Raw genomic sequence first — 144,179 nt, 5'->3', positions numbered from 1 at the left:
GGAGCTTGTATTCTGGAGAGGTAGCATAATGTATAGTGTTTGGGAGGGGATCCATATGTTCAGGGGTTAGGAATATTTGCATGTGTGTGTCCATAGGTGTGTGAGAATTGTGTATGTGTATTAGTAAGACTGCAGAAGTTGTCAGTGTTTTTCTGTTTTGAGTGTGTCTGAGCATTTGGGGTGTATACTCGTGAGGAGTTTGTGGGTGTGTGTATTTCTGATTTGTGAGTATATCAGGAGGCTTAGAGTCCTCTATGTGTCTATTTCGAAATGTAATGCCCGAAGAATTTAGTGGTGTTGCTTGTATGTGTGTTGTCAGTATTAGTGAGCTGGACTTATATGTACAGTTGACCCTTGAACAACACGGGTTTGAACCCCACGGGTCTACTTATAGTGGATTTCTTTTTCAGTAAATACTACAGGACTACTACAGGATCCATGGACACAGAGCCACTGCATGGAGGGTTGGCCCTAACCCCCAAGCTGTTCAAGGGTCAGCTGTATTTGATAAGTATAGGTTATTTGTGTCTGTGTGTGTTTTTGAGTTCCTGGGGCTTTTGTGGTATGTATTCTGCGGGATGTGAGAGTTTAGTTTGTGTGTTTGGAAACCAGTAGACCGTGTAGGTTACGTGTGTGTGCAGGAATCCTGGAGTATATGTATTCCAGGGCTGTGGGATTGCATATGGGTCTTTTTTGGGATTGCACATGAGACAGTTGTGTACTTGGTGAGCCTGTGTGTTTAGGTACTCAGTGTGTACATCTGGATGGCATATTGCTTGCACATGTTTGTTTTCAGGCCCATGTTGTGTGTGTATATATAGTTGTGAGGGTGGAATGTGAATATTCAGGGTGAGTAAGGTTTTTTCTGTAAAAGTTTAGGTAGTAAGAGGTGGTCTGTTTATTTATTCAGGGTGAGGGTAGAAATGTACGTGTGTGTTCAGGATATATATATATATGTATATGTACAAACACATGTATATGTGGTATCCTTTTGGTTACATAACTGTAGTGGGAGCTGAGGGTTCTACTTGGAGTGTAAGTGGACTGTGTGCACATATTCATAGGAAAAGGTATGGGATGTGCTGGAACTGGTTCATACTAGCTTGGGATAGTCAATGGTGCATATCTCTTCCCAGCTCCGTGTTCAGTGATGTCAGGTGGGTAGCTTTAAATTGGTCATGCTGGGAATATTTATACCATGTAGATACCATAAATGAAGTCTTTCCCACCTTTCTCAGAGAGCTTTTCATCAAGCACTTACCAGCGTACTACTGATGTGCGTGTTTGGATGTATGTATGTATGAAGCAAGAATATTTGGGCATCGGTGGTTTTGTATGGGACACTCATGTGAATTGTGAGTGGGGCATCTGGGGCTATGGGCCCTTGTATATGTGCGTTGACCCTGGTAATTGTGAATCATTGCATTGCTCCTATCCTGTTCTTTAGGGCCAGAGAATCCCCATAAATGTTGTTGATTCCCAGTAGAAATCATGCAGATGGCTACAGAGGTGTCTGTACCTTTGGCAGGTGGACACTACTTCAGCATTTGTGTGGTCCTAGCATCTGGGTCCCTAGAAGGGGGGGGGGGGCTGGTGGACAGATGGCCATGCAGAGCAGAACCTTCACAGGTGTGTTGTTGGCGTGACAGGCAGCAGTCAGAAAGTCATGGGGCTTCCTGGATAGGAGGTCAGATGACCAAGGGCTCTCCAAGGAAAAGCCTCTGAGAATCAGGTGGACAGCTACAGGTGTTATTGGCTCTTCTGTGGCACAGCTGATGTGCCAGGACAGCATCTACATGGGGTCCCTCAGCCCAGCTGTCCCAGGGTGGTGGGAACTGTTGCGTATCAGGCTGGTCAATTGTATCACTAGGTGTCAACCAACCTGTCTCCATGGAAACCTAAGTCCTGAGGGATAGGCAGGGGCTCCCCACCTCTGTCCTCCTCCCCACCACTGATCCCTCTAGGGATCAGTGAGCTGACAAGGACAGAGGTGGGGAGGCTTTGTCACTGAGGGAGAGTCGGGGACTGAGACCTGGAGAGCCTCGGGAGTCCCACTCTGAGGAGATATGGCTCTGATGTTCCCAAACCCTTTAGACATGTTCTCTGTTCTTTTCTGAAGGCTCAAGATGCTTTTAGCAGTGGGAAGCTTATCTCAGTTTCATGTTTCTCTGATAGGATGAACTGACCCTTTTATTCACTATTCCAGGTCGAGATGCAAACCCATCAGAGGGAACCATGTGACCATTGTAGCCACCAGCTGACCCCACAGCCACCTTGTGCCTCCCTTGGACCCACCCAAGAATTTCTGAGCCTTCTTTATGGTGAGTCTTGTGGCCTTTTCTTCCTCATTCTGAATCCTCCTGCCAATAAAACATGCTGTGAAAGTAGAGGGAGCTCTCAGGCCGTGTCACTCATCATCAATTACCCCAAGAGGAAGAGGTTATTTACTGACCCCAAACAGGAAGTGCAACCACTTTACTACCCCAGTTGGAGGAGGGAAGACTTCCTTCCTGGCCAGCAACAAGAAATAGAAAATAGAAATAGCTAATAGCAAATTCAGCAGTTTAGCCAGTGAGAAGCCATTGTCACCTGAAGTTTCACTTTCCTCCAGTGAACTTTCATTTTTTTCCCTTGATGATGACTTTCTTTCCTTTTCCCACCCTCCTTACTATAAAAGCCTTCTGGGACTTCCCTGGTGGTCCAGTGGCTAAGACTCTGCGCTTCCACTGCAGGGGGCATGGGCTAGATCCCTGGTCGGGGAACTAAGATTCCCACGTGCCATGCGGCGTGGCCCAAAAAAAGAGCCTTCCATGTTGTGTAACCCGTTGAAGTATCTCCCTTTCTATCAGATGAGATGCTGCCTGTTTCATGAATCGTTTGATAAAGCCAATTTATTCAAAATTCAAAGTAAATCTTCAAATTTACTCAGTTAAATTTTGTTTTTTAATACACTGGTGGCATTCAGAGGTGGCCACTAACAGTTTAATATGTATCCCTCCAGAAATGTTCTGTATAAAAATATGTGTGTGCACTTTTCTAAAATCCACTCTTATGATTGCTACTGCTAACAGGATGATTTTATGATTAAGTGCTTATCATTTTAAAAAGAAAAAGATAAATATATTGGTGGCAGTGATGGGATCTGAAGCAAATTTCTGATAACATTTGGGACAAGGAGGAACAGGTGTCGTGCCCACAAGTCCTTTGAGTTCCCTGTCTTTCTTGCCATTCCTGAAGGTTGTTGGTAAGCTCCTCTTGGTTTGAGCTCCATTCTCTTTGCGTTTGTGCTCCCAATCTAACTGGCTTTCCTTTACAGGGCAGGACAGTTTGGGCTGGTAGAGGATTCTCCCTGAGACCAAAGCCCTAGCCTTTCATATGGAAATTCCCAGGACACAGTAACATCTCTTGGTTATTGCCAGTATATTTTTCAGCGGTAAACCCTAGCCCCTAATTTTCTTCCCTGGATTCCAGATTGGGCACTGCTGACAGTGTAGTCTGCACTTGCCCATCTGTTTGGAATCAGCCCCCAGTTTCCATGCTGGGAACTGTTGGTGGCGGCTATAGTTCTTCATTTTGTTTGGAATCAGTTTGCAGTCCCATTCCTTGGGATTTGCTGGTTGGATCTTTTTCCTCAGTCCAAGGATCCCTGGTGATTGGTGGTGGTGCATACCAGGCCTTCTTTAGTCCAGGACATAGTAACATCTCTTTGTTATTGCTGATATATTAAGGCACAGTTTTTTTTGTGTGTTCTTTTGGGTTGACAAAGCCTAGCTAAGGAAATGAGATCCTTTATCGCCAAAGAGTTGAGAATGCCAGCTCTGGCACACCTGCTTATTTTATAGTTAATAACTATGGTCCTGGAGGCTGTAGATATTTAGAAAGATGGCAAAATTATACTAATATTGATCTAGAATTACAATGGTCATTGTGGGTAATGTTTCAGTTAGGTAAGATTGTTCATTTAAGGAAAACACTGGTGAGCAAGGGATCCCAAATTGGACAGGGAGAATGAGATGCCTGTTTTAATTGGTATGTAGAAGTTTACAGAAGGTTTCAAGATTCCAAAATAGCTTCGTTTAGAGACTTAGAACAAAAAGCTAATGAAAAATTAAAGAGACAAAAGGTACCTGAAACAAAAGACCATAGGACAGATGTGACTGCAGATTTAATTCCTACTGTCCCCCTTCCTTTTTCACCTGAGTACTCTTGTTTTACTCATTTTCTGTCTGCAATACTTTTCTATTCCAAAGAGAATACTTAACAATTGCCATTTAAAGTAAAACTACCTGAGGTTGCAGGTGAGCCCCCTCAGGTGTCCTTTACCCCTTGGTCAAAGACTGAGCTGAGAGCTATAGTCAAAGAATTCTCTAAACCTAGGGAGGACCCCCCAACAGTTATTGAAGAATTTAGAGTCACTGTCAGGGTGTATGTCCCCAAACTGCTAGATCTTTATCCGCTTGTACCCGTGTTGGTAGGACTGGGGGAAGCCCCAGAATGGATGCGGGAAGCAAAATGACATAATCCCTAGGATGATCTTCAAGATCCTCAACCTGAAAAGGCTTGCAGAATAACAACTGACCTTTTATAAGCTATTCCTAAAATCTTCCCTGCTCACACTTGGTCTATTATTAATTGGCCTGATAATGATTGGTCTATTATTCACTCATACAAACAAAAGAGGGGTGAATCTGTGGAAGACTTTAGAGCCAGTTTGGAAGCTCTCTTTTTAGAGCAGTTGGTGTTCCAAGGAACAAAAAGGCCACTCAGCCTGCTTTAACTGCCCTTTTTGTAAATGGATTATCTTCTGAGATTAGTGGATTGATAAAAGGGCAGAAAAGAGGGTGGGAGGCTGTAGGCCTGACTGAACTCATGACTATAGCTGAGCATTTTGATAGGACCTTGGAGCAAGATCACAAACAGAAATCCACCAAGCTCATAGCCTTACAGTTACAACAGCTCTAAGGCAAGAGACACAAAATAACACCTGGGCCTCCCCCATTAAAACCTCCTAGGGGTCCATGATCAATTCGATGATCCAAAGTTGATGTTTCATTTGTAATCAGTGAGGACACTGGAAAAAAAGATGTCCTCAAAGGTCCTATGCAAACTCTTCACAAATGCTCTTATATCTACCTCAAAGGGAGGGCCTCCCATGACCCCCTCCCATAGTTGGCAGAACTCCAGAGTTTCTCTGGTAAACTATTACCAGCAATTACCTTAAACAGCCCAGAGGAAAATATAATGAAAATTAATGAAAAACTGCCAAAAATTAGTTGATACTGGAGCTATGCTTTCTACTTTAAACCCCACTCTCTTACTTCACTTTGAAATCTACATTAAACCCTAACCCTAACTGTAAACAGAATTACCTAACCTTTAACACCCTACCCCTAGCCCTAACCAGAGCTGTGCTTTCTACTCTAAATCCCACCCTCAAAGAACAACAGGTCCCTCTGAGTAAAGAGGATGTTTCCATAGTGGGAGTACCTAATACAGTTCAGAGAGAATTTTTATCTTTTTTGCTATGCAATATAGCCCCAGTTAATCTGATTCCTTTTTGCTATGCAATATAGCCCCAGTTAATCTGTTCCGTAGAGATCTCTTTTCTAACTTAAAAGGGCCAGTACATTTTGCCTCCAGTGGAGATCTCACCTTAAAATTTCCTGATCAACCTGAACCTGATCATTTATGTTCCTGAAAATCTGTCCTGGACATAAAAGAGGAAGTTCAACAAAAGTTCCCTAATTGAATGGAGATGCCTGCAAATTTGGGGGCTACTTCTGACAGTGTTAACATCAGGAAAATAAAAAAATGCAAACCTATAAAGATTCAGATAGATGTAGCTAAACCTCTCCCTAGGTTTCCTCAGCAACTATTAAAGCCTGCGGTCATACAAGGTCTCATACTTATTGTAGAAGACTTAATTGCCCAGGAGGTAATCATTCCTGTACTCGTCCCTGCAGCATGCCAATCTTGCCTGGTTGGAAACCTGGCAGGAGGGCGATTTGTCCAGGGCTTGGGAGCTGTTAATCAAAATAGTTTTTCCCTGTTTTCCTGTTGTTCCAAACCTAGCCACCCTTCTGTCACAAGCTTCAACTGACTTGAAATGGTTTAGTGTTGGAGACCTTTGTTCACCTTTCTTCAGCATCCCGGAGACTCAACAGCCAATATCTATATGCCTTTACTTGGAACAGTCAACAATATATCTGCACTCTTATGCATCAAGGGTTCACTGGGACCCCTTCTTTTTTCTCCCAAGTACTTCACCAGGATTTAAGTACCCTCTAGTTCCCTGAGAAATCAACCATTTTACCATATGGAGATAACCTCCTGCTGTACTCAGCTACTGTAAAGATTCCATAAGGCATTCATAAAAGATTCCATTTATTTGCTGCAACAGTTAGCTGAGAACGAACACAAAGGAAAAATTACAATTATCTCTAGACGCTGTTCATTACCTAGGACGTAATCTAAGCACTGAAGGAATTCAGTTATGTCCAGAGAGAATCAGGCTGATACAGGAACTTCCTAGACTCACAACTAAGTGCTAGCATTGTGGATTTCTAGGTTTAGCTGGTTATTGCAAGCTCTGGGTTCCAAATTTTTCTGTTACCTCTTCCACTCTATGAACTTATTAAAGATGTAGTTCCTGAATCCTTTGCTTGGGAAGATAAACATAAGCAGGCTTTTATAAGGCTAAAACAAGCACTGCAAGAGCTGCCTGCCTTAGGGTTACCCAAATGATCAGGTTCAGGTTGATCCGGAAACTTTAAGGTGAGCTCTCCACTGGAGGCAAAATATATTAGCCCTTTTAAGTTAGCAAAGAGATCTCTACCTAATAGATTAACTTTAGGTTATTCAAAACCTTTTACTTTATCTGTGCATGAAAGGCATAATCAGGCCACGCAGAACTGTGTGAGCATGGTAGTAAACATAGGCCTGTTGCCTGTTATAGCATGCAACTTGATTCAGTTGCTTTTGCCTATCTCAGTTGTCTTAAGGTTACAGTCACAAATGCAAAGTTAGTGGAAGCCTTGGCAGATTTGACTCTAGAAAATGAAGTTTATTTGCAAACTCCACTCATTGTCCACAGTCTTCTTAAGGCTGAATTGACAACATTTCACTGCAAGTATCACTAGATTAACTTCCTGTGAAATCCTGCTTTCACCACCTAATCTTTATCTTAAACTTTACAACGTTCTCAGTCCTGCTACACTACTACCTCTATCTCACAAAGGTGAGGGTCATGACTGCAAGGTAACAGTGTCCCATGGGAATTCCCTGGTAGTCCATTGGTTAGGACTCCGAGCTTCCACTGCAGGGAGCGCGGGTTCGATCTCTGGTCGAGGAACTAAGATCCCACAAGCCACGTGGCGCGGCCCAAAACAAATACAAAAAACAAAAATAAAACAAACAAACAGAAAACAACGTCCCATTTTGTGACACCGTGTCCTGAGTAAAGATGTTACCAAGTCCAAGCTTGCTCTGCTTGCCACACGACAGACCAATAAATCGGAGATGAGGTGTTGAGGCAAGGAATCTGACTTTATTCGGAAAGCTGGCCGACCGAAAAGATGACGGACTAAAGTCTCAAAATAACCATCTTATCGGGGTTTGGATGCCAGTTTCTTTTATAGCACAGAGGTAGGGAGGAGATGAGTAAAGTAAGAAGGTAAAGTAAGGTAAAGTAAGAAGGCCATACGTTTTGCGAATAGCCTCTGGAATGGCCAGCCTCAGGGAGGAGGTGTGTTAATTTCTTCTTTTTTGCAGCCATCCACAAGTGGACAGGGTCCATATGTGTCCATGAACAAAGGCACTTTGGTTTAACATTCAGGCAGAGGGACAGGGTTCCCTGAGGCAGGCCATTATGTACAGACAGTATCCTTTTAGTGAACAAAAGCAGCTGAAGGCAAAGGTTAAAGTAAAAGAAACAGATCCAACGTGTAGTCAGATTTGGCTCTTCCCTGTTACAATTCCCTACTGTCAATGTCCATTCCACAGTCTTGTGGAAAAAGGGGTGACGGCCCTTCTAATTGCTTCGTCAGATGGATCTTTCCGGAAGTGTCCACCATGGGTGCCAGTGTTCCAAACGTTGTTTTTTTTTGTTCCTCTCTGGAAAGTGTCTCCTTTACACCTGTAGCCTTAAAAAAATATTCTCAGCCTAAAAGTTGGGAGTTATGATCTATTTGACGGGAATTTTGAGGGCTTCAAGCCTGGGAGGCAGCATCTCAAGCTAAGGAATTTAGCACTTTTCTATGTATGGGAAGATGCAAGAGTCTGGGCTCAGTGAAATCATTCATTTGATATGTACCTCAGCTATCCGGGGCCTGTATCCTATATTCTCGTATCCTGAGTTTCGTCAGGGCTCACCGGCTCACGTTGGAGGGCTGCGGTCGCTAATGACTGATGTGTCAGGAAATATTCTATTTCTCAGATCCTCTCCTCTTGGTCAGGATTTTGACCAATATTTGGGAGACATTTCAGGATCAAATTTTGTCCCACAGCGCTGGGAGGCTCATCCCAGGTCAGGGGAGCATTCTTGATATGCCACTCCAGGTGCTAGTTTTTGGATTAGGCCCTATTGATAATTAAACAGACTCTGGATCCTCTATCTAATTATGAGCCAGGAGACATTTTCCCTTGTTGCTTCCTCCCATACCTAGAATCACACTATTACAGTTATTTCATGTTATAAATGTGGTCTGTTTCCTCAAGATGTTTAGCCATAGAAGTACTGTTGGAGGCCTGGTTACATACTGGGTAGTGTAAGAGATACCAGTCTTATCAAATAGATAGGATATAAGTAATGCAGCTAGTAACATGGACAAAAACACAGTGCAGCAGGGAGACACAAGAACAAACAATCTGGAAACAAAGAACAATGATCAGTATAACTACTTGTAATCCAATTGCAATAGCGAGCGACCAGAGGTACCATAACTGATTTAGTGAGCCATCCGCTCTTTCAGTGTACCAGCAGTGCGTACATAGACATGCAGGGCTTAGACATGCAGGGGAGGGTTTTGCTTACACCTGGAAAACACAGATTTAAAGCAGTCATTTTTCAGGTAGAAACGATAAAAGTTATAACCATAGTCACCAGTTTACCCAGTCATATGCAAATAATCGTTTTTGTTAACAGCTTTATGAAGCCATCAGGTTTCCCATTAGAATTCTTCAGGTTCTTACCCAGTTCACCTTTATGGTTTGAAAAACAGAAACTTGTATTTATCCAAATGTCCTTTCTATAAATCTTGAAGAGGAAGCATTTTTGCAAAGGCATCAGAGTGAAACCATAACTGTGTACAATGGCGAAAGACTTAAGAAGGCACGTTTAAATCTTATTACAGTGCAATTGACAAATAATGCAGTTACTGCGGTGACATGCGACACTTTCAGATAATAAAGAGAATTCTGACTGGTAACATTTTACAAGACCATACCAAATTTTAGGAACTCCATCTAATCTGTAGAATACCTGTATCATTCGGCATACAATATAACCTAAGAAGATTTATTGCTTATTTGACAACACTTCCCGTGTAATTCAGCATACCAAGTCAAACTAATTAGTTAATATCTCTCTTTTGAGAGGTGACAGCTGCCCATCACTCCGGTCTCCTGAAGAGTCTATAGTGCCTGAGCAAAAATTTCTAACTTGTGCTTGGGCTTTCCCAAGGTTACGTCATCAGGGACCCCCGATCTCCAGAGCTGCCAATACAGGGATGTCTGTTAGTCATCTCATGAAGGATGGAGCTGTGTGAAGGCACCACCCCTTGGTGGAGACCAGTAAGGGTCCAAAAAGTCCCTATACCCCTTAAGGGTCGTCTCTTGGGTTTCTGGCCAATGGGGCAGCGGGGCCCATGTGCCTTTACTGGCAAGCGAGATTTGGGACTTCAGAAAAATTATCTTTTTCATATCTAGCTACAACATGGATGCAGTCCCATGCCTGTTGTACTGTATCTGATGTTTCTTTGAATTGTAACAGCATGGCTTTATAATTAGGGGGAACACCCTTCTCCCCTTCCCTTGGACAAATTTTTTCTAGCAAAATTTGCATTTCGATCATGGTATAGTTACATGTCTCTGTTTCTTGTTCATGCTGGTCATCCGATGTTTCGGTGCAATGGATGGTGACAGGGAACACCTGGAATGGAGTTTTCCTCTTCCCTGACTCATATGCTGCGACTTCCTGTTTAGGGTGTCCCAGTCAGCCTCGGTGGGGTCAAGGGATGATTTGCAACAGCAGCAAGAAATGCAGCAACACAGGAGGCACTTACCTCAGCGGCATTTGCCCGTTCGGGGTGCCATGATGCCCCTGGTAGAGCTGCCTCTATCATGGGTTAGGGCTGTGTGGGGACCTCTTGGATGTATGTTTAGGGTATAGGATGGTTTGGGGTAATAATAAAGCTGTGTAGAGACTGTGTATGTGTGATCTGGGGAGAGACGAGGGGCATGAGTGCCTTTGTGGGTGTACGGTTGGTGTAGCATGGTGTGGCTGGGTGGTGGGCTGCTTCTGGGTGTTTTGAGGCTATGTGTGCAGGCGTTTGAGAAGAGGTAGGGGTATGCATTTTAATGCTTGGTGTGTTGGGTCTGTGTGTATTCAGAGTGCAGGGGTTATACACATGCTCATCCTGTAGGGTAAGAGTTCAGGGAATGTATTTTTGGTGTGGAGGAATTTGCAGAGATTGGGGTTCTTAGTGTAAATTGGGGTTGCTAGCTGTGTGTGTATAATCAGGGGATGTGACAGAGGCTGTTTATAGTATCTCAAGAGGGAGATGGGTGTATGTTTGTATTGGGGGTGTGAGGTCATCATGTGTTCTACGGGGAGTATTTAGGAAAAGTTTGGAAACATTGTGTCTCTCTGATGGTATTTTGTGTTTGTCTGAGCTTCTGAGGCATTGCACATACGTGGATGTTGACAGCTGTGGGGGGACTGTATGTGTTATATTTGGATGTGGAGGTTGTGTCTTATATGAAGAAGTATGTGAGTTTGATTTGAATGTATTTGGCTATTGTTGAAGGGTTTGTGGGTTTGCATTGAGGGGTTATATGGGGTTGGGTGGATTTTTGTGGGATATGAGGATTTAGGTGTTTGATTATCAGGGGCCGTTGGGGGTGTGTTTTTGTATTCAAGACTGTGGCTGTGATTTTATTGGGGTTTGTAGTGCATGTATATTGGAGCAGGAGGGTTCTGGGCACACAGTCAGGCATCTGCTTATAGGTAGGGAGTTTGTGTGTTTGAGGATGTTTGGAGCTCTGTGGGGCTGTGTGATGGTGGCACAGGTGACTGTGGGCAGGTGGAGTGTGTGTTGGGCTGGGAGGGAAACTCGAGGGCATGTTGGGAACTGTGAGGCGCCCATGTGAACTCCCACGTGGACTGACCTTTATTCCTTCTGATCTTCTATGGCTCGTACGCATCCTGATCTTCTGTGGCAGCTACTCCCCTGGAATGGTCAGCGATACTCTGCTCTTTCTTAGTCAGATGAGTCAGGAAATGTCACTTCCTCTGGTAGCTGGATGTGCCTCTTGCAAGTGAGTGGTCCAGGGTGCAGGACTGGCGGACAGGTGCAGCCTGAGGATGATTCGCCCATGAGCCCTCTCCTCAGTGAGGTGGCCCGGAGGTCAGGGCTGTATCTCCAGAAGGTCAGACATGGCCAGTCGTCTCTAGAACGTGCTGGAGGGGCCAACTCATTGAACACACCCTGCCAGGAGATAAACAGAGCCCGAGGACAATTCCAAGGGAGAAGTCTATACCTACCCATCTTTCACTTTCTCCTTTGGATGGCCTCTACCACAAGATAAAAGCTAAGTCCCCCTCACGCGGCCTTTCTTGGCCTGGTCTTACTGAGCAGCCAGTCTCTCCCCACATCCTGGCTCACTATGGGCCCTCTGGTGATACCAGCAAGAGACCCCCCTGCATTTCAGTTCTCACCTCCTTCCCTTGGCCCTTGCTGCCCTTGCTGTTTGTCCTGCTCTTCCTCCCCCAAGGCTGTGAGTCACCCTGTGCAGGTGGGAAGGATCCACTGAAAATGCAAATTTGAGTAATTACTGCATCACCTGAGTCTCTAGCATGTGCCAGGCACTATGACGCTTGCCAAATCCATAAGAAACCCACAAAGCGGATATGCCATTAGTTGCACTTTGCAGGTGATGAAGCTGAGGTTCAGAGGTGAGCAGCCATGACCAAGTACCCTGTATGTACCAGAATATCAATCAGACTGGTCAACGTATCCAATAAAGCCAAGCATTAGTCTGATCAGTACGCCTAGATGCCAGGCTGTAAAGGCGCAAAACACGTCCCAGCACGAGAAGGAGCAGTGCCAAGTACCCCAGCAAAGAAGCAGTGTTCATATCCTGCTTTCTTAATCGAAATAACTGCAAATCAACCCACAGTTTCCTACTCTGTTAATAGGAGAAAAATACCAATGTGCATTGTCCTGTAAAACTACCTTAAAATAATATGTATGATCCCGAGTGCTTTGGTAATGACCCCAAATCATCATCATGAAGTTGGGATACTTCCTAAAACACTGCAAGTGTTACACACTGGCATATAGAATCTGTAAAGTCAGTTCTTTGGGTAATGATAGTAGATAGAAGTGGCCCAGAAGGACAGAAGTCAGAAAATAGAGCAGAAACTATTTGTCCAGAGGTGACAATGGGTCATAGCCAAGGTTCAAGCATTACGAGGGAGGTGGTGAAAATAGTAATGGGCATAGAGTGTAATAAGTCAAGCATATCTAATGTAGTTTCCAAAGAAGGTTTGTGAAAGACATATAGCTAAAAAGATAATAGGCTGGGAGGTGAAATAATACAAAACATTTGATATATTTTTACAAGGATAAAAGAAGATAGAAATGAACATTAAAGAAGTAGGTCAAATAGAAAAATTGTAAGATGGTTAATAACCTCACAATATGATGAGGCAACTTAGATGTATTTTGTTTAAATAAATTGGTAGACTATATTTAGAGTAGTTTTAAGTTTAAAGAGAATTTGAGCAGAGTATAGAGTTCCCATACACCCCCTCACATCTATTCCCCAAACCAAAGTTTCCCCTATTATTAACGTCTTGCATTAGTGTGGGGCATTTTGTACAATTGATGAGCCAATGTTCATACATTATTATTAACTAATATCCATAGTTTACATTACAGTTTACTCTGTTGTATATCCTATGGGTTTTGAGGAATGAATGACAAGCATTGACCATTACAGTATCATACAGAATAGTTTAAGTGCCCTACCTTTTCCAGGATGTCATATAGCTGAAATCATACAGTATGTATCCATTTCAGTTTGGCATCTTTCATTTAGCAGTATGTGTTTAGGGTTCCTCCATGTCTCTTCCATTTAGTCCTCTTATAGCTCAAGCTGCCATAACATAATACTATAAGCTTGGAGACTTTAACAAGTCACAGTTCTAGAGGCTTGGAAGTCTAAGATCACGGTGCTGGCCAATTCAGTGCCTGGTGAGGGCTCTCTTCCTGGCTTGCAGACAACTGTCTTTTCATTGTGTCCTCACATGGTGGAGAGAGACAGAAAAACTTCTCTGGTATCTTCTTATAGGGGCACTAATAGAGCCTACTCATCATGAGATCATTTAATCTAACTACCTGCCAAAGGCCCCATCTCCAAATACCATCACTTTGTTAGAGCTTGAATATATGAATTTTGTGGGGACAGAATTCAGTTGATAGCCTCATTCTTCTAACAGTATAAAATATGACTAATAAAGAAAGCTCATCATTAAATTATCTCTTTTCTAGCAATACATATATATTTACTTGCTTTTTATAAACAATTTATACATTTTAAGATAAATGAATTAAAGATTTTAAAAAGTCAGGTAGAACAAGATAAGAAATTGTAGGTACAAACATGCTGAAGCAAAAACACATAAACTCCCTAGTTGCATTGTCTCAAAAATTCAGTTAGAGTTCTAAGGTCTGATTTAGGTTCTGCTACATCCAGCCTTTCCACCTCTGTTTCATGCCATTTGCTCTACTACAACAATAGGATGGGGTAGTATGCTAAAATTAGGCTATTAAAAAAACCATTAGAAAACAGATACCTTGCTAAGCTGAATGTTTATTTGGTGTGAATTGAGACTGTTTTTTCTTTAAGATATGATTCATATTAAAACTTGTCAGGACACAGTAAATTAACTAAAAGTAACGGGGAGAAGTTTTATTTTTTACTGAGATAAAATTAACCATTTTAACTCGTACAATTCAATAGCATTTAGTACATTCACAATGTTGTGCAACCCTTACTTCTATGTGGTTCAAAAATATTTTTATTGCTTTAAAGGGAAACCCTACCTATACCTTCTTCTACCTAACCCCTGGGCAGTCACCAGTCTGCTTTCTGTCTCTATAGATGTATCTATTTGGATATTTCATATAAGTGTAAATTATACAGTATGTGACCACTTATGTCTGGCTTCTTTCACATAGCATAATTTTCAAGGTTCACCCATGTTGTAGTATGGATCATTACGTCATTTCTTTTTTCTTCCCATCTTTAATGAGGTATAGTAGAGAAATAAAACTATATTTAAGACATACAACTTGATGTTTTCATATACATATACATGTTTGAAATAATTGCCACGATCAAGCCAATTAACATACCCATCACCTCATATACTTAAAATTTACTTTTTTCTTTCTTTATGGTGAGAACACTTCAGATTTACCCTCTTAGCAAATTACAAGTACACAATACAGCATTGTTAACTATACGCACATTGTTGTACACTAGATTTCCAGAAATTATTCACCTTGCATAACTGAAACTTTGTACTTCTTGATCAATAGCTGCCAATTTTTCCATCCCCTCATCTCCTGTCAACCACTGTTCTGTACCCCACATCTATGACTATTTTAGATTCTACATAAAAGTAGTACCATGAAGTGTTTGTAGCTGTCTTTCTGTATCTGGCTTATTTCACTTAGCATAATCTCTTTCAGGTTCATCCATGTTGTCACAAATAGCAGCATTTCCTTCATTTTAAAGGCTGCATAATATTCCATTGTATACAGGCATGCCTTGGAGATATTGCAGGTTTGGTTCCAGACCACCAAAATAAAGCAAATATTAGAACAAAACAAGCCACATGAATTTTTTTGTTTACTAGTGCATATAAAAGTTATGTGTATACTATATTACAGTCTGTTAATGTACGATAGCATTATGTCTAAAAAACCAATGTACATACCTTAATTTTAAAGTAATGCTAATTGGGAAAATTGCACCAATGGACTTACTCAATGCAGGATTGCCACAAACCTTCAATCTGTAGACAACGTAGTATCTGCAAAGCACAATAAAACGAGATATGCCTGTTTATATACCACACTCTATCCATTCATGAATCTACAGACACTTAGGTTGATCCAATATCTTGGCTACTGTGAAAAGTAAGCATGGAAGTGCATATGTCTATTCACGATACCAGTTTCATTTCCTTTTGCTGTATACCCAGAAGTGGGATTGCTGAATTATAAGGTAGTTGTATTTTTAATTTTTTGAGGAACTTCAATACTGTTTTCCTTAGTGGCTGTATCAATTTAAATACCCAACAAAAGTGCTGAGGGTTCCTTTTTCTCTACATCCTCATCAACACTTGTTATCTTTTGTCTTTTTGATAATCACCATTCAAACAAGTGTGAGGTGATTTCTCATTGTGGCTTGACTTGCATTTCTCTGACAGTTAGTGATGTTGAGAACCTTTTCATACATCAGTTGGGCATTTATATGCCTCCTTTGGAGAAATGTCTATTCAAGTCCTTTGCCCATTTTTTTAAATAAATTTATTTTATTTATTTATTTATTTTTGGCTGCATTGTGTCTTTGTTGCTGATCGTGGGCTTTCTCTAGTTGAGACGAGTGGGGGCTACTCTGTTGTGGTACATGGGCTTCTCATTGTAGTGGCTTCTCTCATTGCAGAGCACGGTCTCTAGGTGCGTGGGCTTCAGGTATTGTGGATCCCAGGCTCTAGAGCGCAGGCTCAGTAGTTGTGGTGTGTGGGCTTAGTTGCTGCACAGCATGTGGGATCTTCCCAAACCAGGGTTCAAACCTGTGTTCCCTGCATTGGCAGGCAGAATCTTAGCCACTACACCACCAGGGAAGTCCCCCATTGTGATTTTAATAGGGATTGCATTGAATCTGTGGATCACTTTGGGTAGCGTGGATATTTTAATGATAGTAAATCCTCCAGTTCATGAACATGGGATGTCTTTCCATATTATCAGTGTCTTCTTTAATTTTCCTCATCAATTTTTTATACTTTTCAATGTATAGATCTTTCACCTCTTTGGCTAAATTTATTCTTAAGTATTTTATTCTTTGTACTGAAATTAAGAATGGGGTTGTTTCCTTAATTTCCTTTTTTGGGTAGGTCATTCCTCTTGTATAATGACTTTTATGTGCTGATTTTATATCCTGCAACTTTACTAAACTCATTTATGAGTTCTCACAGTTTTTATTGCTGTTGTTGAATCTTTAGGATTTTCTACATGTATGATCATGTCATCTGAAAACAGAGGTAATTTTACTTCTTCCTTTCTGCTTTAGATGCATTTTATTTCTTTTTCTTGCCTAATTCCTCAGTCTTCCAGTGGTATGTTGAATAGAAGTGGTAAGTGTGGGCATTCTTGCACTCTTCCTGATATTAGAGGGACAGCTTTCAGTTTTTCACTGTTGAGTAAGATGTTTGCTGTGGTCTTTTCTTTTTCATATGCTTTTATTTGTTGAGGTACATTCCTTCTACACCTAATTTGTTTAGAGTTTTTATCATGAAAGGATGTTGAATTTTGTCAAATCCTTTTCTGCCTCTATTGAGATGATCATATGATTTTTCCTTCATTTTGTTAATGTGGTGTATCACACTGGTTGATTTGTGTATGCTGAACCATCCTTGCATCCCAGGAATAAATCTGACTTGAGCACGGGGTATGATAATTTTAATTTATTGTTGAAATTGGTTTGCTAATATTTTGTCGAGGATTTTTGCATCTAGGTCTATCAAAGATATTGGCTGTAATTTTCTTTTCTTGTAGTGTCCGTGTCTAGCTTTGGTATCAGGGTAATGCTAGCCTTTTAAAATTAGTTTGAAAGTGTTCCATCCTATCCAATTTTTTGGATGAGTTTGAAAAGGATTGGTATTAATTCTTCTTCAAATATTTGGCAGAATTCGCCAGGGAAGCCATCTGGTCCTGGATTTTCTATTTTGTTTGTTTTTTTTTTAATTATTGATTAAATCTCCTTAGTTGTTATTGGACTGTTCAGACTTTCTATGTTATCTTGATTCAGTGTTGGTAAGTTGTATGTTTCTAGGAATTTATCCATTTCTTCTAGATTATCCCATTTGATGGCATAATTGATAATGGTCCCTTATGATTCCTTTATTTCTGAGACATCACTTGTATTGTCTCCTCTTTCATTTCTGATTTTATTGAGTTATCTTCTGTATTTTTTTCTTAATTCGTCTAGCCAAGAGTCTTTCAAATTAATCTTTTGAGAAAACGCCACTTAGTTTGTTTCTATTTTCTATTGTTTTTCTATTCTCTATTTGATTTATTTCTGCTCTAATCTTTACAATTTCCTTCCTTCTGCTAAATTTGAGATTACTTTTTTCTTCTTTTTCTAGTTGCTTGAGGCATAAAGTTAGATTGTTTATTTGAGGTTTTACTTCTCCTTTAATGTATGCATTTATCACTATAAATTTCTCTTGTAGTACTGCTTTTGCTGCATCCTGCAAGTCTTGGTGTGTTGTGTTTCATTTTAGTTTGTGTCAAGATTCTTTTTAAATTCCCCTTTGATTTTCGCTTTGACCCAATGGTTGCTCAAGATGGTATTATTCAACATGACAAATATAATTAACATTGTTGTTTGTTATATATGAAAGTTAAGAGAGTAAATCCTAAGAGTTCTCATCACAAGGAAAACATTTTTTCTTTTTCTTTTATTTTCTGCCCATATGAGATGATGTTCACTAAACTTACTTTGGTAATCATTTCTTGATGTACATAAGTCAAATCTTTATGCTATACACCTTAAACTTATGCAGGGCTCTATGCAGTTATATCTCAATAAAACTGGAAGGGGGAAAAAGAGTATATTGTGTAGTTTCCACATATTAGTAAATTTTCTCTTTTTCTTTTTTAAAATTTTTTTTTAAATTTTATTTTTTGGCTGCGTTGGGTTTTCATTGCTGCCTGCGGGCTTTCTCTAGTTGTCGTGAGCAGGGGCTACTCTTTTCTGTGGTACGCGGGCTTCTCATTGCTGTGGCTTCTCTTGTTGCGGAGCACAGGCTTTAGGTGTGCAAGCTTCAGTAGTTGCAGCACTCGGGTTCAGTAGTCGCAGCATGTGGGCCCTAGAGTGCAGGCTCAGTAGTTGTGGTGCACGGGCTTAGTTGCTCTGCATCATGTGAGATCTTCGCAGATCAGGGATTGAACCCATATCACCTGCATTGGAAGGCAGATTCTTAACCACTGTGCCACCAGGGAAGTCCACATTTTCCTATTTTGTTACTATTATGGCATTTCAAGTTTCATACCATTTTGGTCAGATAAGATACTTGAAATTATTTCAGACTTTTAAAATTTGTTAAGACTTGATTTTGGACTAACATATTATCTATCCTGGAGAATATTGTGTGTGTACTTGAGATGAATGTGTATGTGGTGCTGTTGGAAGAAATGTTTTGTATATGTCTGTAAGGATCATATGGTCCATAGTGTTGTTCAAGTCATGTTTGTTTACTAATTTTCTCTCAGGGTGTTCTATCCATTATTGTAAGTGGGTTATTGAAGTCCCTTACTATTCTTGTGCTGCAGTCAATCTCTCCATTTAATTTCAATATTTGCTTTAGACCTTTAGGTGCTCTGATGGTGGATGCATATATTATTGTTATATCCTCCTGTTGAGTTGACTCTTTTATTATCATATAGAAACCTTCTTTGTCTATACAGACAATTTTTGACTTAATGTCTATCTTGTCTGTTATGCATATAAGAACTCTCACTTTGTTTTGGTTGCCATTTGCATGGAGTATCTTTTTCCATCCCTTCACTTTGAGCCTATATGTATCTTTAAATGTAAAATGAGTCTCTTGTAGACAGCATAGGGTTGGATATTGTTTTTTTTTATCCATTCAGCCACTCTATGCCTTTTGATTGGGAAGATTAATCCATTTATATTAAACTAATTATCCATCAGTTAGGACTTACTATTGCTATTTTGTTAATCGTCTTATGTCTGTTTTGCAGCTGTTTTGTCCTCTTTCTCTCTAGCTTTATTTCATTGTTGTTTGATTACTTTTTGGAGTGATTTACTTTGGTCCTTTTCTCTTTATCTTTTGTTTATTTATAATAGGCCTTTTCTTTGTGGTTAGCTCAAGGCTAATCTTTTTCTTGTAGTGATAAAGATTTCACTACAAGAAATCTTGTAGTTCTAAACATCTATTCTTTTACTCTCACCCAAATTGTGTGTCCTTATAGTCCGTTCCTTTCTTTTTATATTGTTAAAATTTTTAATTTTTATACCAGGGTTAAACTACTTTATACACCACCATTACTTTGTAATTATGCTATATTTGTGTGTGTGTGTGTGTATGAGTTTACCAGTGAAATTTATGTTTTTGTTTGCTTTTGCATTTCTGTTAACATGTTTTCATTTCAAAGTGATCTCCCTTAAGCATTCTTATAAGGCAGGTCTGGTAGTGATGAACTCTCTTAGATTTTGTTGACTGTATTTCTCCTTTATTTTTAAAGCATAATTTTGCTAGGTATGGTCATTTTTGCTCACAGCTTTCTTTGTTTTTTCAGTACTTTGAATATATCATCCAACTCTCTCCTGGCTTGTAAGGATTCTGCTGAGAAATTCAAAAATTGTTTTCTGGGAGTTCCCTCATATGTGCCAAGTCACTTTTCTCTTGTTCCTTTCAATACTCTCTCTTTGTACTTCACATTTAACAATTTGATTATAACGTGATTGGGTATAGTCTTCTATGTGTTGATTCTATGTTGAGTCCTTTGAACTTACTTCTACTGCTACACTAATTATTTTCTAGATATCTTATATCCTTTTTGTTCTTCAGTTCCTTCATTATTACATTCTTTTCTGATTGACATTTTTCCTAGTTTACCATTCTGATTCTCTCCTTATTTCTTTTCTGTATATTTTTGAGGTATTTTTCTTAGTGCTTATTCTAGGGGTTGAAGTAAACATCTTAATTTTATGAAAAAACAGATTTGAATTAATAACATTTTCATTTAATAAGAACAAAAATTCTGCTTATTTACATCCCGCATCCTTGTTTACACTGCACTTGTCACAAATTACATCCTTATGTATTGTGTGCCCATTAATAGCCTTATAATAACTATTTTATATATTTGTCTTTTAAATCACCTTTTGAAATGAGGCATTACAAACCCTAAATGCAAATGTGTTGGCCTTTTAAACTTAGTGTGGTTACCTTTACCATTGTTCTTTAATTCTTCATATGGTTTCAAGTTACATTTCATTTCAGCCTGAAGGATTCCTTTAACAGTTCTTATTGAGCAGATCTACTAGTAATGAACTTCTTCAGTGTTTCTTTATATGAATGTCCTAATTTTCCTTTATTTAAAAAAATTCTGGTAAAATATACATAACATAAAATTGATCATCTTAACAATTTAAGAGTGCAGGCCAGAGGCATGAAATATATTTACACTGCTGTGCTATCATTACCATCATCCATCCACAGAACTTTTCATCTTGCAAAACTATAATTGTCTGTACTCATTAAACAACAACTCTCCATTTCCCTTGCCCTCACACTCCTGGAAACCACCATTGTACTTTCTGTCTCTGTGAATTTGATTACTCTATGTACCTCATATAAGTGTAATCATACAGTATTTGTCCTTTTGTGACTGGCTTATTTTATGTAGCATAATGCCTGAAGGTTGATCCATGTTGTAGCATTTGTCAGAATTCCCTTCCTTTTTAAGACTGAATATTAATTTATTGTTTGTATATACCACATTTTGTATATCCATTCATCCCTCAATGGACCCTTGAGTTTTTTCAGCTTTTGCCTATAGTGAATAATTCTGCTATGAACATGGGTTAACACATAACTCTTCGAGTTCATAATTTCAATTCCTTTTGGGTATTTAATAGGAACTCGAATTATGGGATCATATGGTAATTCTATTTTTAATGTTGTGAGGAACCACCATACTGTTTTCCTTTCTGTGTGCACCATTTTACATACCCACCAGCAGTGTACAAGTGTTTTTGCCAATGCTTGGTATTTTCTGTTTTTATTTGTTTGTTTGTTTTTTAATAGTAGCCAGTGGGTGTGAGGTGGTTTCTGTTTGTGGTTTTGAGTTACATTTTCCTAATAACTACTAATGTTGAGAATCTTTCCATGTGCTTATTCACCATTTAATATACCTTCTTTAGAGAAACATCTGTTGAACTCCTTAGCCAAAGTTTTAAATATACTTTTTTTTAATATTGTTGAGATGAAGCCATTATTTATATATACTGTATATTAACCTTATCAGCTATAGGATTTACAAATATTTTCTCCCATTCAGCAGGTTGGTTTTATCCTTTGATAAAAGAAGTATTTTAAATTTTTGAATAGGCAAGTTTATCTATTTCTTTTATTACTTCCACTTTTGGTGCCATATTCAAGAACTCTTTACCGAATTTCATGTCATGGTTTCCTTCCCAACACTTTCTTCTAAGAGTTTTATAGTTTGAGGCCTCACATGTAGGTCTTTGATTCACTGAGTTAATTTCTGTATGTGGTGTAAGGTAAGAGTCTACCTTCATTCTTTTGAATGTGGATATTGTTTTTCCAGTACCATTTATTGAAATCGCTATTCTTTCCCCATTGAGTGGTCTTGGCACTCTTGTTGAAAATCATTTGGTGATGTATATATGGGTTTACTTCTGGGTTTCTATTTTATTCCACTGGCCTATTCTCCTTCCTATATGTGTGTTTATGCTGGTACTGTTTTGATTACTGTGATTTTGTAGTAAGTTTTGAAATCAAAAAATTTGAAACTTCAAATTTTGTTCTTTTTACACATTATTTTGACCATTCAGGCCTTTTAAATTCCATATGAACTTTAGGATGAATTTTTCTATGTCTTAAAAAACCCCACTCTGATGTTTAAAGAGATTGCATTTAATCTGTACATCACTTTAAGTTGTATTGACATATTAACAACATTAAGTCTTTCAATCTGTGAACACAAGATGCCTTTACATTTATTGGCGTCTTCATTAATTTCTTTCAGCAACGTTTTCTAGTTTCAATGTACATGTCTTTTGTCCCCCTGGTTAACTTATTCCTAGTATTTTACTATATTTCATGATACTTCAAATGGTATTTTTTTTTTACTTTCCTTTTCAAACTTTTCATTGTTAGTGTATAGAGACACAACTGATTTTTGAGTGTTGATTTTGTATCTGGCAACTTTTCTAAATTCATTTATTAATTCTAACAGGATTTTTTTGGTGCATGTGTGTCGTCTGTGAACAAATATAGTTTTATTTCTTCTTTTCCAATTTAGATGCCTTTTATTTTTTATCTTGCCTTATTTATTTGGCTAGGAATTCCAGTACTGTGCTGAATAGAAGTGGTGAAAACAGGCATCCTTCCTTTGTTCCTGATCTTAGGGAGAAAGATTTCCCCACTGATTATAATAGCTGTGGGTTTTCCATCTGTGACCTTTATTATGTTGAAGTCATCAACTTTTATTCCTGGTTTGTTGAGTTTTTTATTTTAATAATAAAATGGCATTGAATTTTGTCAAATGTTTTTTCTGCATCAATTAATATTTTCACATGGAGTTTAGTCCCTTCAATCTGTTTACGTGCTGTACTACATTGATTGATTTTCATATGTTGAACCAACCTTACATTGCAAGAATAAATCCCATTTGGTCATGACGTATAAACCTTTTAATGGGCTGTTTTGTCTCTTATTATTTTTTAAAGGATTTTTGCATCAGTATTCATAAGGGATATTGGTCTGTAGTGTACATTTCTTGTAGTGTCTTTGGCTTTGTAATTGATGTAATGTTAACCTCATAGAATGAGTGAGGGTACATTCTCTCCTCTTACATTGTTTGGAAAAACTTGAGAAGGATTGGTGTTAATTCTTCTTTAAATAGTTGGTAGAATTCACCATGAAGATACCTGGTGCTGGGCGTTCAGCTGTTGGGAGATTTTTGATAACTGATTCAACATCTTAACTTCTAAATCTGTTCAGATTTTGTATTTCTTGGTAGGATGTGTGTTTCTAGGAATGTGTTCATTTTATCTAAGTTATCAAATTAGTTGGTATACAACTGTTAATAGTACTCTATTTTAAGCCTTTTTACCTCTATAAAATTGGTAGTAATGCCCCTTTCTTCACTTCTGATTTTACATATTTTGCTCTTATCTCTTTTTTTAATAGTCAATCTAACTAGTTTTGTCAATTTTGTTGATCGTTTTCCTCTTTTTACAGCTATTTTGAGGCATAACTGTAATATATCTAAAATGTATAACATGATTATTTGATATACGTATATATTGTAAAAGGATTCTCACAATCAAGTTAATTAATATACCCATCACCTGTCATATATTTACTTTTTGTGTGTGAGGACACAAATTCTACTCTCTCAGAAATTTTCAGTTACAGAATACAGCATCATCAGTTAGTCACCATGTTATACATTAGCTCCTCAGACCTTATTCCTTAATTTTATCCCTCATCTTATAACTGAAAATTTGTAACCATTTACCAATGTGTTCCCATTTCCCCCCATGCCCAACTGCAGGCAATAATTTCTACTCTCTGTTTCTATGATTCCACCTTTATTTTTTAGATTCCACACATAAGTGATACTATGCAGTATTTGTCTGTTCTCCATCAGGCTTATTTCACTTAGCATAATGTTCTCCAGGCTCATTCACGTTCTTGCAAGTGTCAAGATTTACTTTAAGGCTGAATAATATCCCACTGTGTATGTTATGTGTGTATATTTTTGTGTGTGTGTGTGTGTGTGTGTGTGTGTGTGTATCAGAATTTGTTTATCCATTCATCTATGAGAGACAGGTTCTTTCCATACCATTAGTGTGAATAACATTTCAAAGGTTTTTTTTGTTTTTGTTTTTTTCCCATACCACATGGCTTGTAGGATCTTAGTTCCCCAACCACGGATTGAACCCGGGCCCTCCCCTTAGCAGTGAGAGCATGAAGTCCTAACCACTGGATAGCCAGGGAATTCCTACAAAATATTGTTTCTTTTTGCTATATGACCAGAAGTGGAATTGCTGGATCACATGGTATTCTAATTTTATTTTCTTGAGGAATCTCCATAGTGTTTTCAGTACTGGTTGTACCAATTTACATTCCCAACAACAGTACACACAGATTTCCTTTTCTCCACATCCTCACCAGCATTTATCTCTTGTCCTTTTCATAATACACATACTAACAGGTGTGAGGTGATATCTCATTGTGGTTTTGATTTGCATTTCCCTGATGATTGGTGATGTCAATCACCTCTTCATATACCTGTTGCCCAAATGTTTATCATCTTTGGAAAAATGTCTTTTTAGGTCCTTTACCAATTTTTAAATTGGGTTATCTGGTGTTTTCGCTACTGAGTTTTATGAGCTCCTTGTATACTTTGGATATTAACTTCTTTTTAGATACGTGATTTGCAGATACTTTCTCACATTCCATGGGTTGCTTTTTGTTGTTGTTAATGGTTACCTTTTCTGTTCAGAACCTTTTTAGTGTGATGTATTCCCACTTGTACATTTTTGCTTTTGTTGCCTTTGCTTTCGGTATCAAATCCAAAAGAACATTGATGAGATTAGTGTCAAGGAGCTTACTCCCTATATTTTCTATTAAGAATTTTAAGGATTCAGGTCCTATGTTCATGTCTTTAATTAATTTTGAGTTTATTTTTATGTCTGGCATAATGTGGCTTTTGCATGAGGCTATGCAGTTTCCCCAAAAACCATTTATTGAAGAGACTCTCCTTTTCCCAGTGTTTATTCTTGACTTTCTTGCTGAAAATGAATTGACTATATATGCATGGGTTTATTTTTAAGCTCTCTATTCTTTTTTGTTGATCTGTTTTATGCCAATACAGTACTTAATTGATTACGATAGCTTTTGTATTTCAGTTTGAAATCAGGAAGTGTGATATCTCATTTTGTTGTTCTTTCTCAAGATTGCTTTGGCTATTTGGAGTCTTCTGTGCTTTCATATGAGTTTTAGGATTTTTTTTTTCTAGTACTCTAGAAAATGCATTGGAATTTTGATAGAGATTGCATTGAATCTGTAGATCATTTTGGATTGTATGGGCATTTTCACAATATTAATCCTTCCAATCCATGAACACAGAATATCTTTCCATTTGTTTGTGTGTTCTTCAATTTCTTACATCAGTGTTTTATCGTTTTCAGTGTATAGATCTTTCATCCCATTAGATAAATTTATTCCTAAGTATTTTACTCTTTTTGATGCTATTGTGAGATTATTTTCTTAATTTTTCTTTCTGATAACTCATTGTTAGTTGATATTCATTGTTATACAAATGCAGCTGATTTTTGTGTATTGATCCTGAAACTTTACAGAATTCAGTTATTAGTTCTAACAGGTTTGTTTTTTCTTTTTGTGGTGTCTTTAGGGTTTTCCACATATAATATCATGTCATCTGCAAACAGAATTATTTTACTTATAACTTTACAATTTGGATGCCTTTTATTCATTTTTCTTGCCTAATTGCCCTGGCTAGGACTTAAAGTCATATGTTGAATGAAAGTGGTGAGAGTTGCATCCTTTCTTGTTCCTGATCTTAGAGGATCCTGTTCCTTGTTTCAGCTTCTCAGTGTTGCGTTTGTTGTTAGCTGTAGTCTTGTCATATATGGCCCTTATTATAATAAATTACATTACAGCTATACATAATTTGCTGAGTTTTTATCATGAAATAATGTTGAATTTTATCAAAAGCTTTTTCTGCATCCATTGAGATGATCATATGATTTTATCCCTCATTTTATTAATGTGCTATATCACATTTATTGATTTTCATGTGATGAACTATCTTTGCATCCCAGGAATAAACCTGCTTCCTCATGGTGTATGATTCTTTCGAAGTGCTGTTGAAGTTTCTTTGCTAATGTTTTGTTGAGGATTTTGGCATCTGTGTTCATCAGGGATGTTGAACGTTAATTTTCTTTTCTTGTAGTGTGCTTGCCTGGTTTTGGTAACAGGGTAATAATGGCCTTGTAAAATGAGTTTGGAAGTTTTCCCTCCTGTTCAGTTCTTTGGAAGAGTTTGAGATAGAATGGTTAATTTCTTTAAAGTGTTGGTAGAATTTACCAGTGAAGCCATCTGGTCTTGGAACTATTTTTGGTTGAGAGGTTTTTTATTTAACTGATTCAATCTCCTTACTAGTAATTTGTTCATATTTTTTATTTGTTTATGATTCAGTCTTGGTAGGTTGTATGTTTGTAGGAATTTATCCATTTCTTCTAGGTTATCTAATTTGTTGGCATAAAATTGCTCATAGTAATTTCTTATGATTCTTTATCTTTGTGTTATCAGTGGTAATGTATCCCCTTTCACTTCTGATAATATTGAGTCTTCTCTTTTCTGCCTAGTTAGTCTAGCTAAAGGCTTGCACATCTTTTTATTTTTCTAATCTTTAAAAAAACAGCTCTTAGTTTCAGTGATCGTCTCTTGTATTTCTAGTCCCTGTTTCATTTATGTCTGCCCTAATTTTTATTTCCTTCCTTCAGATAACATTAGGCTTAGTATGTTGTTTAGTTCTTTGAGGTTTTTTAGTTGTTATTTTTGTTAGGTTGTTTATTTGAAACCTTTCTTTTTTATTAATGTAGACTTTATCATTATAAACTTCCCTCTTAGAACTGTTTTTGCTGCACCTCATAAGTTTTAGTATGTTGTGTTTCATTTTCATTTGTCTCAAAATATCTTGTCAATTGCCATTTGATTTCTTCTTCAACCCTTTTGTTCAGGAGCCTGTTGTTTAACCTCCACATATTTGTGGTATTTCTGGTTTTCCTTCTATAACGGATTTTAGTGTCATACCATTGTAGTCGGAAAAGATACAGTGATTTCAGGTATACTATGACCTAAGACATGTTCTATCATGGAGAGTATTCCATGTATGCTTGGGAAGAATGTGTATTCGTCTCTTCTGCATGTCTGTTTGGTCCATCTGGTATTATGTGTGGTTTAAGTCCAATGTTTCCTTATTGATTTTCTTTTTGGATGATTATCTATCCATTGTTGAAAATGGGGTATTGAAGTTCTGAAATACTGATTTGGTGCCTCTTCCTGCCTTCAGGTCAGTTACTGTTTGCTTTATATATTAGGGTGCTCTGATGTTGGAGGAATAAAAATTTATAATTGTATGTCTTCTTTATAAACAAATTTACTCTTTATATAATGACCTTCTTTGTCCCTTGTTACAGTATTTGATTTCAAATTTATATAAGTATAGCTACCACTGCTCTCTTTTGGTTTCCATTTGAATAGAATATCTTTTTCCATCCCTTTACTTTCAGTCTAAGTGTGTCATTAAAGGTGAAATGAGACTCTTGTTATCAGCAGACAGTTGGGTCTTTTTTTTAATTCATAAAACCACTCTATGTCTTTTAATGGGAGAATTTAATTCATTTGCATATAGAGGAATCACTGACAGGTAAGGACTTACTAATTCTATCATATTAATTGTTTCCTGGCTTTTTTGTCATGCTTTTATTCCTTTCTTCTTTTCTTGCTGTCTTTCTTTGTGAATTGATAATTTTGTTGTGGTATGCTTTGATTCTTATCTCTGTCTTTTGGTTAAGTACTAAAGGTTTTTGATTCTTTGTTATCATGAGGCTTTCATACAACATCTTAGAGTTATGACAGACTATTTTAAGATGATAACTTAACTTGGAATACAAAACAAAAGGGCTACAATTTTACCATGTCATTTTATGCTTTGAAATCACAATTCACATCTTTTTATATTGTGAATCCATTAAAAATTATTGCAGTTATAGTTATTTTTGTCTTTTAACTTTTATACTAAAGTTATAGGAGATTTACCCATCACCATCACAATATTAGAGTATTCTGAACTTAACTGTATTTTGGCCCATGAATTTTATACTTTCATGTGTTTTCATGTTCCTAATTAATTAACATGCTTTCATTTCAGATGGAAGAACTCCTTTGAACAACTCCTTTGAACAACTTCTGTATAAACTCCTTCAGCTTTTGTTTGTCTATGAAAACTCTGTCTCTCCAATTCTACAGGACAAGTTTGCTGGATAGAGTATTCTTGGCAGTTTTTTTTTTTTTTCCACACTTTGAATATATCTTCCCAATCCCTTATGGCCTGCAACATTTTTGCTGAAAAATCTGTTAATCTTATGGGGATTCCCACATATAAACAAGTTGCTTTTCTCTTGTTGCTTTTACGATTCTGTCTTTAACTTCTGATAATTTCATTATAGTGTGTCTCTGTGTAGATCTCTTTAGATTAAGCTTCTTTGGAGGTTTTTGGGCTTCCTCAATCTGCATATCTCTTTCCCCATATTACAGATGTTTTTAGGCATTATTTCTTTGAATATGCTTTCTGCCCTTTCTTTTCTTCTCTTTCTTGAAGAACTGTAATGCATATATTGGTCCACTTAATGGTGTCCCGTAAGTGATCTTCACTTTTTTCTATTCTTCTTTCTTTTTGCTCTTTTGATTGGATGACTTCCACTGCCTTGTCTGATTCTTTTTTCCATTTGGTCTAGTCTGCTTGTGAAGCCCTGTATTGAATTTTTCAGTTCACTTATTCTTCAAATCTATGATTTCTGTTTGGTACTTTTTAATATTTTGTCTCTTTGTTGAAACTCACACTTTGTTCAGGCTTTATTCTTCTGACCTCAGTAAGCATCTTCATTACCATTATTTTGAACTTTCTGTTTGGTAATTCACCTATTTCCACTTCGTTAAGGTCAGCTCCTATAGATCTTTTTATTTGTTTGAAACATCCCTGTTTCTTTACTTTCCTTGACGCTCTGTTGTTTTTTGTATAAAGCAGCCACTTTTCCCAGTTTTGACAGATTGGCCTTGTGTAGGATATGAACCTCCTTAATCAGCCTGGGCTGGTGGTTGAAATCATTGTCTTTGTTCTTAGTGGCTTCCATAGTTGAGGGTGTTCTAAGACCCATCAGTGTCCTCAAAGATGTGGTTAATGCTCATATGCCTGTTTAGGCTCCTGGACAACTGCTAGTTGCCGGCTGCTTTAACCACCTGATGCAGGTAAATTGGAAGCCCAATTATCAGGCAGGAGCTGGAAAAGTCAGAATATGACATATGTAGTCTAGCCCCTATCAAGAAGAATCCAGGAGCTGGATGTTTCTGCTTCCTCACTCTGTGCTGAGGCAAGGGAAATAGTTGCTCTGAATGCTTCTGTGTCCAAGTAAAACAGCCTTTGTTTTTAGTGGTCCCAGGGACTTATGAATGCCGAACCCTTTCAGCTCCCAGAGTTAGGTGATTTGGGGATTAGTCCCTTAGGTGGCAGTTGAAAACTAGGGTGCTATGTGTGTGGACAAGCTCCTTCCAGGAGAGAAGATAAAAAATTGGTCTTACTTGGAGCTGGGGGAGATAGCAGGGGACATGCCCACCAGCTTTACCAGGCTCACAAAAGGATCCCAGTGAGCTTCCACATGCAGACTAACTGGAAGCCAGAACCACAGGCAGCAGCTAGGAAAATATACAGCTTCCTTCCAGGCAGAAACTGGGAGATGGGCATTTTTTTGTCCTCTCCCTCCATGCTGGCTCTGGGTGTATAGATATGGGTAGTCCTCATCCATTTAAAAACTCTTTCTTTGTTTGCTATAGTACTGTGGGACTCATGAATGCAAGCCCAATTGACTTTCAGTGGTAGGTTATTTTGGGGTCCATCCCTCAGGTGGCAGTTTTAAAAGTCAGGGTTCTAAATGTGTAGACAAGCTCCCTCCAGGGCCATGCAGGAGATTTGGCTTTATTGTTGAAGGAAGCTGGGGGGAGAGTGCAGAGTAAGTACCCACTGGCTCTTTTGGGCTCTGCGCAGGATTCCAGTAAGCTGAAATGCAAGCTGATTAGAAGCTGGACCCTCAGACAGTAGCTGGGAAAGTATGTAGTCCAACACCCTCCAGGAAGAAATTGGGAGATAAGCATTTGTGTGTGTTCCCTCTGCTCTGAGCTTGGGGAGATAGCCAGAGGGAGTGCTCAAGCACCTTGTAAAAACTGCTTATTTTTTTGCTATAATACTATGGGACTTGTGAAGGGAAGCCCTTTTGGCTCTCAGAGCTAGATGATTTGGGGGGCTGTCCCTCAGGTGGCAGCCTTAAAAGTTGGGGCATTAGAAATATAGTCCAAACACTGCACTAATTGGGAAGAGGCTGGAGTTGGTGGTTTCAAAAAGATTATAAGGCGCTGTTCTTGGGTGGGGTTTATAGTAAGAGTGTGTCTCATCCTTTCCTACACATTTCTGAGTGGGTGTTTTCTCAGTTTCCCAATGTGTAGGAGTCACTAAAGTAGTTTCTTGATATCTTTCAGAGGGAATTGATCTGTGTGTAGGTGTATATTCAGTGCATCCATGGAAGGAGGGAAATTCAGGAGTCTCTTGTGTGACCATCTTGAGGTACCTGTTGATCTTTTCTAATAACCGACTCTTGGTTTCATCAACTTTCCATTTGTTTTTCTGTTTTGTTTATATATAGTGTAATATTTATTTTCCCAGCTGCTGGCCTTGGGTTAAGGTTTTTCTACTTCCTTAAGGCAAAAAGTTAGATTGTTGATATGAGATCTTTATTCTTTTTTAATGTAAGCCTTTACAGCTATAAATTTCCCTCTCTTCACTTCTTGTGCTGCATCCCGTATTTCTTTTCATTGGTCTCAAGGTATTTTGTAGTTTCTCTTGTAATTTCTTCCTCGACCCATTGGTTGTTTAAAAGCGTGCTGTTTAATTTCCACATATTTGTGAATTTTCGTTTCCCTTCTGTTACTGAGTTCTAGTTTTGTTCCATTGTGATAGCAAAAGACTCATTGTATGATTTCAGTAGTTTTTTTGTTTTTTTGCGGTACACGGGCCTCTCACTGTTATGGCCTCTCCCGTTGTGAAGCACAGGCTCCAGACGCGCAGGCTCAGCAGCCATGGCTCACGGGCCCAACCACTCTGCAGCGTGTAGGATCTTCCTGGACTGGGGCACGAACCCATGTCCCTTGCATCGGCAGGCGGACTCTCAACCACTCCGTCACCAGGGAAGCCCATCCTTGTTGATTTTTGTTCCAGTAGTTCTGTAGTTGATAGAATACCAACAATTGTCAATAGTAATGAATTTTCTCAATTTCTCTTTCTGCTCTATCAGTTTTTGCTTCATGCATTCTCTCATTTGATTCATATACATATAGGAACGTTACATCTTCCTGGTGGATTGATTCATGATTATTAAGTAATGTCCCTCTGTCTCTAATAAATTTCTTTGCTCTGAAATCTACTTTAGTATCCTACTGATTTTTAAAATTGACTGCATGATATGTCTTTTTCCTCCCTTTTGCTTTCAATCTACCTATGTCATTGACTTTGATAAACAGCATACATTATGATTTTTAATCCACCCTCACAATCTCTGTTTCGAATGGTGTAATGAGAACTGTTACTTGCTGATATGTCTGGGCTTATGTTTAACCCTTTTATTATTTATTTTACATTTGTTTCCTCTGGTTCTCATTTTTCTGTTACTTGTTTTTCTGTGGGTTATTTGATTATTATTTAAGATTCCATTTGGATTCATTCTTAATGTTTTTTAGTGCATCTCTTTGTAGTTTTCTTAGTGGTTGCTCTGAGTATTAGACAGTATACATACATGCCTTTTCATGGTATATTACCACTTGTAGTTAAGTGTGAAAACATTACTTTCATTTAGGTCCCTTTATCTTTTCAATTTTTAAATATCATTTTCTAGAGTATGAGTATTATAATTTTTGCTTCAGTCATCACATGTGATTTTAAAATCTTGTGGGTAGAAGGAAGATCTATTATATATACTCACATTTGTGTTTTCATTTTTTCTTCCTAATACTCCAGTATTTCTTTTTATCATTTACTTCCATTTGAAGAACTTCCTTTAGACATTGTTTAAGGGTAGGTCTGCTAGCAACAAATTCTTTTAGTTTTCCTTCATCTAAATACATGTTCATTGCACTTCATTACTAAAGAACAGTTTTGCCAGATGCACATTCATCAGCTGACAGTCTTTTCTTTCAGCACTTGCAGAAAAAGATTGTGCCATCTCCTTGTAAGCTCCAACGTTTCAAATGATATCTGCTGTCATCTGAATTGGTGTGTTCCCCTCTCCCCTATGGGTAATGAGTCATTTCTTTCTGGCTGCTTTCAATACTTTTTTGGGCTTTAGTTTTCATAATTTTAAATATGATGTCTTAGTGTGGATATATTAGGATTTACTTAATAGTCACTTGGCTTCTTGAATCTGCACACTTAGGTCTTTTGCCAAATATGGGAAGTTTTCAGCCATTATTTATTTAAATAGTTTTTCAGTCCCATTCTCTCTTTCTGAGACTCTGATAACATAAATGCTAGCTTTTTTATTCTTGTCCCAGAGATTCTTTTTTTATCCCAGTCTATTTACTCTCTGTTTTTCAGATTTGCTAAGTTCTATTGACCTGTCCTCAAATTCTCTGATTCCATTTTCTGTCATATCAACTCTACCATCGACCCACTCCAATGAGTTTTAAATTTTCTAATTTTTAGTTGTATCATTTCCACCTCACTTTTTGTATACCTTCTTTTTGTTTGAATTTTGTACTTTTTCCTTTGTTTCAAGAGAACTTACAATTGCTTGAAGCATTTTTATGATGTCTGCTTTACTGTCCCATCTCAGTATTGGTGTCAGGTGATTATCTTTTCTAATTTGTGATTCCTGGTTCTTGGTATGATGGGTAATTTTCTATTGTATCCTGAACATTTAGCTATGATGTTAAGGGACTCGGAATCTTATTTAAATGTTTCATTTTAGCAGAAGGTCACTCTGTCTTTAGGTTTGACCCCCAGGTCCTGGCCTAGCACTATGGGCTGTGTTTGTTCCAATGACAGTTTTCAAAACTCTTGTGATACTATAAATGTGTTTGGTTTATTTGGTAACAGTGTTGCTCCCACTTTTCCCTGCTGGTATTTTGGAGAGTGTGGATGGAGCGTCCCAAAACAGGCTTCTTTGTGTCTCTAGGTAGGGGATGCTGTGGCCCAATATAGGAAAAGTTTCACTGGCTGAGCCACCGATGTATCAGGGTCCCCCTTCCCAGTGTCTCCTGGCCACCTGGTATCTGTCAGTAGGGGAGGAGAATCTCTTCCTCTGCTGGGCAATTTAAGGTGGGGGAGAGGGGACATGTCCTTGCTGGTGCTGCCTAGCTGCCAGGTGTCTTGCATGTAGATGGGGAGTCTCAGGTATGTGGGGATAAAGAACACTTTGTGGGACAGGGGGACAGGTTATTTCTTTGGCAGAATTGCCCTGCCTGCTACCAGCCAACTACCTAGTGTCTCTAGGTGAGGGGAGGGGAGTGTCAGTCCTGTGAGAAAAGAGAGCACCTCTCTTCTCCATTTACTGTTATCAGTGGTCCTAATTGATACCACCTGCAGGTGCTGCTGGGCTCACCTGGTGGTGTCAGCAGGACTTCCGTTCCACCCAGGGAGAAATGAGCCTATTTGGGCTGTCTTTTGCTAGTTTTGGATCCAGGAAATACTGGGCCACTTTCTTCTATAGGGTGGGGGAGTGTAAGAAGCACTGTCACTATGTTGTTATTCTAGTCACAAGGTCCATTCTCCAGGAAGTAGAGCTTATTTCCCCCCCGCCAGGAGTATGAGCTGCACTTAGTAATTACTTTTAACAAACAGGGTATGCAAAGAGAAAAATGGTTGATTTTGTAGTGGAGAAACCTGTCCTACACTACCTATAACAAGTGATCAAGGTTAACATCACCAGGATTAATCATGTTGGCATCATGTACCCCTTGATATGGTACACTTCACTTCTGTGGTATTCTTGCAAAAAGTCCATGATGCAAGTCTAAGGAGAAAACTTCAGAAAATCCCAAACTGAGGGGCATTCAATAAAATAGCTGACTACCTCTTTTCAAGTATCAAGGTCATGAAAGACAGAAACAGTGAAACTGTCAGAGATTTGAGGAGACTAAAGAGACATGATGACTAAATGCAGTGTCAGATCCTAGACTGGATCCTAGATCATAAAAAGGACAATAGTGGAAAATCTGAATACAGTGTGCAGCTCCTAATAGTGATGTCCCAATGTTACTTCCTTAGCTTTAATAAATGTACTATGATTATATAAGCTGTTGATATGAGGAGGAAAAAGTGAAGTTACCAGTTGCCACTGGCATTCTACTGTAAGCAATAGACTTCATTGACTTATATATTTATTGTTATAGACTTGTAAGTTTCTCTTTTTCTTCCCAGTGGTTTATAAGTGTACTCAAGTAGTTTGGTGCTCAAATCATCCCAGATTTGGCCAGTGGGTGGGAATCCCTTCAAACTGGCTCCCCAGTCCTAGTGTCATCCTCCAACATGTTTTTTAACACGTTTTTACTTTCTGGATCCAGAATCATCTTGTACTTACCCTATCCTAACCCTGGAAGCAGCCAGTAAGCCAAGAAGCCAGGGTTTCCACTAATGGAAAATGGTGTTAGAGACTAAGATCTGGATGCTAGATGTGCTCACTGCTACTGGAGCATTCTTCTTGCACTTATCAGTGGACATAGAAAATACATGGGTGTATACACACATATACAAATATATATGCATACAAATATGTATGGGCACATAAGCATGTACAGACACACATATACAAATCTTACCAAATCTTAAGTTCACACCAATACTTCCCAATTCCCGCTCATCCTCATGGGATTCTTCCCTGCTTTGTCTCATTCCATATTTGTATGACTTTTCTTCCAGAGTGAAAACCCTGGCTCCCAAGAACATAGACATAGGTACTCATTTGCTGAATCCTATAATGCATCCAAAATAGTTTCAAAACTGCTTCACCATACTGCTATAAGAACCAAACCTACTAAAGAGTTTAAGATTTCTTTGTAATTCTAACACACATATAAAAATAAACTGCCCAAGACTGAGGATATATAGTCAAATACTATGTTCATTATTTTTCCTTCTTTCTGACACAAGAGGTAAAAAACTATATATGCTTTTTTCCCTTTGCTCTTTTCACTTAATAACATTTCCTCCATAATATTTCATTAATATCTTCTTTCTCAGACTTTCTCTCACATGCATTTTACTCCATTGTGTATATGCTGCAGTTGATAGAGCCTCCTATGCTTAAACATTCAAGCAATTTTCAATATTTTGCAACTGTAAATAATGCTGTGAAAAAGAACCGTGTGCCTGTGTATATTCATAAAATTGCAAGTGACTCTTTAGATTCTTAGAAGTGTGCTTGCTGTGTCAATAGGTATGTATGTATATACAGTTTAAATATTGGCCAGTTCCCCTCTAAAAGGCTTCTACCATTCTGCATTCCCACCAACAATGTAGTAAAATGTCTATTTCCTAACAGCCTCACATATAGCAGAGTACTGTCAAGCTTTTGAATTTTTGTCAAGCTGATGAGAAATGGTATCTCAGTGTAGTTATTATCTGCATTTCTCTTATCATGAGTGAAGTTGAACATCTTTTCATTTCTTTATACCTCTTTTGGTAAACTGTCTGATCATGTCTTGTGTCCATTTTTCTATAGGACATCTGGTATTTTCCTCTTGATTTTTAAAAGTTCTTACAAAGTGGGGATATTCACCCTTGAACTGTGAAGGATGTTGATTTATATGTTGATATACTTTTCTTCCAATCATTTGTCTTTTGATGTTACTTACAGTATTTTTTTGCCATGTGAAAGGTTTTTGGTTTTTTTGGTTTTTATTGTTTTTTTGTATACTATATTAATCTTTTATTGCCTCTGGACTTTAAGCCAGCAAAGCCATCTGGGCCTGGGAGAAATGACGCTGTAGTGACCATTCAGTGCCCAAGGCAAGGGCACACAGCCAGTCACAGACTGGGTATTTTTCAGACTCTGGACATTAGAGAAATTGAGAAACAATGGTCAATGCCTGGATATAAAGCTGGGTGCTCCCGGTCCTTAGCCCCTGACTGAAGGACTAGGGAGGGCTGTGACTGAAGGCCATGGGTCCTTCGGCTAAATCAGTGGCATGTATGCACAGCCAATGGGCCTAGGACTGCAGGGTTGGGTATTAATGGATGCCTTTCAATCAGCTGTTGGGGGTGGTGCTGAGTGTATTGCTTGGAGATCTCATATGGCTTTGGAGGACTTAAGAAGGGTAAAGATGAAGGCTATTATAATATTGCTCTCCCTCTACAGAACTAGAGTCCAGAACAAAATAGACAGTGACTTTCTCATGTCTCCCAAGAGGCTGAGTACCTTGAGGCTCTTGAGAGGTGAGTGAATAAGGTACATAACCAGGTGTGCAACTTTGTAAAGAAGCAGTTTATTAAAACAAGAAGCCATAAAATATAGAGAAGGACTGCTGCTTAGAAAGCAAGTGATAGACCAACTAATGAACACTGAAAGAAAGCAACATTTCCCCCCCCCCATTCCATTTCAGGAAAGCAGAACATTTCTTAGTGATTTCTGCCACGTTCACACTCACAGGGAAAGAAAAGCAAAGGTCAGAACACATCTTTATGGCATAGATGTTGGCCAGATATAAATTTGGGGTATCCAGAAGGCAGTGTTATAAACTGAACTCTTCCCCCCAGAAGTCACAGGTTGAAGCCCTAATCCCCCAGTATTTGGAATGTAGGGCTTATAAGGAGGTAATTAAGATTAAATGGTGTAATCAACAACAACAAAAAAGGATTAAATGGTAGCATAAAGCTGGGGCCCTAATCCAATAGAGCTGGGGCCCTAATCCAATAGGGCCGGTGTCCTTGTAAGAGTAAGAGCCACCAGAGCTCACTCCCTCTCTCCAGCACATGTACAGAAGAAAGCCTATGTGAGGATGCAGCAAGAAGGCCAAGAAGAGAGACTTCAATAGAAAATAACCCTGCTGACACTTTGCTGTTGGACTTCAGCTTCCAAAACTGAAAAAATAAATTTCTGTTGCTTAAGCCATCCAGCTTCTGGTTTTGTTATGGCAGCATTAGCAAAAGAATAGTTTTGGTACTGAGAGTTATATCTAAAAATATGGAATGGCTTTGGAAATGGGTGATAGATAGAGGCTGGAAGAGGTCTGAGGCACTTGTTATAAAAAGCCTGGATTGCCTCGAACAGACTGTTGGTAGGAATACAGACATTACAAGTGATTATGGTGCAGTTTCAGATAGAAATAAGGAACATGATACTGGAAACTGGAGGAAAGACAGTCCTTGTTATAAAGTGGTAAAGAACCTGGCTTGTGTTCCAGTATTTTGTGGAAAGTAGAAATTGTGATATGAGTGACAAATATTTAGCTGAGGAGATTTCTAAGCAAGGCGTTGAAGGTGCAACCTGGTTTCTCCTTCCTCCTTGTAGTAAAATGTGGGAGTACAGGAATAACTTGAAGGAAATGTCAAGCAGAATTTTGAGGACCAGAATTTAGAGATTTGGAAATTTCTCAGCCTATCCATATTGTAAAAAATGAGAAAGCATGTTCTGGAAAGAATACTATGGTGTGGCTAGACAATGTTTAGGGACTTCCTTGGTGGCACAGTGGTTAAGAATCTGCCTGCCAGGGAAGAGTGTAGGAAGATGGCGGAAGAGTAAGACGCGGAGATCATCTTCCTCCCCACAGATACAGGAGAAATACATCTACACGTGGAACAACTCCTACAGAGCACCTACTGAACGCTGGCAGAAGACCTCAGACCTCCCAAAAGGCAAGAAACTCCCCACGTACCTGGGTAGGGCAAAAGAAAAACAGAAAAAACAGAGACAAAAGAATAGGGACGGGACCTGCACCAGTGGGAGGGAGCTGTGAAGGAGGAAAGGTTTCCACACACTAGGAAGGCCCTTTGTGGGTGGAGACTGCGGGTGGCAGAGGCGGAAGCTTCGGAGCCGCGGAGGAGAGCACGGCAACAGGGGTGCGGAGGGCAAAGCGGAGAGATTCCCACACAGAGGATCGGTGCCAACCAGCACTCACCAGCCCGAGAGGCTTGTCTGCTCACCCGCCGGGGTGGGCGGGGCTGGGAGCTGAGGCTTGGCTTCGGTCGGAGCACAGGGAGAGGACTGGGGTTGACGGCGTGAACACAGCCTGCATGGGGTTAGTGCGCCACGGCTAGCCAGGAGGGAGTCCAGGGAAAAGTCTGGACCTGCCAAAGAGGCAAGAGACGTTTTCTTCCCTCTTTGTTTCCTGGTGCACCAGGAGAGGGGATTAAGAGCGCTGCTTAAAGGAGCTCCAGAAATGGGCGTGAGCTGCGGGATCAGCACGGACCCCAGAGACGGGCCTGAGATGCAAAGGCTGCTGCTGCCGCCACCAAAAAGCCTGTGTGCAAGCACAGGTCACCATCCACACCTCCCCTCCCGGGAGCCTGTGCAGCCCACCACTGCCAGGGCCCCGTGATCCAGGGACAACTTCCCCGGAAGAACACACGGCGCAACTCAGGCTGATGCAACGTCATGCCGGCCTCTGCCACCGCAGGCTCGCCCTGCACTCCGTACCCCACCCTTGCCCAGGCCTGAGTGAGCCAGAGCCCCCAAATCAGCTGCTCCTTTAACCCCATCCTGCCTGAGCGACGAACAGATGCCCTCCGGTGACCTACACACAGAGGCGGGGGCAAATCCAAAGCCGAACCCCAGAAGCTGTGCGGACAAAGAACAGAAAGGGAAATTTCTCCCAGGAGCCTTGGGAGCAGCGGATTAAATATCCACAGTCAACTAGATACACCCTGCATCTGCGGAATACCTGAATAGACAAAGAATCATCCCAAATTGAGGTGGACTTTGGGAACAACGGTATATTATTTTTTACCCCTTTTCCTCTTTTTGTGACTGTGTATATGTATGCTTCTGTGGGAGATTTTGTCTCTATAGTTTTGCTTTCACCATTTGTCCTAGGGTTCTGTCCGTCCATTTTCTTTTGGGGTTTTTTTGTTGTTTTTTTCTTTAAAAATAATTGTTTTCCTTGATAATTATTTTGTATTTTAATAACTTTATTTTATTTTATCTTAATTTATTTACTTTTATTCTTTCTTTCTTTTTCCCTTTCTCTCTCTCTCTCTCTCTTTCTTTCTTTCTTCCTTCCTTTTCTCCCTTTTATTCTGAGCCGTGTGGATAAAAGGCTCTTGGTGCTGCAGCCAGGATTCAGTGCTGTGCCTCTGAGGTGGGAGACCCAACTTCAGGACACTGATCCACAAGAGACCTCCCAGCTCCACGTAATATCAAACAGTGAAAATCTCCCATAGATCTCCATCTCAACCCAACACCTAGCTTCAAGCAACAACAAGCAAGCTACAGTGCTGGACACCCTATGCCAGACAACTAGCAAAACAGGAACACAACACCACCCATTAGCGGAGAGGCTGCCTAAAATCATAAGAAGTCCACAAACACCCCAAAACACACCACCAGACGTGGACCTACCCACCAGAAAGACAAGACCCAGCCTCATCCACCAGAACACAGGCACTAGTCCCCTCCACCAGAAAGCCTACACAACCCACTGAACCAACTTTAACCACTGGGGACAGACACCAAAAACAATGGGAACTACGAACCTACAGCCTGCAAAAAGGAGACCCCAAAGACAGTAAGATAAGCAAAATGAGAAGACAGAAAAACACACAGAAGATGAAGAAACAAGATTAACACCGACCAGACCTAACAAATAAACAGGAAATAGGCAGTCTACCTGAAAAAGAATTCAGAATAATGATAGTAAACATGATCCAAAATCTTGGAAATAGAATAGACAAAATGCAAGAAACATTTAACAAGGACCTAGAAGAACTAAAGATGAAACAAGCAATGATGAACAACACAATAAATGAAATTAAAAATACTCTGGAAGGGATCAATAGCAGAATAACTGAGGCAGAAGAACAGATAAGTGACCTGGAAGATAAAATAGTGGAAATAACTACTGCAGAGCAGGATAAAGAAAAAAGAATGAAAAGAACTGAGGACAGTCTCAGAGACCTCTGGGACAACATTAAACGCACCAACATTCAAATTATAGGGGTCCCAGAAGAAGAAGAAAAAACGAAAGGGACTGAGACAATATTTGAAGAGATTATAGTTGAAAATTTCCCTAATATGGGAAAGGAAATAGTTAATCAAGTCCAGGAAGCACAGAGAGTCCCATACATGATAAATCCAAGGAGAAACACACCAAGACACATATTAAACAAACTGTCAAAAATTAAATACAAAGAAAATATATTAAAAGCAGCAAGGGAAAAACAACAAATAACACACAAGAGAATCCCCATAACGTTAACAGCTGATCTCTCAGCAGTAACTCTGCAAGCCAGAAGGGAGTGGCTGGACATATTTAATGTGATGAAGGAGAAAAACCTACAACCAAGATTACTCTACCCAGCAAGGATCTCATTCATATTTGATGGAGAAATTAAAACCTTTACAGACAAGCAAAAGCTGAGAGAGTTCAGCACCACAAAACCAGCTTTACAACAAATGCTAAAGGAACTTCTCTAAGCAAGAAACACAAGAGAAGGAAAAGACTTACAATAACAAACCAAAAGCAATTAAGAAAATGGGAATAGGAACATACATATCGATAATTACCTTAAATGTAAATGGATTAAAGGCTCCCACAAAAAGACACAGACTGGCTGAATGGATACAAAAACAAGACCCATATATATGCTGTCTACAAGAGACCCACTTCAGACCTAGGGACACATACACACTGAAAGTAAGGGGATGGAAAAAGATATTACATGCAAATGGAAATCATAACAAAGCTGGAGTAGCAATTCTCATATCAGACAAAATAGATTTTAAAATAAAGACTATTAAAGGGACAAAGAAGGACACTACATAATGAACAAGGGATCGATCCAAGAAGAAGATATAACAATTGTAAATATGTATGCACCCAACATAGGAGCACCTCAATACATAAGGCAAATACTAACAGCCATAAAAGGGGAAATCAACAGTAACACATTCACAGTAGGGGACTTTAACACCCCACTTTCACCAATGGACAGATCATCCAAAATGAAAATAAATAAGGAAACACAAGCTTTAAATGATACATTAAACAAGATGGACTTAATTGATATGTATAGGACATTCCATCCAAAAACAGCAGAATACACATTTTTCTCATGTGCTCATGGAACATTCTCCAGGATAGATCATATCTTGGGTCACAAATCAAGCCTTAGTAAATTTAAGAAAATTGAAATCGTATCAAGTATCTTTTCCGACCACAACGCTATAAGACAAGATATCAATTACAGGAAAAGATCTGTAAAAAATACAAACACATGGAGGCTAAACAATACACTACTTAATAACGAAGTGTTCACTGAAGAAATCAAAGAGCAAATCAAAAAATACCTAGAAACAAATGACAATGGAGACACAACAACCCAAAACCTATGGGATGCAGCAAAAGCAGTTCTAAGAGCGAAGTTTATAGCAATACAATCCTACCTTGAGAAACAGGAAACATCTCGAATGAACAACCTAAACTTGCAGCTAAAGCAATAAGAGAAAGAAGAACAAAAAACCCCCCAAAACTTAGCAGAAGGAAAGAAATCATAAAGATCAGATCAGAAATAAATGAAAAAGAAATGAAGGAAACAACAGCAAAGATCAATAAAACTAAAAGCTGGTTCTTTGAGAAGATAAACAAAATTGATAAACCATTAGCCAGACCCATAAGGAAAAAAGGAAGAAGACTCTAATAAATGGAATTAGAAATGAAAAAGGAGAAGTGACAACTGACACTGCAGAAATACAAAGGAACATGAGTACTACAAGCAACTCTATGCCAATAAAATGGACAACCTGGAAGAAATGGACAAATTCTTAGAAATACACAACCTGCCAAGACTGAATCAGGAAGAAATAGAAAATATGAACAGACCAATCACAAGCACTGAAATTGAAACTGTGATTATAAATCTTCCAACAAGGCTTCCCTGGTGGCGCATTGTTTGGGAGTACGCCTGCCGATGCAGGGGGCGCGGATTCGTGTCCTGGTCTGGGAGGATCCCGCGTGCCGTGGAACGGCTGGTCCCGTGAGCCATCTCTGCTGAGCCTGCGCGTCTGGAGCCTGTTACTCCGTGGTGGGAGAGGCCACAACAGTGAGAGGCCCGTGTACTGCAAAAAAAAAACAACAAACAAACAAAAAATAAAAACAAAAAGAAAACAAAACAAAACAAATCTTCCAACAAACAAAAGCCCAGGAACAGATGGCTTCACAGGCGAATTAATCAAACATTTAGAGAAGAGCTAACACCTATCCTTCTCAAACTTCCAAAATATAGCAGAGGGAGGAACACTCCCAAACTCATTCTACGAGGCCACCATCATCCTGACACCAAAACCAGACAAGGATGTCACAAAGAAAGAAAACTACAGGCCAATATCACTGATGAACATAGACACAAAAATCCTCAACAAAATACTAGCAAACAGAATCCAACAGCACAGTAAAAGGATCATACACCATGATCAAGTGGGGTTTATTCCAAGAATGCAAGGATTCTTCAATATACGCAAATCAATCAATGTGATACACCATATTAACAAACTGAAGGCGAAAAACCATATGATCATCTCAATAGATGCAGAGAAAGCTTTTGACAAAATTCAACACCATTTATGATAAAAACCCTGCAGAAAGTAGGCATAGAGGGAACTTTCCTCAACATAATAAAGGCCATTTACGACAAACCCACAGCCAAGATCGTCCTCAATGGTGAAAAACTGAAAGCATTTCCACTAAGATCAGGAACAAGACAAGGTTGCCCACTCTCACCACTCTTATTCAACATAGTTTTGGAAGTTTTAGCCACAGCAATCAGAGAAGAAAAGGAAATAAAAGGAATCCAAATCGGAAAAGGAGTAAAGCTGTCACTGTTTGCAGATGACATGATACTATACATAGAGAATCCTAAAGATGCTACCAGAAAACTACTAAAGCTAATCAATGAATTTGGAAAAGTAGCAGTATATAAAATTAACGCACAGAAATCTCTGGCATTCCTATACACTAATGATGAAAAATCTGAAAGTGAAATCAAGAAAACACTCCCATTTGCCATTGCAACAAAAAGAATAAAATATCTAGGAATGAACCTACCTAAGGAGACAAAAGACCTGTATGCAGAAAATTATAAGACACTGATGAAAGAAATTAAAGATGATACAAATAGATGGAGAGATATACCATGTTCTTGGATTGGTAGAGTCAACATTGTGAAAATGACTCTACTACCCAAAGCAATCTACAGATTCAACGCAATCCCTATTAAACTACCACTGCCATTTTTCACAGAACTAGAACAAAAAATTTCACAATTTGTATGAAAACACAAAAGACCCCGAATAGCCAAAGCAATCTTGAGAACGAAAAACGGAGCTGGAGGAATCAGGCTCCCTGACTTCAGACTATATTACAAAGGTACAGTAATCAAGACAGTATGGTACTGGCACAAAAAAAGAAATATAGATCAATGGAACAGGATAGAAAGCCCAGAGATAAACCCATGCACATATGGTCACCTTATCTTTGACAAAGGATGCAGGAATGTACAGTGGAGAAAGGACAGCCTCTTCAATAAGTGGTGCTGGGAAAACTGGACAGGTACATGTAAAAGTATGAGATTAGAACACTCCCTAACACCATACACAAAAATAAGCTCGAAATGGAGTAAAGACCTAAATGTAAGGCCGGAAAGTATCAAACTCTTAGAGGAAAACGTAGGCAGAACACTCTATGACGTAAATCACAGCAAGATCCTTTTTGACCCACCTACTAGAGAAATGGAAATAAAAACAAAAATAAACAAATGGGACCTATTGAACTTAAAAGCTTTTGCACAGCAAAGGAAACCATAAAAAAGACTAAAAGGCAACACTCAGAATGGGAGAAAATAAGCTGTGACAAAGTGAGAGAGTGGCATGGACATATATACAGTACCAATTGTAAAATAGCTAGTGGGAAGCAGCCGCATAGCACAGGGAGATCAACTCAGTGCTTTGTGACCACCTAGAGGGGTGGGATAGGGAGGGCGGGAGGGAGGGAGACGCAAGAGGGAAGAGATATGGGAACATATGTATATGTATAACTGATTCACTTTGTTATAAAGCAGAAACTAACACACCATTGTAAAGCAATTATACTCCAATAAGGAGAAAAAAAAAAAAAAAAAAAAGAATCTGCCTGCCAGTGCAGGGAACACGGGTTTGAGCCCTGGTCCAGAAAGATCCCACATGCCGTGGAGCAACTAAGCCTGTGTGCCACAAGTACTGAGCTTGCACTCTAGAGCCTATAAGCCACAACTACTGAGCCCTTTTGCCACAACTATTGAAGCCCACATGCGACAACTACTGAAGCCCACGTGCCTAGAGCCCATGCTCCACAACAAGAGAAGCCACCTCAATGAGAAGCACGCGCAACACAACGAAGAGTAGCCCCCACTCGCCGCAACTTGAGAAAGTGCGTACGCAACAAAGAAGACCCAACACAGCCAAAAATAAATAAATAAAATAAATAAAAAAGACAGAGAGGTAAGTTTGGAAGCAATCAACCATCTTAGTAGAACTAAAGGTGACCTAGATGGGACAGAATGAAGGCAGGCTGTCAGATTTCTGAGATTCTACAAGAAGGGAAAATAGAGCTATCTATCTGACTACAAACACATTATCCATCAAGAAAAGGAAAGAATGACCCCAAAGGTGAAAGAGAGACCAGCAGGTCTGCCATTTCCAAAACAGGCCCAGAGAATAAATGTCTGAGGAGCCGTATGGTTCTTCCATGGTTTCAGTGGGCCAGGTATCACCGCTGCCATCCCAGTGAGACCAGAAGGTGGGTCTGCCACCCCAGTGGGACCAGAGGGCAGGATACATAGCTAAAGATTATTCTCAAGCCTTAACAACTAACATAATTTGCCTTGCAAGGTTTTAAACTTGCTTGGGACACAGCAATCCTTCTTTCTACTTTTAGAATGGAAATGTGAATTCTCTGATTATCCTATCATTGTATTTTGGAAGCGAATAACTTGTCTGGTTCACAGGTTCACAGCTGGAAAGAGACTGTGCCAAAGGATGAAACATACCTCTACTCTCATCCACACTCAATTTAGAAGAGATTTTGAATTTAGAGTTGATACTGGAATGGGTTAAGATGTTTGCAGCTTTTAAGATGTGGTGAATGTATTTTGTATGTGAAGAATATGAATCTGGGGGGTCCAGAGGGCTGAGTTGTTAAGTCTGAATTGTTCCCCCTAATTCATACATTGAAGCCATAACCTACAATGTGACTTTTAAAGGTAAATATTATGAGGTTATAGGGTGGAGCCCTAACCCAGTATGGCTGGTGTCCTCAGAAGAAGAGAGATACCAGGGAAGCACACACACAGAAAAAAGGCCATTCAGGACTCAGCAAGAATGCAATCATCTGCAAGCCAAGGGGCGAGACTTCAGGAAAAACCAAACTGCCTACACATTGATCTTAGACTTCCAGTCTCAAGAACTTTGAAAAAACAAACTTCTGTTCTTTAAGCCACCACGTCTGTGGTATTTTGTTATGGCAGCCCTAGCAAATTAAAACACATTGCTAGTGCAAGAAGTAAACCATAAATCAACTATCTTAAGATCACTGAAAGAATGCAACATTTTTTTCCTCGACTGAATTTAAGGAAAGTGGAACATTTCCTAGTGATATCTGCCATCTACACACTCATGGGGAAAAGAAAGGAAACGTCAAGAGAACAGCTCTTGTGGCAGGAGGTGATGGCCAGACTTGGTCCTCTTATGTCTGTGGAGGTGAGACTTCTGGCTAAAGCCACGACCGCACTCCCTGCACACATATGGCTTCTCTCCTGAATGGGTCCGCTGATGTCTGATGAGGGCTGACTTGAAGCCAAAGCCACGTCCACACTCATCACACACACACGGCTTTTCTCCTGAGTATGTCCTCTGGTCAGAGGTGAGGTGGGTCTTCTGACCAAGTCTTTGCTCACATACTCCGTACACATCAGCCTCCTCCCCTGAATGTGTCCTCTGGTGTCTGGTGAGGAGTGACTTGAAGCCAAAGGTACGTCCACACTCAGAGCACAGATAAGGCTTCTCCCCAGTATGCGTCCTCTGGTGTCTGATGAGGGTGACCTTCTGACCAAAACCACGCCCACACTCAGGGCACACATAAGGCTTCTCACCCGTGTGTGTCCGCTGGTGGCCCATGAGGGAGACTTTCTGGCTAAAGCCACGCCCACACTCAGAGCACATGTAAGGCTTCTCCCCTGTGTGTGTTCTCTGGTGTCTGATGAGAGTGACCTTTTGGCGAAAGCTGTGCCCACACTCGGCACAAACATAAGGCTTCTCCCCTGAGTGTGTGACCTGATGACTGAGGAGCAGCGACTGCTGCCTGAAGCCACGCCCACACTCAAGGCACAAGAAGGGCCTCTCAGCCGAATGTGAGCTACGGTGTTGGAGGAGTGATGCCTTCTGGCAAAAGCCTCTTCCACACTCTGGACACACAAAAGGCTTCTCCTCCAAGTGTGTCCTCTGGTGCAGGATGAGGGCAATCTTCTGGCGAAAGCCTCGCCCACACTCCTGACATACAAAGGGTCTCTCCCCAGAGTGTATCCTCTTATGGTTAGTTAGGGAGGATGTATACCTGAAGTGTCGCCCACACTCCCTACACATGTAGGGCTTCTCCCCTGAGTGTTTCCTCTGGTGTATGGTGAGGGAGGACTTCCGGCCAAAGCCTCGCCCACACTCCCTACAACTATAGGGCTTCTCCCCCGTGTGTGTCCTCTGGTGCTTGATGAGGTCTGACCTCTGGTAGAAGCTTCTGCCACATTCAGGGCACACATGAAGCTTCTGGAGGCTAAAGAGGCTTGACTTTGTGCTAAGTCCTAGTCTGTATTTTTCACATATGACTGCTCCAGATTCTGAGATGTCTGCCCCTGTCAACATTGCATCTGTCTCCTCAGGGATCACCCCCTGATCTATTCCTCCACCACTGTTGCCTTCCTGGTCTACTGGCTGACCTTGAGATGGGCTGAAGAATGCCCTTGAAGTCCTGCTCAGCCGCAGCCTCCCAAACACAGTGCAAGAGCCTTCTCTCTCTCCATCTTCTGCTTTGTTACTCGAGCAGCTTGGAGCTTCTAGTAGGAAGTGGCTTCCTGCAGATGAACCTGGGAAGATCTGAGGGAAGTGACCGCAGAGCACATATTGATGGAGGCACTGTGGACTGGAAAAACTCACTGGACAGGACAGATGGGGCTGGAATTCTGTTCTTGGTTCTGCTGGAGAGAAAGTGTCGGTCAGAATCACCACAGGTACCTTGTGGATGGTAACACTTGTCCAGCAGTCATTCCTCAGATGTTCCCACAGCAAAGATTTCCTTCACAGACCTACCTTTCATCCCAGGGTGACACATTAATGTATATCCTTTTACAACACATAAAACCCACACAATGAGCCAGCTCTAAATATCAGCCCAGCTTAAATAGTTTTAAGAAAGCATCACAGGCAGCTCTAGCCCTACAAATTGCTGCCATTAGAGTTGTACATCTGCCCCCAATACAATTATCTTACAAGCCACAGTCATTAACACTGATGTAAACAATATCTACAAATATATGCTTTTACTGAGAGTTAAACTACATAACTTATTACAAATTTCTTTAGGGACATTTCCTACAGGAAAGGATGGAGTCAAAAAAGGGAGTCACTCCACCTAGAGGCCCCATGGTGGAGGCAATAGAGAGGACAGGTCAGAGACCCATGTGGGAAATGAACTGGAAGGTGTTTCCCCCATCCTAAACAAGTATTTCCTAGAGCATTATGCAGTGGGTTCTCTATCTGGGAGTGTGAATTCAGCAGTAAAACACAAAAACATAGTCTAGGCCTGCAACCCATTAAAGGATTTTGACTCCACCAAGACCTGCTTTTCGCAGTGTTTTTTTTTTTTTTTAACTGTTGTAAATGGAAAAATTTCCACCTAAAATAGCTCCAACAGATATCAAATTTGTATGCCTTGCTCCATTACTCTGCTTCTAACTGCCAGAAGCCTTTGCAGACCTACCTGATTCTTTCTTCATCAATCAAAAGTATTTTATGAACCGTCTATAACACTGGGCAGCAAACTACAGCCAACTAGGTGTTTTGTAAATAAAGGTCTATTAGACCACAGCCACACTCTGTCTTCATGTTGTGTCTATGGAAGCTTTCACATACAACAACAAAGGTGAGTAGTTGCAACACAGAACATAAAGGCTACAAAGACTAAAATATTTACGACCTGACCCTTTTACAGAAAACTACTCATTCCATCTGGTCTAAGAGGCTAGTTTTCAATACTAACAAGAAGAGCTACCATGAAACCCCTTCCTAACACTTAAAAGCCCCTCAGCAAACTATTCAGTAAATTTAGTTCTCTGTGTGTGTGTGTGTGTGTGTGTGTGTGTGTGTTGCTAGACCTAGAAGCTCCTGTGAAATGGCCTTGATAATCACAAGTGCTGACCCTGCTGGACTTTCACTGTGAAAGTGAACATCCTTTCAGTCAGGGGTCCCACCATGGTTGGTCTCTAGTTCAGCTCATTGAACTATCAGTCAGTTTCTTTTGTTAAGCTAGGCTGTCCACATTTTCAAAATTCGTGGCATGTATGTACGTTTCTGGCCTGCAGTTTCCAAGAAATACTTTGTTGTAATTCTAAAGTTCTGACAGCTGAGCTTTCAGTATTGCACTACTGACTCCTTGTCTGTGATGGGGAGAGAAAAGCAGCCCCTGCCTTCTCCTTGGCCTGTTTATTCTCCTGCCTAGGCATAAAGTCTAAGGCCAGTGGTAAACGGCACATCATTACAGGTGTGCCGTTCAGTGTCTTCTGTATAAAATACGGTGACTGATTTAAATAGTTAACGCTGCCCTTATGGGAACTATAGCCTCTAATATGACTACTCATTCATCATTTTTGTGCCTATCTAGTAATGTGGCAAATTTTAGCTAAAAGTGATTAAGAATTACAAAGTTCACTTTGGTTTTAAACATCCAGAAGTTCCTCAATAGAAGGAGAAATAAAAAACAAAATGTTACCAAGGTAATGCTTTTCACTTAGTCACAAAAATTTCCATGATGTAGAAAAAAGTTAATCAGTTTATAAATTCTTTTATAATCTACAGCTGCTCTCATGCCAATTGATTTTTCAGACCAGTAACTACTTCAGTAATTGTACATGAACTTAAACGTTCCAAAGGAAAAAAAAATCCATGTCTAATGGCTCCTTAAAGAAATTTTGCCTTCTGCAGCTGCAGTTGTGAGAAAGGAAAGTATAGCAGTGAGTTAAACAAATGACCATAGACACTGGATTACAGCAGAAGAAAGAATGCTGTGCATTCACTGCTTTTAAACAATTTAAAGAATTTTAAGACTTGGTCCACAAATGTAGAAAGGGAACATTTTCAATATTAATCAGAATTAATCCCTGGAAATTGGACAACTTTCATAATATGCCATCTCCGTGATTTTAAGAAAATATAAAAGAAGTATTAGCATATGTGATGGTTAATTTTATGTATTAACTTTGCTGGTCACAGGTTGCCATGACAGAGGAAAATTAGACTTCCTCAATATTAAATATCTGCTCATCAAAAGTTATTGTTAAGAAAATGAACAGAAAAGTTTCAGACTGAGAGGATGTTTGCAAAATGTACAAATGACAATGGACTGGTATCCAGGATTAATAAAGAACTCATAGAACTCAATAATAAAAACAATGCAGAAAAATTGGGAAAAGATTTGAATGTATGCCTCACAGAGTAAGGTATATGATGCATATTAATGATCAAAAAGCATACAGAAGGTTTCACTGTCATTAAGTGTCAGCAAAATGGAAACCCCCATGAGATAACTCTACACATCCATCACCAGAAATAAAATGAAAACTGTCGGGGAAGACGTGAAGTGACAGGAACTCTCATGTGTTTGTTGTTCATGGAAGTGAGAAATTGTACAACCACTCTGGAAAGGTTCTAGTCGTTTCTTATAAAACTACACACACAGTTACCCTATGACTCAGTGTACTGAGTTGAATATTATCCCACCAAAATTAATATCAACCTGGAACATGTGAATGTGGCCTCCTTTTGAAATAGAGTCTTTGCAGATGTAATCAAGTTCAGATGAGGTTATACTGGATTAGAATGAGCTTTAATTCAATGACTGGAATCCTTACGAGGAGAGGGTGATTTGGATACAGATACATATAGAAGGAAGCAGCCTATGTGACCACAGAGGCAGAGATTAGAGTGATACAGCTACAAGCCAAGGAATACTAGCGATTGTAAGCAACCGCCAGAACCTAAGGGAGACAAAGAACAGACTCCATTTCAAAACCTCCAGAAGGAACCAGCCCCTCCAGTATGTTGATGCTGAACTGTGAAAGAATAAATTTCTTTGCTTTAAGCCTCTAAGTTTGTGGTAATTTATTACAGCAACCCTAGAAAACGAATATACCCTAGGTATTTATCCAAAGGAAATGAAAACAAAGGTTTACCAAAAACAAACAAAAAATTCTCAGCAGAAGAATGTTAATAGCAACTTTTTTTTTTCTTTTTGCGGTACGCGGGCCTCTCCCTGTTGTGGCCTCTCCCGTTGTGGAGCACAGGCTCCGAACGCGCAGGCTCAGCTGCCATGGCTCACAGGCCCAGCCGCTCTGCAGCATGTGGGATCTTCCCGGACCGGGGCACGAACCCGTGTCCCCTGCATCGGCAGGCGGACTCTCAACCACTGCACCACCAGGGAAGCCCAATAGCAACTTTTTTAAAATGTCTAAAAACTGGAAGCCATCAAGGTGTCTATTAAGGAGAATGGATAAACAGTCATATATTCATATAATTGAATGCTATTTGATGTTAAAAAAAAAGAACAGACTACTGATGTATGCAACAACATGGATAAAGTTTAAAAACTATACTGAGTTGGGCTTCCCTGGTGGTGCAGTAGTTGAGAGTCCGCCTGCCAATGCAGGGGACACGGGTTCGTGCCCCGGTCCGGGAATATCCCACATGCCACGGAGCGGCTGGGCCCGTGAGCCATGGCTGCTGAGCCTGCACGTCCAGAGCCTGTGCTCCACAATGGGAGAGGCCACAGCAGTGAGAGGCCAGCATACCGCAAGAAAAACAAAAACAAAAAACAAACTACTGAGTGAAAGAAGCCTTAAACAAACAACATATTAAATGATTCCATTTATGCAAAATTGTATGGTGGGCCAAACTAATCAATGGTGAAATAAAATCAGAACAGTGGTACCTCTGAGGGGTAGGAGCAGGTGTTTACTGGGATGGGCCGCAAGGGAACTATGTGGATAACAGTAATGATCTGTATTTTGATAAAGTTTGGGTTTTGGAGGTATATGCATTGTTTGAACTCACAGACTAGTATACTTAAGATTTCGTGGGTATTTTCAGGAAGATGGCGGAAGAGTAAGACGCAGAGATCACATTCCTCCCCACAGATACATCAGAAATACATCTACACGTGGAACAACTCCTACAGAACACCTACTGAACGCTGGCAGAAGACCTCAGACCTTCCAAAAGGCAAGAAACTCCCCACGTAACTGGGTAGGACAAAAGAAACAAGAATAAACAGAGACAAAAGAAAAGGGACAGGACCTGCACCAGTGGGAGGGAGCTATGAAGGAGGAAAGGTTTCCACACACTAGGAAGCCCCTTCCCGGGCGGAGACTGCAGTTGGCGGAGGGGGGAAGATTTGAGGCCGCGGAGGAGAGCACAGCAACAGGGGTGCGTAGGGCAAAGCGGAGAGATTCCTGCACAGAGGATCAGTGCCAACCAGCACTCATTAGCCTGAGAGGCTTCTCTGTTCACCCACTGGGGTGGGTGGGGCTGGGAGCTGAGGCTCGGGCTTTGGTTGGAGCGCAGGGAGAGGACTGGCGGCGTGAACACACCCTGAAGGGGTTAGTGCACGACGGCTAGCCAGGAGGGAGTCCGGGAAAAAGTTTGGACCTGCTGAAGAAGCAAGAGACCTTTTCTTCCCTTTTTGTTTCCTGGTGCACGAGGAGAGGGGATTAAGAGCGCTGCTTAAAGGAGCTCCAGAGACGGGCGCAAGCCGCAGCTACCAGCGCGGACCCCAGAGACGGGTATGAGACGCTAAGGCTGCTGCTGCCACCAGCAAGAAGCCTGTGTGCGAGCACAGGTCACTATCCACACCTCCCTTCCGGGTAGCCTGTGGAGCCTGCCACAGCCAGGGTCCTGGGATCCAGGGACAACTTCCCCGGGAGAACGCACGGTGCGCCTCAGGCTGGTGCAACATCATGCCAGCCTCTGCCGCCGCAGGCTCGCCCCGCATTGTGCCCCTCCCTCTCCCCGGCCTGAGTGAGCCAGAGCCCCCGAATCAGCGGCTCCTTTAACCTGTCCTGTCTGAGCGACGAACAGATGCCCTCTGGCGACCTACATGCAGAGGCGGGGCCAAATCCAAAGCTGAACAGGGAGCTGTGCGAACAAAGAGGACAAAGGGAAATCTCTCCCAGCAGCCTCAGGAGCAGCGGATTAAATCTCCACAGTCAACTAGATACACCCAGCATCTGTGGAATGCATGAATAGACAATGAATCATCCCAAATTGAGGAGGTGGACTTTGAGAGCAACATTTATTATTTTTTCCCCTTTTGCTCTTTTTCTGAGTGTGTATGTGTATGCTTCTGTGTGAGCTTTACTCTGTATAGCTTTGCTTTCACCATTTGTCCTAGGGTTCTATCTGTCCAGTTTTTTTTTTGTTTTACTTTCTAAAAACACTTTTTTCTTAATAATTATTTTTTATTTTAATACCTTTATTTTATCTTACTTTACTTTATTTTCTTTCATCCTCTTTCTTTCTTTCTATATTTTCTCCCTTTTATTCAGAGCCGTGTGGATAAAAGGCTCTTGGTGCTGCAGCCAAGAGTCAGTGTTGTGCCTCTGAGGTGGGAGAGCCAACTTCAGGACACTGGTCCACAAGAGACCTCCCAGGTGCACGTAATATCAAAAAGCGAAAATCTCCCAGGGATCTCCATCTCAATACCAACACCCAGCTTCACTCAACGACAAGCAAGCTACAGTGCTGGACACCCTATGCCAAACAACTAGAAAGACAGAAACACACACACACCCATTAGCAGAGAGGCTGCCTGAAATCATAATAAGTCCACAGACATGACAAAACACACCACCAGACATGGACCTGCCCACCAGAAAGACAGGATCCAGCCTCATCCACCAGAACACAGGCACTAGTCCCCTCCACCAAGCCTACACAACCCACGTGAACAACATTAGCCACTGGGGACAGACACCAAAAACAACGGGAACTATGAACCTGCAGCCTGCAATAAGGAGACCCCAAACACAGTAAGATGAGCAAAATGAGAAGACAGAAAAACACACAGCAGATGAAGGAGCAAGATAAAAACCCACCAGACCTAACAAATGAAGAGGAAATAGGCAGTCTACCTGAAAAAGAATTCAGAATAATGATAGTAAACATGATCCAAAATCTTGGAAATACAATAGACAAAATCAAGAAACATTTAACAAGGACCTAGAAGAACTAAAGAGGAAACAAGCAACGATGAACAACACAATAAATGAAATGAAAAATACTCTAGAAGGGACCAATAGCAGAATAACTGAGGCAGAAGAACGGATAATTGACCTAGAAGATAGAATAGTGGAAATAACTACTGCAGAGCAGAATAAAGAAAAAAGAATGAAAAGAACTGAGGACGGTCTCAGAGACCTCTGGGACAACATTAAATGCACCAACATTCGAAATATAGGGGTTCCAGAAGAAGAAGAGAAAAAGAAAGGGACTGAGAAAGTATTTGAAGAGATTATAGTTGAAAACTTCCCTAATATGTGAAGGGAAATAGTTAATCAAGTCCAGGAAGCACAGAGAGTCCCATACAGGGTAAATCCAAGGAGAAACACACCAAGACACATATTAATCAAACTGTCAAAAATTAAATACAAAGAAAACAGATTAAAAACAGCAAGGGAAAAACAACAAATAACACATAAGGGAATCCCCATAGGTTAACAGCTTATCTTTCAGCAGAAACTCTGCAAGCCAGAAGGGATTGGCAGGACATATTCAAAGTGATGAAGGAGAAAAACCTACAACCAAGATTACTCTACCCAGCAAGGATCTCATTCACATTTGATGGAGAAATTAAAACCTTTACAGACAAGCAAAAGCTGAGAGAGTTCAGCACCACCAAATCAGCTTTTCAACAAATGGTAAAGAACCTTTTCTAGGCAAGAAACACAAGAGAAAGAACAGACCTACAATAACAAACCCAAAACAATTAAGAAAATGGAAATAGGAACATACATATCGATAATTACCTTAAATGTAAATGGATTAAAGGCTCCCACCAAAAGACACAGACTGGCTGAATGGATACAAAAACAAGACCCATATATATGCTGTCTACAAGAGACCCACTTCAGACCTAGAGACACATACATACTGAAAGTGAGTGGATGGAAAAAGATATTACATGCAAATGGAAATCAAAACAATGCTGGAGCAGCAATACACATATCAGACAAAATAGACTTTAAAATAAAGACTATTAGAAGAGACAAAGAAGGACACTACATAATGAACAAGGGATCGATCCAAGAAGAACATATAACAATTGTAAATATTTATGCACCCAACATAGGAGCACCTCAATACATAAGTCAAATACTAACAGCCATAAAATGGGAAATCAGCAGTAACACATTCATAGTAGGGGACGTTAACACCCCACTTTCACCAATGGACAGATCATCCAAAATGAAAATAAATAAGGAAACACAAGCTTTAAATGATACATTAAACAAGATGGACTTAATTGATATGTATAGGATATTCCATCCAAAAACAACAGAATACACATTTTTCTCAAGTCCTCATGGAACATTCTCCAGGATAGATCATATCTTGGATCACAAATCAAGCCTTGGTAAATTTAAGAAAATTAAAATTTTATCAAGTATCTTTTCCGACCACAATGCTATGAGACTAGATATCAATTACAGGAAAAGATCTGTAAAAAAATACAAACACATGGACGCTAAACACTACACTACTTAATAACGAGGTGATCACTGAAGAAATCAAAGAGGAAATCAAAAGATACCTAGAAACAAATGACAATGGAGACACGACAACCCAAAACCGATGGGATGCAGCAAAAGCAGTTCTAAGAGGGAAGTTTATAGCAATACAGTCCTACCTTAAGAAACAGGAAACATCTTGAATAAACAACCTAAACTTGCACCTAAAGCAATTAGAGAAAGAAGAACAAAAAAACCCAAAGTTAGCAGAAGGAAAGAAATCATAAAAATCAGATCAGAAATAAATGAAAAAGAAATGAAGGAAATGATAGTAAAGATCAATAAAACTAAAAGCTGGTTCTTTGAGAAGATGAACAAAATTGACAAACCATTAGCCAGACTCATCAAGAAACAAAGGGAGAAGACTCAAATCAATAGAATTAGAAATGAAAAAGGAGAAGTAATAACTGACAGTGCAGAAATACAAAAGATCACTGGAGATTACTATAAGCAACTCTATGCCAATAAAATGGACAACCTGGAAGAAATGGACAAATTCTTAGAAATGCACAACCTGCCAAGACGGAATCAGGAAGAAGTAGAAAATATGAACAGACCAATCACAAGCACTGAAATTGAAACTGTGATTTAAAATCTTCCAACAAACAAAAGCCCAGGACCGGATGGCTTCACAGGCGAATTCTATCAAACATTTAGAGAAGAGCTAACACCTATCCTTCTCAAACTCTTCCAAAATATAGCAGAGGGAGGAACACTCCCAAACTCATTCTACGAGGCCACCATCCCCTTGATACCAAAACCAGACAAGGATGTCACAAAGAAAGAAAAGTACAGGCCAATATCACTGATGAACATAGATGCAAAAATCCTCAATAAAAACTAGCAAACATAATCCAACAGCACATTAAGAGGATCATACACCATGATCAAGTGGGGTTTATTCCAGGAATGCAAGGATTCTTCAATATACGCAAATCAATCAATGTGATACACCATATTAACAAACTGAAGGAGAAACACCATATGGTCATCTCAATGGATGCAGAGAAAGCTTTCGGCAAACTTCAACACCCATTTATAATAAAAACCCTGCAGAAAGTAGGCATAGAGGGAACTTTCCTCAACATAATAAAAGACATATATGACAAACCCACAGCCAACATCGTCCTGAACGGTGAAAAACTGAAACCATTTCCACTAAGATCAGGAACAATACAAGGTTGCCCACTCTCACCACTCTTATTCAACATAGTTTTGGAAGTTTTAGCCACAGCAATCAGAGAAGAAAAGGAAATAAAAGGGATCCAAATCGGAAAAGAAGAAATAAAGCTGTCACTGTTTGCAGATGACATGATACTATACATAGAGAATCCTAAAGATGCTACCAGAAAACTACTAGAGCTAACCAATGAATTTGGTAAAGTAGCAGGATACAAAATTAATGCACAGAAATCTCTGGCATTCCTATACACTAATGATGAAAAATCTGAAAGTGAAATCAAGAAAACACTCCCATTTACCATTGCAACAAAAAGAATAAAATATCTAGGAATAAACCTGCCTAAGGAGACAAAAGACCTGTATGCAGAAAATTATAAGACACTGATGAAAGAAATTAAAGATGATACAAATAGATGGAGAGATATACCATGTTCTTGGATTGGTAGAGTCAACATTGTGAAAATGACTCTACTACCCAAAGCAATCTACAGATTCAATGCAATCCCTATCAAACTACCACTGGCATTTTTCACAGAATTAGAACAAAAATTTCACAATTTGTAATGGAGACACAAAAGATTCCGAATAGGCAAAGCAAGCTTGAGAACAAAAAACAGAGCTGGAGGAATCAGGCTCCCTGACTTCAGACTATACTACAAAGCTACCGTAATCAAGACAGTATGGTACTGGCACAAAAACAGAAATATAGATCAATGGAACAGGATAGAAAGCCCAGAGATAAACCCACGCACATATGGTCACTTATCTTTGACAAAGGATGCAGGAATGTACAGTGGAGAAAGAACAGCCTATTCAATAAGTGGTGCTGGGTAAAGTGGACAGGTACATGTAAAAGTATGAGATTAGAACACTCTCTAACACCATACACAAAAATAAGCTCAAAATGGATTAAAGACCTAAAAGTAAGGCCAGAAACTATCAAAGTCTTAGAGGAAAACATAGGCACAACACTCTATGACATAAATGACAGCAAGATCCTTTGTGACCCACCTCCAAGAGAAATGGAAATAAAAACAATAAACAAATGGGACCTATTGAAACTTAAAAGCTTTTGCACAGCAAAGGAAAGCATAAACAAGACTAAAAGACAAATCTCAGAATGGGAGAAAATGTTGGCAAATGAAGCAACTGACAACGGATTAATCTCCAAAATTTACAAGCAGCTCATGCAGCTCAATAACAAAAAAACAAACAACGCAATCCAAGAATGGGCAGAAGACCTAAATAGACATTTCTCCAAAGGAGATATACAGAGTTTGAACAAACACATGAAAAAATGCTCAACATCATTAATCATTAGAGTAATGCAAATCAAAACTACAGTGAGATATCATCTCACACCAGTCAGAATGGCCATCATCAAAAAATCTAGAAACAATAATGCTGGAGAGGGTGTGGAAGAAAGGGAACACTGTTGCACTGCTGGTGGGAATGTGAATTGGTACAGCCACTATGGAGAACAGTATGGAGGTTCCATAAAAAACTACAAATAGAACTACCATATGACCCAGCAATCCCACTACTGGGCATATACCCTGAGGAAACCAGAATTTAAAAAGAGTCATGTACCAGAATGTTCATTGCAGCTCTATTTAAAATAGCCAGGAGATGGAAACAACCTAAGTGTCCATCATCGGATGAATGGATAAAGAAGATGTGGCACATATATACAATGGAATATTACTCAGCCATAAAAAGAAACGAAATTGAGTTATTTGTACTGAGGTGGATGGACCTAGAGTCTGTCATACAGAGTGAAGTAAGTCAGAAAGAAAAAGACAAATACCGTATGCTAACACATATATACGAAATCTAAGAAAAAAATAAATGTCATGAAGAACCTAGGGGTAAGACAGGAATAAAGACACAGATCTACTAGAAAATGGACTTGAGGATATTGGGAGGGGGAAGGGTAAGCTGTGACAAAGTGAGAGAGTGGCATGGACTTATATACACTACCAAATGTAAAACAGCTAGTGGGAAGCAGCCGCATAGCACAGGGAGATCAGCTCGGTGCTTTGTGACCACCTAGAGGGGTGGGATAGGGAGGGTGGGAGGGAAGGAGACACAAGAGGGAGAGATATGGGAACATATGTATATGTATAACTGATTCACTTTGTTATACAGCCGAAACTAACACACCATTGTAAAGCAATTATATTCCAATAAAGATGTAAAAAAAAAAATTTTGCATTTCAAGTTAATTCCACCTTAAACAAATAAACAACTCTAGGTAATCATATGCATGCTACCCATTACTCCTGGGGCCAACCACCTTTCATGGGGCCCACTAAGCTGAGATGAGCTGCCAGAAGTTGGCCCTTTTAAAACTGCAGTGTCTGGAGATGCTCAAGTGGACACCCTGGAACTGAGTCCATGGGTCCCTTCCTGCCAACCACTCACATGAGCTAACACAGGAGTAGACTCTGCCTTTCCTCTCAGCACTTGTTAGATCGTCTTTGCCAGAACCATTTGCTGTTCAGATCAGATCTTAAGACACACTTATATCTGCCAGCCACCTGGGGATAAAGATCATCTGAGCAGAATGAGTAGATGCTAAGGACATGCCATGAAGACCTCACAAAATGATAGCAATAGCCACCCATAAACAGGGACTCATACGCTTTTTACCTACCCATGGGAGAACACAAGTCTCTTTCTAAGAAGAGTAAAGCCTTGATACAGTGCACTTAACTCAGATATGCTCAGCTACTCAGCTCTCTCCAGAGAGGAACTGCTTGCACATAACTACTTACTCTTACCAACTAAGGAGATACTGCTAGAAATCTATTAGAATGGCTAAAATAAAAAATAGTGCTGGGACTTCCCTGGTGGCACAATGGTTAAGGCTCTGCACTCCCAATGCAAGGGGCCCGGGTTCGACCCCTGCTCAGGGAACCAGATCCCACATGCATGCCACAATTAAGAGTTCGCATGCTGCAATTAAGGAGCCCATGAGCCGCAACTAAGGAGCCCACCTGCTGCGATTAAGACCCGGTGCAACCAAATACATAAATAAATGGTTTTTTTAAAAAATAGTGCTAACACCATAAATCCTGGCAAGAATGCAGACAAACTGGATCACTCAAACACTGCTGGTGGGAATGTAAAATGGTTTAGCCATTCTGGAAATGAGTATGGCACTTTATTACAAAACTAAACATATTGATATATTTATATAAGCCAGAAACTTGCACTTTTGGGCATTTATGCCAGAAATGAAAACCTTACGTTCACACAAAAACTTATACACAAATGTCCATAGCAGCTTTATTCATAATAGCCAAAAACTATACAGAACCCAGATGTCCTTCAATGGATGAATGGTTTAACAAACTGTGGTACCTTCATACATTGGACTACTACTCAGCAATAAAAGGAATGGAATACTGATACATGCAACAATTTGGATGGATCTCAAAAGAAAATTATGCTGAGTGAAAAAAAGCAATCCCCAAAGGTAACATATGATATGACTTCTTCCATATAACATTCTTGAAGTGACAAAGTTATAGAGACAAAGAACAGATTAGTGGTTGCCAGAAGAAGAGAAGGGGAGGAGTGAGGGAGTTGGCTGTGACTATAAAAGGGTAGCAGAATGGATCCTCGTGATGGAACTGTCCTGTATCTTTGAATATAGTGGTAGTTACATGAATGTACCTGTATAAAATTTCATAGAACTAAATAAACATACACATACACAAAAGTGAAGGTCAAACTGGTAAAATCTGAATAAGGTCAGTGCATTGCATTACAGAAATACAAGGTTGGTTTAAGAAGAAAAAAAAAACCTGTAATTTACCAAATTAAAAGACTAAAAAAGAAAAACACACATGATCATCTCTAAAGATGCCAAAAAAAAGTGGACAAAATCCAGCATTCATTCCCAATAAAAACTCATCAAACAAGGAATAGAAGGGAAGTTTGTCAAGCTGCTGAAGGGCAGCTATAAAACTTCCACTTAGGAGGACAGTATTCCCCATAAGATCAGGAAGAAGGAAAGGATGTCTACTCTCACCATTTAAATTCATCATTGCACTGATTTTCTCACTGTGCAATGAGGCAAGAAAAAGAAATTAAAGACGTAAAGAATGGAAAGAAGTAAACTATACTTACTTACAAATAACTTAATCATCTATTTAGAAAATCCTATACAATCTACAAAACCTGCTAGGACTGAGAAGTAAGTTTTGAAAATTTACCAGATACAAGATCATTATACATAAATTAATTGTATTTCTATATACTATCAACAATTGAAAACTGAAGTTTTAAAGTACCTTAAATAGCACCAAAAATATGAAACACAGAGGGATAAATCTGACAAGATGCATAAGACCTGTGTATGAAAAACTACAAAACAATGCTGACAAAAATTAAGAAGTCCCATAAAAATAGAGATCAACTGTGTTCATATACTGGATGACAGAGTATTATTTACAGGTAAATTCTCCTCAAACTGATGTACATTCAACTCAGTCCCAATCAAAATCCCAGCAGGCCTTTTTTTTGTGAAAATTGCCAAGCTGAGTCTAAAATTCATGTGGAAATGCAAAGAATCTAGCACAACTTGAAAAAAGAAAAAATGTTAAAGGATTTATACTAAGTTCCAGACTTACTATAAAGCTTCAGTAATCAAGACTACATAGTATTGGGACTTCCCTGGTGGCACAGTGGTTAAGAATCTGCCTGCCAATGCAGGGGAGATGGGTGTGAGCCCTGGTCCAGGAAGATCCCACATGCCACAGAGCAACTAAGCCCGTGCACCACAACTACTGAGCCTACTCTCTAGAGACCGCAAGCCACAACTACTGAACCCACATGCTGCAACTACTGAAGCCCGCGTGCCTAGAGCCTGTGCTCTGCAACAAGAGAAGCCACCGCAATGAGAAGCCCACACATTGCCCCTACTCGCCACAACTAGAGAAAGCCCGCACGCAGCAACAGAGACCCAATACAGCCAAAAAATAAATAAAATAAATAAATAGGGCTTCCCTGGTGGCACAGTGGTTAAGAATCCGCCTGCCAATGCAGGGTACATGGGTTCAAGCCCTGGTCTGGGAAGATCCCACATGCTGTGAAGCCACTAAGCCCGTGCACCACAACTACTGAGCCTGTGCGCCACAACTACTGAAGCCCGCGTGCCCTAGAGCCCATGCTCTGCAACAAGAGAAGCCACCATAATGAGAAGCCTGCACACCACAATGAAGAGTAGCCCCCACTCGCTGCAACTAGAGAAACCCCGCGCACTGCAACTAGAGAAAGCCCACACACAGCAATGAAGACCCAATGTGGCCAAAAAATAACTAATAAAATAAAATTAATTAAAACAAATTAATTAATTAATTAATAAAAAGACTATGTGGTATTGACATCAAGATAGATAAAGAAAGGAGTGAAAAAGAGTCTGGACATAGACCCATACACAACTGATTTACCACAAAGGTTCACAGGAAATTCAGTAAAGAAAGGGTTGTCTTTTCAATAAATGGTGCTGGAAAATTGGATATTTGTATACAAAAGAAAAGAAAGAAAGAAAAATTGTACTTAAATCCAGACCTGGTACCAAGTATAAAAATTTATTCAAGATATAGACCTAAATGTAAAGTAAAAATTATAAAACTTTTAGAAGAAAAAATATATGAAACTCTTTTTGGCCTTCATTTTGGGAAAGATTTCTTAAATATGTCACCAAAAGTGAAATTCATGAAAGAAAAAATTGAAACTTTGGACTTCACCAAAATTAAGAAATTCTCATTGAAAGACACTATTAAGAGAATAAAAAGCAAGCCACAGAGAAAATACTTGTAAATCAAATATCTGATACTGGAGTTCTATACAGAATATATGAAAAACTTGCAAAATTCAATAATAAAAACATAAGAAACCAACTTTTCAAATGGGCCAAAGATTTGAGAAGACATTTCACCAAAGAAGATATACAGATAGCAAATAAGCACTTGAAAAGGTTCTCAACATCACTAGTCATTAGAAAAATGTCAAGTAAAACCACATAAGATGCCACTACATGGCTATGAAAATGCTTAAAATTGAAATCATAATACCTAAGCGTTGACAAATATGTGGAGCATCCAGAATTCTCATATACTGCTGATGGAAATGTGAAATAGTGCAGCCACTTTGTGAGTTTCATAAAGTTAAATATATCCTGTATATTTCATAAAGTTAAATATACCCTGTATCCAACCCAGCCACTCCAGTCCCAGGTATTTATCCAAAAGAAATAGAAGCGTATGTTCACACAAAGACTTTTCATGAGTGTTCATACAGGCTTTATTTGTATTCATCAAAACTGGAGACTACTCAAATTTCTTTTAACAGGTGAGTGGCTAAATAATTGTGATATCTATATTACTACTCAGCAATAAAAAGACATGAACTGTTGATACGTGCAACATTATGGATAAAATTCAAAATAATTACGTTAAGTGAAAGAATCCAGTATGTATTCTATATGATTCAATTTATATGAATTCTAAAAATGCAAACAAATCTATGACGGAAAGCAGATCAGTGGTTGCCTGGGTATGGGAGGAAGGGGAGGACTGGGAGAGGCAGGAGACAGAGATTACAGTGAGGCACAAGGAAACTTTGGGGTGAAAGGTATGCTCAGGATATGGATCATGACAATGGTTTCATGGCTGTGTAGATGTCAAAACTTACCAAATTCTACACTTTAAATATATGTCGTTTATTACACTTTGATAATATACCTTATAATTATCCCTTAACTATTATACCATAATAACGTTTTTCTATTATACTATAATTATAGTTTATATAATAGTTCTTTTTTAAAAAAGAAAAAAGCACTGAGTTTGCTGTAAAGTACAAGTACAGATATATGGTTGTACTTAGAAGCAAATAAATAAATAAATAACAAAACAAAAATAAAATGCCAGGAATGTTGAAAATAAAAGAATGAAAAAAAAAGGCAGAAATTTATCCTTACCTCCCAACATTCACATAAAACTAATTCCACTTGGATTAAAGACCTAAATGTTCCCAGAATGTGTATGGAATTTCTACAAGTCAATGACAGAAATGGCCCAAATCAAAAGTAGGGAAATACCCTGAACAGTCAAATCACAGAAAAGGAAACACCAATGGCCAATCAACACAGGAAGAGATGCTCTTGCTCACTGGAAAGCAAAACCCATATGAGATTTCACCACAAACCTAACAGATGGGTGAAAAATGTGAGGATGTGGAACAAGAACTCATCACCGCTGCTGGGAGTATAAAATGGTGTTGAACAGCTTCAGAACACAATGTGGCAATCTAATCAAGTTGAGGCTACCCATGCCCATGAACCAGCCACTGTGCTCCTAGGTATGCATCTTGAGAGAAACTCTCGCATGTGTTTCCAAGGAGGTAGCAAGAATATACAGCAACATTATTTCATAGCCAAAAACTGGAGGTAACTCAAATGTCCAAAAGAAGGGACAAAATAATTCATCTGCATTAAAATATTCATATAATGGAATCATATATAACCATTTTTAAAAGTATAAACTAAACCTACACATTTTAATATGAATCTCACATAAAACTGGTGAAAAAAGGCATGTTCCAGAAGGAGGTATACAATATGATACTATGTGCAGAGAAGTTTACAGACATGCAAAACAACTCTCTATATGGTTGAAAGACCTGCTGAATGGTTAAAAGGCTAAAGGCAATCATGGGCATGCTAATGCAGAAGTCGGATTCTCAGGGGTGGGAGGAGTGGGACATAACCAGGGGGTTGTCACCTGGTCTTATAATGGTCTATTTCTTAGGCTGCAGAGAAGGCAGATTGGCACTCGTATAATTCTTCATACCCTGTTGTAATCTTAAATAACCCATCACTGAAGAAACAAAGTAATGGGGTAGAACCAATGCACAAAAACGTTACCAGGTTACTGGACAGAAATCTAGCAGGGTAGATGACTTAGTCTCAGAGGATAAGTGCTATGTTAAAAGTCAGGCCAACTAACAAAAGTTCAAGAATGGGGAGATCCTAGAAGTGCTGGACAAGGGACACCAAATGAGCGGAGTGTGGCTCTATGGGGGAGGAAAGAGGGGGTTGCCAGGGAAGCCCTCTCTGGGCTGAGTGGGATAGCATAGAAGGGAGGCCTGCAGAAGAGCTTTCTCCCCAGAAGCTCACAGATGCTCCTCTTTCCTCACCTGCTAAGCGCCTCACTGCCTTGTCTCCTTGTATGCCTGGTGTTTCCTACTTACCTGGACAAAGGTCCAGAACACTTTCACTCTCCTCTCTCCAGGGCTCGTCCCCTTGCTCCAGTTGTATGATGAGTTTTGGTTTAGGAAAGGCGATTCCTACTCACAGGGGAAAAAAAAACAAGGTGATCTTGGGTTAGTGACTTAAGAGGCTATCACAGAACTTGGACTCAGCTGGGGAATGCAATGACTAAGAGGGTAGGGAAGCATGGCAGGGTAGGTGGAGGGGGACAAAGTTTCTCTGAATGCTGAGAAAAGATGACTAAGGGGAGGGAGGAATCCTGGATCTAAAGGCAGTATATGATTCTCCCCTGTGCTTGAGTAAATACAAATATTCACCCATTTGAAGCAAGATCACTTTGGAGGAGGGCCCAGCCTTGGAAGAGGCCTGGAAATGCAACATCATAACCTCCCAGCAACACACACACACACACATAACTTCACTATTTCCATCTCTATAGAATCCAGATATTCTCTGGGTGTAGGGAAAATATGTTTCTTTCTAAGCCCAAAGAATGGTGGCTGCTCCACAAAATCTTAAGATGCCCACAGGCAGTCTGAGACATGAGACAGGCCAACCTTACCCAGCGACACCATATGGCTGTAGTTCTCCAGCATTACATCCCGATACAGGGTCCTCTGAGCAGGACTCAGTAGCTTCCACTCCTTTTGGGTGAAGGCCACAGCCACATCCTTGAAGGCCATTAATGCCTGTAACACAAACACATCCCTGCTCACCCAGAAGCCACCCATGCCCACTAGTCAACTTAAGCTAAGCCGCTAACCAGAGCCATGGCAGCAATAAGGCTAGCGTGGGGCACGCGGGTGAGATAGAGAGATAGATCCTGCTTTCAACCTGAACCCTTTTGCCATGCGTTCAAGACTACTAATCCTTCTCCCACATTGCTGGTGGCTCTATTCAGGGGTTCTCTATTCTGTTGATCTTTATGTCTATGATGCTGTGAAAATCACAGTTTTGATTACTGTAGATATCCTGTAGGTCTTGAAATCAGGTAGAGTGTTTCCTCCCCCTTTATTCTTCATTTTAAAGATATTTTACCTATTCTAGGGCATGTGCCTTTCCATATAAATTTTAGAATAATCTCATCTATATCTACCAAAAAACCCTGCTGGAATTTTGACAAGATTTGCATTAAACCTGTATATCAATTTAGGAAGAAATAACATCTTTACCATGTTGACTCTTCAAATCTGTGAACATGAGATGTCTCTCCATTTACTGAGATGTTCTTTGATGTCTTTCATCAGCATGTTGTGGTTTTCAGCATACAAATCCTAAGTAGGTTTTGTTTAAAAACTGATCCCTAAAAATTCCTTCATTTTTCTTTTTTTTAGTGATTTTAATGGTATTATATTTTTAGTTCAGTTAAAAATGATATAGATTTTGTTCATTGCTATGATATAGAAATAAATTGTATGCTTATCTTGAATCCTGCAACATGGCTGAACTCACTTATTAGCTCTAGGAGTTTTTCTTCTCCTAGATTCCTTAAGATTTCCTATATAGACAATCATGGTATTTGCATATAGGGACAGATTTATTTCTTTCCTTATAATCTATATGTATTTTATTTCCTGTCTTGCCTTACTATAGAACTTCTAGCACAAAAGTGAATAAGAGTGGTGGGGGCTTCCCTGGTGGCGCAGTGGTTGAGAGTCCGCCTGCCGATGCAGGGGACACGGGTTCGTGCCCCGGTCCGGGAAGATCCCACATGCCGCGGAGTGGCTGGGCCCGTGAGCCATGGCCGCTGAGCCTGCGCGTCCGGAGCCTGTGCTCCTCAACGGGAGAGGCCACAACAGTGAGAGGCCCGCGTACCGCAGAAAAAAAAAAGAGTGGTGGGAGCAGACATCCTTTCCTTGTTCTTCATATGAGGAGGAAAACATAATGTCTCAAAGCATTAAGAATATTGTTCCACAAAGATACCACATCACACCCATTAGGATAGCTATTACCAAAGAAACAGAAAAAAACAGGTTTTGGGAGGGAGTGGAGAAACTGGAACCTTTGTGCACTGTTGTGGAAAAAGTAAAATGGTATGGTTTCTGTGGAAAAGAGTTCAGCAGCTCCTCAAAAAGTTAAACATACAAAAAAAAAAAAAGTTAAACATACAATTTACCATATGATCCAGCAATTTTAATCCTCAGTATATATACCCCAAAGAATCAAAAGCAAGGACTCAGATACTCATACACCAATGCCCATAACAGCATTATGCACAATAGCTCAAAGGTGGCAACAACCCAAATGTCCATCAACAGATAAATAGATAAGAAAATGTAGTACATATATACAAAAAACTGTACATTATTCAGCCTTAAAAACGAAGGAAATTCTGATACATGCTACATCAGAGATTAGCCTTGAAAACATTATGCTAAGTGAAATAAGCCAGTCACAAAGGACAAATATTGTTTGATTCCACTTATAGCAGGTACCTGGAATAGGCAAATTCATAGAGACAAAGTAAAACAGAGGTTACCAGGAGCTGGGGGGGAGTGGAGAATGGAGAGTTATTATATAATGGATAGAGTTTCAGTCTAGGAAGATGAAAACGTTTTGGAAATGAAGAAAGGTGATGACTGCACAATGGTGTGAATGAACTTAATGCCAACGAACTGGACATTTTAAAATGGTGAAAATTTTGTTATGTATATTTTATATTTAAAAAAAAAAAGAATTATGCTACTTATAGATGTTTTTGTAGATGTCCCTAATCAAGTAGAGGAGTTCCCCTGTTTCTATTGTTCTAAGGTGTTTTTTTCCCCCACAAATGGTTATTGAATTCTGCCAAATACTTGTACTGAATAAACTGATATTAATATAATCATGTGGTCTTTCTTCTTTAGCCTGTTAATATGGGGGATTACACTGATTGAGTTTCAAATATGAAACCAGTCTTGTGTCCCTGGAATAAATCACACTTGATAATGGTGTACAGTTATTTTTATATATTGTTGAATTCAATCTGCTAATAATTTAAGGATTTTCATGTCTATATTCATGAGAGAGGTTGAACTGTAGTTTTCATTTTTCCTATTATCCTTGTCTGGTTTTATCACCAGCATAATATCCATAAAGTGAATTAGAAAGTGTTCCCTCCTATTTTCTGAAACAAAAATCATGTAGCACTGGTGTTTAAGTCTCCTTTAAAAATCTGGCAGAATTCCACAGTAAAATCACCTGGGCCTATAAATTTCTTTTGTGGAGTTTTTAAATTATAAATTGGATTTTCCTAATAGTTATAGCCCTGTTCAAATTATCTACTCCATATTGGTCAAGTTAAAGTACAACAGTTTGTTTTTCAAGGAAACCAGTCCCGTTTCATCTAAGTTGTCAAATTTATGTGTGGATATTCTGTTGATGGCTACAGAGTACGTAGTAATACCCCTTGTTTCATTCCTGATACTGGTAATTTGTGTCTACCCTTTTTTTCTTAGTCTTGCTAAAGTTTAGTCAATTTTATTGTTTTCAAAGAATCGGCTCTTTATTTCACTGATTTTCTCTATTCTTTTTATTTTCAATTTCATTGATTTTTGCCTTTATCACTATTATTTCCTTCCATTTTGTTCTTCTGAGTTTACTTTGCTCTTATTTTTCTAGGTTCTTGAGGCAGAAGCCTAGATTATTGACTTGAGACTTCCTGTTTTCTAACATATACATTTAGTGCTACAGGTTTTTCTCGCAAGACTGCTTTAACTGCATCCCACATACTTCGATATCTCATAGTTTCCTTTTCATTCACTTTCATGCAGGTTTTTTTATTTCCCTTGAGATGTCATTTTTGATGCCCAGATTATTTAGCAGTGTGTTATTTTCTAAGTGCTTAGAGATTTTTCTGTTAACTTTCTCTTATTGATGTCAAGTTTGAGTCCATTGTGGTCAGACAACATACTTTGCATGATTTAAATTTTTTTAATTCATTAAGGTAAACAAATTTTTTTGTTTCATGTGTTGTTTTGTGGCCCAGAATATATCTATCTTCATACAGTCATCCCTCAGTATCCACAGAGGACTGGTTCCAGAACCCCCCTTCAGATACCAAAATCCACAGATGCTCAAGTCCTGTATATTAAATAGCATGGTATTTGTATATAACCTCATACATCCTCCTATATACTTTAAGTCATCTCTAGATTACTTATAATGCCTAATACAATGTAATGCCATGTAAATAGTTGTAAATATAATGTAAATGCTATGTAAATAGTTGCTGGCACACAGCAAATTCAAATTTTGCTTTTTGGAACTTTTGGAAAAAAATTTTTTTTTAATTTTTGATCTGCAGTTGGTTGAATCTGCAGATGTGGAATCCATGGATATGGAGGGCTGACTGTAAGAATATGCATTTTGCTATTGTTAGGTGGAACGTTCTGTAAATGTTGATTAGAGTCTGTTGGTTGATGGCGTTGTTGAGCTCCTACTGATTTGGGGTCTAATTATTCTATATAACATTGAGAGAAGGGTGTTGAAGTCTCTAATTGTTGATTTGTCTATTTCTCCTTTCAGTTTTCTCTTCACATCTTTTGAAGCTCAGTTATTTGATGCATACACATTAAGGATCCTGTCTTGCTGATGAACTGACCAATTTATCACCCTCTGTATCTGGTAATTTTCTTTGAAGTCTATTTACCTGATATTAATATAGCCACTCTTGCTTTCCTTTGATTAATGTCTGTATGATGTATCTTTTTTATGATTCCTCTTCATTTGTGAAAAATATTTTCATTTCATACAGGATTTGGCGTTTACAATTCTTTTACTTCAGTGCCTGAAAAACATCACACCACTTTCCATCTAGCCTCTCATTTCTGATGAGAAATTCACTACCATTCTAATAGTTTTCTTCCTCTGTAAGAAATGTGTTATTTTTTTTTAGCTGATTTCAAGATGTTTTCTTCATTTTTAGTGTTCAGGAGTTTCATTATAATGTATCCTGGTGTGGATTTCAGTGGGCTTATCATGTTTGGGATACACTCAGCTTTTTGAATCTGTAGGTTTACATCTCTTGCCAAATTTAGGAACTTTTCAGCAATTAATTATTCTAATACTTTTTCAACCCTGCCCTTCTTTGCTTCTTCTTCCAGAACTGCAGTAACACAAATGTTAGATATTTTGTTATACTCTCACAATTCTTGAGACTCTGTTCGTCTTTTTCCCAGTATATTTTCTTCCTGTTGCACAGATTGGGTAATTTCTATTATTCCATCTTACAGTCCAATAATTTCTCTGTTACCTCCAATCTGCTGTTAAGCCCATCTTCTGAACTTTTTCTTTCAGGTACATATTTCTCAGTTCTGAAATTTCCATATGCTTATTCATTACATCTTCTATTTCTTTGCAGAGGCTTTCTAATTTTTCATTTTTCTCAAGTGTGTTCTTTTAGTTCTGGATATCCAGTTGTCCAAGCACCACTTGTATAGACCGTTCTTTTTCAATTGAATAGTTTTGGCATCCTTGTCAAAAATCAATTCATCATACGTAAGAGGAATATTCTTCTGGGCTCTCAGTTCTATTCCACTGATCTATATGTTTATACTTATGGCAGTATAACACTGTTTTGCCGCTGTTTGTAGCTTGGAGCTAAGTATTGAAATCAAGCAGAGTGAGTCCTCCAACTTTCTTTTCCTTTTACAAGATTGTTTTGACTATTCAGGGTCCTATGAGATTCCAAATGAATTTTAGGATAGGTTTTTCTATTTATGTAAAACATGAATGGTACTTTGATAGGGACTGTATTGAATCCATAGATCACTTTGGATATTACTGTCATCTTAGCAATATTGTCTTCCAATCCATAGCATGGGAAGTCTTTCCATTTATTTAGGTCTCCTTTAATTTCAGCAATGTTTTGCACTTTTCAGTGAACAAGGCTTTTGCCTGCTTGGTTTATTACTGAATATTTTATTATTTTTGATGCTATTGTAAGTGGGATTTTAAAAAATATTTGCTGTTTGAATAGTTCTTTGAAAACGTACATAAATACAACTGACTTTTGTGTGTTGATTTTGTGTCCTGAAACTTCGCTGAATTCATTTTTAGCTCTAACAATTTTTTTGTGGATTCTAGGGTTGTATAGATTTGAGATAATGTCTGGAGGAAAGAAATAATTTTACTTCTGTTTGAATGTGGATGCCGTTTCTTTTTCTGCCTAATTATTCTGGCTAGAACTGCCAGTACTATGTTGAACAGAAGTGGCAAAAGCTGACATCCTCATCTTGTACTGTTTTTCAGGGAAAAGCTTTCAGTCTTTCACCATAAAGAACATTAGTGTGGATTTTTCATATAAGGCCTTTATCACGTTGAAGAAGTTTTCATCTATTCCTAGTTTACTGAATGTTTTTACCATGAAAGGGTACTGAATTTTGTCAAGTGCTTTTTCGTCATCAATTGAAATGATCATGCAGTTTTTATCCTTCATTCTCTGAATGAAGTATATTACAGGATTTTAATATTTTGAAACATCATTGTAAATCTCACTTGGTCATGAGTTACAGCATTTTGGTGAGGATTTTTGCCCCTATATTCATAAGGGATATTAGCCTGTAGTTTTCTTTTCTTGTAGTGTCTTTGTCTGAGACCTCTGTAGTCAGAGCAATGTGTCACAGAATGAGACAGAAAGTGTCCTCTCCAGTATTTTGGAATAGTTTGAGAAAGATTTGTGTTAACTCTTCTTTATCTATTTAGTAGAATTAACAAGTGAAACCATCTCATTGTGAGCTTTTCTCTATTGGGAGGTTTTTTAAATGACTGCTCCAATATCCTCACTAGTTATAGATCTATCCATAATTTCTATTCTTTCCTGAGTCAGTTGAGATAAACTGTGCATGTCTCAAAATTTGTCCATTTCACCTTGGGTAGCAAATTTGTTGGCATACAGCTGTTAATAGTATTCCCTTATAATCCTCTATATTTTTAAAAAATTGATAATAAAGTTTCCAATTTCATTTCTGATTTGAGTAACTTGAGTCTTTTTTGGTTAGTCAATTTAGATAAAGGTTTGTCAATTTTGTTAATCTTTTTAAGGAACCAACTTTAGGTTTTGTTGATTTCTCTATCATTTTTCTATTCTCTATTTTGTCTTTGCTCTTTTATTATTTCCTGCCTTCTGCTAGCCTGAGTTTAGTTGGTGCTTCTTTTTCTAGTTACATAGGTTATACAGTTAGGTTATTAATTTGAGTTTTCCCTTAATACATGCATTTACAGCTATAAATTTCCCTCTAAGCACTGTTTTCACCATATTCCATAAGTTTTGGTATGTCATGTTTTCATTTCCATTTGTCTCCCAAAGTATTTTCTACTTTGTGATTTTTCTTCTTGACACATTAGTTGTTTAAGAGTGTCCTACTTAGTTTCCACATATTTGTGAATTTTCCAAAGTTCTGTTATTCATTTCTAGTTTCATTCCATTGTGAACAGAAAAGTTACTTTGTAAGATTTCAATCATTTCAAACTTAAGACTTACCTGTGGCCTAACATATGGTCTATCCTGGAGAACATTCCACGTGCGCTTGAGTGGAATATATATTTTGCTGTTGTTGGGTGGTGTGTTCTGTACATATGTTAGGTGAAACTGATTTACAGTGTAGTTCAAGTTCTATATTTCCTTGTTGATCTCCTGTCTGCCTGCCCTATGCAGTATAGAAAGCTGAGTATTGAAGTCACCAACCATTATTGCAGACCTATTTTTCTCTCAATTCTGTCCATTTTTACTCCATATATTTTCGGACTATATTGCTATGTTATGTTTATATTTATAATTGCTATATATTATTTCTGTAGTGAACCTTTTATAAATATGTCTTTCTTCATTTTATTATCTTTTCCTAATTTAAAATCTGTTTTGTCTCATGATACAGCCATCCCAACTCTCTTTTGATTACTATTTGTATGAAATATATTTTTTCATCCTTTTACTTTCAACCTCTTTATGTCCATATTATCTAAAGTGAGTCTCTTGTAGGCAGTATATGTATAGATCTTGGGTTTTTTTTTAAATCCAAACTGCTAACCTAGGCCTCTTGATTGGGGAGTTTATTCAATTTATATTTAATGTGATTACTGAAAAGGAAGGATTTACTTTTGCCATTTAGCCTTTTGTTTTCTGTGTATATCTTTTGTTCCCCAGTTCCTCCATTACTGCCTTTTAAAATATTTATTGATTTTTTTCTTGTATTTTTTTCACTTTTATCATTTCTTTCATTTTCTGTATATTTTTAAGTATTTTCTTAGTGGTTACCATGTTAACATGTTAAGCTTGTAAAAATCTACTAACTTAGTTTCAATAGTATACAAACACTCTGCTCCTATACTTTTCCATCCCTCTCCCCTTATTTTGTAATTGTCCAAGATTACATCTTTATACAGTGTATGCCCATTAACATAGATGTATATTTTTTGTGTTTGCCTGAAATCATACAGAAAAAGCAGAAGTTATAAACCAAACAAAAAGCACAATAATACTGGCTTTTATACAAGCCTCTGTACTAGTGTTCACTTTTCTTTCTTATGGTTTAGAGTTACTATCTAGTGTCCTTTTCAAATCAGCTTGAATGTTTTGGTTTGGTTTGGTTTTGGGGTTTTTGTAGAGCAGGTCTACTGTTAATGAGCTCTCTCAGATTTTATCTGGTAACATCTTAATTTCTCCCTCATTCTTCAAGAATAATTTGCCAGATATAGAATTCTTAGTTGACAGTTTTTCTTCCAAGACTTAAAGTGTGTTATGTCTCTGACTGGTGGCCTCCATGGTTTCTGGTGAGAAATTGGCTGTTAATCTATCTGAGGGTCCCTTGTAGGTAACAAACAACTTCTCACTTGCTGCTTTCAAAATTCTGTCTTTGGGTTTTGACAATTTGGTGTGGATCTTTTTGAGTTTATCCTATTTGGAGTCTGTTGAGTGTCAGGGATATATAGATTTGTTCTTTTATCAAATTTGGGAAGTTTCTGGATATTATTTCTTGAAATTTTCTCTCTCCCCTTTCCTTCTGCAATTCCCATTATGTGTATGTAAGTAAACCTGATGGTGTCACACAGGTTTTTCAAGCTAATCTTTTCTTTCTGTTCCTCACAATGGGTAACCTCAGCTGAAATATTTCCAAGTGTACAGATTTAATTTTACCTGTTTAAATATGCTGTTGAACCCCTTTAATGAATTTTTCCCTTCAGTTATTGTACTTTGCAGCTCCAAGATTCCTATATGGTTCCCTTCTATAATTTCTCTTTATTGATAATCTCTATTGGTTCAAACATTGTTGACATATTTGTTGACCTAGTTCCTTTCGTTCCATGTCCATGGTTTTCTTTAGCTCTTTATGCATATTTAAGATAGTTGATTTAAAGTCTTTGTGCTGGGGCTTCCTCATGGATACTTGGTAGGCAGGCAGTTTAAAATGCCACAGTACTCTCCTGCCACAAACTAAGGAGCTTCTTTCTTCACCAAATCTTCCAGTTTTGACTAGATTCCAAAGTTGTATAGAAGTTAATTCTGACAGTTTCTGGCAGCCCATTAGTTGCTTTTGAGCAGGTACGATCATGGATTTCCCTTACTCTGTCATGTTTCATATCACAAAGTTTTTTTTTAAATTGTATGATTCCATTTATATGAAATATCCACAACAGTTAAAACCACAGAGACACAAGAGGGTTAGTGGTTGTCAGTATCTGGGAAGAGGAGCAAATAGGGAGTGATTGCTTAATGATAAAAATGCTGGAACTAGATAGAGGGGATGGTTGCACAACACTGTGAATGTACTAAATGCCACTGAATTGTACATATTAAAATGGCTAACTGGGCTTCCCTGGTGGTGCAGTGGTTGAGAGTCCACCTGCTGATGCAGGGGACATGGGTTCGTGCCCCGGTCCAGGAAGATCCCACATGCCGTGGAGCGGCTGGGCCCGTGAGCCATGGCCGCTGAGCCTGCACGTCCGGAGCCTCTGCTCCGCAACGGGAGAGGCCACAACAGTGAGAGGCCTGCATAACGCAAACAAAAACAAAAACAAACAAAACAAAAAAAACAGCTAACTTTATGTTATGTGAATTTCACATCAACAAAAAATTTTAAAGTCACTTTTGAGGAGATGTGTTTCCAAGGGCACTTTCCACATCCTAGTAGATGGCCCAGACTAATACTTTCAACAAATTGGAAAGAGATTATTCACAGGGCTCTCATGATCTTACATACACTGAATATCATCAGAATCTTCCTCATGTTCCTTACACTTCCTGGTGTCAACACTCTGATGTGGAGTCAGGCTCCATATGGGCTTAGCACATTGAAGTTTCCTACATGTCACTTGTATCTATGGCCTTTCTCCCTCTATCAGTCTTCTTGACATTGAACAAATCCAGAGTTTCACATTCACTGTATTTAAGGGTTCTCTCCACCCCTGTGAATTTTTACTTGTGTACTCTCTGATGCTTGTGAATTTTGACTAAAGGTTTTTCCACACTCATAACATTTGTGGGGTGCTATGGACTAAACTGTGTCCTCTCAAAATTCATGTTGACCCTTTATTCTCAATGTGTCTATATGTGGAGATATGGCATGCAAGGGATAAGGTTAAATGAGGTCAGAAAGGTAGGGCCCTGATAGGGTTGGTACTTTATAAGAAGAGACCAGAGCTTACTCTCTTTCTGATGCTGCTGTGTGAGCACACAGCAAGAAGGCAGCAGTATGAAAGCCAGGAAGAGAGCCCTCACCAGGAACCAAATCAGCCAGTACCCTAATTTTAACTTCCCAGCTTTGAAAACTGTGAGAAATAAATTTCTGTTGTTTAAGTCACCAGTCGATGGTATTTTGTTATGGCAGCCCTAGCAGACTAATACAGATTTTGGTACTGACAGTGGGGTGCTGCCGTAACAAATTCCTAAAACTGTGGACATGGCTTTGAAACTGTATGATGGGTAGAGATTGGAAGAATTTTGTGGTGCATGCTAGAAAAATCTAAGATTGACATGAAGGGACTGTTGGTAGAAATACAGACATTAAAGGTGATTTTTATGAGGGCTCAGAAAGAGAAGAGCTGAAAAGAAAAGTTCCACCTTCTTAGAGAATACATAAATAATCATGAAAAAAATGACGGCAGAAATATAGATGTTAAAGGACATTTGGTGATGTCTCAGATGGAAATGAGGAACAGGTTACTGGAAACTGGAGGAAAGGTGATCCTTGCTATAAAGTGGCAAAGAACTCGAGTGAACTGTGTTCTAGTGTTCTGTGGAAGGTTGAACTTGTGAGTAATGAGACTGGATATTTAACCGAGATTTCAAAGCAGTGTTAAAGGAGTGGCTTGGTTCCTCCTGACTACTTATGGTAAAATGTAGAAGAAGAGAGATGAAGTGAAGAAGGAATTGTTAAGTAAAAATGAACCCATACTGAAGATTGGAAAATTCTTAACTTATCTACATTGTAAAAAAAAGAGAGAGAAAACTTGTTCTGAGGAGAACACTGAGGGCATGTCTGAACAATTTGATAAGGTAATTAGTATGGGTGTGAACCATGAATTTAATCAGCCATCTCAGCAGAAGCCAGGAAGAGATGGACGTATACCCACAAAAACACTGCAGCTGGCACTAAAGTAGGCACAGAAAATGGGATGAAACAGGAAGAGTGTGAATCTGCCTTATCCTTCAAGGAAAGAGAGGCTATTCGTAAGTTGTCAGGGCTGCTAATCCCACCACAGGCCCAGGGGGCAAGGCTGCCACTCCTTGCTTACAGCAGGGCCCTCTCAGAAAGCCACAGAGGCAGGGTCACCCCTCTGGGCCAAAGGGGTACTGCCAATCCAGTGGGCCTGGAGAGTAGAACATCAAACCAGAGGGTTATTCTCCAGCCTTAGGATCTAATACAATTTACCTTGCTAGGTTTGGACTTATTTAGAATCCTTCACCCTATCTTCCTTCTGATTTCTCCCTTTTAGAATGGGAATGTGTATCCTACTCCTGTCCATCATTTTATTTTGCAAGTACATAACTTGCCTGGTTTCACAGGTTCACAACTGGAGAGGAATTTTACCTTAGGGAAATGGTACCTTTACTCATGTCTCACCTGTATCTGATTTAGATATTTAGATGAGACTTTGGGCTTTAAAGTTGATACTGGTATGAGTTAAGATCTGGGGGGCTGTTAAGATGAAATACTGTATGTTCATGTCAGAAGGACATGAATTTTGAAGGGCCGGGTGTGGAATGCCATAGAGTGAATGGTGTCCCACAAAATTGTGTTGAAGGCTTAACCCCAATTTGGTTGTATTTAGAGATGGGGCCTCTAAGGAAGTATTGAGGCTAAGTGAGGTCATAAGGGTGGGGCCCTGATCCAATAGGAATGGTGCCTCATAAAAGGAAGAGATACCAGAACTCTGTCTCTGCCATATGAACACACAGCAAGAAGCCAGCCACCTACAAGCCAGGAATAATCCTCACCAGGAACTGAATTGGCTGCACCTGGATCTTACATTTTCCAGCCCCCAGAACTGTGATAAAATAAAATTTCTGTTGTTTAGGTCACCTAGTGTGTGATACTCTTTTATGGCAGCCCTAGCAGTGTAATACAGAGAGTTTCTCTCCAGTATAAACTTCCTGATGCTGAATAAGATTTGCAATTTGACAAAAGGCTTTCCCACACTTATCACATCCATAGAGTTTCTCACCAGTGGGGATTCTGTGGTGGTAATGATGGTAGAAGCTCTGGCTGAAGCACTCCCTATAGTACTACATTTGTATGGCTTTTTTCCCATGCTGTAACTTCTTTGGTGCTGGCCAAGTTGTGAGTTCAAACAGAAGCCCCTCCCACATTTATCACATCTGTAGGGCTTCTCTCTGAAGTAGATTCTTTGGTGTTGGGTTAGATATAAGCTATAGATAAAGGATTTCCCACACACCTTACACTCATAGGGCTTCTCCCTATGAGTTTGTAAGTTTGCCTATGTGGAACAAGGTATGAGTTCTAACTAAAGGCTATCTATCTCACACTTAACAGATTTTTAAGTTTCTCTCCCAAATGGATGCTCTGGTGCTGAAAGAGATTTGAGATGGATTTAAATCCTTTCTTTTCCTACACTGTTACATCCATAGGGTTTCTCTCCAGTGTGAAATCTCTAATGCTGAAGATTAGAATTTTGACTGAAGCTTTTCAAATATTCAGTATACTTGTAATGTTTCTCTCCAGTATGAATCCTCTGATAGTAAGTTTTGAGCTTTCAATGAAGCATTTACTTCCATTATCACACACATAGGGTTTCTCAACAAAATGAATTTTCTGATGTTGCCCGAGTTCATAATTGAATCTGAAGCCTCTGCCATAAATGACACAATTGTGGGTTCTTCTTCCTGAAGTATCACTCTCCGTGTAGGAAAGTCTGAGTTTAGACTGACGTTGCTCCTACACTCATCAAATCCCTTGGTTCTTGTTCCTGAAGAATTTGGGGAGGCATGGTCACTTGCTAGAAATACAAGAGAATTCCTCAGGGAGGGTCTTGAAGGAATCTAACCTGAGCCAATGTTACAAGCTTTCCCCAAACCAGGCTCCCAAGGACCATGCCTCAAGACCATCCCCAGTACCAAGAAGGAACCATTATCTGAGATTTCTTCTCTCACAAAATAAGATGGTTTATCTCCATCTTTATTGCAGAATTGCCTGTTTTGATTTAGGTTGTATACATGAATTTTCTCCTATTCAACATTAGTCCACTGAAGGCAGAGCCTATGATGTTTCTGTCCTGAAGTTCTTTCTGATTAGGCAAAGGAGATCTTGCTTTTGGGCGCAATGTGCCTGATACCAAAGTAATTCAGATAAAGTCCAGAGTGGCTCATCAGCCGATTGGCGAGCTAGCACTGTGGCCACATGTAGCTGCCTCTATCCCAGTCTAAGAAAGCAAGCAGGTGATGGCTCTGGGGTGTTCATTCCAGTCACTTTCCAACTGCTAATCCTTGTAACCTCATCAGCAAATCACAGACCATGAGCTTCCCCAACAAGGAACAGAAAGTCAAGTGAGAGAGAGAATATGGGGGCCCAATCAGCAATACTCTGTCTTCCTCTCAGTCCCTCTGGGGACACTGCATGGGTCTCCAAGTTGGATGTCAGGGGTGGGGCTAGCACAGAGACCCTAGCCCCAGAAGTGGTGGAGGGCACTGCTAAAGGGCTGGCAAGGGAGAACTACCCAGGTTAGCCTCCCACAAGCTTTGATATGTTGTATTTCCATCATCACTCTGTTCTAATTTCTCTTACAATTTCTTCTTTGATGTAAGGATTAGTAAACAGTGTGTTGTTTAATTTCCAATATTTTAAATTTATATTATTGTTGACTTCTAATACAATTCTCTTGAGTCATAGAATATACTTTGTATTCTTTAAATCTTTTTAAATTTATTAAGACTTCCTTTATAGACCCCTCATGTAGTCTGTCTTGGTGAGCATACCAAATGTACTTGAAAAGAATGTGTATTCTACAGTTGTAGGGTGCAGTGTTCTATAATTATCAACCAGGATAACACAGTTGCTGGTTTTCTTCAGATCATCTATGTCTTTACTAATTTTTTACCTAGTTGTTCTATCAATTACTCAAAAGGGGGCCTTTTTCTCCCTTTAATTCTGACAATTATTTTGAAGCTTTGTTATTTTGAACAGTTATATACACACATAACTCTTATGTCCTCCTGATGAAGTGACTCCTTTATCATTCCGAAATGGTCTTCTTTCCCTCTGTCTTGAAGTTGATTTTATCTGATAGCTGATAGCGAGTGCTATGTTTTCCTTTCCTCATTGGGCATAGTTAATGTAGAGACTTTAAAGTCCTTGTCTGATAATTTCATCCACAGGGTGAATTATGGTATGTAAACTATATATCAAAAAAATTAAAATTTAAAAGATGAGTAAGATTCAGAATAGTTGAGGAAAAAGCAGAGGGCTAAGAATCAAGATGAGGCATGTAGGGAGGAAGGGAACACAGATGCCATGAGCAGGAGAGGGAGAAAGCCTATGATATAGGTAGGGTAAAACATCTGGCAGGAGGGAAAGGTAAGCTAGTGGTAGAACAGAGAGCAGAGGTGTTAGAGCATCTTGTGGATGGTTTTGAAAGCAGACAAAAGAACACAGATACTCTACTATAGAGTTGTAGCTCATATGATTTAAAACACTCATGTCTCTTCACGTGGCCATATTTTGTGGTAAGTCCAAAATTCATTTCATGAACAAAATTTCCTACAGAAATAGGTTCTCAAACATTGAGAACAGGTTAAATTTCCAATGACTGAGAAACAGTGGGATGGAATAGTGAAAATCTGTGAATATTTTTAACCTGTAGAGTCATTGATTTCAATATGAATGTTTGTGGTTTCTTCACTTTAAAGGTATGACAGTGGGGTAGTCACTAGTTTTAATACACTACAATTTTATCATTAAAATCAGATGCACACAGACCAAAAATATTAATTAAATTCAAGTGATAGGAATAATTGAAATGTCTATCAATAGATAAATGAATAAACAAAATGTCTCATAGCCATACAATGGAATACTATTCAACCTTAAAGCAGAATGAAATATTACTGATTTGGGCTACAATGTGGATGAATCTTGAAAATATTACGCTAAGTGAAAGAAAACAGACACAAAAGACCACATATTATATGAGTCCAATTATTTGAAACATCCAGAACAACCAAATCTATAAAAATAGATTAGTGGTTGTAAAGAGCTGGGGGAGGGGAGAATGGGGAGTGACTCCTAATGCGTGCAGGGTTTCTTTGGGGTGGGGGTGGGTCTGAAAACATTATGGAATTAGATAGTGGTGAATGTTGCACAACTTTGTGAATATATTAAAATCTACTGAATTGTACTCTTTAAAAGGGCAAATTTTATTGGAAATGAATTATATGTCAATGAAAACTTTTCAAAATATTTAATTCCAGTGATTGGTAAACCCCTAAAAAAGCTGGAAGTCTTATAAGAATGGAGGCTGTGCTACAGGTAACACTGTAAACCATCAAAGGCTCCTGCACACAGCAGACATTCAAAAAAATTTTTTGAGATTAAATAAAAGAGTGCTAATTTCCTACTAGTTAATAGCCTCTAGGTACAACCCCCTTCTATGTCACAACTCTAATGCATATTCCAATTTCTCCTCTCAGGTAAAAGCCCTTAGGAAAAAATGCCTAAATGTCATGATGTATATATAGGTCAGAAATTTCTATATAATTCAGAACTGACACATAACAAAGTACCTGAAAATGCAATTTAAAGAACCCTAAAATATATAATTTCTATGCCTCAAATAACAAACGTAAAAACAAACAAACCCCTTTGTTCTTTTGTACTTTCAAAGTAAGTTAAGATTGGGTCCATTTATGAAACAGCTATGTTATAAGTGTCTTACATTTGCAGGTACGGAAACTTCATCTTAAAAAACAAACCTACTCAGATGCGCATGCCCTGGAATCAATTTTTCATGAATGAATAAAAGAAAAAATGTATACTGAGAAATGTTGATCATAGATAGGATAAGGTTCAGGGTGTGCTAAGGATCCCACAGGAAGTGGCAGAATAGGGACAGGAAAAGTAATGTTCCATTTTGGCCAAGAATGCTTCTCTATTAACATCAGAAATGGTAAAGTGAAACACACAAAAGAAAAGCCCCCCACCCCCACCCCGGGAACATTCTGAATTGCATGCACTACATAAAACATTTTCTCTCAAAGGTATAAAAGATTTGACAACTGAGGGACATACAGCCCTCAACGATATCTGATAACATCAAAACCAATCATTTTTAACTGATACAGTAACAGACAAATATCCACTATATGAGCTCAGTATTAAGATCAAGTTCAGATCTTACAAAAAAATTCTACACTTGTCATATTTTTAGGACAGGCAAAGCAAAACTTAATTAGCCCAACTGACACTATTTTTCGTAATTGATATAATCAGCATAAGCATCCCACCTGGCATCTGTTTAGGTGGTCAGTAAATGTTAACTCCGTTTGATTACGTCATGTTCACAATATGCCTAGTCTCAGGGATTAGAAAATCTTCCCTTCGGGACATACATTCATTCGATTACCATTTATGGCAAATTCCTTCTCAGAATCCTTCAAAACCGAACTTGTTCCAGGTTCAAGTCCACACTCCTCAGCCTGGCTTTCAGGATTCTGGCTGAACTACTTCCATCCAGGCTCAGAGGGGATGAAAGCAAAGCCTTCAGGGGCAAGGCAAGTAATGAATGAATCAGGCACCTCAGCCATGGGGTTAAGGGGCACAAGGGGGTGTGACTACACCATGGAGATGCCATTTGGCTCCAGCTACTTGTCATACACACCAAGAGTGTGGACTCAGGACTTAGGTGTAATCTTCCAGTTTTTAAGCGTGGAAAACCCAAATATAAAGCATGGGGTCAGCAAACTAAATCTACCCACGAATCACCAGCAGACAGCAGATCAGCATCCTCACCTCTAAACAGAGAAAAATGATGTGACGAAAGGCCACTGACTGCTCCAAGCTTCCCATATGATGAGGGACAGTCTGCAGGTCACCTGCTCTCTGAGACGTGCTAGGCTTCCAGCCACATTCCCACAAGAATGCATTCCCTCAGCTCTTCAACTTGCCAAATCTGTCAGGGGCAGCTCAGGCAGCTTCTTCCTTGAAAGCCTTCCTTCACTTTTTTAGGCCTTGGGAGTCACTGGGCACATAAGCATGATTGTGTTTTAACTGTGTTGATAACACTTCACTACTTGATGAATGCATAGGTCATGAATGGAGCAGAGGAGTCTGAGAAAAGGCTCCAGGTAAGATGAACCACACCTCCAAGATCAGGGCTAGGTACCAACAAGGCAGCTCCAAGACAAGAAAAGGCAATGGGTCCATCCTGCAAGAGCTAGGAAGAAATTTCAGGACTCACCTCATCCCTGGTTGTCAGGAGCCCTGGGGCCATATTCTTGGTCTGCTGAGTGCTCTTCCTAGACAAGAGTCAAGTTGCAGAGGCAGAGCTGGGGAAAGAGAAGAGAAGTGAGGGGGTGCTTGGGAGAAGTACCCTTCTATCCAGCCTCCAAGTTCAGCATAGGCAAGAAGGAGGTAAGGAAGGCAGGTTGCAGAGGGCATCAGAGCCATCCATTCTTAACCAGTGTCCTGTAAGTAAGGCTCCCAGAGCTGGGCCAGCAGCAGGTTTAGTCCCAATCTCCAGTTGGGAAATGAAGTCCACAGCCCCAGCAGCTGGATGAGACTCTATTAAGTCACTGTGTGGACTCTATTAAGAGGAAAGGGCCTCATAGTGCCCAGAGATGAGCATTCACATTGAGAAATAAAGTGACCTATCATAGTGAAAATAGAAGCTCCCCATCCACATCAGCCCTGAGGCCAAAGGACAAGGCCTAGGAAATTCAAAACAGAAAGACCACTACAGCTCAGGACAGAATGTAGATTTGGGGGACAGGGAGACTTGAAGCACGGTAGAAGCCATAACCTGGCTGCACCTTCCCCTTCACATATATACCTAAGATTTGAAATGTGACTTGAAATTTAAGAATGGGCAGTCATAAAATACCTTAGGTCTTCAACAAGTCAATTTCATGACAAATTTTTTTTTTTTTTTTTTTTTTGCGGTATGTGGGCCTCTCACTGTTGTGGCCTCTCCCGTTGTGGAGCACAGGCTCCGGACGTGCAGGCTCAGTGGCCATGGCCCACAGGCCCAGCCGCTCCACGGCATGTGGGATCTTCCCAGACCGGGGCACGAACCCGTGTCCCCTGCATCGGCAGGCGGACTCTCAACCACTGCACCACCAGGGAAGCCCCCATGACAAAATTTTTAAGAGGAGAGATTGTCCTTAATGCAAATCCACTTAAGAGATAAACCATTCTTCAGATGTCATCTATTAGCCTTGACTGACTAGTCTGCACAAATGAACTGAAGAACATTTTGGGGACTATGAAGGCCAATTCAAATGAACTGGGTATTAGATGATGTTAGATAATTATTGTGAATATTGTTAGGTAGGATCATGATATTCTGGATATAGAGAAAAACAAGTCACAATTAGAAATGATGCTGAAGTACTGAGGGTGAACTGACATAATTTGCAATTTTTAAAAAATATGAAGGTTTCAACAAGTTAATAGCATAAAAAGAGGGAGGTCTTATGGAATAAAAGGAAGACTTAAGTGACACAGCAATCAAATACAATGTGTGGACCTTGTTATAGGAACACTGATAAGATATTAGATGACATTAAAGAATCAGTATTAATTTTGTTAGGATTAGGCTAAAAATGGGCTGTGCTGATACTCTCTGCAAATAATTGTGGCTATATAATAAAAAGTGCAAAATCTACAACTAACATCGTATTTAATGCTAAGAAACTAGATGCTATCCACTAAGATCAAAAACAAGGCAAGAATGTCACCTTTCACCACTCCTATTCAACACCATCCTGGAATTCCAAGCTAATGTAAGACGATAAGAAAGGGAAATAAAAGGTATACTGATTGGGAAGGAAGAAATAAAACTGTCTTTGTCCGCAGATGACCTGATTGTCTATGCAGAAAATCCCAAAGAATCAACAAGAAATTTCGAGAGCAAGTGATATATCAAAGCTGCAGGATACAAGGTAAAAATCAGCTGCTTTCCTATACCAGCCATGAACAGATGGATTTTGAAATCAACAACATTAGCAACCAGAAAAATGAAATACTTAGGTATAAATCTTTTTAAATTTTTCATATAAGATCTATATGAGGAAAACTACAAAACTCTGCTGAAAAAAAATCAAAGATCTAATAAAATGGATAGTCCATATTATGGATAGGGAGACCTGATATTGTTAAGATGTCAGTTCTTCCCAACTTGATCTATACATTCAATCCATTAAAATCCCAGCAAGTTACTTTGAAGATATCAACAAGCTGGTTCTAAAGTTTATACAGAAAGGCAAGGGCCCAGAAGAGCCAACACAATACTGAAGAACAACAAAGTCAGAAGACTGACGTGACCAGATTTTGCAACTTACTATAAAGCTACAGGAATTAAGAAAGTGTGGTATTGGCAAAAAATAAATTTAAAAAATAGACAAATGGATCAATGGAACAGAATAGAGAGCATAGAAATAGACTCACATAAATAAAGTCAACTGAGCAAGGAAAATTTAATGGAGAAAGGACTATCTTTTCAATAAATGGCAGTACTGGAACAATTGAACATCCACATACACAGACCTTATACCTTCCACAAAAATTAACTCAAAGTGGATAGTAGGGACTTCCCTCGTGGAGCAGTGGTTAAGAATCCTCCTGCCAATGCAGGAGACACAGGTTTGAGCCCTGGTCTAGGAAGATCCCACATGCTGCGGAGCAACTAAGCCCGTGCACCACAACTACTGAGTCTGCGCTCCAGAGCCCGCAAGCCACAACTACTGAGCCTGCGTGCCACAACTACTGAAGCCTGTGTGCCTAGAGCCTGTGCTCCAGAACAAGAGAAGCCACTACCATAAGAAGCCTGCATACTGCAACGAAGACCCAACACAGCCATTAATTAATTAATTAATTGATTGATTTTTTAAAAATGGATAGCAGAGCTAAAGGTAAAATATGAAACTATAAAACTCCTAGAAAATAACATGGGAGAAAATTTAGGTGACCAGGGACTTGGCAGTGTCTCTTCAGATATAACACCAAAAATACAACCAATGAAAGAAAAATATTGATAAGGTGGATTCTGTTAGGATTAGAAGACTTCTGTTCCGCAAAAGATACTGGCAAGAAAATAAAAAGTCAAGTCATAGACTGGAAAAAATACATGAAGGAAAAAAATGACAGAGTGGAAAAGAAAACAATCATAATCACAGTTAAAAAAAACTTGATACACCTCTCAGTAAATGAAAAAGCTAACTAACAGTAAAGAAGAAAAACAGAAGGTTTAAAAAATACTATCAGGCAGTATTGATCAAATTGACATTTATAGAATGCTAAACCCTGCAAGTGTAAAAGGGGCACAAAGAATATTAACCAAGGAAAATGAAATTCCAAGGCATATAAAACAAGTCACCAATTTCAAAGGACTGAAACTTAAAAAGAGTATGTTCTTTGCCCAAGATGGAATTAAAGTAGGAATCAGTAAAGCAACGCTGGTCTAAAGGAGATACGGATGAAAGAAAAAATTCCATGGGACATTTAGAAATACTTTTAACTGCATGATTCTAATAAACACAACATATCGAAACATATGACAACTAACCAAATTTGTGATATAGATCTATTACAGGTGTATTGTGTCCCCTATGAAATTCATATGTGAATTCATAACCTCCAGTGCCTTAGAATGTGATTGTATTTTTAGATAGGTCTTCAAAGAGGTAATTAGGTTAAAATGGCATTATTAGGGTGGGCCCTAATCCAATATAACTGGTGTCCTTATAAGAGGAAATTTGAACACAGACAGGTCCAGAGGGAAGCCCATGTAAACAGGGAGAAGACAGCCAGCTACAAGCCAAAGAAAGGCCTCAGAAGAAACCAACACTGCCAACACCTTGATCTTTAACTTCTAGCCTCCAGAATTGAGAGAAAATCAATCTCTGTCGTTTAAGCCACCCAGTCTGTGGTGCATTATTATGGCAATTCTAGCAATAAACACAGCAGCTAAGGCAGTTCTTAAAGGGAAACTTATAGCTTTAAATGAATACACCAGAAAAGTTTTAATTTAAAGAAACAACTCCAGCTCCCACCTTAAGACGCTAGGAAATGAAAAGGAAAAAAAAATAGAAAATAATAAAGAGGAAAAAATATCAATGAAATATAAATGAAACTCCAAAGAAAATTAAAAAGCCAAAGGTTGATTATTTGCAAATATTAAAATTGCTAAACCCCAGGCCTGAAACTATAAAACTCCTAGAAGGAAACATAAGGGAGAAGCTTCATGACATTGGAATAGGCAATAATTTCTTGGATATAACACGAAAAGCACAAGCAACAAAAGCAAAAATAAACAAATGAGACTACATTAAACTTAAAAACTTCTGTGCAGCAAGGGGAACAAACAACAAAGTGAAAAGGCAATTTATGGAATGAGAGAAAATCGATGCAAACCATGTATCAGATAAAGGGTTAATATCCCGAATATATAAAGAACTCCAGCTCACTAACAAAAAACATATATCCAGATTAAAAAGTGGACTAAGGACTTAAATAAACAGCATATGGCCAACAGCATATGAAAAGACACTAAGCATTACAAATTATCAGGGAAATACAAATCAATACCACAATGAGATAGCACCTCTACCCATTAAAATGGCCATTATTTAAAAAAACAACACACACACACAGACAAAATAACAAGTTTTGGCAAGGATGTGGAGAAACTGAAACCCTAGTGCACTGTATAGACACTGTGGAAAACACTATGAAGGTTCTTTGACTTGAATGGAATTGAATAAGAAATCAGTAACAATAAATTATCTAAAAAAATCCCAAATAGCTGGAAATTAATTAGAGATTGGGCAGAAAAAAACTGGACTATCAAACATAGAAAACTCTCTTGATGATTTCCATTCTAAAGGAGAACACAGAGATGAAGTAATAACTGAAGGAGGAAATGATAAGCCTTCTCTGCTCAAAACCGTGCAGTGGGTCCCAATGACCACACAAAAAGGTCCACACCTATTATCTTGGCACCCACGGTCTACCCCAATAATAGCCTAACCCTCTTTTCTACTTGAGTTTCCATCAGTCCTCCTACAAACCTTTCCAGGCAGAAAGGACAAACCCTCATATCCTCACAGTTGGGTGCCAATCAGTGACCCATGAGGAGCAGACAAGGTGCCCGTCCCTCAAAGCACCATCTCAAAACCAGTGGGACAAACAGGATATACCATGCAAGCCCTGGAGTCCTCACGTATAAGGTGCTCTGGGGCTAAAGGGAACAATAGGAGTAATTCTGCCAGAGAACATTCAGAAATCTTTGCACTGGAGAAACATCTGAGCTACTTAGATAACAAGAGTGAATTTGTGAAGCATAAAGGCATGAAGGAAGAGATTGGTTCAAGATGGCAGAGTAGAAGGACATGCTCTTGCTCCCTCTTGTGAGAGCACTGGAATCACAACTAACTGCTGAACAATCATTGACAGGAAGACACTGGGACTCACCAAAAAAGATACCCCACATCCAAAGACAAGGAGAAGCCACAATGAGACGGTAGGAGAGGCGCAATCACAAAAAAATCAAATCCCATAACTGCTGGGTGGGTAACTCACAAACTGGAGAACACTTATGCCACAGAAGTCCACCCACTGGAGTGAAGGTTCTGAGCCCCAAGTCAGGTTTCCCAAGCTGGGGGTCCAGCAACGGGAGGAGGAATTCCTAGAGTATCAGACATTGAAGGCTAGCGGGATTTGATTGCAGGACTTCGACAAGGCTGGGGGAAACAGAAACTCCACTCTTACAGGGCACACACAAAGCAGTGCGCTCATTGGGACCCAGGGGAAGGAGCAGTGACCCCATAGGAGAATGAACCAGACCTACCTGCTAGTGTTAGAGGGCCTCCTGCAGAGGCAGGCAGTGGCTGTGTCTCACCATGAGGACAAGGACACTGGCAGCAGAAGTTCTCGGAAGTACTGCTTGGCATGAGCCCTCCCAGAGTCCGCCATTAGCCCCACCAAAGAGCCCAGGTAGGCTCCAGTGTTGGGTTGACTCAGGCCAAACAACCAACAGGGAGGGAACCCAGACCCACCCATCAGCAGACAAGTGGATTAAAGTTTTACTGAGCTCTACCCACCAGAGCAACAGCCAGCTCTACCCACCACCAGTCCCTCCCATCAGGAAACCTTCACAAGCCTCTTAGATAGCCTCATCCACCAGAGGGCAGACAGCAGAAGCAAGAAGAACTACAATCCTGCAGCCTGTGGAACAAAAACCATATTCACAGAAAGACAGACAAGATGAAAAGGCAGAGGGCTATGTACCAGATGAAGGAACAAGATAAAACCCCAGAAAAACAACTGAATGAAGTGGAGATAGGCAACCATCCAGAAAAAGAATTCAGAATAATGAGAGTGAAGATTTAATTAATATTTATAGGACATTCCATCCAAAAACTGCAGATTACACTTTCTTCTCAAGTGCACACGAAACATTCTCCAGGACAGATCACATCTTGGGTCACAAATCACACCTCAGTAAATTTAAGAAAACTGAAATCATATCAAGTATCTTTTCTGACCACAACACTATGAGATTAGAAATCAATTACAGGGAAAAAAACGTAAAAAACACAAATACATGGAGGCTAAACAATACGTTACAAAATAACCAAGATATCACTGAAGAAATCAAAGAGGAAATCAAAAAATACCTATAGACAAATGACAATGAAAACACGACGATCCAAAACCTATGGGATGTAGCAAAAGCAGTTCTAAGAGGTAAGTTTTTAGTGATACAAGCCTACCTCAAGAAACAAGAAAAATCTCAACAAACGTTCTAAACTTACACCTAAAGGAACTAGAGAAAGAACAAACAAAACCCAAAGTTAGTAGAAGGAAAGAAATCATAAAGGTCAGAGCAGAAATAAATAGAAACAAAGAAAACAATAGCAAAGATCAATAAAACTAAAAGCTGGTTCTTTGAGAAGAGAAACAAAATTGATAAACCATTGGCCAGACTCTTCAAGAAAAAGAGGGAGAGGACTCAAATCAATAAAATTAGAAAAGAAAAAGGAGAAGTTACAACAGATACCACAGAAATACAAAGCATCCTAAGAGACTACTACAAGCAACTCTCTGCCAGTGAAATAGACAACCCGGAAGAAATGGACAAATTCTTAAAAAAGCACAACCTTCCAAGACTGAACCAGGAAGAATTAGAAAATATGAACAGACCAATCACAAGTAATGAAATTGAAACTGTCATTAAAAATCTTCCAACAAACAAAATGCAGGACCAGATGGCTTCACAGGTGAAATCTATCAAACATTTAGAGAAGAGCTAACACCCATCCTTCTCAAACTCTTCCAAAAAAATTGCAGAGGAAGGAACATTCCCAAACTCATCCTATGAGGCCACCATCACCCTGACACCAAAAAGAGACAAAGACACTACAAAAAAAGAAAATTACAGACCAATATCACTGATGAATATAGATGCAAAAATCCTCAACAAAATACTAGCAAACAGAATCCAACAACACATTAAAAGGATCATACACCATGATCAAGTGGGATTTATCCCAGGGATGCAAGGATTCTTCAATATATGCAAATCAATCAATGTGATACACCATATTAACAAATTGAAGAAGAAAAACCGTATGATTATCTCAATAGATTCAGAAAAAGCTTATGACAAAATTCAACACCCATTTATGATAAAAACTCTCCAGAAAGTGGGCATAGAGGGAACCTACCTCAACATAATAAAGCCCATATATGACAAACCCACAGCAAACACCATTCTCAATGGTGAAAAACTGAAAGCATTTCTTCTAATATCAGGAACAAGACAAGGATGTCCACTGTCACCACTATTATTCAACATAGTTTTGGAAGTCCTAGCCACGGCAATCAGAGAAGAAAAGGAAATAAAAGGAATACAAATTGGAAAAGAAGGAGTAAAACTGTCACTGTTTGCAGATGACATGATACTATACATAGAGAATCCTCAAGATGCTACCAGAAAACTACTAGAGCTAATCAATGAATTTGGTAAAGTTGCAGGATACAAAATTTATGCACAGAAATCTCTTGCATTCCTATACACTAATGATGAAAAATCTTAAAGAGAAATTAAGGAAACACTCTCATTTGCCACTGCAACAAAAAGAATAAAATACCTAGGAATAAACCTACCTAGGGAGACAAAAGACCTGTATGCAGAAAACTATAAGACACTGATGAAAGAAAATAAAGACGATACAAACACATGGAGAGATATACCATGTTCTTGGATTGGAAGAATCAATATTGTGAAAATGACTCTACTACCCAAAGCAATCTACAGAATCAATGCAATCCCTATCAAATTACCAATGGCATTTTTTACAGAACTGGAACAAAAAATATTAAAATTTGTATGGAGACACAAAAGACCCCGAATAGCCAAAGCAGTCTTGAGGGAAAAAAAACAGAACTGGAGGAATCAGACTCCCTGACTTCAGACTATACTACAAAGCTACAGTCATCAAGACAATATGGTACTGGCACAAAAACAGAAATACAGATCAATGGAACAGGATAGAAAGCCCAGAGATAAACTCATGCACCTATGGCCAACTGATCTATGAAAAAGGAGGCAAGGATATACAATGGAGAAAAGACAGTCTCTTCAATAAGTGGTGCTGGGAAAACTGGACAGCTACATGTAAAAGAATGAAATTAGGACACTCCCTAACACCATACACAAAAATAAACTCAAAATGGATTAAAGACCTAAATGTAAGACCGGACACTATAAAACTCTTAGAGGAAAACATAGGAAGAACACTCTTTGACATAAATCACAGCAAGATATTTTTTGACCCACCTCCTAGAGTAATGGAAATAAAAACAAAAATAAGCAAATGGGACCTAATGAAACTTAAAAGCTTTTTCAAAGCAAAAGAAACTACAAACAAGATGAAAAGACAACCCTCAGAATGGGAAAAAGTACTTGCAAATGAATCAACGGACAAAGGATTAATCTCCAAAACATATAAACAGCTCATGCAGCTCAATATTAAAAAAACAAATAACCCAATCCAAAAATGGGCAGAAGACCTAAATAGACATTTCTCCAAGGAAGACATACAGATGGCCAAGAAGCACATGAAAAGCTGCTCAACATCACTTATTAGAGAAATGCAAATCAAAACTATAGTGAGGTATCACCTCACACCAGTTAGAATGGGCATCATCAGAAAATCTACAAATAGCAAATGCTGGAGAGGGTGTGGAGAAAAGGGAGCCCTCCTGCACTGTTGGCGGGAATGTAAACTGATACAGCCACTATGGAGAACAGTATGGAGGTTCCTTAAAAAACTAAAAATAGAATTACCATATGACCCAGCAATCTCACTACTGGGCATATACCCAGAGAAAACCATAATTCAAAAAGACACACGCACCACAATGTTCATTGCAGCACTATTTACGATAGCCAGGTCATGGAAGCAACCTATGTGCCCATCGACAGACGAATGGATAAAGAATATGCAGTACATATATACAATGGAATATTACTCAGCCATAAAAAGGAATGAAATTGGGTCATTTGTAGAGACGTGGATGGATCTAGAGACTGTCATACAGAGTGAAGTAAGTCAGAAAGAGAAAAACAAATATCGTATAGTAACACATATATGTGGAACCTAGAAAAATGGTACAGATGAACCAGTTAGCAGGGCAGAAATTGAGACACAGATGTAGAGAACAAACGTATGGACACCAAGGGGGGAAAGTGGTGGGGGTGGTGGTGGTAGTGGTATGAATTGGGAGATTGGGATTGACATATATACACTAATATGTTTAAAATTGATAACTACTAAGAACCTGTTATATAAAAAAATAAATAAAATAAAATTCAAAAATAAAGGCATGAAGGAATACAACTGCATGGAATAGAATATATTCCCATATGACTGTAAGACAGAGTCCAATCAGTGTGAAGAGTAAAGGATAATTCTGGAAAGGTGGGTTGGGGGGGCAATTCAGAATTGATAATCATCACCACAACTCACTTTTCCCTGAGCACTCACTGTGCGCCAGGCACCCTAACCACTTCAGAAGCACAGGCGCACTTCCACCTCACAACAACCCTGACATTGCTATCAACCCCATTTTACAGATAAGGAAAAAGGAGGCACATAGAACAGAAGCAATATCCAAGGTCACAGAGTCAATAGGTGGTGGAGGCTAAGAGTCCAGCTTCAGAGCCCAAAGGGCGGGTCCTTTTTTAACAGACAAACTAGAACATGGGGAAAGACAAATTATGCTGAGCTAACACAAAGGTGAGGGGAGAGGAGAAAGGGAAGAATTGACAGGATTTAACAGCTCATCAGATTAGTGAGAAAATCTGTGAAACACAAGGAGGCAAGAAGAACGCTGAGGTCAAGGAGCAAGTGCCCAGAGGTGGACTCCTGCTATTAACAAAGATCAGCAAGGCAAGAGTGGGTATAAAGAAAGGGGAAGGGGGGATTCAGAAGACAGAATTCCAGATATTTCCCTGTTCATGCCTCTTAACTGGGTTAAGAGAGTAGGATTTAAACTGTAGAAAGGCATTTTGAGACAAATGGGGTAAATGAACACAGGCTGAATATTAGATGACATTAAGGAATTATGGTTAATTTTGTTGGGTGTGCCATTTGGTATAAAGGTTATTTTCTATAAAGTCCTTATTCAAAAACGATGCACACTGAAGTATTTACAGGTAAAATACCTGGGATTTGCTGCAAAATACTACAACAGAGAAAACTAAAAGAAAGAGAAGAGCAGAATGTTAACAACTGCTGAAGCTGAGTGAGAGGTACAAAGATGCTCTATCAGTATTCTCACTACTTTTGGCTGCATTTGTAAAATTTTCATAATAAACTTTAAGTGTAATAACTCCATCTCCTTCTATACCCCCAAAAAAGGAAAGGAGAAAAAACTTTATGGGGGTGGGGGTAGGGGTGGGTGGTATGTGGACTTCAAACACTGGTCTGATTCCAGCCTTCTGCTGGTGTCATTAATGTCACCATTACTGTTAGGGGCTGAGACCAATGATCAGGAGAAAATGAACATATATTTTATCTTTATCAGCATTAGATGTATGAGACAAACGTGAAAAATAGAGCAGCTCCTTTTAAATTTTCATTAAAACTTTGAAAGTTTTAATAGCTCCAAAGTAAAAGTTACTTAATCCTCTACTACACCATTTCCCTCTCTAGAAAATGAGAATTCAACTACCTAATGTGCAAGGTGACTGAGAAAATAAAATATGGCAGTGAATAGAAAGCACACTGCCAACACAGGTCTACTGCTAACAAAACAGTACTTTTCACCATCGTTGTTTTGGCAGCACTCTAAGGCCCTGAGAATACAACAGTGTGAATGTATATGGAGAGAAACAATGCAGGACAATGCAGGAGCAACTCCGGAGAAGATAGAAAGCCCTGAATTAGGGCACAGGAATGTGCCCCTTCAAGAACAAGCCTGGCTTCCTGGGAGACCACCTGCAGCTGTGCCGCAAAGGGATTATGACTTTGGCATAGGATATCAAGGACACACCCTCCATTATGACCAAAGACAAGAACACAACAAGGAAGTGGTACCCATCTGAGGCAGGGCTGCCAGGCCCCTAGGAGTTCCCTCCTCCCTAACGGGCAGTCCCCTCTGGATGTGAGGGAGCAGAGTGCTCCAGGGCAAACCTGGTACAACAGAAGTGGTTCTGGCCTCAGGATTCTCTCCCAGCACAGAGAGCAGGCTGGAAACCCCCAAGCCTGCAGATGGCTTCACTAAAGTAAGGTATCAGAACCAGGTATGGAAGGGAAGGACAATACGCGGGACAGAATCAGGGTATGGGTTTTAGAATAAGCCTTCTCTCATGTCATGCTGATGTCCAGCATGACATTAATCTTCTATGTGCCTATGGGGGTTATTGAACCCTATTGAAATGAACGTCATATTAGCATGTACCAGACACCCGTTTTCCCCTTTCCACACTCCCAACAGCCCCAGGAGGTTCAGTACCTTGCTTAAAGTGACTATGAGAAAGAGGCAGACCTGGATTTGAACTCTCTCTATGGAGGGCGGGGCTCCCACAGCAGGCCTGGGATAGGCCCCGAGGGAAAGGCAATGCCCAAAGAGATGCACACCTGAGGTTGCAGATTTGGAAGAGAAAGATAGGGCTCTCATTCGTAAGTGGTGAATCTGAGCGATGAATCCAGGAGACCTCACGGCTACTTCTGTGTATATTTACAACGTTTTCATAATGCAAAATTTAAAATAAAACTTAAGTCTGGACGTCTTACCACCCACTCCTCTCTTCCATCCCCAGTAATTCAGGGAGTCAGCCACCAGCCCCCTGGGGGTTGAGGAAAGTTCCCTGCCCCGTGGGCTGCACTCCACTTGCTCCACCCCAAGCTCCTGGAACAGCCCCAGCGCCGCAGGAGCCAGACAACTTCTGGAGTCGTAGATCTGGGCACAAGGACGCCCCACACAAACCCGGGGATGTCTGACTCCCACCAGGCCCTTCCAACTCCCCCAGGAGCCTGCGGGCCCCGATGCCGCTGACCCAAGTCGTCCTCCCCACCCCAATCAAGGCAAGTCTGGGTGTTTGCCCAGGCCAGTCCTTCCCCCAAAATCCGGGACATCGAGGCCAAGCGGCGCCTCCATCACCATGGTTGGCACCACCCAGCCGCGCTCCCCAATTAAGACCTAGGAAGGATGCCCGAGCCGCGCGCCCCAGCAGTGGAGACGTCTGCTCCGGGCGAGGGGTACTTATGTCCTCCAAATCACCTGCACCAGTCCAGACCCCTCCGGGACAGGACGCTGGCTCCCCAGCACCGCCGGACAGCACGAGACCCGAGACCCAGCCCACAACCCCTACTAGGCGGACTGCGTCCGACCCCGTCCGGAAAACAATCAAACCTCAAGGAACCCGCGGACAGGGCAGACCAACCCCGCCTGCCCTCGCCAAGGTTTCCCAACCCTCTATCCCCGGGACTCAGCGGCCATGGTCGGGCTTGCTCACCATGAGCTTTAAAAGATGGTCACAATGTCCAGAAATACAACAGCGCGAAGCGGAAGTGCGATACCCACAATACCTCTGGGAGGGACTACAATACCCAAAATGCTCAGAGGGCTCCGAAGCTCAAGATCGTACTCGCCAGATCACCGGTGGCCGCGGGACTACATTACCCACAATGCGCCGGGGGCGCGGGCACATTTCCCCACTGGACCCAGTTGTTGAGCTCCAGTACGCCTCCCTTCTGCTCCGCTGGAACCCGCGCTCAAGAAACATAATTACAGCCACTTGGGCTCTGGGAGAAATTGTGGAAAATTAGATAAGTAAAGTCTAGTAAAGTGACTTTCAGGTGCATTAGAAGGGTGGTTCAGGTGAGCACTAAAATCTTTCCTTTTTAACTTGTGGGGTCCTCTTAGTTTTTAGTCACCTGGGTGTGTACTTGTCCTCCATACTGCAGATTCACCCTAGTGTTTTTATATTTAAATAACAGCGCGTAATGAATGAACTTCTAAAATATGCCAAAGGTCCTGGCATTTTTCTTTCTCTTTTATTTTGCGGTACGCGGGCCTCTCACTGTTGTGGCCTCTCCCGTTGCGGAGCACAGGCTCCAGACGCACAGGCCCAGCGGCCGTGGCTCACGGGCCCAGCCGCTCCGCGGCACGTGGGATCTTCCCGGAGCGGGGCACGAACCCGTGTCCCCTGCATCGGCAGGCGGACTCTCAACCACTGCACCACCAGGGAAACCCTATTTTTCTTTTTCAAAGAGGAAAAATTCTGAAGTTTATTAAAAATAATAACAATCAGAAGAAAAAATGAGGAAAAACTAAGCATGAAGACATTTAAAGATACAGTAACTAAAATTAAAATTATTTTACTAATACAAAAATCGCTGATTAGATGTAACAGAATAGGAAGCTTAGAAACATTTCAAAGTATTAATAAACAGGGCTTCCCTGGTGGTGCAGTGGTTAAGAATCTGTCTGCCAATGCAGGGGACACAGGTTCAAACCCTGGTCTGGGAAGATCCTACATGCCACAGAGCAACTAAACCTGTGTGCCACAACTACTGAACCTGTGCTCTAGGGCCCGTGTGCCACAACTACTGAGCCCACGTGCCACAGCTACTGAAGCCCGTGTGCCTAGAGCCCATTCTCCACCACAATGAGAAGCCCGTGCACAGCAGAGTATCTCCCGCTTGCCACAACTAGAGAAAGCCTGCGTGCAGCAACGAAGACCCAACGCAGCCAAAATAAAAAATAATAATTTATATTAAAAACGTATTAATAAGCAGACATACTCTTTTTCTAGGAATTTGATGAAAGTGTTTTCAAATTACTTCCTATTTACTCAAAATGAAGTAATGAGAACCAGATTTAACCTCTTGCCTAAATCAACTTTAAAAAAACAAAATATATGAAATGACAGGTTTGAAGACATCGGACATAAGACAATGAAGAGCAATGAACCCTGAGAAAGAGGTAAGAAACCAGATGAGACTTTGAACATCACTAGATGGAGAGAAATTTCAGGCCACAGGACAGAGAAGGGAAATCCAAGTGGAGGGTCCTCTTCCTCAAGTGTCAGTTGAGTGCCAACCAATGTGCACATGTGCAACCCCCCAAGAAAGAAACTGAAAAAGATTAGAGAGAAATACCGTGAGCTCACATAGGGCCAGGAATAGTGCCTGCTCCTGCCAGACAGTGGAAATCTTCATAATTCACATGGTGTGGAGTAAAGAATTCTCACAAGAATTTTGCCTCAATGACAGGGGCAAAATTAGGCCTAAATGCCTGATTGAGAGAATCTTTATGTTAAATTTAGGGGAGAAGTGTGTCAAATATGTTTCAGAAATCTTAAAAGTCACTTCCATTTTTATATGAATCGTGTATGCAGAAATATACATATTATATAAAAACATTTTGAACAAACTAGGTTCAAGATTTCCCATAAAATGAGCAGTAAATTTAATAAAATTCACTTAAAATAGCATTTGCATATATTTCAACACCACAAAGTAATTCTAATATATATCTGGATGACTATATTGATGATATTATCAAAAAATGGTGATAAATAATAAAACCCAGTTTGCTCTATTATTAGCATTTTAATATAAAACTATAATAATCAGTGTGACAGTAATGCAAGTCAGCTGAAAGGAACTAAAGGGAAAGTCAATACAATGGAAGGGAGAGAGGGAGGAAAATTGAGAAAGATGGAAAACTTCAGTTTGGAAAGTGAGAAAAAATAGTTATTTGGGGAAATTAAGCTAGCTCACAAAACAAATATAAAAAGAGAAATCAGAGATCTAACATGAAATATAAGTGATTTTGAAAACCATCTTGTGGTACGGAAGGTCTCTGCATGCATTACACTGAAGCAGAGACCATCAAGAAAAGAATGCCTCCAGAGAACAGTGTCAGGACAAGTATGCTCATGCTCATTGGTGGATATCTCTCTCATCTGTCTGGGTTGAAATCCAGCTGAAGTGACTGAGTCTGCTATTGAGAGAGAAAAGGGACATTTCTATAAACATTATTGGTGGCTTAAGCTTTGAAACCACAGAAGAAAGCTTGAGGGACTACTATGAGCCATGGGGAAAACTTACAGACGCTGGTAATGAGAGATCCTGCAAGCAAAACTCAAAAGAGTATTTGGTTTTGTAACTTTTCCATCCATAGATAAGGTTGATGCTGCCATGGCTGCAAAATCTCTTTCAATTGATGGAAGAATGATTGAGCCAAAATGTGCCAGAGAGGAATCTGGACAACCTGGCACTCATGTAACTGAAAAGCTGTTTGTTGGTGGAACTAAAGAAGATACCAAAGAACATCAGCTTAGAGATTACTGCAAGGACTATGGAAAAGCTGATGTCATTTGAGATGATTACTGATAGGCAGTGTGGAAAGAAAGGAGGCATTGACAGTCTGGAAAGAAAAGAAGCATTGGGTTTATTACTTTTTTTTTTTTGGCTGCGCTGTGCAGCACATGGGATCCCTCATCAGGGATTGAACCCACATCCCCCGCTTTGAAAGGGCAGAGCCTTAACCACTTGACCACAAGGGAAGTTCTGGGTTTACTACTTTTGATAACCATGATCATGTGGATTAAACTGTACTGCAGCAATACCATACCATCGGTGGTCAGAAGTAAGAAAGGCTTTATCTAGACAAGAAACACAGGAAGTCCAAAGTTCTAGGAGTGGCAGAGGAGACTTTGAGGGATTCGTGCAGAGGCGGTGAATTTTGGGACCAGGATCATGAGGCAAGTGTAGAGTAGGATCTGATGGATATGGAAGAGGACATGGATTTGGGGATAGCTATAATGGGTATGGAGGAAGATCTGGAGGTGGCAATTTTAGAGGTAGCACAGGTTATGAAGAAGGAAGATGAAGATATACTAGTGGAGAACCTGGATCTGGCAGCCGGAGGCGAGTAGTGGGGAGGCTACAGAGGTGATTATGACAACTATGCAGGAAAAATTTATGGAAGTAGAAATTAGAATGTTTTTAGAAATTATAATTAGCAACCTTATATCTATGGTCCAGTGAAGACTGGAAATTTTGGTGGCAGTAGGAACATAAGAGAAACTTACGGTGGAGGAAACTATGGTCCAAGAGGCAGTGGCACAGTAAGGGATATGAGGCAGGAACCAACACTCAACTTCTTCCCATTTGCCCTGGGCTTTACTGTGTAACTTGGAGAGGACAAGAGCCCAGAAGTAACAACAGGTTCAGGTTATCAAAATAAGAATGTTTAGAACACTTATTATCTCACACATGCATAAATATAGAATGATATGGTAGAAGACACTACAGCAGATACGGGGAGCTGTTTGTGGATGGACTGGATTATTTAATAGCATTACCTTACTATAAAGGAAGGACTGTAAAAAAATGCCTTTGAGATAGTTTCTTTTTGTTTCTTTTAAACATTTATGGGAGTATAATTGTTTTACAATGTTGGGTTAGTTTCTGGTGTATAAAAAAGTGAATCAGCTGTATGTGTGTGTGTATATATATATATATATATATATATATCCCCATATCCCCTCCCTCTTGCGCCTCCCTCCCACCCTCCCTATCCCACCCCTCTAGGGGATAACAAAGCACTAGGCTGGACTCCCTGTGCTGTGCAACAGCTTCCCACTAGCTAGCTGTTTTACATTTGGTAGTGTATCTATATCAGTGCTACTCTCTCATTTTGTCCCAGCGTACCCTTCCCACCCCGTGTCCTCAAGTCCATTATCTATGTCTGTGTTATTATTCTGGTTCTGGCTGTAAATTCATTCAAGCGATTTTTTTTTTCTGGACTCCATATATATGTGTTAGCATACAATATTTGTTTTTCTCTTTCTGGCATCCTTCACTCTGTATGACAGACTCTAGGTCCATCCACCTCTCACAAATAACTCAATTTCCTTTCTTTTTTATACCTGAGTAATATTCCATTGTGTATATGTGCCACATCTTCTTTATGCATTCATCTGTCGGTGGACACTTAGGTTGCTTCCATGTCCTGGCTATTCTAAATAGTGCTGCAATGAACATTGTGGTACATGTCTCTTTTTGAATTACACTTTTCTCAGGGTATGTGCCCGGTAGTGGGATTGCTGGGTCATAGGGTAGTTCTGTTTTTAGCTTTTTTTTTTTTTAACATCTTTATTGGAGTATAATTGCTTTACAGTATTGTGTTAGTTTCTGCTTTATAACAAAGTGAATCAGTTATACATATGTTCCCATATCTCTTACCTCTTGCGTCTCCCTCCCTCCACCCTCCCTATCCCACCCCTCTAGGTGGTCACAAAGCACCGAGCTAATCTCCCTGTGCTATGTGGCTGCTTCCCACTAGCTACCTATTTTACGTTTGATAGTGTATATATGTCCATGCCACTCTCTCGCTTTGTCACAGCTTACCCTTCCCCCTCCCCATATCCTCAAGTCCATTCTCTAGTAAGTCTGTGTCTTTATTCCTGTCTTACCCCTAGGTTCTTCATGACATTTTTTCCCCTAAATTCCATATATATGTGTTAGCATATGGTATTTGTCTTTCTCTTTCTGACATACTTCACTCTGTATGACACACTCTAGGTCCATCTACCTCATTACAAAGAGCTCAATTTCGTTTCTTTTTATGGCTGAGTAATATTCCATTGTATATATGAGCCACATCTTCTTTATCCATTCATCCGATGATGGATACTTAGGTTGTTTCCATCTCCGGACAATTGTAAATAGACCTGCAATGAACATTTTGGTACATGACTATATTTGAATTATGGTTTTCTCAGGTTATATGCCCAGTAGTGGGATTGCTGGGTCATATGGTAGTTCTATTTGTAGTTTTTTAAGGAACCTCCATACTGTTCTGCATAGTGGCTGTACCAATTCACATTCCCACCAGCAGTGCAAGAGTGTTCCCTTTTCACCACACCCTTTCCAGCATTTATTGTTACTAGATTTTTTTGATGATGGCCATTCTGACTGGTGGGAGATGATATCTCATTGTACTTTTGATTTGCATTTCTCTAATGATTAACGATGTTGAGCATTCTTTCACGTGTTTGTTGGCAGTCTGTATATCTTCTTTGGAGAAATGTCTATTTAGGTCTTCTGCACAATTAAGGATTGGGTTCTTTATTTTTTTGTTATTGAGCTGCATGAGCTGCTTATAAAATATGGAAATTAATCCTCTGTCAGTAGCTTCATTTGCAAATATTTCTCCCATTCTGAGGGTTGTCTTTTGGTCTTTTTTATGGTTTCCTTTGCTGTGCAAGAGCTTTTAAGTTTCATTAAGTCCCATTTGTTTGTTTTTATTTCCGTTTCTCTAGGAGGTGGGTCAAAAAAGATCTTGCTGTGATTTATGTCATAGTGTGTTCTGCCTATGTTTTCCTCTAAGAGTTTGATAGTTTCTGGCCTTACATTTAGGTCTTTAATCCATTTTGAGCTTATTTTTTGGTATGGTGTTAGGGAGTGATCTAATCTCATACTTTCACATGTACCTGTCCAGTTCTCCCAGCACCACTTATTGAAGAGGCTGTCCTTTTTCCACTGTACGTTCCTGCCTCCTTTATCAAAGATAAGATGACCATGTGTGCGTGGGTTTATCTCTGTGCTTTCTATACTGTTCCATTGATCTATCTTTCTGTTTCTCTGCGAGTACCATACTGTCTTGATTACTGTAGCTTTGTAGTATAGTCTGAAGTCAGGGAGCCTGATTCCTCCAGCTCCGTTTTTCATTCTCAAGATTGATTTGGTTATTTGGGGTCTTTGTGTTTCCATAAAAATTGTGAAATTTTTTGTTCTAGTTCTGTGAAAAATGCCAGTGGTAGTTTGATAGGGATTGCATTGAATCTGTAGATTGCTTTGGGTAGTAGAGTCGTTTTCACAATGTTGATTCTTCCAATCCAAGAACATGGTATATCTCTCCATCTATTTGTATCATCTTTAATTTCTTTCATCAGTGTCTTATAATTCTCTGCATACAGGTCTTTTGTCTCCTTAGGTAGGTTTATTCCTAGATATTTTATTCATTTTGTTGCAATGGTAAATGGGAATGTTTCCTTGATTTCACTTTCAGATATTTCATCACTAGTGTATAGGAATGTCAGAGATTTCTGTGCATTAATTTTGTATCCTGCTACTTTACCAAATTCATTGATTAGCTCTAGTAGTTTTCTGGTGGCATCTTTAGGATTCTCTATGTATAGTATCATGTCATCTGCAAACAGTGACAGCTTTACTTCTTCTTTTCCGATTTGGATTCCTTTTATTTCCTTTTCTTCTCTGATTGCTGTGGCTAACAATTCCAAAACTGTGTTGAATAAGAGTGGTCAGAGTGAGCAACCTTGTCTTGTTCCTGATCTTGTTGGAAATGGTTTCAGTTTTTCACCATTGATGCCGATGTTGGCTGCGGGTTTGTCATATATGGCCTTTATTATGTTGAGGAAAATTGCCTCTAGCCCTACTTTCTTCAGGGTTTTTATCATAAATAGGTGTTGAATTTTGTCGAAAGCTTTCTCTGCATCTATTGAGATGATCATATGGTTTTTCTCCTTCAGTTAGTTAATATGGTATATCACATTGATTGATTTATGTATATTGAAGAATCCTTGCATTCCTGGAATAAACCCCACTTGATCATGGTGTATGATCCTTTTACTCTGCTGTTGGATTCTGTTTGCTAGTATTTTGTTGAGGATTTTTGCATCTATGTTCATCAGTGATATTGGCCTGTAGTTTTCTTTCTTTGTGACATCCTTGTCTGGTTTTGGTATCAAGGTGATGATGGCCTCGTAAAATGAGTTTGGGAGTGTTCCTCCCTCTGCTATATTTTGGAAGAGTTTGAGAAGGATAGGTGTTAGCTCTTCTCTAAATGTTTGATAGAATCCGCCTGTGAAGCCATCTGGTCCTGGGCTTCTGTTTGTTGGACGATTTTTAATCACAGTTTCAATTTCAGTGCTTGTAATTGGTCTGTTCATATTTTCTATTTCTTCCTGATTCAGTCTTGGCAGTTTGTACATATCTAAGAATTTGTCCATTTCTTCCAGGTTGTCCATTTTATTGGCACAGAGTTGCTTGTAGTAATCTCTCATGATCTTTTGTATTTCTGCAGTGTCAGTTGTTACTTCTCCTTTTTCATTTCTAATTCTATTGATTTGAATCTTCTCCCTTTTTTTCTTGATGAGTCTGGCTAATGGTTTATCAATTTTGTTTATCTTCTCAAAGAACCAGCTTTTATTTTTATTGATTGGTGCTATTGTTTCCTTTATTTCTTTTTTGCTTATTTCTGATCTGATCATTATTATTTCTTTTCTTCTGCCAACTTTGGGTTTTTTTTGTTTTTCTTTCTCTAATTGCTTTAGGTGCAAGGTTAGGTTGTTTTTTTGAGATGTTTCCTGTTTCTTAAGGTAGGATTGTATTGCTATAAACTTCCCTCTTAGAACTGCTTTTGCTGCATCCCATAGGTTTTGGCTCATCGTGTCTCCATTGTCATTTGTTTCTAGGTATTTTTTTATTTCCTCTTTGATTTCTTCACTGATCTGTTGGTTATTAAGTAGTGTATTTTTTAGCTTCCATGTGTTTGTATTTTTTACAGATTTTTTCCTGTAATTGATATCTAGTCTCATAGTGTTGTGGTTGGAAAAGATACTTTATACCATTTCAATTTTCTTAAATTTACCAAGGCTTGATTTGTGACCCAAGATATGATCTATCCTGGAGAATGTTCCATGAGCACTTGAGAAAAATGTGTATTCTGTTGTTTTTGCATGGAATGTCCTATACATTTCAATTAAGTCCATCTTGTTTAATGTATCATTTGAAGCTTGTGTTTCCTTATTTACTTTCATTTTGGATGATCTGTCCATTGGTGAAAGTGGCTTGTTAATGTCCCATACTATGATTGTGTTACTCTAGATTTCCCCTTTTATGGTTGTTAGTATTTGCCTTATGTAGTGAGTTGCTCATATGTTGGGTGCACAAATATTTACAATTGTTATATCTTCTTCTTGGATAGATCACTTGATCATTCTGTAGTGTCCTTCTTTGTTTTGTAATTGTCTTTATTTTAAAGTCTATTTTGTCTGAAATGAGAATTGCTACTCCTGGTTTCTTTTGATTTCCATTTGCATGGAATATCTTTTTCCATCCCCTCACTTTCAGTCTGTATGTCCCTAGGTCTGAAGTGGGTCTGTTGTAGACAGCATATATACGGGTCTTGTTTTTGTATCCATTCAGCCAATCTGTGTCTTTTTGTGGGAGCCTTTAATGCATTTACATTTAAGGTAGTTATCCATATGTATGTTCCTATTCCCATTTTTTAATTGTTTGGGGTTTATTATTGTAGGTCTTTTCCTTCTCTTTTGTTTCTTGCCTAGAGAAGTTCCTTTAGCAGTTTTTGTAAAGCTGGTTTGGTGGTGCTGAACTTTCTCAGGCTTTGCTTGTCTGTGAAGGTTTTAATTTCTCCATCAAATCTGAATGAGATCCTTGCTGGGTAGAGTAATCTTGGTTGTAGGTTTTTCTCCTTCATCACTTTAAATATGTCCTTCCACTCCTTTCTGGCTTGCAGTTTCTGCTGAAGGATCAGATGTTAACCTTATGAGGATTCCTTTGTGTGTTATTTGTTGTTTTTCCTTTGCTGCTTTTAATATGTTTTCTTTGTATATAATTTTCATTAGTTGACTTATATGTGTGTTGGCATGTTTCTCCTTGGATGTATCCTGTATGGGACTCTCTGTGCTTCCTGCACTTGATTAACTTTCCTTTCCCATATTAGGGAAGTTTTCGACTATAATCTCTTAAAATATTGTCTCAGTCCCTTTTTCTTTTCTCTTCCTCTTCTAGGACCCCTATAATTCGAATGTCAGTCTTTTTAATGTTGTCCCAGAGGTCTCTGAGACTGTCCTCAGTTCTTTTCATTCTTTTTTCTTTATTCTGCTCTGTAGTAGTTATTTCCACTATTTTATCTTCCAGGTCACTTATCTGTTCTTCAGCCTCAGTTATTCTGCTGCTGATCCCTTCTAGAGTATTTTTAATTTCATTTATTGTGTTGTTCATCGTTGCTTGTTTCCTCTTTAGTTCTTCTAGGTCCTTGTTAAATGTTTTTTGTATTTTCTCTACTCTGTTTCTAAGATTTTGGATCATCTTTCCTATCATTCTGAATTCTTTTTCAGGTAGACTGCCTATTTCCTCTTCATTTGTTAGGTCTGGTGTGTTTTTACCTTGCTCCGGCATCTGCTGTGTGTTTTTCTGTCTTCTCATTTTGCTTATCTTACTGTGTTTGTGGTCTCCTTTTAACAGGCTGCAGGTTCGTAGTTCCCATTGTTTTTGGTGTCTGTCCCTAGTGGCTAAGGTTGGTTCAGTGGGTTGTGTAGGCTTCATGGTGGAGGGGACTAATGCCTGTGTTCCGGTGGAGGAGGCTGGATCTTGTCTTCTGGTGGGCAAGTCCACGTCTGGTGGTGTGTTTTGGTGTGTCTGTGGACTTATTATGATTTTAGGCAACCTCTCTACTAATGGATGGGGCTGTGTTCCCATCTTGCTAGTTGTTTGGCATAGGGTGTCCAGCACTGTAGCATGCTGGTCATTGAGTGAATCTGGGTGTTGGTGTTGAGATGGAGATCTCTTGCGGATTTTCACCATTTGATATTACGTGGAGCTCGGAGGTCTCTTGTGGACCAGTGACCTGAAGTTGGCTCTCCCACCTCAGAGGCACAGCACTGACTCCTGGCTGTAGCACCAAGAGCCTTTCATCCACACAGCTCAGAATAAAAGGGAGAGAAAATAGAAAGAGTGAAAGAGGATAAAATGAAATAAAATAAAGTAAGATAAAATAAAGTTTTTAAAATAAAAATAATTTTTAAGAAGAAATTTTTTAAAAACGTAAAAAAAAAAAACAAATGGACTGAATCCTCGGAGAAATGGTGAAAGCAAAGCTATACAGACAAAATCTCACACAGAAGCATACACATACAGACTCACAAAAAGAGGAAAAAATGTATTTATCTTGCTCCCAATGTCCACCTCGTCAATTTGGGATGATTCGTTGTCTATTCAGGTATTCTGCAGATGCATGGTACACCAAGTTGATTGTGGAGATTTAATCCCCTGCTTCTGAGGCTGCTGGAAGGGATTTCCCTTTCCCTTCTTTGCACAGCTCCTGGGGTTCACCTTTGGATTTGGCCCCACCTCTGTGTGTAGGTCACCTGAGGGCGTCTGTTCTTTGCTCAGAGAGGACAGGGGTAAAGAAGCAGCTGATTCGGGGGCTCTGGCTCTCTCAGGCCTGGGGGAAGGAGGGGTACGGATGTGGGGCGAGCCTGTGGCAGCAGAGGCCGGTGTGATGTTGCAGCACCCTGAGGCACGCCTTGCATTCTCCCAAGGAAGTTGTCCCTGGATTACGGGACCCTGGCAGTGGCGAGCTGCACAGGCTCCCATTAGGGGAGGTGAGGATAGTGACCTGTGCTTGCACACAGGCTTCTTGGTAGTGGCAGCAGCTGGCTTAGCGTCTCATGCCCATCTTTGGGGTCCACGCTGATAGCCGCGGGTCGCGCCCATTTCTGGAGCTACTTTAAGCAGCGCTCTTAGTCCCCTCTCCTCACGCACCAGAAAACAAAGAGGGAAGAAAAATTCTCTTGTCTCTTCGGCAGGTCCAGACTTTTCCCCAGACTCCCTGCCAGCTAGCTGTGGTGCGCTAACCCCTTCAGGCTGTGTTCACGCCACCAACCCCAGTCCTCTCCCTGTGCTCCAACCAAAGCCCGAGCCTCAGCTTCCAGCCCCTGCCCACCCTGGTGGGTGAGCAGACAACCTCTCGGGCTGGTGAGTGCAGGTCGGCACCGATCCTCCGTGCAGTAATCTCTTCATTTGCCCTCTACACCCCTGTTGCTGTGCTGTCCTCCGCAGCTCTGAAACATCCCCCCTCTGCCACCCGCAGTCTCCGCCCGCGAAAGTGCTTCCTAGTGTGTGGAAACCTTTCCTCCTTCACAGCTCCCACCCACTGGTGCAGGTCCCGTCCCTATTCTTTTGTCTCTGTTTTTTCTTTTTTATTTTGCCCTACCCAGGTACGTGAGGAGTTTCTTGCGTTTTGGGAGGTCTGAGGTCTTCTGCCAGAGTTCAGTGGATGTTCTATAGGAGCAGTTCCACGTGTAGATGTATTTCTGATGTATCTTTGGGAAGGAAGGTGATCTCCGCGTCTCATTCTTCTGCCATCTTCCTCTCTTGTTATAGTCTTTATTTTAAAGTCTATTTTGTCTGTTATGAGTATTGCCACTCCAACTTTCTTTTGATTTCCATTTGCATGGAATATGTTTTTCCATCCTGTCACTTTCAGTCTGTATGTGTCCATAGGTCTGAAGTGGGTCTCTTGTAGACAGCATATATACAAGTCTTGTTTTTGTATCCATTCAGCCAGTCTGTGTCTTTTGATTGGAGCATTTAATCCATTTACATTTAAAGTAATTATCAATATGTATGTTCTATTACCATTTTCTTAATTGTTTTGGCTTTGTTTTTGTACGTCTTTTCCTTCTCTTGTGTTTCTTGCTTAGAGAAGTTCCTTTAGCATTTGTTGTAAAGCTGGTTTGTTGGTGCTGAATTCTCTTAACGTTTGCTTGTCTGTAAATATTTTAACTTCTCCATCGAATCTGAATGAGATCCTTGCTGGGTAGAGTAATTTTGGCTGTAGGTTTTTCCCTTTCATGACTTTGAATATGGCCTGCCACTCCCTCTGGCTTGCAGTTTCTGCTGATAGGTCAGCTGTTAACCTTATGGGGATTCCCTTGTATGTTGTTTGTTGCTTTTCCCTTGCAGCTTGTAATATTTTTTCTTTGTGTTTAAGTTTTGATAGTTTGATTAATATGTGTCTTGGCGTGTTTCTCCTTTTATTTATCCTGTATGGGACTCTCTGTGCTTCCTGGACTTGATTAACTTTCGTTTCCCATATTAGGAAAGTTTTCAACTATAATCTCTTCAAATAATTCCTCAGTCCCTTCCTTTTTCTCTTCTTCTTCCGGGACCCCTATAATTCAAATGTTGGTGCATTTAATATTGTCCCTGACATCTCTGAGGCTGTCCTCAATTCTTTTCATTCTTTTTCCTTTATTCTGCTCTGTGGCAGTTATTTTCACTATTTTACCTTCCAGGTCACTTATCCATTCTTCTGCCTCAGTTATTCTGCTATTGATTCCTTCTAGAGAATTTTTAATTTCATTTATTCTGTTGTTCATCATTGTTTGTTTGCTCTTTAGTTCTTCTACATTCTTATTAAACATTTCTTATAGTTTTCTTCATTCTACTTCCGTGATTTTGGATCATGTTTACTATCATTACTGTGAATTCTTTTTCAGGTAGACTGCTTATTTCTTCTTCATTTGTTTGGTCTGGTGGGTTTTTACCTTTCTCCTTCATCTGCTGCATATTTCTCTGTCTTCTCATTTTGTTTGACTTGCTGTGTTTGGTTCCCCTTTTCACAGGCTGTAAGTTTATAGTTCCCTTTTTTTTTTTTTTTTTGGTGTCTACCCCAGTGAGTGAGGTTTGTTCATTGGCTTGTGTAGGCTTCCTGGTGGAGGGGACTGGTGCCTGTGCTCTGTTGTGTTGGGCTGAATCTTGTCCTTCTGGTGGTTAAGGCTGCGTCTGGTGGTGTGTTTTGGGGTGTCTGTGAACTTAGTATGACTTCCAGCAGCCTCTCTGATAATAGGTGAAGTTGTATTCCTGTGTTGCTGGTTGTTTGGCATGGGCTATACAGCACTAGAGCTTGCTGGCTGTTGAGTGGAGCTGGGTCTTAGTGTTGAGATAGAGATCTCTGTGAGAGCTCTCACTGATTGATATTACATGGGGCTAGGAGATCTCTGGTGGTCCAGTGTTCTGGACTCGGCTCTCCCACCTCAGAGGCTGAGGCCTGACACCTGGCCAGAGGACCAAGACGACCTTGCCAGCCACATGGCTCAGAAAAATGAAGGAAAGAAAGAAAATAACAAACAGGTATAATCCCAAACAAAATGGTAAAAGCAAAACTAAACAGACAAAAATCACACAAAGAAACACACAAACACACTCATAAAAAGAGAAAAAAACAAACAAACAAAGAAAAACCCAGACAGAACCCTAGGACAAATGGTAAAAGCAAACCTAAACAGACAAAGTCACACAAAGAAACGTACACATACACACTCACAAAAAGAGAAAAAGGGGAAAACATAATAATAATAATTTTAAAATAAATAAATAAGGAAGAGAGCAACCAAACGAATAAACAAACCCACCAGTGATAACAAGCACTAAAAACTAAACTAAAATAAACATAAAACCAAAAAAAATCAGATGCAGAAAGCAAACCCCAAGTCTACAGTTGCTCCCAAAGTCTACCACCTCAATTTTGGGAACATTCGTTGTCTATTCAAGTATTGCGCAGATGCAGGGTTTATCAAGTTGATTGTGGGGATTTAATCTGCTGCTTCTGAGGCTGCTGGAAGAAATTTCCCTTCCTCTTCTTTGTTTGCACAGCTCCTGGGGTTCAGCTTTGGTTTTAGCCCTGCCTCTGGGTGTAGGCTGCCCTCAGGCATCTTTTCCCCACCCAGACAGGAGGGGGTTAAAGCAGCAGCTGATTAGGGCTCTCTTGCTCACTCAGGCCGGGAAGAGGGAGGGGTATGGTAGTCATAATTGGAATGCAGGGTGAGCCTGCAGCAGCAGAGGCTGGCATGACATTGCAACAGCCTGAGGTGCTCTGTATGTTTTCCCAGGGAAGTTGTCCCTGGATCATGCCCATCTCTGGAGTTCACTTAGGCAGTGCTGTGTCTTCTGTGGGCACACCAAACAGGAATCCCCTCTCCTCACGCACCCCAAAACAATGGTCTCTTGCCTCTCTGGCAGGTCCAGACTTTTTTCTGGACTCCCTCCTGGCTAGCCTCCTTCAGGTTGTTTTCACACAGCCAATCTAGTCCTCTCCTTGGGGTCTGACCTCTTAAGGTGCAAGCCTCAGTTCCCAGCCCCCACCCACCCCAGCGGGTGAGCAGAAAAGTGTCTCAGATTGGTTAGTGCTGGTCAGCATTGATCCTCTGTGCCAGAATCTCTCCGCTTTGTCCTCTGCACCCCTGTTGCTGCACTCTCCTCCATGGCTCCGAATCATCGCCCCCCCATCCAACCCCCATCCCTGCCAGTGAAGGGGCTCCATAGTGTGGGGAAACTTTTCCTCCTTCACAGCTCCATCCCAGAGGTGCAGGTCCCATCCCTATTCTTTTGTCTCTGTTTATTCTTTTTTCTTTTTCCCTACTCAGGTACATGGGGATTTTCTTGCCTTTTGGGAAGTCTGAAGTCTTCTTCCAGCGTTCAGTAGGTGTTCCGTAGGAGTTGTTCCACATGTAGATGTATTTTTGATGTATTTGTGGGGAGGAATACATCTTATTCCTCCACCTTCCTGAAGGTCTCTCAGCATTCCTAAGACAGTTTCTTACCTTTTTAATTCTTTTTTTTCTGTATCAGGTCTTAGTTGTGGCATGTGGGCTTCTCTCTAGTTGTGGCATGCGGGTTTTCTCTCTCTGGTTGTGATGTGCAGGCTCCAGAGCACGTGGGCTCTGTAGTTGTGGCACACAGTCTCTGTAGATGTGGTGCATGGGCTTAGTTGCAGGATGTGGGATCTTAGTTTTCCAACCAGGGATCAAACCTGCCTCCCCTGCATTGGAAGGTGGATTCTTTACCACTGGACCACTCAGGAAGTCCCTAATTGTTGTTTCTTTCTAGTGGCCTTTGTAAGAGTATAGAAACATTCCTTCGTTGGTAGTGTTAAATGTGTAAATTTTAGGTTTCATGTGAAACCTTTTAAAACAATTTTCTGAAAATATTGAAAAGCTACTAGCCAGGATCACGTTTTCCTTTTTAAAAATTTAAATACAGGGCTTCCCTGGTGGCGCAGTGGTTGAGAGTCCACCTGCCGATGCAGGGGACATGGGTTCGTGCCCCGGTCCGGGAAGATCCCACATGCCGCGGAGTGGCTGGGCCCGTGAGCCATGGCCGCTGAACCTGTGCGTCCGGAGCCTGTGCTCTACAATGGGAGAGGTCACAGCAGTGAGAGGCCCGCGTACCACAAAAAACAAAAAACAACAACAACAACAAAAATTTAAATACATATGTAGAGTTAGGAAGCTATTGTACATTTATGATTTAATAAAATAAATGAAAAAATGCCTCTTGAATTCCAGCCAAAATAGAATTAGCCCCCTTCCTCCCAGGTTCTTCCTCTTACCACTAAAAAACTCTGGACATAACACAACAAAAAAGCATAGGCAGAATCTGAATGTGGAAGGAAGAAGGAAGACTGTCAATGGGCCATGGGATTTGAGGATCCATACAGTAGTGGATTCTCTATGTTTCTGCTGCCTCTTGTATATACTGGACAGGGTGCTGAAGAAGCCTCCAACCAGGAACAGCCCAACAGGCATGGATAAAAAAACCCTCCAAGAGCAAGAAAATTTTGTTCTCCCTAGCCAAGGGACCAGGAAAAGATTTAGTTACCATCAGATAACCTTTTCCGCAATACCCACCCTACTCTACCCAAACACCAGTGAAAAAAACCTCATCCTGCTCCATAATTTCATAGAGCCAAGCAGAGAGCTGATCTTCCACCTTATTATCTCCCACTGTGCAAGTAGCCCTCCAAGTCCAAGTGGTGTCAGTAGGCTGATGGAGAGTTGATCTTCCAACCTCCACTAGGTGGAAACACTCAATGCTCCAATTTCCCCCACTTTCTTACGCTTACCCCTAGAGTAGTGTCAGTGGAGTCCTACAGAAATTTGAACCTCCTCCCCACCTGGCAGTAACAAAACTTAATGAGAAGATGCAATATGAGGCTAGTCACACTACACTAATACCACCAACAACAACAACCCTCCACCCAATCAGCAAGGCCCACACCCATATCCAGCATCCAGACTGAACAACGCAATGCAATTCTGGCCCAGTGAGCATTCCACTCTACTCCACCCCCACCTGGTGTCAGCAGAGCCCAAGAGGGAGCTAAACCTCCACCCCCACCTGCCAGCAATGAGATTGAACAGGCAGAATGAAGCACAGCTAGTAAGCAATTCACTCACCCTAACCTCCCATGAAGAAGACCCCTTGGGAACTGAAGCCATCACCCTAGGTGGCATTATTAAGGCAGAACAAGGTGGTGCTGGGGAGGTGGTCATCACTCTGCTTCACTCCTCTCCTGGTACCAGGGGGCCAAGTGGGAAGGTGAGTTTCCCTTACCCTGGGATTAATGAAGTAAAGTAAGGTGGTAGGTGGTGGGACTAACTAGCACTTTGCTTGCCCCCCTTTCTCCAGGTGTCAGTGGTGCCAGCCAAGAGCTGAGCTAACACTTTCACTCAGAGGCAATAAGTAGATATGAGTTGGTGACTCCCTTTGGCTAGAAAGGTGTCAGCAGCAAAAAGGGGGAGCTGAACTTTTACCTATCCATTGCAATGGCACAATGTAAGTGCTCCATTTTCACCAGGGTAGTGTTTCTGGGGTCCAGTGGGAAGCTGAACAGCTACACTCAGCTGGTCCTCATTCTAAACCCCAACTTCTAAAAGAAAAAGAAGGTAGTATCCAGAGTCTCTAATCTAATATCAATCACCCAAAATGGCAAGATAACCAAACCCCAGAATGAATCAGATAATGGAATTTATGACAAGAATTTTAAAGCAGAGATTATAAAAATGCTTTAACAAGCAAGTACAAAGTCTTTTGAAAACAAAGAAAAAATAGAAAATCTAAGTTATGAGATAATTTATTTTTAAAAAGCAAATGAAAATTATATAACTGAAAAATATAATAACCAATACACGCACACACAAGAAAATGTTTGACTGAATGAGCTTGCTAGAGTCTTCATCTGCACCATCAGCTCTCCTGGATCTTAATCCTGCTGGCTCCCACTGCAGATTTTGGACTTTCCAGCTTCCATAATTGCATGAGCCAATTTCTCATGATAAATCTCAATAGCTCTCCCTCCCTCCCTCCCTCCACCTCTCCCTTTCCTCCCTCTCTATTTCCCTCTCCCTTTCCCCCTCCCTCAATAGATAGGTAGATACATACATACATACATACATACATACATACATAGATTCCTCTCCTATTGATTCTGTTTCTCTGGAGAACCCTGACTAATACAGTATGGTATATGGATTATAGCCCCATAAAGCTGTTATGAAATAAGTGATAGAACTGGTAGAGGTAAAAGAGGATAGAATCAGTGAAATAGAGGGCAGATCAACAGAATTTACCCAATGTGAGCAATGGGAAGAAAATAGACTAAAGCAAAGAACAGTCTCAGGAAACTGCAAGAAAACAAAAGAACTTTTTCATATTCATGTATTAAAATTCCCAAAGAGAGTCTGACTAGAAAGTATTTAAAGAAATTTACAAGAATTTGACTATGTTCACATTATCTATTTTATGTTATTGATTTAGAGTTTGATTGAGTTGTAGTCAGAAAACTTACTCTGTATTTCAATTATTTTGAATTTGCTAGAATATTATCTACCTTGGTATATTTCTGTGAGTACTTTTTTTAAGTACAGTAAGTCCCCTTCATATAAATGAGTTCCATTCCGAGAGTGCATTCGTAAGTCCAATTTATTCATAAGTCCAACAAAGTTAGCCTAGGTACCCAACTAACACAACTGGCTACATATTACTGTACTGTAATAGGTTTATAATACTTTTCACACAAATAATACATAAAAAACAAACACAAAAAATAAAACATTTAAAATCTTACAGTATAGTAAGATTAAAAGTACAGTAGTAATAGCAGCTGGCATAAAGGGGCTGGCATCAAGTGAACAGGCAAGAAGATTTAATGACTGGAGGATGGAAAGGAGGTGGGAGATGGTAGAACAGAAGGATCATCAGCAATAGGAGACGGAGGGCAAGCTGCAATTTCACTCACACCCGACGTTAATGGCATGCATGTTTGTATCTTTGAAAGTTCACAACATGGAGGTTCATATGTAGGGGACTTACCTTATGTATTCTTCGGCTGTTGGATAGAATGTTCTGTAAATGATGATTAGGCCTTGTTGGTTGATGATTTTCTGTATGTCAATTGCTGAGAGATAGGTGTGAAGCATCCAACAATAATTGTGCATTAGTCTACTCCGTTTACCTCCATCAGTTGTTTCACACACACCCCACACCAACATATTCATAACAAATAAGGAAGAAATAACCATGTCAATTATGTTTCTGTAACTGGTCACATGGTTGCAACTGGTATTTATAACTACCTTCTTCCACTACCCACTCCATATTCCCTTTCCTCTCCACAAGCACCTCAGCTGGTCATGGTTCTTTACCTGGTAGAGTGACCCAAAACTTCATTCCTGGAGGGTTTGGCCAGTAGTACTGCTGCCTAGATGATGTTGTTGTAGTTTTCCATTGACATTAATCACAGGGCATGGCAATACTAAGAGACCCTAAGGAATCTCCTATATTCCAGACATACTCACTTACCTCCATTGTGGAGTAGCAGTTCAATTTCTTTTGACAGTCAAGATCAATCACGCCAGCCAGCATAGTAACTCCCTTCTTTGTCTCTTGATTCAGAGGCATGAGGAGTCCAAAATGGCCAAATGGCTGTCTTAATTTCACTGTCTCCTGGTGGAATCATTTATTCCTTTGGAACAAAGACCTCTAAGCCAGCAGAGAATAAGGTTGTGGGAACAGTGGGTCGCTAGGGGTAATAGTGAGTGCTGCCACTCCCGATTCCACCCAATTCCTGGACCTATGAATCCTGACAATGGAAGAAACAGCACCATATATTGGTTACTGATTCAGAGCATATACAGCTTCCTGGAGAACCTTGTCTCACTGCTATAAGGTTTTGCCACTTGAATGGGGATTTGGTGTGAAGCACCACCCCTGCATCTTTCCAGTCCTTCATGGTTGCACTAACCTCTCCAATCCCTCCAGGAACGTAGCACTGTTACCCCAAAACTGGATTCACTTCTTGGTGGATGTTAAGCCAAAAGACACACCAAACTGAAGATCAGGAGAAGGAAGGATTTATTACTTGCAGCAAGTAAGGAGAACACCAGGGATCTTTCCCAAAGTGGTGTGTTCCTGAACAGCAAAACTAGGGAAGTTTTAAGCTGAGGGTATATGTATATTCATGAAGGGGCTTAGGCAGTAGGCAGAGTCCAAGCTTTAGTTGATCGAAGTCATGAGGGTCAGAAAAAATCAACATCATCATCCCTTCGGTTCCATTTGATCTGGTGTTTGAGTGCTTCAGGCTAAGTTTACCATTGAAACACAACTGGGAGTCTTTACAACTGATATATTATCTTTGCTATTGCTATTCTCTTCCTGATAACATAATGTTCCTTCATTCTTTTGTTCCTTTAAGTGTATTAATTACTGAGACCTGTTCAAGGGCAAGCATTGTGGTCTAAGCTTGCTTAGATCACAAAATGTCTTAGGCCAAAAATGGCTTCCCTTATGTCAAGAAAGCCATGCCTGTTCTCTTTCTCTGGGGACCCCTACCCTATTTGCTTACAGTACTACTTTTACTTTACTATTTTTCTAGGTTGAGGCAGCTGTAATTGGCTTCTACTTGGTCTTTCCCATGATGGTAGCCCTTATTCCATAGGTCAGGGAATCAGTGTGAGAATTCTTCCAGTTATTGAGTAAATCTATTCCAATTATGCATTCTAGAACAGGGGAAATAACCAGAGGATGGGTTTTGGTACCCACTGGACCTGAGCTAAATCTTCATTCATCATGTGACCTCCATAAGCCCTTACTCTGGTGGACCACAGTGACATTTTGAGTCTCCTGAGTTAGTTCAGAGACAATGTCCAGTAGTACCCAAAAGGTTTGATTATTCAATTTTCCCCAGTGCACATAAACCTTGGTATAGGCTATAGGTCCCTTTGGGAAAGGCTGGGAGAATGATTAACATATTAAAGTTTTGGCAATAGACCAGGGTCCTTCCTCAAGCCTCCCCTTCATTCAAGGAGTTCTGGATTGTAAACTGGCTTAAGTCTGGGAATTGATTCAGGGGCTATGACTCTGTTTTGTGAATCAAGTTTGACATTTGTTCACTTGACTTAGAACTTTTCTGCTTATAAAGTCAAGTAAAAATTTAGTAGGCTTTCTATCTATTTCTAGGAAACTGGCAATCAACTAGCCAATACCATAGGTCTAGAAGCAAAGAAGAGTGGTGGGGGTGGATTCTGAGGAGAACTGGCATTGTCTTGCAAGGCAACTGCCCCAGGGGAGGCTGTTAACGTTTCCTGAAGGAAGGCAGGGCTAATCTCAGACTGGGGTAGAGAAGCTGCTTCCATTGGCAAAGAAGATTCATCAGAATTTAGGCGTTTCCTCAAAGTCTTTCAATGCATCCCCTTTCCAACTTTCAGGATTCCATTCCTTCCCAATCAATGCCCTTACTTTAACAATAGACATCCTGCAAAGATGGAAATTCAGTTTGCCCTGTAAGTCTTTCAAAATAAGATTCTCAGTTTGATTTTCAGCAATCTTAGCCTGGTGGCTACAGGACATAAGATTCTCTTTCAGGACAGGCATAGAAGTTTTCTGATCACTTATGTGGCACTTGAGCTGGGAATTCAAATCCCTGAGTTCATCCTTTTCTTTCCTTACTTTGTCCATGACATTGGGAGCAACCAGTGAAACCATATCCTTTATCTTACATGTTCAAGGCCCTTAAGATAGAAACAAGATGGAAACAAAATGATACACTGAGAACACCAAGCTTGTTTTGTAGAGTACCAGGGAAATCACAGATACAGAAACAAGTTGCTGATAGCCCCTTCCACTGAGCATCTTGCAGAGTGCATGCAGATGCATTGAGGGATTAGGATGACTGATAGTGAACTTTAGACATCACAGGCTGAAAATCCACTGCATGTTACATATGTGTGCAAATGCAACCCATGAAGAGGCATGAAAGAGGGTCATTGTTGCACCTGCACAGAGAACTCTTGAAATGTACATTGAAACTTACACTTACTTTCCACTAATCATTTCTGAACCCCCTCCCTCTTCAGCTTCCTACATCCAAGATAAATATCCTGCCCAAAATCTGACCAGGGAGACAGATCTGAGCATTGCCTCCTGTTTCCTTGCTTGGCCAACCTGCAATAAAGCATTTTTCTTTCTTCAAAATACTGTTGCCTCGGTATTTTGTCTTTCCATTGTGCAGCCAGCAACTTGCCCACTTGTTCAGTTACACCAGCAAATTTCATTATACTCATTAGTTTGATAAAAATGTTTAAAAGTAGTATATACATTGTCACTCAGACCCTAGGTTCTTATAAGTGTTTGATTAGAAATGTTCAATGATGATATTTTATGTATTTCTATTTCCAGAGCACACTAAGGGCTATCAATGCTCTCTTTACTAACAGAAAGAGTCATCAGTGTCTTTAAATCTTATCAGTTTAGAGAGTCAATTCTAGAAACTTCAGAACAAATTCCAAAAATTCATCCTTGAGATTCTATTCCTAGAGGATTCTGGGAGGATGGTGGAGTAGGAAGCACCAAAAATCTGTCTCCCCACCTAGACAAAAATTGCACTGGCAAAATCTAACTAGTGTAACTACTTTGGAACTCTGGAGTCTGTTGAAGGCTTGCAAAGTCCAGTGGAAGGCCTGAATGGTAGATTGCAGTCAACTTCATCAATTTCAGCTCTCAGCACAGTAGCAGCTACCTATCCCCCACCACTGGCCACATGACATACAGCTGTACACATGGTCCTGGGGCAGTTTGCACACAGCCTGTGGGAGTAAGCGAGCATGGGCAAATAAAATTCTGACCCCCAAATACTGGGGATCTGTGCTCTGATCACTACAGAGCACAGAGATGCAGACAAAAAGGCAAGCAACCGTTGTTGATGCACCTCCCCCACATTGTTGGAAGCCCCTCCTCCTTAAGGGTTAAGTGACTTCCAGAAGAGTTAAAGGGCCAGAATCCATTTTTTCCCTTTCATTTTTTGCTTTTCTCCTTTGGGATCCAGACATTAAAGACTAGACTATTCAAAAACAACTGCATATATGAGGAAAATTAGAAAGTGACTGTGCATGCACAATGAAAGGGTCAGAAAACACGTAAGAAGATGCCTTAGGCTGTTGATCAGTAAAGAGAGACTACAACAATTTAAAAAATAATAACAAAAAAGAGCAAACCCTGGAGAAGGGAAAGAATCTGATTTCCAGAGCTACAACATTATTAGATTCAAATGTCCAGTGTTGAACAGAAAATCTTAAGGCATAGAAAGAAACAGAAAAGTATGGCCCATTCAAAGGAAAAAAAAGTAATTAAACCCAGTCTGTCCTGAAAAAGATTTAATGGAATATATAAGACAAATAATTTAAAATAACAGTCTTAAGAATAGTCAAAAAACTAAAGATGTGAATAAAGAAAATGACATATTAACAAACTGAAAATATCACTAAAGAGATATAAAACCTGAAGAGAAACCGCAAAGAATTTCTGAAGCTGGAAACTACAATAACTGAAATGAAAAATACACTAGAAGGACTCAAAGGCATATTTGAGCAGGCAGAAGAAAAATCAGTGAACTTGAAGATATGACAGGGGAAATTATCAAGGCTGAGGAGCAAAAGAAAAAAGATTGAAGAAGAGTACAGAGCCTAAGATACTTATGGACACCATCCACCAAAAGCACCAACATATATATTGTGGGAACCCCAGGAGAAAGAGACAGAGAGAAAGAGACAGAGAGAATATTTGAAGAAATAATGGCTGAAAACTCCCCAAATTTGGCTGAAGACATGAATATAAACATCCAAGAAGCTCAACAAACTCCATGTAAGATGAAGTCAAAGAGACCCACCATGAGGCACATTAAATCAAACTTTCAAAAGCCAAAGAAAAAGAGCAAATCCTGAGAGGATCAAGAGAGAAGTGAATCATCAACATACAAGGGCTATTCAATGATATTATCTGCAAAGTTCTCATCAAAAGTTTTGGAGGTCAGAAGATAGCGAGTCATTATATTCAGAGTGCTTAAAGAAAAAAAACTGTCAACAAAGAATCCTATATCTGCCAAAACTGTCCTTCAAAAGTGAGGGAGAAATCAAGACATTCCCAGATAAACAAAAACTGAGAGAGTTTGTGACCATTGAACCTGCCCTGCAAGAAATGCTCAAGGAAATCCAGCAAGGTGAAACAAAAGGACACTAGACAGTAACTCAAAGCCATAGGGAGAAAAAAAGATATCAGTAAAGGTAAATACACATACAGTTATAAAAACTAGTATTATTGTAACAATGGTTTGTAACTATACTTTTAGTTTTCTTTATGATTTAAGAGACTACTACATTTAAAGGAAAATACTGTTATTAATGTAAAAGATAGTATTACATAACTTTGGTTTGGAACTCCAAATCTAGTTTTTTGCATAGTTTAGGAGACTAATACACTAAAAATAATTATTAGTTTAGGTTTGGGGGCACAAAATATATAAAGATGTAATTCTGTGACAACTGAAAGGGATGGTGATGGTGCTGTGAAGAAGCAGAATTTTGTGTGTTATTGAAGTTAAGCTGCTATAAATTCAAGTTAGAAGACTGTAACTTCAGGATGTTAAGTGTAACCTCTCCTGGTAACCACAAAGAAAATAGCTATGGAACATACACAAAAGGAAATTGAGAAGGAATTTAAACCTCTCACTACAAAAAAATCAAGTAAACACAAAAGAAGACAGCAATGCAGGAAATGAGGGGAAAAAAGCTATAGAACATATAGAAAACAAATAACACAATGACAGAAATAAGTTCCTCAGTACTAGTAATTACTTTAAATTGTAAGTGGATTAAACTCTTCAATCAAAAGCCAGAGATTGGGGGAGAGACCTTCAAGATGGCAGAGGACTAAGACGTGGAGATCACCTCCCTCTCCACAAATACATCAGAAATACATCTACATGTGGAACAACCCCTACAGAACACCTACTGAACACTGGCAGAAGAACTCAGACCTCCCAAAATGCAAGAAACTCCCCACGTACTGGGTAGGGTAAAAGAAAAAAGAAAAAACAGAGACAAAAGAATAGGGACAGGACCTGCACCTTGGAGAGGGAGCTGTGAAGGAGGAAAAGTTTCCACACACAGGAAGCCCCTTCACTTGCAGAGACAGAGGTGGGCAGGGAGGAAGCTTTGGAGCCATGGAGGAGAGTGCAGCAACAGGGCTGCAGAGGGCAAAGCATAGAGATTCCCACACAGATAATCAGTGCCGACCAGCACTCACCAGCCCGAGAGGCTTCTCTACTCACCTGCCAGGATGGGTGGGGGCTGGGAGCTGAGGCTCAGGCTTCGGAGGTCAGATCCCAGGGAGAGGACTGAGGTTGGCTGCGTGAACACAGCCTGAAGGGGGCTAGTGCACCACAGCTAGCCTGGAGGGAGTCTGGGAAAAAGTCTGGACCCGCCTAAGAGACAAGAGACCATTGTTTCGGGTTGCATGAGGAGAGGAGATTCAGAGCACCACCTAAACGAGCTCCAGAGATGGATATGAGCCACGGCTATCAGCGTGGACACCAGAAACGGTCATGAAATGCTAAGGCTGCTGCTGCAGCCACCAAGAAACATGTGCAAGCACAGATCACTATCCACACCTCCCCTCCCGAGAGCCTGTGCAGCCCACCACTGCCAGGGTCCCATGAACCAGGGACAACTTCCCCAGAAGAACACATGGCAGGCCTCACACTGTTGCAACATCACACCGGCCTCTGCCACTGCAGGTTCGCCCCGCATTCCGAACCCCTCCCGCCCCCTCAGCCTGAGTGAGCCAGAGCCCCCTAATCAGCTGCTCCTTTAACCCTGTCCTGTCTGGGCAAGAAAAGACGCCCTCAGTGACCTACATGCAGAGGGAGGGCCAAATCCAAAGCTGAACCCCAGGAGCTGTGCGAACAAAGAAGACAGAGGGAAATTTCTCCCAGTAGCCTCAGGAGCAGCGGATTAAATCTCCACAATCAACTTGATGTACCCTGTGTCTGTGGAATACCTGAAGAGACAACAAATCATTCCAAAATTGAGGTGGTGTACTTTGGGAGCAACTGTAGACTTGGGGTTTACTGTATGAGACAGACTGGTTTCTGGTTTTATGTTTATCTTAGTTTAGTATTTAGACTTTATTATCATTAGTAGCTTTCTTTATTGATTTGGTTGCTCTCTTCCTTTTCTTTTTATATATAGATATATATATTTTTTCCTTTTTCTCAGTGAGTATGTGTATGCTTCTGTGTGATTTTGTCTGTATAGCTTTGCTTTTACCATTTGTCCTAGGGTTCTGTCTGTCCGTTTTTGGGTTTTCTTTTTTTTTTTTTAGTATACTTTTTAGAGCTTGTTATCATTGGTGGATTTGTTTTTTTGGATTGGTTGCTCTCTTCTTTTTTTCTTTTTATTACTTTTAAATGTTTTTATTTAAAATTTTTTTATTTTAATAACTTTACTTCTTTTTATTTCATTTCATTTCTTTCCTTCTTTCTTTTTTCTCCCTTTTGTTCTGAGCTGTGTGGCTGACAGGGTCTTGGTGCTCAAGCCAGGTGTCAGGCTTGTGCCTCTGAGATGCAAGAGCTGAGTTCAGGACATTGGTCGACCAGAGACTTCCCGCTCCACATATCAAATGACAAAAGCTCTCCCAGAGATTTCCACTTCAACACTAAGACCCAGCTCCACTTAACAACCAGCAAGCTACAGTGCTGGACAACCTATGCCTAACAACTAGCAACACAGGAACACAACCCCACTCATTAGCAGAGAGGCTGTCTAAAATCAAAATAAGATCACAGACAACGTAACACACACCACCGGACATGGTCCTGCCCACCAGAAAGACAAGATCCAACCTCATCCACCAGAATACAGACACTAGTCCCCTCCACCAGGAAGCTTACACAACCCACTGAACCAACCTTAGCCAATGGGGCAAACACCAAAAACAACAGGAACAACAAACTTGCAGCCTGCAAAAAGGAAACCCCAAACACAGTAAGTTAAGCAAAATGAGAAGACAGAGAAACACACAGCAGATAAAGGAGCAAGGTAAAAACCCACCAGACCAAATAAATGAAGAGGAAATAGGCAGTTTACCTGAAAAATAATTCAGAGTAATGATAGTAAACATGATCCAAAATCTTGGAGATAGAATGAAGAAAACACAAGAAACGTTTAACAAGGACCTAGAAGAACTAAAGAGGAAACAAACAATGATGAACATCACAATAAATGAAATTAAAAATTCTCTAGAAGAATCAATAGCATGATAACTGAGGCAAAAGAATGCATAAGTGGCCTGGAAGATAAAATAGTTGAAAAAATTACTGGAGAGCAGAATAAACAAAAAGGATTCAAAAGAATTGAGGACAGTCTGAGACACCTCTGGGACAACATTAAACGCACCAACATTTGAATTACAGGGGTTCCAGAAGAAGAAGAGAAAAAGAAATGGACTGAGAAAATATTTGAAGAGATTATAGTTGAAAACTTCCCTAATATGGGAAAACAAATAGTCAGTCAAGTCGAGGAAGCTCAGAGAGTCCCACACAGGATAAATCCAAGGAGAAACATGCCAAGACACACATATTAACTCTCAAAAATTAAATACAAAGAAAAAATATTAAAAGTAGCAAGGGAGAAACAACAAATAACATATAAGGGAATCTCCATAAGGTTAACACCTGATCTTTCAGCAGGAACTCAGCAAGCCAGATGGGAGTGACAAGACATATTTAAAGTGAGGAAAGGTAAAAACCTACAACCAAGGTTACTTTACCCAGCAAGGATCTCATTCAAATATGAAGGAGAAATTAAAAGCTTTACAGATAAGCAAAAGCTAAGAGAATTCAGCACCACCAAACCAGCTTTACAACAAATGCTACAGGAACTTCTCTATGCAGGAAACATAAGAGAAAAAAAAAGACCTACAATAACAAACCCAAAAGAGTTAAGAAATTGGGAATAGAAACATACCTATCAATAATTACCTTAACTGGAAATGGATTAAATGCTCCCACCAAAAGACACAGACTGGCTGAATGGATACAAAAACAACACCCACATATATTCTGTCTACAAGAGACCCACTTCAGACCTAGAGACACATACAGACTGAAAGTAAGGAGATGGAAAAAGATATTCCATGCAAATGGAAACAAAAAGAAAGCTGGAGTCACAATTCTCATATCAGACAAAATGGACTTTAAAATAAAGACTATGAGAAGAGACAAAGAAGGACACTACATAATGATCAAGGGATCGATCCAAGAAGAAGATATAACAATTGTAAATATTTATGCACCCAACATAGAAGCACCTCAATACATAAGGCAAATACCAACAGCCATAAAAGGGGAAATTGACAGTAACACATTCATAGTAGGGGACTTTAACATCCCACTTTCACCAATGGACAGATCATCCAAAATGAAAATAAATAAGAAAACACAAGCTTTAAATGATACCTTAAACCAGGTGGACTTAATTGATATTTATAGGACATTCCATACAAAAACAACAGAATACACATCTTTCTCAAGTGCACATGGAACATTATCCAGGATAGATCATATCTTGGGTCACAAATCAAGCTTTGGTAAATTTAAGAAAATTGAAAGCATATCAAGTATCTTTTCCGACCACAGTGTTATGAGACTGGATATCAATTACAGGAAAAGATCTGTAAAAAATACAAACACATGGAGGCTAAACAATACACTACTTACTAACGAGGTGATCACTGAAGAAATCAAAGAGGAAATCAAAAAATACCTAGAAACAAATGACAATGGAGACACGACGACCCAAAACCTATGGGATGCAGCAAAAGCAGTTCTAAGAGGGAAGTTTATAGCAATAGAGTCCTACCTTAAGAAACAGGAAACATCTCGAATAAACAACTTAACCTTGCACTTAAGCAATTACAGCAAGAAGAACAAAAAAACCATAAAGTTAGCAGAAGGAAAGAAATCATAAAGATCAGATGAGAAATAAATGAAAAAGAAATGAAAGAAATGATGACAAACATAAATAAAACTAAAAGCTGGTTCTTTGAGAAGATAAACAAAATTGATAAACCATTAGCCAGACTCATCAAGAAAAAAAGGGAGAAGATACAAATCAACAGAATTAGAAATGAAAAAGGAGAAGTAACAACTGACACTGCAGAAATACAAAAGATCATGAGAGATTACTACAAGCAACTCTATGCCAATAAAATGAACAACCTGGAAGAAATGGACAAATTCTTAGAAATGCACAACTTTCCAAGACTGAATCAGGAAGAAATAGAACATATGAGCAGACCAATCACAAGCACTGAAATTGAAACTGTGATTAAAAATCTTCCAACAAACAGAAGCCCAGGACCAGATGGCTTCACAGGCAAATTCTATCAAACATTTAGAGAAGAGCTAACACCTATCCTTCTCAAACTCTTCCAATATATAGCAGAGGGAAGAACACTCCCAAACTCATTCTATGAGGCCACCATCACCCTGATACCCAAACCAGACAAGGATGTCACAAAGAAAGAAAAGTACAGGCCAATATCACTGATGAACATAGATGCAAAAATCCTCAACAAAATACTAGCAAACAGGATCCAACATCACATTAAAAGGATCATACACCATGATCAAGTGGGGTTTATTCCAGGAATGCAAGGATTCTTCAATATATGGAAATCAATCAATGTGATACACCATATTAACAAATTGAAGGAGAAGAACCATATGATCATCTCAATAGATGCAGTGAAAGCTTTCGACAAAATTCAACACCCATTTATGTTAAAAACTCTGCAGAAAGTAGGCATAGAGGGAACTTTCCTTAACATAGTAAAGGCCATATAGTACAAACCCACAGCCAGCATCGTCCTTAATGGTGAAAAACTGAAAGCATTTCCACTAAGATCAGGAACACGACAAGGTTGGCCACTCCAACCACTCTTATTCAACATAGTTTTGAAAGTTTTAGCCACAGCAATCAGAGAAGAAAAGGAAATTAAAAGAATCCAAATCAGAAAAGAAGAAGTAAAGCTGTCACTGTTTGCAGATGACATGATACTATACATAGAGAATCCTAAAGATGCTACCAGAAAACTACTAGAGCTCATCAATGAATTTGGTAAAGTAGCAGGATACAAAATTAATGCACAGAAATCTCTGGCATTCCTATACACTCATGATGAAAAATCTGAAAGTGAAATCAAGGAAACACTCCCATTTACCATTGCAACAAAATGAATGAAATATCAAGGAATAAACCTACCTAAGAAGACAAAAGACCTGTATGCAGAAAATTATAAGACACTGATGAAAGGAATTAAAGATGATAGAAATAGATGGAGAGATATACCATGTTCTTGGATTGGAAGAACCAACATTGTGAAAATGACTCTACTACCCAAAGCAATCTACAGATTCAATGCAATCCCTATCAAACTACCACTGGCATTTTTCACAGAACTAGAACAGAAACTTTCACAATTTGTATGGAAGTACAAAAGACATCAAATAGCCGAAGCAATATTGAGAATGAAAAACGGAGCTGGAGGAATCAGGCTCCCTGACTTCAGACTATAGTACAAAGCTACAGTAATCAACAGTATGGTACTGGCACAAAAACAGAAAGATAGATCATTGGAACAGGATAGAAATCCCAGAGATAAACGCACACTCATAAGGTCACCTTATCTTTGATAAGGAGGCAGGAATGTACAGTGGAGAAAGGACAGCCTCTTCAGTTAGTGGTGCTGGGAAAACTGGACAGGTACATGTAAAAGTATGAGATTAGATCACTCCCTAACACCATACACAAAAATAAGCTCCAAATGGATTAAAGACCTAATTGTAAGGCCAGAAACTATCAAATTCTTAGAGGAAAACATAGGCAGAACACTCTATGACATAAATCACAGCATGATCCTTTCTGACCCACCTCCTAGAGAAATGGAAATAAAAATAAACAAATGGGACCTAATGAAACTTAAAAGCTTTTACACAGCAAAGGAAACCATAAAGAAGACCAAAAGACAATTCTCAGAATGGGAGAAAATATTTGCAAATGAAGCAACTGACAAAGGATTAATCTGCAAACTTTACAAGCGGCTAATGCAGCTCAATAACAAAAAAACAAACAACCAGATCCAAAAATGGGCAGAAGACCTAAATAGACATTTCTCCAAAGAAGATATACAGATTGCCAACAAACACATGCAAGAATGCTCAACATCATTAATCATTAGAGAAATGCAAATCAAAACTACAATGAGATATCATCTCACACCAGTCAGAATGGCCATCATCAAAAAATGTAGAAACAATAGATGCTGGAGAGGGTGTGGAGAAAAGGGAACACCCTTGCACTGCTGGTGCAAATGTGAATTGGTTCAGCCACTATGGAGAACAGTATGGAGGTTCCTTAAAAAACTACAAATAGAACTACCATATGACCCAGCAATCCCACTACTGGGCATATACCCTGAGAAAACCAAAATTCAAAAAGAGTCATGTACCAAAATGTTCATTGCAGCTCTATTTACAATAGCCTGGAGATGGAAACAACCTACTTGCCCATCATCGGATGAATGGATAAAGAAGATGTGGCACATATATACAATGGAATATTACTCAGCCATAAAAAAAACGAAATTGAGTTATTTGTAATGAAGTGGATGGACCTAGAGTTTGTCTTATAGAGTATGTCAGAAAGAGAAAGAGAAATACCGTATGCTAACACATATATATGGAATTTAAGGGAAAAAAATGTCATGAAGAACCTAAGGGTAAGACAGGAATAAAGACACAGACCTACTGGAGAACGGACTTGAAGACATGGGGAGGGGGAAGGGTGAGCTGTGACAGGGCGAGAGAGAGACATGGACATATATACATTAAAAAACGTAAGGTAGATAGCTAGTGGGAAGCAGCCGCATAGCACAGGGAGATCAGCTCGGTGCTTTGTGACCACCTGGAGGGGTGGGATAGGGAGGGTGGGAGGGAGGGAGACACAAGAGGGAGAGATATGGGAACATATGTATATATATAACTGATTCATTTTGTTGTAAAGCAGAAACTAACACACCATTGTAAAGCAATTATACTCCAATAAAGATGTTAAAAAAAAAGAATTGGCACATATATACAATGGAATATTATTCAGCCATAAAATGAAATGAAATTGAGTTATTTGTAGTGAGGTGGATGGACCTAGAGTCTGTCATACAGAGTGAAGTAAATCAGAAACAAAAAAAATATACCATATGCTAACACATATATGTGGAATCTATGAAAAAAAATGGTAATGAAGAACCTAGGGGCAGGACGGGAATAATGACACAGACCTACTAGAGAATGGACTTGAGGACACGGGGAGGGGAAAAGTAAGCTGTGACAAAGTGACAGTGGCATCAACATATATACACTACCAAGTGTTAAACCAATAGCTAGTGGGAAACAGCCACAAAGCTCAGGGAGATTAGCTCTGGTCTTTGTGACAACCTAGAATGGTGAGATAGGGAGTGTAGGAGGGAGGGAGACACAAGAGGGAAGAGATATGGGGATATATGTATATGTATAGCTGATTCACTATGTTATAAAGCAGAAACTAACACACCATTGTAAAGCAATTATACTCCATAAAGATGTTTAAAAAATAATAAATAAAAATAAAGTAATTATCGATATATATGTATTTATGCCATTTTGTTAATTATTTTCGAGTTGTTTTGTAGGTCTTTTTTGTACTTTTCTTCTCTTCCCTTGTGATTTGATGACTATCTAGTGCTATGTTTGGATTCCTTTTTCTTTTTTGTGTGTATCTATTATATATTTTTGGTTTGTGGTTACAGTGAAATTTATATATAGCAAAATTTTATATATATAATATATATAATACATATATGATTATTTTAAGTTGATAATCTCTTAATTTCAAATGCATTTTAACAACCCTGCATTTTTACTCTCCTCACTTCATGATTACTGATTTTGACATCATATTGTACATATAATTTTCTTGTGTATCCCTTAACTGCTTATTGTGGATGTAGATGATTTTACTACTTTTGTCTTTTAACCCTTCTACTAGCTTTGTACATGGTTGATTTATTACCTCTACTATATATTTGCCTTTACCAATAAGCATTTTCCTTTCATGATTTTCATTTCTAGTTGTGGCCTTTCCTTTTTCACTTAGAGTAGTCCCTTTAACATTTCTTGCAAAGCTGGTTGGTGGTGCTGAGCTCTTTTAGGTTTTGTTTGTCTGTACAACTTTTGATTTCTCCATCAAATCTGAATGAGAACTTGGCCATGTTGAGTATTCTTGATTGCAGATTTTCCCTTTCATCACTTTAAATGTATCATGCCACTCCCTTTTGGCATGCAGAGTTTCTGCTGAAAAGTCAGCTGATAGCCTTATGAGAGTTCCCTTGTGCATAACTTGTTTTTCCCTTGCTGCTTTTAATATTTCCTCTTTATCTTTAATTTTTGCCACTTAATTACAATGTTTTTGGTGTGGTCCTCTTTAGGTTGATCCTGTTTGGGACTCTCTGTGATCCCTGGACTTGAATATCTATTTCATTTCCCAGGTAGGGAAGTTTTCAGCTGTTATGTCTTCAAATATGTACCCTGCACCTTTCTCTCTCCCTTCTCCTTCTGAGACCCCTAAAATGTGAATGTTAGTATGTTTAATGCTGTCAGAGTTCTGAAACTGTACTCATTTCTTTTTTTTTTCTTTTTTCTGTTCATCCTCAGTGATTTCCACAACTCTGTCTTCCAACTCATTGATCCATTCTTCTGTATCATTTAGTTTACTGTTGATTCCTTCTAATGTATTTTTCATTACAGTTATTGTAGTCTTCATTTCTGTTTGGCTGTTCTTTATATTTTCTAACCCTGTAAAAACTTCTAACTTCTCACTGTGTTCATCCATTCTTCTCCTGAATTCTATGATCATCTTTACAACTATTACATTGAACTCTTTCTTGGGTAGGTTGGCTATCTCCACTTCATTTAGTTTTTCTTCTGGGGTTTTATCTTGTTCCTTCATTTGGAACATGTTCCTCCTTTGCCTCATTTTGCTTAATTTGTTGATTTTATTTCTAAGTATCTGGTAGGTTGTTATGTTTCCTGACCTTGGAGAAATGCCCTTTCATAGGAGACATCCTATGAGTCCCAGCAGCACACTCCCCTCTGGTCACTAGAGGCGCTAGGGATTCCCCCTATGTGGGATGCTTGTTTCCTTCTGTTGTGGTGAGCTGACTACTCTCAGCAGTCTCTTAAGCTTGGCTGGCCCATGGTCTGATTGGTTGCCAGGCCCTGCCTTGTGCAGAGGTTGCTGGCTGCTTCTCAGTGGGGCCAGGTCATGAGGAGGCTAGCTGCAGAATCCTGGGGTGCCCTAGGTCTAGTGCTGATTCACTGGTGGTTTGAGTCAGGGTCCAGGAGATCCTGGTGCTGGTGCTCACCAACCAGTGTGTTAAGGCAGGTGCTGGGGCAAGTGCTGGCCCACTGACAGGCAGAGTCATGTCCTGAGGTCCAAGAGCTGTTGTTGGACCACTGGTGGGTGGGGCCACTTCCTGACACAGCTGGCTGCAGTGTCCAAGGTCCACTCTTAAAGGGAGTCTTTATTTCCCACAGCTCTCTTGTGCTCCCAAATGTAAGCTCCACTGGACTTCAAAGACAAACATTCTAGGGGCTCATCTCAGTGCAGAACCCTCAGGTTGGGGAGCCCAATGTAGGACTGAGACCTCTCACTCCTTGGGGAGAACCTCTGCAATTGTAATTATTCTACCATTTGTGAGTTGCCCACCCAAGTGTAGGGGTCTTGACTATATTGCGGCTCTGCCTCTCCTACCACCTCATTGTGTTTCAATCTTTATATCTTTAGTTGTAGATCTTTTCTGGTAAGTTATAGTCTTTTTCATTGATAGGTGTTCTGTAAATAGTTGTCATTTTGATGTTCCTGTGAGAGGAGGTGAGCTCAGCGTCTACTCTGCCATCTTGGCTGATCTCCCCAGAAATTAAACACACTTTTAAGCAATCAATGGATCAAAGAAGAAATCACAAAGGAAATTGCAAAATACTTACAGAAGAATGAAAATGAAAACACAATATAGCAAAACTTATAGGACGCAGCAAAAGCAGTGTTAAGTAGGAAATGTATAGCTATAAATACTTACATTAAAAAATAATAAAGATCTCAAATCAACAACCTAACTTTACAACTTAAGGAACTAAAAAAAGAAAAACTAAAAGTCCAAAGCTAGCAGAAGGAAGGAAATAATAAAGATTAGAGCATAGATAAATAAAATAGAGACTAGAACAAGAGATAATTAATGAGACCAAAGCTGATTTTTTGAAAAGATCAACAAAATTGACAAAACTTTATAGCTCTATGGATTAAGAAAAAAAAGAGAGAAGACTCAGAGTACTAAAATCAGAAATAAAAGTAGGGACATTACTATCAATTTTACACAAATAAAAAGGATTAGAGAGTACTGTGAAAAATTGTATGCCAAAAAATTGGATAATTTGGATGAAATTCCTAGAAACACAAAACCTCCCAAGACTAAATCATGAAAAAAATAGACAATCTGAATAGACTTATAACTAATATGGAGATTGAATGAATAATATATATCTCCTAACAAATTAAAGCTCTGTATCTGATCGCTTCACTGGTGAATTCTATCAAACATTTAAAGAACTACTACCAATTCTTCTCAAGCTTTTCCAAAAAATTGAAGAAGAAGGAACACTTCCAAATTCATTTTACAAGGCCATCATAACCCTGATACCAAACCCAGGCAAAGACACTACAAGAAAAGAAAACTACAGATCAATATTTCGTATGAACATTGATGTGCAAATTGTCAACAAAATACTAACAAACAGAATTCAGCATCATATTTTTAAAAAATTACATACCATAACAAAGTAGGATTTATTTCTGATATGCAAGTTTGGCTCAACATATGAAAATCAATTAATGTACCATCCATATCAACAACATGAAGTGAAAAGAAAAAAAACATGATTATCTCAATTGATGCAGAACAGGCATTTTACAAAATTCAACACCCTTTCATGATGAAAACACTAAACAAAATAGGAATAGAAGGAAACCACTTCCACATAATAGATCCATATATGAAAAACCCACAGCAAACATAATACCAAATGATAAAAGACTGAGAACTTTTCCTCTAAGATCACAAACAAGGCAAGGATGACCACTTTTACCACTTCTATTTAACATAGTACTGGAAATTTAAGCCAGAGCAATTAGGCAAGAAAAAGATACAAAAGTCATACAAATTGGAAAGGAAGGGACTTCCCTCGTGGTCCAGTGGTAAAGAATCTGCCTTACGATACAGGGGACACAGGTTCAATCCCTGGTCAGGGAACTAAGATTCCACATGCCGTGGGACAACTAAGCCCATGCACCACAACTACTGAGCTCACATGTCTCAATGAGAGAGCCTGTGTGCTGCAAACTACAGAGCCCATGTGCTCTGGAGCCCACATGCCACAACCGCAGAGCACACGTGCCCTGGAGCCTGAGCACCACAACTAGAGAAGAGAAAACCCACACACCACAACTAGAGAGAAGCCCAAGCACCACAACAAAAGATCCTGCATGCTTCAACAAAGATCTCATGTGCTGCAAGACCCAATGCAGCCAAAAATAAATAAATTAAATAGATAAATAATAAATAACTCTTTTTAAAATAATTGGAAAGGAAGAAGTAAAATTGTTTCTGTTTGCAAATATCTCATATGTAAAAAATTCTAAAGACTCCACAAAAGAGCTGTTAGAACTAATAACTGAATTCAGCAAAGTAGCAGAATACAAAGTCAACACACAAAAATCCATTGCATTTTTGTACACAAACAATGAACAATCTGAAAAGGAAACTACAAAAACAATCCATTTACAATAGCACCAAAAAGAATAAAATATGTAGGAATTAACTAAAACAAGGTAGTGAAAATCTTGAACAACGAAAACTACAAAATATTGCTGAAAGAAATGACATAAGTAAATAGAAATCATACCATGTTTATAGATTGGAAGACTTAATATTTTTTAAATGTCAGTATTACCCAAACTGATCTACAGACTCAATGCAGTTCATATCAAAATCCCAAAGACATTTTTTGCAGAACTAGAAAACTCATCCTAAAATTCAAATGGAATCTTGAGGGACCTGGAATAACCAAAATAATCTTCAAAAATTAGAAAAAACTGGAGATTCACACTTCATAATTTCCAAGCCTACTACAAAGCTACAGTAATCAAAATAGTGTGGTATTGGCATAAAGACAGACATATAGACCAGTAGAACAGAATAGAGAGCCCAAGAATAAACTGTTGCATATACAGTCAAGTGATTTATGACAAGGTTGCCATTCAGTGGGAAAAGGACAGTCTTTCAACAAATGGTGCTGAGAAAACTGGATACCCACATGCAAAAGAATGAAGTTGAAGCCTTACCTAACACCATATACAAAAACTAACTCAAAATGCATCAAGGACTTCAATATAAGACCTAAAACAATAAAAACTCTTAGAAGAAAACATAGGACAAAAGCTTCATGACATTGGATTTAATAATTTCTTGGATATAACACCAAAAGCATAGACAATGAAAGAAAAAACAAATTGGGCTTCATGAAAAATTGAACAATTTGTACATTGAGAGACATAGAGGAAAAAGACAACCCAGAGTATAGGAGAAAGTATTTGCAAATAATATATTTGATTAGAGATTAATATCCAGGATATATAGAGAACCCCTGAAATGCAACAACAAAAAACCTGATTCAAAAATGGAAAAAGGGGCTTCCCTGGTGGCGCAGTGGTTTAGAGTCCACCTGCCGATGCAGGGGACACGGGTTCATGCCCCGGCCCGGGAAGATCCCACATGCCGCGGAGCAGCTGGGCCCGTGAGCCATGGCCGCTGAGTCTGCGCGTCTGGAGCCTGTGCTCTGCAACGGGAGAGGCCACAACAGTGAGAGGCCCACGTACCACAAAAAAAAAAAAAAAAAAAAAAAAAAAGGAAAAAGGACTTGAATAGACATTTCTCCAAAGAAGATATGTGAATAGCTGATAAGCCCATGAAAAGATGCTCAACATCACTAATCATTAGGGAAATGCTTATCAAAGCTACAATGAGACACCACCTCATATCCATTAGGATGGCTACTATCAAAAAACCAGGAAACAAGTGCTGGCAAGGATTTGGAGAAATTGGAACTTTTGTGCACCATTGATAGGAATGTAAATGGTACAGGCACTGTGGAAAACATTATGGAAGTTGCAAAAAATTAAATACAGAATTACCATATGACCCAGCAATTCCAATTCTGAGTATATATCCAAAAGAAATGAAAGCAGTGTCTTGAGCAGGTATTTGTTCACCAATGTTCATAGCATTATTCACAATAGGTAAACCATAGAAGCAATACAATTATCCATCAGCTGATGAATATATAAACAAAAGGTGGTAAATACGTACAATGAAATATTACCTAGCCTTAAAGAGGAAGGAAAATTGCAATGCAGTACAACATGAATGAACCTTGAGGACATTATGCTAAGAATTAAGCCAGTCACAAATAGAAAAATACTATATGATTCCACTTATGTGAAGTACTTAGGGGTAGTCAAAATCAGAAAGACAGAAAGTAAAAAATGGTGGTTTCAAGGGACTTGAGGGAGGGGAGAAAGGAGAGTTATTGTTTAATAGGTATGGAGTTTCAAATTTACAAGAGTTATGGGATGAATGGTGGTGATGGCTGCACAATATATTTAATACACTGAACTATATACTAAAAATAGTAAAATGGTAAACTTTTATGTATATTTTAATTCAATAAAAAAGAAAACGGTTCTTTTCCTCCAGAACCACTTTCATCACCAAAATCTGTATTACTCAGGGTTCTCAAGAGAACAACAATAAGGTGGCACATTGATCTATTTGCCTACTTTATGCCAGTACAACATTGTCTTTATACAGTAGCTTTCTGGTCAGTTTTGAAACAGGGAAGTGTGAATCTTGCAATCCTCTTCTTTTTAAGATTACTTTGTAACTCTATGCTCGTAGAATTTTTATATGCATTTTAGATCAGTTTGTCAATCTCTGCAAAGGAGCCAGCTGGGATTTTAATAGGAATTGATTTGAATCTGTAGATATATTAGGGGAATATTGCCATCTCAACAACATTAAGTCTTCCAATTCATGAATATGGGATGTTTTTCCATCTGTTTAAATTTTATTTCTTTCAACAATTTTTTATAGTTTACAGAGTATAAGATTTATATTTTTTCTGTTAAATTTGTTCCTGAGAAAGTTATTCTTGTGAAGGAAATTGTTTTCTTTGTTTCATTTTTGAATTGCTAATTGAAACTTTATGGAAATAAAATTGATTTTTGTATCTTGATCACATATCCTGAAAACTACTGAATTCACCTATGAGTTCTGTTAACATTTTCGTGGGTACTTTAAGAATTTATATATTCAAGATTATGTCATTACAATAGAGAAAGCATTAATTCTTCCTTTGTGATCTGGATGCCTTTTATTTTATTTTCTTGCCTAATTCTCCCCACTAAAATCCCCAAGAAAATGTTGAATAAAAGTGGCAAGAGAATATTTTTATCCTGTTCTTGGTCTTAGAAGAAAGGAAATGTTCAGTCTTTGAACATTTATTATAATGCTAGATTTTTTTATATATGTCCTTTACCAGGTTGATGCATTTACCTTCTCCTCCTAATTTGTTGAATGTTTTTATCTTGAAGATGTGTTAAATGTTGTCAAATGCTTTCTCTGAGTCTATTGAAATAATCATGTGGGTTCTGTCCTTTGTTCTATTGATATGGGTACATTACATTAATTGATTTTGGCATGTTAAATCAACCTTGCATTTCTGGGATAATACAACTTAGATGAGGTACATATCCTTTTAATCTGTTGCTGGATTCAGTAGGCTAGTATTTTATAGAGGAATTTGCATCTATATTCATAAGAGGTATTAGTTCAGAGTTTTCTTATGATGTCTTTGTCTGATTTTGGTATTAGGGTAATATTGGTCTCATAGAATGAATTGAGAACATTCTCTATTCTTCTATTTTTGGGAAAACTTTGTGAAAAACTGCTATGCATTTATCCTTAAATGTTTGGTAGAATTCACCATCAAAGGCATCTGAGCCTCAACTTTTCTTTGTGGGTAATGTTTTGATACTAATTTAATCTATTTTTAAAAATTATAGGCCTATTTACATTTTCTATTTCACCCTGAATCACATTCAGTAGTTTGTATTAGTCTAAGAATTTGTTGATTTCCTCTAATTTGTTGGCAAACGGTTGTTCATAGCGTTCCCTTATAATCATTTTCATTTCCATAAGGTCAGTAGAAATAACCGCTCTGTTATTCTTGATTCATCACTTGAGTATTCTCTTTTTTTCTTGATCAATCTAGTCAAATATTTGCCAATTTTGTTGATCTTTTCAAGAACCAACTTTTGGTTTCATTTGTTGTTGGTTTGTATTATTACTATTTGCTATTTCTTTGATTTCCACTCCACTCTTTTTTTTTAACATCTTTATTGGGGTATAATTGCTTTACAATGGTATGTTAGTTTCTGCTTCATAACAAAGTGAATCAGTTATACATATACATATGTTCCCATATCTCTTACCTCTTGCGTCTCCCTCCCTCCCACCCTCCCTATCACACCCCTCTAGGTGGTCACAAAGCACCGAGATGATTTCCCTGAGCTATGCGGCTGCTTCCCACTAGCTATCTATTTTACGTTTGGTAGTGTATATAAGTCCATGCCAGTCTCTCACTTTGTCACAGCTTACCCTTCCCCCTCCCCATATCTTCAAGTCCATTCTCTAGTAGGTTTGTGTCTTTATTCCCGTCTTACCCCTAGGTTCTTCATGACCTTTTTTTCTTTCTTTCTTAGATTCCATATATATGTGTTAGCATACTGTATTTGTTTTTCTCTTTCTGACTTACTTCACTCTGTATGACACACTCTAGGTCCATCCACCTCACTACAAATAACTCAATTCTGTTTCTTTTTATGGCTGGGTAATATTCCATTGTATATATGTGCCATATCTTCTTTATCCATTCATCTGTTGATGGACACTTAGATTGCTTCCATGTCCTGGCTATTGTAAATAGAGCTGCAGTGAACATTTTGGTACATGACTCTTTTTGAATTATGGTTTTCTCAGGGTATATGCCCAGTAGTGGAATTGCTGTGTCATATGGTAGATAATGTATTTATTTCCCCTTGATTTGAAAGGTAGTTTAGCTGACTATAGAATTCTGGTTTCACAGGGTTTTCTTCTTTCAACACTTTGAATATGTTAATTTGTTCTAGCCTCCAATGACAGAACTTTGAATACATCAATATGTTCTGGCCTCAAATATATGACTTTCTAATAAGAAGTCACCTAGTTAAACTTATTGAGGTTCCCTTATACATAATGAGCTGTGGGGTTTTTATTGTTGTTTTTTTCTACATTCAAATTTTTCTTTTTGTCTTTGTCTTTCAACATTTTTACTATGACGTTATTGAGTGTGGATCTCCTACTAGTAGTTAATTGAGCCTCTTGATATGTACATAAATGTTTTCATCAGGTTTCAAAAGTTGTCAGCCATTATTTCTTCTAATTTCTTTTTCTGCTCCTTTCTCTCTCTCCTCTCCTCTGGTATTTCCATTATGCCTATGGCGCACTTAATGCTGTTCAACATTTCTCTGAGGCGCTGTTCATTTCTCTTCATTCTTTTTTTCTCTCTGTTACTCAGATTACATAATCTCTATAAATCTATTTCCAGGTTTTCTGATTCTTCTGCCAGTTCAAATCTACTGTTGAGTTCCAGTGAATTTTTTATTATGCCTATTGTACTTTTAAACTCCAGAATTTCTATATGGTTCTTTTCAACATTTCTTTCTCTTTATTGATATTTTTAATTTGATGACATTGTTATCATAGTTTTCTTTAAGCTTGGTTTCCTTTAGTTCTTTGAACATATATATAATGGCTTCTTTGAAGTCTTTGCTAAATATGCCATCTAGTCTCTTTCACAGGCAGTTCTTTTGCCTGCTATTTTTTCTGTGTATGGATCACAGTTGCATGCTTCTTTGCAATCTTATAACTTTTGCTGTAAACAACATTTTTGTTAATATATTGTAGTAACTGGATACTGATTACCCTACACCCTCTCCATGGCTTTTTTTGTTGTTGTTTGCTGGTTTATTTGTTTAGTGATTTGGCTAAATGATTTTAGTTAGCTCTATTTCACCTGTAGTTTGAAGCCTCTGATGTCACTTCTCAGAGGATACAGCCCTGACATTCACAATTACCCTGGGATGACAAAGGCTTTTAGCAAAGCTCTCTATGTCTTTTTCCCTGATCCCTGTTAAACTGTCACCCTTGATTGATATTACACCCAGTTTTTAGGCTCCATTAATTGCTTGCTTATCACTCTATTGTTTTAAATTCCTGGGGGCATAAACTGCTCTACAGTCATATCTAATTAAACTCAGCCAGGTTTATTTTTTGAGATCAGTCTTTGAGGTTTGTTCTAAACCCTGGACCCTGGAGGGTTCTTCTTCCTTCCTTCCTTCCTTTCTTTTTCTTTCTTTCTTTCTTTTTCTTTCTCTTTCTTTTAATTAAAAAAATTTATTTATTATTATTATTTGGTTGTGCTGCATGGCTTGTAGGATCTCAGTTCCCTGACAAGGATTTGAACCCAAGCCACAGCAGTGAAAGCCCAGAATCCTAATCACTAGGCCACCAGGGAACTCCCTGTAGGGTTCTTCTTAGCTTTCTTTTTCCCCAGTTCCCTCTGTTTAACTAGCTGACCTACAACTAGCTTGTTCCTCTCATACAGCTATTGGTCTCCTCTTAATTGCTTACCACCAAAATCTCCATTGCTTTTGAGATTGCACTTAGACTTGAACTTCCCAATGCTTTGTTTTAAATAAAGTTGGTTTTTTGGGGGAGAGCTTTGGAGCTCTCTGTTCTTAAGGACTGCTACTCTCCCTGTGTAAAATCTCTGACTCTGACTCTGACTCACACTGCTTTTGGCACTCTGTCAGTTTGGTGGCCTCTGGCTTTCTTAGCTTGGCTCTTCTGGCATGAAACATCCATCCTATGAAGGAGCTAAGGTGAATATGATCAGGGACCCAGTTTTCTTGTCCTGCCTGCTTTTATGGCCCTAGGAGTGAGAGCTGGGTGGAAGAAGGGAGCCCCAAACCTCTCAGCCTCTCTTACCAGGAATTTAGCCTCTTCAATTTGGAGTTGGATGAGATGAGGAATGCTGAAAGCCACACCTCCTGTGATATTTTATTTTCTATAATTAGTAGCTGGGTGAGAGGGATCCCTGTCTTCATGGACGCAACGACCTAGAGTAGAGCTTCCAAAAAGCTGAGCTGGGAGTAGGGAGGAAGTGTGCCATGGCTCAGGTGCCAAAGACCCTCATTTTACTTACCAAGATTTGGTAGGCTTTCTTGAATAAAAGTTTCTTCATTTTCTGTACACCCTTAGGATGATTTCCAAAAGCATGCCCTTAGGATCATTTCCAAAATAGTTGGTTTTTAAAAAAATAATTATGGGTAAATAATCTGATGTAGAGATTGAGATATAGAAATAAATTCAGGGGACGAAGGGAAGATGGTGGAAGAGTAGGATGTGGAGATCACCTTCCTCCCCACAGATACACCAGAAATACATCTACACGTGGAACAACTCCTATATAACACCTACTGAAGGCTGGCAGAAGACCTCAGACCTCTCAAAAGGCAAGAAACTCCCCATGTACCTGGTTAGGGTGAAAGAAAAAAGAATAAACAGAGACAAAATGATAGGGACAAGACCTGCACCAGTGGGAGGGAGCTGTGAAGGAAGAAAGGTTTCCACACACTAGAAGCCCCTTTGCGGGCGGAGACTGAAGGTGGCGGAGGGGGAAGCTACGGAGCCGCGGAGGACAGCACAGCAACAGTGGTGTGGAGGGCAAAGCGGACAGGTTCCCGCACAGAGGATTGGTGCCAACCAGCACTCACCAGCCCGAGAGGCTTGTCTGCTCACCCGCCGAGGCGGGCGGGGCTGGGAGCTGAGGCTCCGGCTTTGGTCGGAACGCAGGGAGAGGACTGGGGTTGGCAGAGTGAACACAGCCTGCAGGGGGTTAGTGCACCACGGCTAGCCAGGAGGGAGTCCGGGGAAAAGTCTGAACCTGCCAAAGAGGCAAGAGACCTTTTCTTCCCTCTTTCTTTCCTGGTGCGCGAGGAGAGGGGATTAAGAGCACTGCTTAAAGGAGCTCCAGAGACGGGCGCGAGCCGCGGCTAAAACACGGACCCCAGAGACGGGCATGAGATGCTAAGGCTGCTGCTGCCGCCACCAAGAAGCCTGTGTGCGAGCACAGGTCACAATTCACACCCCACTTCTGGGGAGCCTGTGCAGCCCGCCACTGCCAGGGTCCCGGGATCCAGGGATAACTTCCCCAGGAGAACGCACGGCAAGCCTCAGGCTGGTGCAACATCATGCCGGCCTCTGCCGCCGCAGGCCTGCCCCGAACTCCATGCCCCTCCCTCCCCACGGCCTGAGTGAGCCACAGTCCCTGAAGCAGCTGCTCCTTTAACCCCGTCCTGTCTGAGCGAAGAACAGACACCCTCCGGCGACCTACACGCAGAGGCGGGGCCAAATCCTGGGAGCTGAGCCCCTGGGAGCTGTGAGAACAAAGAAGAGAAAGGGAAATCTCTCCCAGCAGCCTCAGAAGCAGAGGATTAAAGCTCCACAATCAACTTGATGTACCCTGCATCTGTGGAATACGTGAATAGACAACGAATCATCCCAAATTGAGGAGGTGGACTTTGAGAGCAAGATGTATGATTTTTTCCCCTTTTCCTCTTTTTGTGGGTGTGTATGTGTATGCTTCTCTGTGAGATTGTGTCTGTATAGCTTTGCTTCCACCATTTGTCCTAGGGTTCAATCCATGCGTTTTTTTTTTCTTAATAATTATTTTTTATTTTAAAAACTTTATTATATTTTATCTTACTTTAGTTTATTTTATCTTCTTTCTGTTTCTTCCTTCCTTCCCTCCCTCCTTCCTTCCTTCCTCCCTCCCTCCTTTCTTTCTACTTCTACTAATTCTTTATTTCTAATTTTTTTCCCTTTTGTTCTGAGCCGTGAGGATGAAAGGCTCTTGGTGCTGCAGCCAGGAGTCAGTGCTGTGCCTCTGAGGTGGGAGATCCAACTTCAGGACACTGGTCCACAAGAGACATCCCAGCTACACATAATATCAAATGGCAAAAATCTCCCAAAGATCTCCATCTCAACACCAGCACCCAGCTTCACTCACCGACCAGCAAGCTACAGTGCTGGACAGCCTATGCCAAACAACTAGCAACACAGGAACACAACCCCACCCATTAGCAGAGAGGCTGCCTAAAATCATAATAAGTCCACAGACACCCCAAAACACACCACCAGACGTGGACCTGCCCACCAGAAAGACAAGATCCAGCCTCATCCGCCAGAACACAGGCACTAGTCCCCTCCACCAGGAAGCCTACACAACCCACTGAACCAACCTTAGCCACTGGGGGCAGACCAAAAACAACAGGAACTACGAACCTGCAGCCTGCAAAAAGGAGATCCTAAACACAGTATGATAAGCAAAATGAGAAGACAGAAAAACACACAGCAGATGAAGGAGCAAGATAAAACCCAACCAGACCTAACAAATGAAGAGGAAATAGGCAGTCTACCTGAAAAAGAATTCAGAATAATGATAGTAAAGGTGATCCAAAATCTTGGAAATAGAATAGACAAAATGCAGGAAACACTTAACAGGACGTAGAAGAACTAAAGAGGAAACAAACAATGATGAAGAACACAATAAATGAAATCAAAAATACTCTAGATGGGATCAATAGCAGAATAACTGAAGCAGAAGAATGGATAAGTGACCTGGAAGATAAAATAGTGGAAATAACTACTGCAGAGCAGAATTTTAAAGAAGTTTGAAAAGAACTGAGAACAGTCCCAGAGACCTCTGGGACAACACTAAATGCGCCAACATTCGAATTATACAGGTTCCAGAAGAAGAAGGGAAAAAGAAAGGGACTGAGAAAATATTTGAAGATATTATAGTTGAAAACTTCCCTAATATGGGAAAGGAAATAGTTAAACAAGTCCAGGAAGCACAGAGAGTCCTATACAGGATAAATCCAAGGAGAAATACACCAAGACACATATTAATCAAACTGTCAAAAATTAAATACAAAGAAAACATAATAAAAGCAGCAAGGGAAAAACAACAAATAACACACAAGGGAATCCCCATAAGGTTAACAGTGGATCTTTCAGCAGAAACTCTGCAAGCCAGAAGGGACAGGCAGGACATATTTAAAGTGATGAAGGAGAAAAACCTGCAACCAAGATTCCTCTATCCAGCAAGGATCTCATTCAGATTTGATGGAGAAATTAAAACCTTTACAGACAAGCAAAATCTGAGAGAGTTCAGCACCACCAAACCAGCTTTACAACAAATGCTAAAGGAACTTATCCAGGCAAGAAACAGAAGAGAAGGAAAAGACCTACAATAACGAACCCAAAACAATTAAGAAAATGGGAATAGGAACATACCTATCAATAATTACCTTAAATGTAAATGGAATAAATGCTCCCACCAAAAGACACAGATTGGCTGAATGGATACAAAAACAACACCCATATATATGCTGTCTACAAGAGAGCCATCTCAGACCTAGAGACACATACAGACTGAAAGTAAGGGGATGGAAAAAGGTATTACATGCAAATGGAAACCAAAAGAAAGCTGGAGTAGGAATTCTCATATCAGACAAAATAGATTTTAAAATAAAGACTATTAGAAGAGACAAAGAAGGACACTACCTAACGATCAAGGGATCAATCCAAGAAGAAGATATAACAATTGTAAATATTTACGCACCCAACATATGAGCAACTCAATACATAAGGCAAATTCTAACAGCCATAAAAGGGGAAATTGACAGCAACACATTCATAGTAGGGGACCTTAACACCCACTTTCACCAATGGACAGATCATCCAAAATGAAAATAAATCAGGAAACACAAGCTTTAAATAATACATTAAACAAGATGGACTTAATTGATATGTATAGGACATTCCATCCAAAAACAACAGAATACACATTTTCTCAAGTGTTCATGGAACATTCTCCAGGATAGATCATATCTTGGGTCACAAATCAAGCCTTGGTAAATTTAAGAAAATTGAAATTGCATCAAATATCTTTAACGACAACAATGCTATGAGACTAGATATCAATTACAGGAAAAGATCTCTAAAAAATACAATCACATGGAGACTAAACAATACACTACTTAATAACAAAGTGATCACTGAAGAAATCAAAGAGGAAATCAAAAACTACCTAGAAACAAATGACAATGGGGACACGACGACCCAAAATCTATGGGATGCAGCAAAAGCAGTTCTAAGAGGAAAGTTTATAGCAATACAATCCTACCTTAAGTAACAGGAAACATCTCGAATAAACAACCTAAACTTGCACCTAAAGCAATTAGAGAAATAAGAACAAAAAATCCCCAAATTTAGCAGACGGAAAGAAATCATAAAAATCACATCAGAAATAAATGAAAAAGAAAGGAAGGAAATGATGACAAACATAAATAAAACTAAAAGCTGGTTCTTTGAGAAGATAAACAAAATTGATAAACCATTAGCCAGACTCATCAAGAAAAAAAGGGAGAAGATTCAAATCAATAGAATTAGAAATGAAAAAGGAGAAGTAACAACGGACACTGCAGAAATACAAAAGCTCATGAGAGATTACTACAAGCAACTCTATGCCAATAAAGTGGACTGCCTGGAAGAAATGGACAAATTCTTAGAAATGCACTACCTGCCAGACTGAATCAGGAAGAAATAGAAAATATGAACAGACCAATCACAAGCACTGAAATTGAAACTGTGATTAAAAATCTTCCAACAAACAAAAGCCCAGGACCAGATGGCTTCCCAGGCGAATTCTATCAAACATTTAGAGAAGAGCTAACACCTATCCTTCTCAAACTCTTCCAAAATATAGCAGAGGGAGGAACACTCCGAAATTCATTATACGAGGCCACCATCACCTTGATACCAAAACCAGACAAGGATGTCACAAAGAAAGCAAACTACAGGCCAATATCACTAATGAACATAGATGGAAAAATCCTCAACAAAATACTAGCAAACAGAATCCAACAGCAGAGTAAAAGGATCATACACCATGATCAAGTGGGGTTTATTCCAGGAATGCAAGGATTCTTCAATATACGCAAATCAATCAATATGATAAACCATATTAACACATTGAAGGAGAAAAACCATATGATCATCTCAATAGATGCAGAGAAAGCTTTTGACAAAATTCAACACCCATTTATGATAAAAAAAAAAAAACCCTGCAGAAAGTAGACATAGAGGGAACTTTCCTCAACATAGTAAAGGCAATATATGACAAACCCACAGCCAACATCGTCCTCAATGGTGAAAAACTGAAAGCATTTCCACTAAGATCAGGAACAAGACAAGGTTGCCCACTCTCACCACTCTTATTCAACATAGTTTTGGAAGTTTTAGCCACAGCAATCAGAGAAGAAAAGGAAATAAAAGGAATCCAAATCGGAAAAGAAGAAGTAAAGCTGTCACTGTTTGCAGATGACATGATACTATACATAGAGAATCCTAAAGATGCTACCAGAAAACTACTAGAGCTCATCAATGAATTTGGTAAAGTAGCAGGATACAAAATTAATGCACAGAAATCTCTGGCATTCCTATACACTCATGATGAAAAATCTGAAAGTGAAATCAAGGAAACACTCCCATTTACCATTGCAACAAAAAGAATGAAATATCAAGGAATAAACCTACCTAAGGAGACAAAAGACCTGTATGCAGAAAATTATAAGACACTGATGAAAGAAATTAAAGATGATACAAATAGATGGAGAGATATACCATGTTCTTGGATTGGAAGAATCAACATTGTGAAAACGACTCTACTACC

At 39.5% G+C, this 144,179-nt stretch overlaps 1 protein-coding gene across 3 annotated transcripts; it reads right to left on the bottom strand.

Moving 5' to 3' along the window:
- Positions 1-43,928: 43,928 nt before the first annotated feature.
- Positions 43,929-95,642, bottom strand: ZNF169 (zinc finger protein 169). Of its 3 annotated transcripts, none has more exons than XM_079925788.1 (5): positions 95,572-95,642; positions 82,786-82,873; positions 65,462-65,588; positions 64,881-64,976; positions 43,929-47,576 (listed from the first exon to the last, which is right to left on the bottom strand). In XM_079925788.1, the coding sequence occupies exons 2-5, from the start codon at positions 82,816-82,818 to the stop codon at positions 46,027-46,029; spliced, it is 1,806 nt and encodes a 601-aa protein (XP_079781914.1). In that variant the 5' UTR covers positions 82,819-82,873; positions 95,572-95,642; the 3' UTR covers positions 43,929-46,026. The 3 variants fall into 3 exon arrangements, with proteins under 3 accessions (XP_079781914.1, XP_079781916.1, XP_079781915.1); XM_079925790.1 differs by having other exon boundaries at positions 43,929-47,573; XM_079925789.1 differs by lacking the exon at positions 95,572-95,642 and adding an exon at positions 94,694-95,560.
- Between the last annotated feature and the right edge of the window lie 48,537 nt (positions 95,643-144,179).

This window comes from Stenella coeruleoalba, assembly GCF_951394435.1.
Source record: "Stenella coeruleoalba genome assembly, chromosome: 7".
In the NCBI taxonomy this organism is placed as follows: Eukaryota; Metazoa; Chordata; class Mammalia; order Artiodactyla; family Delphinidae; genus Stenella; species Stenella coeruleoalba.
This window is presented reverse-complemented; position numbering and strand designations above follow the sequence as displayed.

What these genes read in the sequence shown, in the direction of transcription:
- ZNF169 (XM_079925788.1), bottom strand. Translation starts at nt 82,818, where the DNA reads ATGGCCCCAGGGCTCCTGACAACCAGGGATGAG. An exon ending in TCCTGACAACCAGGGATGAG is followed by an intron (nt 65,589 to 82,785) that starts GTGAGTCCTGAA and finishes TTTGTGTTACAG; the next exon opens with GCATTAATGGCCTTCAAGGA. An exon ending in CAGCCATATGGTGTCGCTGG is followed by an intron (nt 64,977 to 65,461) that starts GTAAGGTTGGCC and finishes CCCTGTGAGTAG; the next exon opens with GAATCGCCTTTCCTAAACCA.